Below are 142,830 nucleotides of genomic sequence, written 5' to 3'. Positions count from 1 at the left end.
CAAACCAGAAAAAAAAACAAAAAAATGTGGTGATGCTGCTGATGGTGGTGATGATGATGGTGATGATAGTGGTGGTGATGATGATGGTGGTGGGGTAATGGTAATAATTTTGTGGAGAAGTAATAAGGAAGACACCAGACATCAACCTCTAGCCCCCCCACACACACACCTCACTTATCAACCAAAGCGCAGTATTGACTATATTAATGCATGCTGACCATACAGAAGTCTATAGATGAGCTGCTTTTATTCAGGCAGGGGGAGGGGCACGTGTGGCAAAATCCTCATGGACACTGAAGCCACAGACACCACTCTGCCCTCTCGTCCGTTTTGCTGACCCCGCGCGGCACTAAGGGAGCAAACCCCAGAGGAGAATGATCTTAAGAACAGCCTGGGACTCCAGGAGTCGGTCTGTACCCAAGATGGTCCCTAAGTCACCCCTAGAACAGGACCACGGGCAATGTATGCAGTATGTTATGTAGGTATGTGTAGTACAGCAGGCCACCTGCTCATGAGGAGGAGCGGCCTCCTACGGAGATGGTGCTAGACAGATCCCAAACATCAGCATGCTATTTGACAATGGTGCTCGTTTTCAATCTTATTGTGAGCCAGGCTGTAGTAGCACCCACCTTCAATCCTAGCACTGGGGATGCAGAGAGAGGCCAGCCTGCTCTACAGAGCAAAGTCCAGGACAGCCAGGGCTATACAGAGAGACCCTGTCTGGAAAAACGGGGGAAAAAAAAACTTATAACTTGTGGCCTGATGTGGATTGCACCTGTCCTGGCACTCGGGAGGCAGAGGCGGGTGGGTCTCCGTAAGTCTGAGGTTAGCTGGGTCTATACAGTGAATTCCCAGCAAGGTAGGACGGTGTAGTTAGAGACTTGGTCACAAACTAAATTAAGCTCAAGAACTGTTTATTTCCGGGATTTTCCGTCTGATATCGTTGGATGACGGTTGGCTACTAGGAGCTGTGACTACAGAAAACAGACCAAGCTGAAGAGCCTGGGTTGTACTAGAAAATGAAGCAAGTCACTTTGCCCCTCCTAAGAATCACGTGTCGGATGGATGAATGAATTATGCTACACCTATAAATAGCTGTGAATGAATGATTAAGAGACTACGGGGCAGAGCGTTCAAGGTGACCCCACCTAGAAGGCCAATAACTTTCCCCGGAAACCAGGGCCACGCGCCAAGGTTTTAAATCTTCCCAGAACGGGTCCCTTATCTGATGCCTTTTCCTCCCCAGGGACCTTGGGGAATGACTCATGGGGCTTTTGCTGAACAGCAGGTCAGATATGACCAGAAGGTTCGCTCCTGCTACCAAAGTCGACGTGCTCTGGAGACGTTAGTAGACAGCGGCTGCCCACTGGTTCCTGCTGGCTGGTGGCCTGTGGTTGCCATGACCTAATGTATGATATCATTTCTTTTGCTAAATTTGTATGGAGTTAGCTGGTCTTCTAGTTCCTTCGGGTGCTAGGCGACTTTATATTTTAGACAGGGTCTTACTGTGTAGCTCTGGCTGACAGGAACTCGCTGTGTATTGCAGGCTGGCCTTGAACTTTCAGCCTTCTGAGTGCTAGCATTAAAGCATCTTCATTTTCTTCTCCCTCCTGCCTTCTTTCATCCCCCCCCCCACCCCCGCTAACATGGTCGTTTCCCCCTCCTGCCGTCTTTCATTCCCCGCCCCCCTTGCTAACATGATCGTTTCCATCTATAAACATCTTGGGGGAGATGACAGTGAGTTTAGGATGTTGGCTAGAACACAGAGGTCCACCGGCCTGTAGCTAGAGAAGAGGCTGTGCTGAGATGAAGAAGAGATAGCAGCTCTTGGTGGCTCTTGTCGTAGACTACGTACCCAGAATTCAACTTCCCTTCTGAGGTGAGGGCTAAGAGCCATCTGTTTTCTTCTGTCCCCGGGCCTGTCTCCCCTACTTGCTCATGAAGCTGTGGGTTTTTCAGTCTCTGAATTGGGGAGTGATTCTGCCTCACCTTTAGCTTCTTCTGTTGTTTTGGAAACTCCTAGCAGCCAGGAGAGGGAGGACGGTGTGAAGTGATCCCTAGACAGACACACGGCCTTCTACTTTCTCAGCTCCCGGGTCTTTGGGAAGAATGAGAAGTCCTCCTTCCCCAGGTTTGAGGAGAGGGAGGCTGTGCTCTGGAAGGAGAGAGCAGCCCTTTATTTTGCTCCCCCTCCCCTACTCTTAGGTAGAATTCACAGCCATCCTTGCTGCCACTTTAAACTTAAATGTTAATGGACAGGGGGTTGGAAGGGCATGCTTCAAAAGTTAGAGTCTCAGCACCAGCCTGATGGCTCACACAGCCATAAGCTTTGGGGACAGGACTTAGGCCTATCTATCTATCTATCTATCTATCTATCTATCTATCTATCTATCTTTGCTCCTGCGTGCATGTGGCATGTGCATGCATATGTGCACGTGGCGTGTGTGTACATCTGTGTGGGTGCATGCTTGTTTGTGTAAGTGCATCTGACCACTTCTGAGCACGGCCAGAGGAGGAAATGGGGTGTCCTGCACTGTCACTCTTTCGAAACAGTCTCTCACTGAACCTGGGCCTAGGCTGGCAGCCACTAAGTCCCCAGAATCCCCCTGTCTCTGCTCTGCCCAGAACTGAGGTCATGGCCATTGCCAGCTTTTGAATTGTGTGCTGGGAATTTGAACTCAGGTATACGCGCTTGCACAGCCAGGGTCTTCCCCACTGAGCTGGCTCCCTAGCTTCCACTCCCTCCCCTTCTCCCTTTCTGTCTCTTTTCTTTCCGTAGAGATAAGGTCTTGTTACGTAGCCCAGGCTAGCCTGAATGCTAGCTCTCCCTGTGCCTTCCTCCTAAGTGCCAGATGACAGGTATGCTTCACAACACAGGCTATGGGCATTTGTTTTATAAATCTGCTTCCCCAGAGTTGAAAACTCAGATAAAGTAGATGAGGTAGAAGCTATCTTTGGGCAACAGAGTGCAAATGCGCTACCCTGCCCAATTTAGGAGGTATTATTGTTTTTAAGGAAAAATAATGTCCCTTACATCTAAAACAAGACACATCTTTTACGGGGCCAGGTATGCACTGGCTTATACAAGGAAGTGTGGGTGCCTCTGGAAAGCCCGTGCATACATGGCATTTTAACCAGGGACTCAGATTAGCCAAGCCTTCTGTCCGTCAACACCAAGCTTCAGAACTAAGCAGCACGATGGAGGCCCCAGGTCAGCGTTCATGGTTGACAGAAGTTCCACATTTTCAAGTGGGAGGATACGGAAACATGTGACAGGACATTGGTGGCTCACTGCTGACGTCCATCTGTGTGTGTGGCAGCTCCCCAAGGGGTCCACTAGCCACCCTCTGAAAATCTTACTTCCAGTCTACCCTAAGTGGCATCAAAACTGACTTGGGGATGTGTGTTCGCACATGTGAGTGTGTGTGCACATGTGTGCATATGTGTGTGTCCCCATGTGTGCATGTGAGTCCATGGGCTGAGTGTGTGTGTGTGTATGTATGTATCTGCTCTCCATCAAAGTTGCTCTCACCCACATCCATCACATACATGTTGCTGCACTGGGATGTAAACCTTGACTTCTGACTTGTCCCTTTTTCTCATAGCTTGAGACAGGTTTATTGCAATCCCTCAAAAAAATTTTTTTTTCTATGTCCTCAGTGGTTGAGGCCTCCGTTTTGTTTTGTTTTGTTTTGTTTTGTTTTGAGACAGAGTTTCTCTGTGTGGCCCTGACTATCCTGGAACTCACTCTGCAAACCATGCTGGCCTCAAACACAGAGATCTGTCTGCCTCTGCCTCTCAACTGCTGGGATTAATGGCATGCGCCACCACCTCTCAACTGGGCATGTAGTGATGCTAACCCAAAGCACACTGGAAGTGTACCTACGGTGACCATGGTGGTGTGCCCAGAGAGCATGCTGGCTTTCCAGTGGGGCAGCCCTTCTAGCTGTGCTCTCTGAAGGCTGGGGAGAAGCTGTTGTCTGCGTTAAACATTAACAATTCATTGAGATTCTGCCACTGTGGGCTTTGTAAGTGACAGAGTATCTGTGGGGACATCCTGTTTCACCTTGGCAGGCACTTCTGGGAGGGAAGGACTGCAGGAGGGAAATTCAGGAGCATGCTACAATCATTTCTGCCCTTATAAAGGGTCATGGCCATTTTCTTCTTTGGCAGACTGTTCAACTTCCCACGGGAGAGAGTTTGTTCCCTCGCCTTACGCTCCAGTGAGCATGCCCCAGCTGCTGAAAGCTCAAGACTCCTGTCTTTCTGTTTCCTGTCTCCTCAAGCTACCTCAGAGATCTTACAGTAACTGTGGGAGCTGCTTGAAGCCTTACCTGATGCCAGCATTTTTGACTCATGGGTCACGGTGGGCTGGCCCATGTCCTCATACTGACCTGAGCTAAGAGAAACCAAAGGGCTGGGAGCTGGGCTGAGCTCAGTTACAGAGACCTTGCCCAGCAGGAGGGAAAGCCCTGGGCTCCACCTTAAGCACAAAGAAGAACAGAGCTGTTTTGATGCCTACTAAGGCACAATCCAGAGTAGAAGTGCTTGCCTGCCTGTAATCTCAGCTCTTAGGAGGTAGAGGCAGGAAGATCAAGTGTGTTAGAGGTCAGTCTAGTCTACAAAACACACTCCAGGACAGCCTGGGTTATAGAGAGAATCCATGTCCTAAACAAACAAACAAACAAACAAACAAGCCAGTCAGCAAGCAAACAGACAAAAGGTTCAAGGCTATCTTTGTCTATCTACAGAATTCCTAGCTAGCCTAGGCTATAGGGCACCTTGTATCAACAAACTGTTAGGCACATCGATGAATCCCTGTCATTCCAGCAGTGTCAAAGCCTGAGGTGGGAGGGTTGGAAATTCGAGGCTAGCCTGGGATACATCTTGAGAAGTTGTCAGATAATTAATTAATTAATCAATCAATCAAGCTTCAAATTTGCTTTGTGGCAGAGGATTTTTTTTTAAAGGTTTATTTATTATATGTAAGTATACTGTAACTGTTTTCAGACACACATATTTCATTACGGATGGTTGTGAGCCACCATGTGGTTGCTGGGATTTGAACTCAGGACCTTTGGAAAAGCAATCAGTGCTCTTAACCGCTGAGCCATCTCTCCAGCCTGCAGAGGATCATCTTGAACTCCTGATCCTCCTGCCTCTATATCCCCAGTGCTAAGATTACAGTCCTGCATGGTCTCTTAGGTGCTAGGACTCAAACCTAGGGCTATACTCGAGCGACTGGGCTGTACCGCCAGCCTTGCTAATTTTTGTTGTTGTTTTGCTTGTGTTTTCTCACAGGGCTCACCCAGTCTAAGAACCAAACCAAGGAAGCCCCTTGGGCAGAATGGCATGGGGGAGCAGAGGACCAGGGCAGGAGAGACTCTTGCTGAAAGAGTGTTGTATTGGGGATCCTTGGAAAATTTAAACCTTGGCATCAGTTAACTCTGTGTCAATGGGGGTGGGGTGGGGGGGGTGGGGGGGTGCGGGGGGGGGGCTTCCTCTCAAGAATCACAACCACCGGCTTTACATAACAAAGGACAAGACTATCTTTGGGGCCCTTCAGCTGCCAGCCACACAATTCTGTGATGGCCTTTGAAGAGGACAGAAGCAGAATCATTTGAACTTGACATTCAAAGGGACTTCAAGGAGGGACAGCTTGTGCTCGGTAAGCTGAGGAAACCTTTGAAATTCAGGACTGGGGAACTGAAGGACCGGAAGGATGCCCAAGGGTCACCTCTGACCCGTTAGCCATTAAAGTTAGCAGCTCTCTTTGCTTTCTGAGGGAGGGCTTCTTGGAGCCTCTCTCTGCAGTGGCCAGGCTTGCCCATGAAAAGGCTTATCTCACGAACTTCAAAGAAATGTAAAAGCTCAGTTGTGGGCTGGCTTTGAAGTTCTATTTACCTTGGTTTGGTGGACCTTGAAGACTGACCTCAAGTTAGCAAACCCCAAACACAGTAAAAATATCCAGGAATGGGGGTGGGGCTGGGAAACTACTTGCAACCCAGAGCTCAGGAGCCAGGTGAAAAGCTGTACATGTACACACCACACACACCACACACACACCGCTAGGGCCTGGGAGTGTGGCTCTGTCACTAGAGCACTTGCCTAGAATCCATGAAGGCCTGAGTCTGATCTATCTCATCACATACCTGGCCATGGTGGCGCACACCTGTAATCCTGACACTTGAGACCTGGAGCCAGTGGGGGAGGAGGTCAAGGTCATTTTCAGCTATGCTGGGAGTTTGAGGCAACCTGGGCTACACAGGACCCTGTGTAAAATAAGTGTGCTTGAGCAAAATAAAATCTGCTGCCGGACACAGCGGTGAGCTCCTTTTGTCCCAGCCCTTTGGAGGCAGGGGCAGGTGAAACCCTGGGGGTCCAAGACCATCCTGGGTTACATAGTTTGTTCGAGAACGGCGAAGATTATGTAGTGAAGCTCTGCTTCCAGAAGGACTGGGTGTGGCAGTGTGTGCATGTAATCTCAGCACTTGGAAGTCTGAGGCAGAAGGGTAGCTATGAGTTTGAAGTCAGCCCTGGGGTTACAAAGTGAAATCCTGTCTTTAACAACATCAACAAATGTGTGTGTGTATGTGTGTATGTGTGTATCTTTGTATATGTCTTTGTGTGTTTGTGTCTGTGTCCTTGTGTGTGTGTCTTTGTGTGGCTATTATGTCTGTACGTCCACAGCATAAGGAAATCCACTCCCCGGCCCCCTCTCGCCGGGTCCTCGGAAGCACCCAGCACTCTCCTTCCCTTTCCTTTTCGGTACAGACTTTTCTTGGATGATTTGGGCTCCTCCTGCCCTCAGGACTTGTCTGGATGTAGGTTCCCTTGGGAACACGAGAACGCCACAGCTCCTCCTCTTGTCATCCTTAGCGTGGGCTTTTTTGTTCTGGTTTAAGTCAGGGTCATGAGGATAGTCTCAAACATATCAAGGAGCCAAGAATGACCTCGAACTCCTGAACCTCGTCTCTTGTCTCTACCTCCCTAGTGCTTGGGTTGCAGATGTGTGAACCACCTGGCCACAGCTGGACCTGCAGACAGTACCCACAGAGGTGAAGAGTGACTGAAAGAAAAAAAGTGTCCAGATGGCTTGGATAGCTGGGGGCCCAGGGAAGGAGAAACGGGTTTGGGGCCGTGAGGAAGCAGCAGTTTGGTTCGGACTGTGTTAAATGTGAACTTCCTGTTACATGGGTGTAAGTGACACTTGGGCTTATAAGTCAGCTCATGTCTCCCCAGGCCCCTCCCTGCCCTTTAATTTGGGACAGAGGCTCCCTATATAGATCCAGCTGGATTGAAACTCTAAATAGACCAGGCTGGCCTTGAACTTTCATTTATACCTTGAACTCTCCTTCTCAATGGTTGACATGACAGCTTTTCTTTCCTTCTTCACACGTATTTATTTATATATTTGTGTGGGGGTTGGGAGGCAGCCTGCATGTCCTGTGTCTGGGTAGAGGTCAGAGGATAACTTGTAGGAGTTGTTATTCTCTTTCAACTACGTGGGTTTCACAGCAACCTCCTCTCCCTGACGAGCCCTCTCATATGGCCTCAGGAATTGCAGAATTTACATTTGTAGTTTTGTTGTTGTTGTTGTTTGCTTGTTTGTTTTTGTTTTTGAGGCAGGCTTTCTCTGCGTAACACTGACTGTCCTGAAACTTTTGTATAGACAAGCTGGCCTCAAATTCACAGAGATCTGCTCTGCCTCCGCCTCCAGAGTATAGGATCCAAGTCATGGGTCACCACCCCTGCTTTTGCTTTTGTATTTTTGAAGCAGTCTCAAGGAGAGCAGGCTGGCCTGGGACTCACTTTGTAGCTGAGGCTGGCCACAGGGATCCTCTGGTATCTGTCTTCTGAGTGCCAGGATGGCAGAGGTGGGGCCCTGCTTCCACATTCTTTCTCTTTGCCAAGTCAGGGTGTTTAGACTTTAAATCAGAACTAACTCTCTCTTTCTCTCTCTCTCCCTCTTTCCTTTTGTTTTTACATTTACTGCGTGTGTGTGTGTGTGTGTGTGTGTGTGTGTGTGTGTGTGTATGCTTATGTGTGGACACTGCTTGTGTCAGACCTCACATGTGGAGATCAGAGGACAAATTTCAGGAGTTGGTGAGCTCCTATCATGGGTCCCGGGGAATTGAACTTCGGTTGTCAGGCCGGGTAGCAAGCTCCTTTACTTTACCCACAGAGCCTTCTTGTTGGCCCTGGCCTTTCTCTTATTGTCTTCCTAGTTTTTGCATTAAGATCCATCAATATGTCAGCAGTCTTCTTCTTAATGCTTGATATTAAATATTTTTCCCATTTTAATTTTGTTAAGGAGGCAAAAACGCTTAAGTTATGTCTGTAATTATCCAGGCAGTGTAGAACGCGGTGACTTTATTCTCCTGTGCAGTGTAAGCAGAACTAGACCCTACAAGGAAAAGAGCAGTCTTTGCCTTTTCTTTTTTAAGATTTATTTTTATTTTATTTAAATTCTATGCACACAAGTACGCGTATGCATGTGAACAGGTGCCCTGGTGGCCAGAGGTATTTGTTGAATCCTCTTGTCCTGTCTCCAAGCTGGCCTGTCACAGTGATTGGGTCAGAGATGGACACGTGACCAAGTCCCCCCGCACTGCATTCTGGGATTTGTTGTTGAAACCAATGAGAAGCTAGAGGATCTTGGCCCTGTGGTTGCTGGGAGGCTGCTAGGGTGGTGCTAGGGAGGTGCTAGGGTGGGATTCACAGGCGGAGGACTAGAGGGCAGAGCTGGGAAGGAGGGACAGAAGGACTGTCCCTCGGGTGACATTTGGACACTTGGTATGCAGCTGGGTTGGGTCTAGTTCTATTTTTAAAGAGAGAGAGAGGGGGAAGAGAGCGAGTGAGCACGAGAGCGAGCGTCCCCACTGCCTACACATGGAGATGATTGTGAGTCAGGCTTCTTTCTCTATGTGGATTCTCAGGACCAAACCCAGGATTGCACTTCAAAGCCTTTACCTCCTGTGCCATCTTGCCAGTCCTTTTCCCCTGCTTTTTTGAAACAGGTACTCATGTAGCCCAGGCTGGCCTTGAACTCACTATGTAACTGAGGGTGACCTTGAACTTCTGATTGTCCTGCCGTCACCTCATGAGTGCTAGAAAAACAGATGTCCCCCACCGTGGTGGTTTTTACCTTTTTTTTTTTTTTTTTTTTTTTTTTTAAAGATGTCTGCATGTATGTGCGTGCACACACCACAGCTAGCCTGTGGAGTTCAGGAGACAACTTGTAGGAATTTGTTCCTTCTTCCATGTGGGTCTTGGGAAGTGAACTCAGGTATCAGGCCTGCTTGGCGACAAGCTCTCTTACCACTGAGCCATCTTGCCTCTCTCTCGCTCTTGCTCTTGCTCTATTTACTTTGTACTGGGGGTTGACCTCAAATCAGGGCGGTCCACTCGACCCATGCTCCAGGGTACTGAGATTACAGATTATAGGCCCTGTAATTATAGATGGTTATCACACCTGACTTTTGTTGCTTTGTGTGTGTGCACTTGAGTGCACGCACATGTCTCATGCTGGAACCCCAAGGTTCCAGAATGCCCAGCAAGCAATCTGCCACCGAGCCCTACGTCAGCCCAAGCCTGGTGATGTGAGGGAAGTGAGCCAGCAGAGTCCCTCCTGGCTGAGACGACCTTCAGCAAGTCCCCTTCTCGTCTTAGCTGCTCGAATCCTGAGCTGACACTTGGTGACCTCCCTCACTCCTTCCCAGGAGTCTTGTGGGTCTAGACTCGGGGCTTTATTTCCTTTTTCTTGCCCTTCTCTTTTGAAAAAGAGAAGTGGGAATTCCCCCTGATGCAAAAAGTGGTTACATCAGCCTCATCACCACTGCTGTCCTTTGCTCCTCCAGCAGTCACCTCGTGGTTCAAGTCCAACGGAGGAGCAGGTCTATGCTGACAGGCTTGGCAGGTGAGGAAACTGATTGGTGACGGAGCTAGAAGACCCCGAGTAGGATTTGAACCTGTAGACTTGGGAAGCCCAACCTTCATCCACCACCAGTCCCACTTAACATCCAGAGTATTCCCAGGCAGGCCCAGCCACTTGCTGACACAAGTCTGAGGTCCCCACCTGGTGCCCTTTGACCTCATTCCAGGAATAGGTGCTTATCTGAAGGAGCAATGGACAGAGGTCCCTGGTAATGTGAAAACCTGATAAGGCCAAGGTGTCCTGTCCCTGAATGATATCGCATCTAGTCTCTTGCCAGATGAATCTCAGAGAGGTGATGATTCTGGCCCAAATCAGTGTTATCTGCATTCCAATGCCGGCTCCACCCTCCCCTAGTTAGGAGGGCAAAGTAAGCCTTTTTGACCTACCTTTTAAAGTTAATTTTAATTAAAAAAATTATTTTAACTTCGTGTATCTCCTCTGACCTGCGCATGTATGCACAGGTGCATATGTATATGTGTGTGTGTGTGTGTGTGTGTGTGTGCACTTGTGTATGCATGCACGTGCGCATGCGTGTGACTGCTCATACCTTTGTAGGTCAGAAGAAGTCTTTGATTCTCTGGAGTTACTTGCAGCAGATGTGGGTGCTGGGAATCAAACAGGCTCCCTGCAGGAGCAGCAAGTGTTCCTAACTGTTAAGCTATATTTGGCTTCTTTAACTTTCCTTTCTTATTTTGTGACAAAGGAAGGTTCTTCCAGAGACTGTGTTAAAACAGAACCATCACATGACACCTGACCATGTGGTTCCATCTCATATTTTCAACCGCAGCAGGCGGGCGGGCGGGAGGCACGGGGAGGCCGTAGGCGGTTGGCCATTGAGTCTGGTGCCAGCTGGGCTGGAGTAGGACCATGCTCCCCCTAAAAGGACAAAAAACCAAAACCCTTCACAGCAAACTCTCCCTCACCCCAAAATCAAAATCTGCTCCTCCTCCCAAACAAAACAAAAAGGAAGAGAGGCAGGTAAGCTGACCAAGTTCAAGTTCATAGACCACTGGATGCCAAACTGAGGTGCAGGAGTCTCGGTTCCAAAAATCCAGAACAGAAAACAACTCACATGAGGGGGGACTCTTCTAGAGCACAACTCTCTCACCTGGCAGGCTGCCTGTGCTCTGGTGGAGGGTTCCACACCCCTGCACAGTCCTAACACAGTGCTCTCAGCCTTCCTCACACTGCAACCCTTTGACACAGTTCCTCACATTGTGGTGACCCCCAACCATACAATTACTTAGTTGCTACTTCATAACTGTAATTTTGCTACTGTCATGAATCATAATGTAAATATCTGATAAGTAGGATATCTGATATGTGACCCTCCAAAGGGGTTGAGATCCGTAAGTTGAAAAAGACTGCCCTAATTGGACTTTCTACAGAAAGAGTCATGAGTCTTCATGAGGTTGTCATGTCCACGGGCACACAGCAGGAAGATCTGGGAGTCCTGGCTTAGGAGTTCAGGCTAGAGCCCTCCTCCCTCCATCACTGTCTCTGTGACCCACCTATAGGAATGCCCCGAGTCTATGATCTGATGTGTTAGGTGGTGGCCTACATAGAGCCAGGGACTATACAGCATCTCCCCAGATGGCCTCAAAGGGCACCGTGCCAGGTCCTTTTTTTCCTTTGGAGCCTGGCTGGCTCACACAGGCTGCGCTGTAAGCTCGTGGGCAGGAGGCCTCTCTGACCAGCAGTGTTGGGTTACCCCAGTGACATTCAATTGTTCCTAAGCAAGGAGGCCCATTTCTTGGCAGCTTGGGACCCTGGATTCCAGGAAGCCCTGTGTGACTCCTGCTTGCTTCCAGTTAGCCATGTGGGTCTCACTTTTCACAGCTTATGTAAGGAAGCTTACGTGCTCTTCCCTTTATCTTGCTGGAGCTCCGGAGCACCCAGAGTACATCCCTGGCCAGGGCGGGATAGGGGATGGAGGAGAAGGGGTGTGGCCCAGGAGCATGGCCAAGTGGGACCTCATCATCCTGAGGAGCTTTGTAACGGTAGCTGGGGGACACATGGACCAATGCTTGTATGGCAGGAGCCCCTCTGCATGCAGGTGTGGTGGGAGCTAGGGGGTCAAGAAGCAGACATGACAGGCTCTGGAGGTTCTGGGTTCGAATGCCTCTCTTACTTAGAGGCTATGTGACATGGGGTGATTTTATGAAGCTGTACCCCGCTTTCTGCATCTGTACTATAGAGGAACAGCAGCAGCAGCAGCAGGCTCTCCCAGGAAGGTTCTCCCAGGTTTTCTTGTATTAAAATAGTAACTACTAGGAGTAGGCATGTAGTTCAGTTGGTAGGGTGCCTGCCTAGCACGCCAACCCAGCACTATCTAAACTGGAGTGATGGCACATGACTGTAATCCCAGCGTGCAAGAAGCAGGGGCAAGAGAATCAGGCTTTTCACGTCATCCTCGGCCACACATGGACTTGGAGGCCAGCCTGGGCTACATAACACCCCCCTAAAACCAAACCAAAACAAAGTTAACAGTGCCTTTGTACAATATGATGGCACAGAACTGTAATCCAAACATGTGAGAAGCTGAGGCAGGAGGATTGCCCAAGTGTGAGTTCGGTGTGTGAGCCTACTTCAGTCCTCCCTTCAGAAAAAAAAAAGTAGCACAGTTTGAGTCCCCCCCAACCCCAAAATATGAAGTCTGAAGTCTACGACATCCACACACATCCAGTCCTCTGAATGAGAAAGTGTTCAACTGGCTGGGTCTGTAAATATTCCAAAGTCCCCAAATCTAAAAGTAGAACTACCACATACCGGTCTCAAGCATTTTGCAGGAGGCATACTGAAACCTGTGCTCCTCGAGAGGAGGGACCAAACATGTGCCCGGGGGGCAGCCTTCCTTCTAGCTCTCTAGTAGTTATTTTGAGACAGTTTTGGGTAGCCCAGGCTGGCCCCAAACTTACTCCACAGTAAGAAGGATGACCCTGAACTTCTGGTCAAACGCCTTGCATTTGCAATGCTGAAGTGACAGACTATAGCCTTGGTTTTCTTTGAGACAGGTTCTTGCCACATAGCCCTAGCTAGCCTCCAACTAGCGGCAACCCCTCTGCCTCTACTCCTGGATCCTGGGATTGTTCCTGGATGTCGCTATAGTTCTGTGGGAGACAAACAGAAAGGCATCTATATATCTTTCAATAGGGGATGGCTGGACAAATTATGGCCCATCTATACTATTCTTTTAAAGATTTATTATTTATTTATTTATTCATTATATGAGAGTACTCTGTAGCTGTCTTCTGACACACCAGAAGAGGGTGTCAGATCTCATTACAGATGGTTGTGAGCCACCATGTGGTTGCTGGGATCTGAACTCAGGACCTTCGGAAGAGCAGTCAATGCTCCGCTGAGCCATTTCTCCAGCCCTCATCTGTACTATTGATTCTGAGCAGTGATGTAAGAGATTGGGGCATGAGCCAACAAGATCAAGATGACTCAGTTAGAGGCTCCTGTCACCAAGCCTAATGACTCCCCAGGGTAAACAGAGAGAGCACTGTGACATGTATGCATGCAAACACACACACAAATGTAATATAAATAATTTAAAAAAGAAGATTAAGATAGCACTCTATGGTTTGATCTGGAAAGACTCCCAAACTAAAATGTTCTGGGCCAGGGAGAGGGGATCAAGTATCAGAAAAATACCTGGGACATGGAAATGAAGGCAAAGTGGTAAAATGCAAAGCGGACACTGGTCATCCACACACCTGGAAATGGGTAAGCCAAGGACGGCTGGGTCCCATGCTGCCAGGAGCCAGACGGCACCATTTACATCTAAATGCAAATCAATGAAAGTTACATAATTCATAATGCATTGAGCTCCTCGATGGTGGCCAGGGCAGCCAAGCTTCAAGCCTGGCCAGTGGGAGGAGATGGTGATTATTGTAGAGAAGAGTTTCCAGAAAGAAAGTATGTCTTCTGCAAGGTGACCGCCACATTAGAACTTCAGGGCCCTGCCCCGCCCCGCCCTTCCCTTCCCTTCCCTTCCCCTCCCTTCTTCCCTTCCCTTCCCTTCCCTTCCCTTCCCTTCCCTTCCCTTCCCTTCCCTTCCCTTCCCTTCGACAGAGTCTCTCTGTGTTGTGTGCCCTTGGTTGTCCTGAAAAACTCTATGAAGATCAGGCTGGCCTTGAACTCAGAGAGCTGCTGCCTCTGCCTCCTGAGAGCTGGAATTTAAGGTGTGCTCCACTGTACTCCGCTATCTCGGGCTAGCTTTAGCCTCCTACCCCCTGTCCACTGCATCTGAGGCCCACAGCGCAGCTCCTCAGCCGTCTTTCGTCCTCCCACTTAACATTACCACCAACATACTTGAAAGGTGTCTTAGTTTCTGTTTCCTTTCCTTTCCTTTCCTTTCCTTTCCTTTCCTTTCCTTTCCTTTCCTTTCCTTTCCTTTCCTTTCCTTTCCTTTCCCCTCCCCTCCCCTCCCCTCCCCTCCCCTCCCCTCCCCTCCCCTCCCCTCCCCTCTCCTCTCCTCTTTTTTTCTTTTTTTTCCGAGACAGGGTTTCTTTGTATAGTCCTGGCTGTCCTGGAACTCACTTTGTAGACCAGGCTGGCCTTGAACTCAGAAATCTGCCTGCCTCTGCTTCCTAAGTGCTGGGATCAAAGGCGTGCGCCACCACGCCCGGCTGTGTTTGTGTTTCTTATTTCTCTGTTAGCTATAAAAAACTTTATCAAACTGTTACCATGAGATATGGAGCTTGGGGTGACCTAAGTCTGGGTTCTTGGGTCAGGCTGTACATATTTGTCTCCAGAATAAATTCCTCTCATCTTTGAGGTAAGGTGTGTGTGTGTGTGTGTGTGTGTGTGTGCATGTGTGCATTCTCGGGGGGTATCTCTCTAGTATGTATCCCTGGCTGTTCTGGAACTCTATGTAGACCAGGCTGGCCTGGAACTCAGAAATCTACCTCCCTCTGTCTTCCAAGAGCTGAGATTGATAGTGTGCCCATTATGCCCACTTTCTTTTTTGTTTGTTTGGTTTTGGTTTTTCAGGACAGAGTTTCTCTGTGTAGCCCTGGCTGTCCTGGAACTTGCTTTGTAGACCAGGCTAGCCTTGAACTCCCACAGAGATCCATCTGCGTCTGCCTTCCCAGTGCTGGGGTCAAAGATGTGTGCACCACGGCTGGCTCAGCGTTTCTTTCTTTTCTTTCTTTCTTTCTTTCTTTTTTTTTTTTTAATTATTTCATTTTTTCTCACACAATATATTTTTGATCGTTTCCCCTCTTCCAACTCCTACTAGCTTCTCCTTATCTTCTTACTCACCCAACTTGATGTTCTTTTTTTCTACACACACACACACACACACACACACACACACACACACACAAGCAATTGAAAATCAAAAGAAACAAAAATACAATATATATCAAAATTTTAAAAAATCCACACACATACACACACACTACAACCAACCACTCCTGGACATGGGAGCTGCCCCGAAGTGTACTTGGCAATACCCAGTGAGTCTCCATGGGACAGAACTGACTTTCCCTTTGCCAGTGGGCATCCATTGCAAACAGCCTCTCCGTAAGAGGTGGAAAAATTCTAAGAGCTGGAGGTGATGGACAGACACCTCCAAGGAACACAGTGAGACCAATGCACATGTGATTTCACGAGACTGAGGCAGCAGGCACAGGGCCTCCACGGACTCAAGTCATGTCCCCAAAGCACTGGGGACAGAGCAGGGTGGGTTTCACCTCCAACCAGAGCTTTGTTGTGCATTGACCCTGTTAGAGCAGAATGTACAATCAGGTGACATTGAGCTATCAGTAAGGTAAGAAAGCTAAAATGAAGGCTGGAGAGATGGCTCAGGGGTTAAGAGCACTGACTGCTTTTCCAGAGGTCCTGAGTTCAATTCCCAGCAACCACATGGTGGCCCACAACCATTTGTAAGATCTGATCTCTTCCAGTGTGTCTGAAGACAACTACAGTATACTTACATAAAACAATGAATAAATCTAAAAGAAAGAAAGAAAGAGAGAAGGAAAGAAAGAAAGAGAGGAAGAAAGGAAGAAAGAAAGAAAACTAAAGCGAGCTGGACATGCCCATAATCCTGGCTCACGGGAAGATTGCAGCAAGGGCTACACGGTACCAGGTCAGCCAGGACCCAGCCAGGACTAGAGAGCAAGGTTCCATCTCAAAAGTAAAAAGAACTGATCATCCTGCCTCTACCTCCCAAGTGACTCGGTTACAACCGTGGGCTGCCACACATGATCGAGCAAGCCAACTATATCTTGACCCTTAAACTTTATTTTATTTTTTTAATTTTCAGAAGCTAAGTTCTCCAGGTAGCCCTTGATTTATGATCCTCCTGCCTAACACTTCCTGGGTGCTGGGATCACAGACATGCACCACCAAGCGCATTATGGGGTGCTAGGACCAAGTCCGGAACTTTCTACAGGCTAGGCAAGCAAGCCGCTAATTTCTTGATAAAGGGAAGTCAAACACACACACACACACACACACACACACACACACACACACACACACACACACACACGCCGGCCAGAGAGAGGAAGTCCCAGTTCCTGCCCGCATCTCACGCTGACTTGCTGTGCCCAGGAGTAGCATCACCTTGGGGCCTCCCCACTTCTCTACCTCTCATTGGCTCAGAGACTCAACGGCCCTCCCCTCCCCGGGGCTTGAATGTTCCTGTGAATCTCTTCATGTGCCCCGGAAACCCACAGAGCTTCTTCCAATCTGTTAAAGGAAGGATTCTGCAAGGACTAGGATCGAGGCACTTCTATGACCAGCCAGCAGAGATTCCATGCTCAGTATGTGGCCTAGGCTAAAGCACACCAAGTTACACTCAGACATTTTGGGCTAACCTCTGGTGTTTAGTGAGCACTCACTATAGCCTGGAGCCCCTTTGCTCAGATGTCCGCTTTGTAGTCCTCATCAGAGGTCAGAACAGTTAGAACCTCTCCAGGTGAAATCTCGAAGTTGCCAACAGGGTCCAGGAAACCCTGGGTCTTAACTGCTGTGTCTGAGCATCTGCTGTAAAAGTAAAGATGGCGCGTGGAGCAGAAGAAATCAAGGCTCTGCCGATCGCGAGGGGGGTTGACAGAGGCTGTGTGGGCCTCTTCTGCCTCTACCGGCCTCCCAGGAAATGGGAGAGGATTTCAATCAGACAGCGGACGGGCTGGTCCACGTGCGTCCCCCACCCCACCCCCGCTACCCCCACCACGTGGAGAAGTTCAAGTGGTCGGACCTGGTTCTTCCCTCTGCCTTCACACTGCTGTCTTCTTTGGAGTCCTGTGTCGTCAGTCCACCATATCCCTCGGCCCCACCCCCTCTTGGAGAGAAACTTCTGCCAGGGCGCACCTGTAGGGTGAGTGCGTGGGTGTGAGAGGTGGACGAGGAAGGGAGGTTTCTAGAGGAAATATTTCACAGAGAGAGAGAGAGAGAGAGAGAGAGAGAGAGAGAGAGAGAGAGAGAGAGAGAGAGAGAGAGAATGTGCGTGTGTGTGTGTGTGTGTGTGTGTGTGTGTGTGTGTGTGTGTGTGTGTGTGTGTAAGCACTACTCCTTTAGTGACCTAAAGGAAACCAGCGTGTGGTTATGCTGATAATGCCCAGCAGCGAAACCTCAGAGGATTGAATGGCAAGCCCTGGTTGGTTCCTGCAGACCCAGGCAGGATGCCTGAGTTCTCTCTTGAGGGCAATGGGGCACTATGGGAGAGTTTGGAGGGAAACGTGCGAATGCAATTTCCTGACATCCGATTTTGCTGTAATAAACACCGGCTTGATTGCCATGGCCTGTCCAGCCTGCTTTCTTCTATTTGTCTTTCTCTCTCTCTTACTTTCTTTCAGTTTTATTTCTTTTCTTTTCTTTCTTTCTTTCTTTCTTTCTTTCTTTTTTTTTTTTTTTTTTTTTGAGCCAGGGACACACTAGGCAAGTACCCCACCAGCTGAGCCACACCCCCAAGCCCAGGATTTGGATTTTATTCTGAATAAAGCTGAAGAGGAGTCACGGGGGTGAGGGGGTGGGGATGGGGGTGGGAGTGGGGGGGGGGGCCAGCACACTGAAGTCTTAGCAATCAGGGTAGGAGGCTGAGGCCCAGGGACTGTCTTCCCAGACAAGCAACGGCCATCTTAGACATCTTAGACAGCCCAGCTGTGCCTGCTTGCAAAGGATGTCCCATCTGGGCTGGTTGGCAGTTTGTGTCCTCTCATGGAAGTTTAGGAAGGGTCATGACAGCCACACTTAAAGTTCCCAGCCACTCCCTGCTACCTGCTGACAGCTCTGGACTAATTGCACATGGCCTCTCTGAAGGGCTGGAGTATATAGCCACAGAAGATGAAAGCTTAGGCCCACTGGGTTTAGGTGTGGCCTATTGTGTTTTTTTTTTTTCTTTTAAGGATTTATTTATTTTACTTATATGAATACACTGTAGCTGTCTTCAGACACACCGGAAGAGGGCTTCAGATCCCATTACAGATGGTTATGAGCCACCATGTGATTGCTAGGAATTGAACTCAGGACCTCTGGAAGAGCAGTCAGTGCTCTCAACAACTGAGCCATCTCTCTAGCCCTCACTTAAGCTCTTTAAGGAACCCCAATAATCACATTGGTCCCAGGGTGAACTTGGTGGCATTGTGCCTCGCTTTGCTGCTAGGACCTTAGGAGAAGAAGCCAGTGTTGACTCTCCCCCCCTGGGAAGGGATTTAAACAAGCCTGACGGAACTAATTACACCCCCTGATTCTAGCGCTGCAGAGGCACAGAGAGGACGATCCTTGGGGCTCACCAGCCTAATCAGGGAGCCTCAAATCCCAGTGAGACCAGAGAGAGAGACCCTGCCTCAAAATCAATAAATTAATTAAAAAAGCACATCTGCATTAAACCCTCCTCACAGAAATGTGTTGTGCACATGACTGCAAGGGTCACTGAGTAGACTGAGGGAGTATGCATGGTGAGCTTGCTGCTGTGCCTGGCACGGTAAGTATTAGCCCAATCCGTAGTAGGTGTCGTTGTTGCTATTTTACTGTCCTTTTTATTTATTTATTTATTTTCATTTCCTGTCCATTGGTGCTTTGCCTGCATGCACGTTTCTGCGTCTATGCAAGAGTGTTGGATCACCTGGAACTGGAGTTGCAGACAGGTGTGAGCTGTCATGTCGGTGTGGGACTAGAACCCAGGACCTCTGGAAGAGCAGCCAATGCTGTAACCACTGGCCACCTCTCCAGCCCGTGTTGTGCAGTTTGTTTGCCTTTTTGTTTGTTTGTTTGTTGTTGTTGTTGTTGTTTGCCAGCTTCTTTCTTGCCTTCTGGTGCTGAGAAGGCCCTTAGCACATTAAACACCTGTTTGACCACAGCCGTTCTGACCATTGACCCTGTTGTTTCATAAATAAATGTAGGGCCGGATCTACACTGGGGAAGCAGAGCTGTGTTGTTAAAACACAGCTTTATGCTGTGTAGTGGTGTAATGGCTGAGGTAGAAATGTTATGGTGAATGCAAGGTCAGTCAGTCTGAGCTACATGGTGCATTTCAAGCCGGTCTTAATAAGAGAGTAAGGATCTGTCTGTCTCAAATCTAAACAAGAGAGTTGGAGAGATGCCTCAGCAGGTAAGAGTACTTGCCCTTCTTTTTTTTTTTTTTTTTAAGATTTATTTATTTATTATATGTAAGTACATTGTAGCTGTCTTCAGACACTCCAGAAGAGGGAGTCAGATCTCGTTATGGATGGTTGTGAGCCACCATGTGGTTGCTGGGATTTGAACTCTGGACCTTCGGAAGAGCAGTCGGGTGCTCTAACCCACTGAGCCATCTCACCAGCCCAGTACTTGCCCTTCTTACAGAGGACCTGGGCTCAGTTCCCAGGGCCTGCATGGTGGATCACAACCATCAGTAACTCTAGTGTCCATGGATCTGTCTCCCTCTTCTGGCCTCCACAGGAACTGCACACAGGTGGTGCACATACATACATGCAGGCCTTAGGTACTTACACACATATGAAATTCAGATATGAAATTCAGATCCAGTAACATGGTGTGGGGCTGTGATCCCAGCACATGGAAGGTAGAGGTTGGAAGGTCAGAAATTCAGGGTCAGGGCTGGTGAGATGGCTCAGTGGGTAAAGGAGCTTGCCACCAAGCCTGAGGACCCATGTTCAATCTCCTACATGCTGGAAGGAGAGAACCTGATCTCACAAGTTGTCCTCTGACTTCCACACACATGCCATGGCATGCACAAACCCTTCACCACACACAAATAAAATAAAAATAATAAAAGCCAGAACCAGTCTTAGCTATGTAGCAAATTTGTGGCCAGCCTGGGCTACATCAAAGCAACAACTAAAATAATATGAAATGAAACAGGGAAGCAACTTTGTAACAGGCCAGAGTGTAGGTTGCCAGAGTTCTGAGGCTCACACTGCAAGTCCACACAGCCACCTATAGTGGTTCTGGAGGACTCCAGAAATTATAGAGATGAGCTGTGGATAATGCTTATGTGCCCCCTGAGCTGCAGAGAACACTAGTGCCCCATCTTCCTAAAGATGGCTGTGTGGTGGGAGAACAGAATGAGCAGCTGTGCGAGGAGGGCTGGCCGCTGCACACATCACTGCAAACTGAAGAAGCCTTCCCCATCACTCAGGAGGTCTGAACTTGGTTGGAGTGTGTTGAGGTCAAAGCTCAGTTCCTGGTACAACTTGTGAATAATAAAATGGAATAGGTTCCTCATGCTGTTTCTCAGGGTGTTGTGGAAGGTGCAGCTTCCTGTCTCTTGAGTGTAGGTAGCAAAAGGTGGGGAGGGAGAACTGATTTGACCAGAGAGATGTGAGTCAGCGGGAAGCAGAATTCAGAAACATGGGGGATTCAGAATCTGTCTACGATGGGGGGGGTGGGGGTGGGGGATGAGAAAGCAGAGCCAGGTGTGGAGGCTCGAACCTGTAATCCTAGCACTTGAGAGGCTGAGGCAGGAGGAGCGCCATGAGCTTGCGGCCACTTTGAATTAGTGTAAATCCTGTCAGAGAGACAGACCAGGGAAGGAGGAAAAAAATAAGGAGGGGATGAAGGGAGGGAGGGAGGGAGGGAGGGAGGGAGGGAGGGAGGGAGGGAGGGAGAGAAGAGCCAGGCTTCTTTCAGAGAAGGACAAAGGGTAATGGAGTGGTCCTTGAATGAGGCAACCATACAAAACCCTCTTCTTCATGGAAGCCAGGCTCTGACTCCACTGTCCGAGAAGAGTGCAGTAGGAACAACCCAAAGGCATATGCACGTCCCCTCCCAGACCCAGAATGCCAGAAGGGCTGTGGCGCTTGGACTTCAGCTGGCAGTGCTGTGGCTCCCTAGGCTGCTCCCCAAAGCCATTCAGGGCGTGCCTCAGTGTGGCCCCTGCTGTGCTCAGAAAAACTCTTGAGGTATGGTGGCCTCTACCTAGAGTTTAAACAACACCCTGGGGCAGAACCTGCTGCGGAACCAAAGCCTTCATCTGAGAGGCTTGGCGTGGGCTCTCTGAGCCCACAGTTAGCCTGCAGTCACCAGCCACCATAGTGTTGTTCTAGCCTGGGGCTCACAGGCCCAGGACTGTGGCTCCTGAGAGCTGTGCACAAGCTGTGGTTAGCAAGGCCAGGGGTTGGGCTGCTAGGCTTCAGGTGTCAAACTGTTGCCCAGGACTACAGAGGCAGAACTAACCTTGTGGTCCAGACAGCAGAGGCCTGTGGCAGAACATTTTCCGGCCATAAGTTCTGAGGCTTGCTGGGGACTTTTCTCCCTTTCTGAATTTGAGGGGCTTGCCTATGCTCATCGCACCATGGCACATGTTTGACTTCCCAGGCTGCCACCTGGAGAACGCATTGGCTGATGAATCATACCTAGAGTCTCACCTATGCCCACTTGACATGGCATGACATTTTGATGAAAGATTTTTGGACTTAAGGTTCATGGTTAAGACTTTTGAGGTTACTCAGTTGGTATGAGTGGACAGATCTGGAGGAAATTCGTGTTTCCACAGTGGAGGTGGGGGGTGTTTCCCCACCATCTTATGAGGTTTCGCTGGAACCAACTGGCAAAAGGCATAGTTCTTATTTGAGCAGGACCAAACCTCCTTACATAGCTGGGCAGTGCGGGCTTTGATGGCTTCTGGAGTCACAGGGAAGGAAGACCAGTGTCTGGAACAGGCAGGCTGGGGTGGGAGGGAGATCCTGGGTGGCAGCAGTGCACTGCTGGAGTGGTGGGACAAAGCACAAGGTGACCCACATTGCTTGTATGGAGAATCTGTCCAGTGTCAGAAGAGCTAAAGCAGCAGCTGCCCCATGCGGGTGGGTTCTTCCCAGGAGCTCAGGAGGGAGATTAGTATCCTGTAAGAGGTTTCAGAGAGGAGCGTTGCCTTCTCCTACAGCAGGAGACACAGTCAGATGGCACCTATGCATCAGAAAACGGCCCTTGATAGACCCTGAATTCTACCAGCACCTTGAGCTAGGACTACCAGCCTTCAGAGCTGTGAAAAGCAAAGTCCACTATTTCCTGTTTATAACTCGTCTAGTCTGTGGCATTTTGTTATAGCCAAGTGAACTGGGGTGGCTGGGGCATGGATGGGGGGAGTAGAGAAGACATGGTTGGAGGGAGAGAGGGAGAGGGAATTTAAAGTGCAGAGCCAAGAAAGTGCCAGGAAAAAGGACAGAAGACACACTGCATGGCCAGTGAGAGCGCTCAGCCAGAAAGTGTGCTTGTCACACATGCCTGGTGACCTGAGGTCCATTCCCATGTAAAGCAGGAAGGAGACAAACAACTGACTACACAAAAGCTACTCTCTCTCTTATACACCCATCATTGTACACAGACATATCAGGAGCACGTGGGCATGGCCACACACACACACACACACACACACACACACACATACACACATACACACACACACACATCAGGAGCACTTCTGGTGATGTGTGTACTACAATTTATTGTAGATTCCAAGAACCCCAGATGATTAGATTCTGATTAGATACACGTGCTAAGACAGGACCCGTGCTGAGGCACACAAATACACAAACACATTCACACACGGGCATGGGTGTGTGCATGCATGCATGCCTGTGCACTCGCGCACGCGCACACACACACACTGTTATAATACATTTCTAAAAGTTTTTATTTTTTTCACATGGAAGAGGTTTTATTGGGAGGGAGAGATGAGGTGGCGGTAGAAAAAGAGGGGGAGAAAAGAGAGGAGCATTTCTAAAAGATTTAAAGCACACATATGCACACACACACACCAGGAATGTACCAATTTATATAAAAAGAACTCATAAAATGGAAAAAGTAATTTAAAGAACGAAAGAGGAAGCTGATGTTTCCTGGCAGACACACTATGACTTTCCAGAGATGGTGAAAAAAAAGTGAGTGTGAGTGCTTAGTGGGGAAATACTGAAGGAAATGTCCAGAAAGATACCTTCTGGAGCCAGAGATGCAGCTCAGTCAGTCCAGAGGCTGCCTCATATGTGTGAGGCCCTGAGTTTGATTGCCAGGGCCTGATAAACCCAACCATGGGGTGGTGGAACCTGCCTAAAATCCTGGTAAGATAGTAGCAGTCTTAGCACTGGTTGTGGGCTAGCCTAGGCTACACAAAACTATTTAAAAATAATAGGAATACAAAATAAAACAACAAAAATAATGCGGGGAGCTGGGCGTGGTGGCGCACGCTTTTAGTTCCAGCACTCGGGAGGCAGAGGCAGGCAGATTTCTGAGTTCCAGGACAGCCAGGGCTATACAGAGAAGCCCTGTCTCAAAAAAAAAAAAAAAAAAAAAAAAAAAAAGATGCAGAACAGTATTCTATATTAGTCTTGTGTGTCAGGCTGAGACAGAAAATTGGTCTATTTGCTTTTTTTTTATATGAATGAAAATGCTAGAAAAATACACAAGAAATTAACAATAGTGGGGGAAGCTTTGTGAGTGTGTGTGTGTGTGTGCATGTGAGTGTGTGTGTGTGTGTGTGTGTGTGTGTGTCTGTGTGTGTAGTGAGGGACACCTGGCCATGGGAACTGGCTCCACAGAGAATAAGCGTGGGCAGAACAGGTTGCGAGGATGGTTACAATAATCCCGGAATCTTACGGATCAGCAGGTGGAGGCAGGAGGATCAAGAGTTAAACGCTAGCCTGGGCTGTAGAAGACTTTGCTAACTAAAACAAAAACAAAAGCCAGGCCTGGTGATGCACACCTGTGATCCCAGCAGGGAAGAGGCAGGAGAATCTCTTGAATTCAAGGCTCAAATGTGCTACAGGGTGGTCTAGGAGAGCCAGAGCTACACAGAGAACACAGAGAAACCCTGTCAGAAGAAGGAGAAGGAGAAGGAGAAGGAGAAGGAGAAGGAGAAGGAGAAGGAGAAGGAGAAGGAGAAGGAGAAAAGGAGGAGGAGGAGGAGGAGGAGGAGAAGGAGAAGAGGAGGAGGAGGAGGAGGAGAAGGAGAAGAAGAGGAGGAGGAGGAGGAGGAGAGGAAGAAGAAGAAGAAGAAGAAGAAGAAGAAGAAGAAGAAGAAGAAGAAGAAGAAGAAGAAGGAAGGAAGGAAAAGAAGAAGAAGGAAGGAAGGAAAAAGAAAAAGAAAGAGGGGGGAGAAGGAGAGGGAGAGAGAGAAAGAAAAGAAAAAAGAAAAGATAAAAATCGAAATACAAGAGCCGGCGGTGGTGTCACAACACCTTTAATCCCAGCACTTGGAAGGCAGAGTCAGGTGGATTTCTGAATTCAGGCCAGCCTGGTCTACAGAGTGAGTTCCAGGGCAGCCAGGACTACACAGAGAAACCCTGTCTTGAAAAACAAAACAAAACAAAACAATAACAAATTGAAATACAAGGTTTTTAATGAATTTTTGGAGAATTTCATACATGTGCTCAATGTGTTATAACCATAGTCACTCCCCTAACCACTCCTCTTGCCTTTCATTCCCCACTTCCTGGTTTTTGTTCCTTTGACATAGCCCACTGCACAGCTTAAGAGGTTAGCTTGAGACACTATGCTGCCCAGGCTGGTCTGGAACCCCGACTCTCTTACCTCAAGCCTCCAGTGAAGTGGAAGCTTAAGGGTTCTCTAGAAAGTCGGTTAGATGGTGTTTTGCTGGCCCAAACACATAAAGGAACATTTCTTTGAAATAGACACAGATGTAAATGGCCAAGGCAGACTCAATAAAGAAACGCTTCACTAAAACAGACTCAAAAGAGAAGATGTTCTACTAAAACAAACATAAAAAGATACATGACGAAAAGATTCTCTACTAAAGACAGGTATATATTGGTCGGCCTTACATGACATAGTTAGATCTACATTTGCCAGGACACCATAGAAAAAAAAAACATACCCAAAACTTCTGGTGAGGTAACAAATTGTTGCTGCTTCCAAAGATTGATGATACTGATTAGATACTGATTAAATACACCGTGCTGAGACTAGGCACACAGAAGACACATGATGTTTAGAGAGTATAAATAGGACTCTACGGAGTGACAGAGACGGAGCTTGGCTTACTTGGACAATGAGCTGTGCAATGCCTATCAGTCCCACGTCTTCGCTGATGTACACTTCCCTGAGAGAGGCACAGCTGAGGACTTCTCCTGATGTCCCTGTTGGTCCCTCCTGCTGCTGAGGCCTGCCTGTCTCTGCTAGGTCGCATTACAGCTGTTACTAACCTGACTCTACGGAACTAGACTACTGGTATATCCATAAAATGTTTGCGAATGGATGGAGCTACAGCTGCCTGCTAACCTTTGAACTGAACTGCTGATTTCCAAACACAGACAGGAGTTGCTCCAAAGAACCTTTCTAAACAAGTCCACTTCCCCTGTATCCTTTCTTTTCCACTGCCTCTAGTAGATGGTAGGTTACAAAAAAGGTTAAAACGTTTAAAAACCATAATTAAAAATAAGATTAAAAAAAATTAAGCCGGGTGGTGGTGGCATACCTTTGATCCCAGCACTTGGGATGCAGAGGCAGGTGGATTTCTGAGTTCGAGGCCAGCCTGGTCTACAAAGTGAGTTCCAGGACAGTCAGGGCTACACAGAGAAACCCTGTCTCAAAAAAAAAAACAATAAAAAATAAATAGATAGATAGATAAAAATTAAAATTACACTTCAGTGCTGCGTCTCACACGGGAGTCAACACATCCATATGCCCTGGCTAGTTTTTCTTGGAAGTTTCCATCCATGCAGGAAATTGTTCACTCTGATAGCCAGACTTCTTCTGCGGCCCTCGCTCACCGTCCCTTGTCCGACCACTTGTAACTCCCACGAGTGTGCTGGATGCGGATGTCTGTGGTCAACTCTTTGCCTCTGATCTTTGCTTTTGACCAATCTAGTCTTTAGGGCCTCAGCCTGAGAACACAGGAGACATCCCCCCACCCCTCCCAGGCCTGAGTTAAGCAAGCAAGGCTGGGTTCTGGGACTCCTGAGTGAAGTTCCTCTAAAGGAAGCCAGGAAGCCAGCTGAAGATTTGTCAGCAGCTGGATTGGCTAATTAGAACTTGTTAGAATGAAAGAGTCACAGTGTTGCCAATTTGGCATCCAATTATCTTTAGCGGCTTCAATAAGCACTCACTGCCCACCCATGTCTGACCTAACATCCTTGTGACTATCATGTGAAACTTTTGGGAGTGTAATATCTTAACAGACCAATATCTGTACTGACTCAGAAGCTAAGAACGTCATGAGATAGTATCTGAGGCCCAAAGTAGAGATTTCTGCATACATCCTATAGCCTGTCTGCCTTGATTTAGGACTTTTTCCTCTAACTCAAAACTTGAAACTGTTTTTTTTTTTTTTTTTTTTTTTGAGACAGTCTCACTACGCAGCTCAAGATGCTGGCTTGAGACACTATACTGGCTGGATTGTGGCATTCAAAGAGACCCAATTTTCATGTTCCCTGGCCACGGTCACTCATCCCTATTTGATGTTAAGACCCTGGATTCTCAGAGTGTGGCAGTTTATGCTATTAATCCCATCCAGGCAGAGGCAGAGGCAGAGGCAGAGGCAGAGGCAGAGGCAGAGGCAGAGGCAGAGGCAGAGGCAGAGGCAGAGGCAGAGGCAGAGGCAGAGGCAGAGGCAGAGGCAGAGGCAGAGGCAGAGAGGCAGAGAGGCAGAGGCAGAGAGGCAGAGAGGCAGAGGCAGAGGCAGAGGCAGAGAGGCAGAGGCAGAGAGGCAGAGGGGCAGAGGCAGAGAGGCAGAGGCAGAGAGGCAGAGGCAGAGGCAGAGGCAGAGGCAGAGGCAGAGGCAGAGAGGCAGAGGCAGAGGCAGAGAGGCAGAGGCAGAGAGAGGGGCAGGGGCAGGGGCAGAGGCAGAGAGGCAGAGGCAGAGGCAGAGGCAGAGGCAGAGGCAGAGGCAGAGGCAGAGGCAGAGGCAGAGGCAGAGGCAGAGGCAGAGGCAGAGGCAGAGGCAGAGGCAGAGGCAGGGGGATGTCTGTGAGTTCAGGCCAGCCTCATCCACAGAGTGAGTTCTAGGCTAGGAAAGCATACATAGAGAAACCCTGTCTCAAACAAAACAAAAATATCTTGGACTAAGGACTGGAAAGGTAGCTCGGTGGGTCAAGACATTTGCTGCCGGGCTTGACAACTTGAGTTCAATCCTGGTTTAAAAACTGAAGCCCAGCCGGGCGTGGTGGCACATGCCTTTAATCCCAGCACTCGGGAGGCAGAGGCAGGTGGATTTCTGAGTTCGAGGCCAGCCTGGTCTACAAAGTGAGTTCCAAGACAGCCAGGGCTACACAGAAAAACCCTGTCTCGAAAAACCAAAAAACAAACAAACAAACAAAACAAAACAAAAACCAAAAAAACTGAAGCCCACATGGCAGCAAGAGAAAACATGCCCACAAATTGTCATCTGACCTCCATAAATATGATGATGCTTAGCATAGCTTTCTCCTGCCCACGAAATGAACAAATAAATGCAGAAAAGGAGAAAGGAAGACCCCAGGTTCTTCTTTTTGTTTTTCTCCCTGTCTTTACCCAGCATCCCTCCTCCTGCCTGGGACTTAGTGGTAACCATGGCTCCTTCTCTTGTCTTTTCAGTCTTGTAGTGTTACTGGCTATGAGCCCTCTCTGGGGACTCCTGGGTTGCCTGCAGTTGAGGAAGGAAGCTGACACAGCTGTTCCTCTGTCCTAAGCCTGTGACACTGACTCCATGACACCTGTCACAGCACAGTGTCTATGGCTTCTTCTTGGGGCCTTTCCTCAAACCAGGTGGTGACATTTGAGTTCTGTCCATCCCTTGGGAGTCAGGGTGGGCATAGCAGGACCCTGCTCAGGAGGGGGCTGGCACAGCAGCTGCAGCAGTCAGCTTGCACAGGAGTCTTCTCATAGGCGTTTCAGGAAGGTCTCCAACTTAGAGCCATTTCAGTAGCTTCCCAGGGTCCTTGCATGACTTTGAAGGCCCCTTCCATATGCAGTAAAGCGTAAGAATATCGCTTCCCTCTAATGACCCCCTAGATGGAACCGTCTGAGGTCAGAGGCAAGTGGCTCTTGGTCTACATTTTTTTTTCCCTAGACATTTTAAGTGGTCATTGGCTAACTTCAATTTTGGGTTCTTTCCTTTGGAATCAGTATTGTTGTTTGGATCTCAAGTCTCAGTGGTTTTGTTGTTGTTGTTGTTTGTTTGACACAGGGTTTCACTATATAGCTCTGGCTGGCTTAAAACTTGTTATGTAGGCCAGGCTGGCTTCAAACTCACAGAGATCCATCTGCTTCTGCCTTCCTACTTCCTGAGTGCTTGGGCTGAATGCACGTACCGCTATGGCTTACCTAAGCATCTGGCTTTAATTCTTTTTTTAATGGCACTGGATTAAGCTCAGGGCCTCCTGGAAGCTAAGCGAGGGCTCTGCCTCTTCAATACATTCCAATTGGATTTCCAGCACCATTTTTGTTTTTTGAAACAGGTCTCATGTATGTATCCTACAATGGCCTTGAACTTTGCCCTTTCAGAGGATGACCTTTGACTTCTGGTACTCCTGCCTCTGCCTACCAAGTGCTGGAATTACAGGTGTGTGAGCGCCTTTGCACCTATAATATAGTATTTACAAATTATGGTGGTTAAAAAAACGTGTGTGTGTGTATGTATATGTGTGTAGAGTATGCAGTTTAGAGTATGTCAGAGCATGTATGTAGAGATCAGAGGACAACCTTAAGAAGTTGTTTCTCTCTTTCCATCATGAGGGTCTTCCGAATCAGACTCATGTAGTGTGGCCTGCCAGCAAATACCATCTCCCTGAACCCTTCAAGCTACATTTTGCCTAGTGTATCTACTGGTGAAACTGTCTGGCCATTGGCTTTCATTTATTGGGCAAGATCTGCCAAGCTGGCCATAGCCCATTGTCTTAGGGTTTTACTGCTGTGAAGAGACACCATGACCCAGGCAAGTCTTCTAAAGTACATCATTTAGTTGGGGCTGGCTTCCAGGTTCAGAGGTTCAGTCCAGTATGTATCATTAAGGTAGGAACATAGCAGCATCCAGGAAGGCATGCTGCAGGAGGAGCTGAGAGTTTTACATCTTCATCTGAAGGCTGATAGTGGAAGACTGACTTCCAGGCAGTTAGGAGTAGGATCTTAAAGCCCACACTCACAGGGACCCACCTACTCCAACAGGGCCACAGCTAATCATGCCATTCCCTGGGCCGAGCATATGCAAACCATCATACCCATAAGAACCCTACCACTAGCCCAGCTCCATCCTGGGCAGCTGCAGGAGCTTTCAGAAGCTGTCTTGGGCAGCACTAATGAATATTTGCAGGGCTTCTTTCTCTGCTTGGTGGAATCAAGGCATGTTTGCTGGATCCTTTCATCTGTGTACAATGCTGAAATGTGAGCTCCTGCCTGCAGATCGAATAGTTGAAGTATCACAATCCCTGTTCTATTGCTGTGAAGAGACACCATGACCAAGGTATCTCATACCAAAGAAAGCATTTACATGGGGCTGGCTTACAGCTTCAGGGGTTTAGTCCATTGTCATCACGGTGGGGGAGCATGGCGGAATGAAGGAAGACACGGAGCCAAGACTTCTGCATGCAGACGTGCAGGCAGCAGGAAGAGAGAGACTTGGGGTTTTGATTTAACTAAGTGCAGTCGTGTAGAGTAAACAGCATTATGGAATAAGACTCATTGTAAGTGCGGGAACCACGCATTGTAAACAAAGTTGTATTGGTACCCACTCATGCATGTTTGTTACATATTCTCTGAGGCAGCTTAGCTGCGCTGAGTGCTTGTCACAGAGATTGTATGGCTTGTAAAACCAGATCGTTTACTCTCTACTCTACGAAGTTTGTGTCCCACAAGGGCTTGGGTGTGTGTGTGTGTGGAGCAGGGGAGGAAATCCCTGGAAAGTGTAGTTGAATGTTTGGCTTTTTTGTTTGTTGATGTTTTGTGTTCTCACAGAAGGCTCTGTTGAACTTATTTTCCAAGCACTAGGGTGTGCCGCGTGCTGATTTAGGCCCAAGGAAGTGAGGATGAAAGATACACAAGGAACAGGCGCCTCAGCTTCCTCTAGTTTGTGAGAAATGGGCTGTGTGAGCTTGGGCCCATTCCTTAACTCTTCTGGGCTCCAGCTCCTCCTCTGTAAATGGGGGTGATAAAAGTGCCCCCCCCCACCCAAGCCATTGTTGGGTAAGATCGTTTCTGTTTCTTTTCTTTTCCTTTTTTTTCCTTTGTTTTGTTTGTTTGTTTGTTTTGTTTTTTGTTTTTTCGAGACAGGGTTTCTCTGTGTAGCTCTGGCTGTCCTGGAACTCACTTTGTAGACCAGGCTGGCTTCGAACTCAGAAATCTGCCTGCTTCTGCCTCCCAAGTGCTGGGATTAAAGGTGTGCGCCATCACGCCCGGCTCTTCTTTTCCTTTTTTAATAATTAATTTTATGTGCACTGGCGTTTGAGGGTGTCCGATTCCTGGAACTGGATTTGCTGACAGTTGTGAGCTGCCGCGTGCTTGCTGGGAATTGAACTCTGGACCTCTGGAAGAGCAGCCAGTGTTCTTAACCACTGAGCCATTTCACCAACCTCCAGGGCACACACCCCACCCCACCCCTTTTAAATAAAGTTTCTCTGTGTAACCCTGGCTGTCTGGGAGCTTGCTTTCTTTGCTTTGCAGATCAGTCTGACCTGGAACTCACATAAATCTCCCTGCCTCTTCCTTCCAAGTGCTGGGATTAAATGTGTGTGCTTCCATACCTGGTTTCTTTTTATTTTCTTTGGCGATAGGGTTTCATGTAGTCTCTCCTGGTATTTAATTCAATATGTAGCTGAGGAAGGCCTTGAACTTCTGGTCCTTTTTCATCCATCTCCCCAATGCTGGGATTACAGTGTGTATCACTGCCACCTACTCTGAGTTCTTATTTATAGGCTTAGATTCTATGACATCAGAGAGTAAATCCTATTTGTATGGTTCTCTGAGGTGCCTGAAATTACCCTCCCTAGGAGTTTCTGTTAGCTTCTTAAGTGTTTGAAGTGTTCTGCCAGGCAAAGGCTCTACCAGTAGACTACATTTCAGTCCTATGCAGAAGAATTTGATCCGGGATTCATTCAGTTGGTGAAAGCCACTTCACTAACATTAGCCAAAAAGGGATTTAATAGTGGGACACAGAACCACCAGGACAATAGGCAGGGGGTCACAGCCAAATGACTATTGCCTCTGCCACCCCCACAGCTGAGGCCCTGTCACCCAACACCCTCCAAACTGGGGACAAGAGAGAAGACAGTCTGTCTGGTGCCTCTCCCATCTAACAGGACTGGCTAGTCAACTGATACACAGGAAGAGCGCTCTGAAGATTTCACTGGCAGGGCCTCGCTTGGATGCCAGTGTGTACTCAGATGCTGAGGCGGGACTGCTGATGAGTTCACGGCCAAAGGGAGCTACATAGTGAGTTCCAAGAAAGCAGGAGCTACAGCGTGAGCCCCTGTATCAGAGACCCGGAGTAACAAAAGACTTCATTCACATCCCAGTTGCAGGGGAGTCCGCATACCGTGGGAAGCTTTAGAGTCTCTTCTAGTGGAGAAGTGGGTGGTGCTCAGGAACACCATTCAGGAACTCCTGGGCCCAGGGGATAAAGGCACCTGCTGCCAAGCCTGACCACTTTGATGCCCAGGACCTAAACAGACACACACACACACACACACACACAGAGTAATAAAGTGCTACAAAATAAATAGAATCTAGCACCCTAATTCTGAGACACTGCCTGATGGAAAAAAATATTTGAAGTGGGTCTTAAGCAGATAAGGGGAAGGGGACTGTAGTGTCCCCATAGTGTTTCCACTACCATAAAAGGACTATTAAAGGGGTGAAGGCCTGGACCCCAGTGTCTGCTGTTACTCCCTGGTCCTTTCACCAGAGCAACTGTGTCTCTCTTTAGAGACACCCTTCCTAATTTTCAGCCATGTGCTTCCTGTGACATCGACAGGGCCCTCTGGCCTGGGCTTCTGGCAAGGTCTGGCCAGTCAGCAGGCTCTGCTCTGTTAGTCAGTGACAGCTCAGGAAAGGGTGTGTGACGCTTCCCAGAAACAGCCTTTGGGCCCGGGGAGACAGCTCAGCGGTTAAGAACTTCCCTTCCAGAGGACCCAGGCTCAGTTCCTGGCACCCACACAGTGGGTGGCTCAGAGTCACCTATAACTCCAGTTCTCAGGGATTCGACACCCTCTCTGGACCTCTATGGACACTGCACATGTGTGATGCGTAGACATACAAGCAGGCAAAATGAAAAGACTTGAAAAGTTACATTTGTTTTTATTGTGTGTGTGTGTGTGTGAGCACATGCCATGATCCAAAGACAACTTGCAGGAGTCAGTTCTCTCCGTCTACCTAGTAGGCCGTGAGTTTGGTGAGCAGAGACCTGACTAGCTGAGCACGTCTCTGGCCCAAGGATCCGAAGTTCAAGGTCACCCTCTAACAGAGTTTCAGTCTAGCCTGGTCTACATGAGACCATTTCAAAAGTGCTCCCCCTACACCCCAAACAAAAATAAGGTTTTTTTTTATTTGTATATGCACGCATGTGTGTGTTTATATGTGCATGTGTGTGCATGTATATGTGTGTGTGTGCTGAGCATACTAAACTAACTTGGCCTGTAAGCTTCTGGGACTCTTCTGTGTTTGCCTCTCGCCTTCCCACAGTAGCACCCACACTACAGACAGTAATGGGCAGTGCATCCAGTTTTTATGTGGATTCTTGGGGTTCGAACACAGATACTCAGGCTTGTACTGAAGCCCATGTGTTAACCTTTCTAAGCTTGTTGATATTTGAAACAGGGTCTTATAATATGTAGCTCTGGATGGTCTTGAACTTGTGGCAATCCCCTTCCTCTGGGCTGCCTGTCACTTCAGTTCCAGAAGAATCTGACTTCCTCTTCCGGCTTCAGCAGGTACCTGCACTCACGTGCTCATAGTCCCCAGCCCCTGCAGCATACACATTAAAATTAAGTGATTTTTTTTTTTTTTTAATGTAGACTGGCCTCAGTTTCTGAAGTGCTGGTATCACAGGCTGGCGTCACCCTGAGGATTTACCAGCTCTCAAAGCTGCAGCCTCAAGTGCTACCCCGCCTTTTCACTCTGAGTTTCATTTCTGTAGAAAGGGAGTTTATTGACCACAGGAACCACCCAGTCAACTACACTCAGTTTATGAGGGTTTCAGGCTGGAGAAACGTGCTCAGCCAGCGGCTCTTGGACCTGGGTGACCTTTACAAAGGCGTTGTTTTTTTTTCTGCCTCCGGGAGTTGGAATTGAGACAGTCCAGCCCAAAGATGCTATCTCACTCCTACACGTTCATGCATTGTGTAATGGCCCCCTCAGGGCAGGCTTGTGGAACCTTCAGGGCAGATTGAAGAAAGAGCAGGGCACCCTGTTACTTGTGATTTTTTTCTTTGAGACAGGGTCTCGCTTAGCCCAGGTTGACCGTGGAATCGGAATCGCTATGTTAAGTACAGGAATGATTCAAATTGCTTCAGCGCCTATTACAGAGTGGACGCTTTTCAGAGACTCTGTCCTCAGTCCTCACCGTGGAACCCCAGAGAGGAGGGACAGGGAGCCTCTACTTGACATTTCCTAAGTCTCGAGTTTACAAAGGTCTCTGCTTTACTGAGTCCTGGTCAGAGGGCAGGAGAAGGATGAGGCAAGAAGCAACTGGTCAGGATGAAAGAGGAAGAAAGAAAGAAGTGCCACTAAAAGTCTTTAGGGTCCTGCTGAGCCCCTGGCCATGTCCCTTTCCTTACCAGGATCAGATGTTTCATCCTGAAAAGACCCATCTCATCACCTTCTCAACCCACCTTTCTATGCTCTTTTTATTTTAACATTTTAAAAATAATATTTATTTTACTTATCTTGTATACGTTTGTGTGCAAGCGTGGAAGTCAGCCGAATGTGTCACCTGACTGGTTCCCTCTTGAATTCCGTTGGATGCCTTCCCTCTGAGGAATCCTGCCCCGAGCTGCTCACTTCCTTTCCTGTGGAGCCTGCTCTGGGACTTTAGGACTAGCCAGCCATCTCTGTTTCCTCTGGTGTTAGTGGGTGCTCTGCATCCCCTCTGTTGATCTTTTAGGTACTGGGCACTGAGCTCTGAGCACATACATAGCAAAACATGAAACAGAATCTCTGTCCTTGTAGAGCACTGGTTTGAGAAACCAAAAGGAACACATACCAAAACATGGCTTTGGAGGTGATGGGAAAGTCGAGGCTTGGAAGTGCACATGACAGTGCAGAATGAGAAATGGGGTTAGTGGTCAAGCCCCGGTGGCAGGCCACTTTTGATTTGAGCCCTTACTTCACAACTTAGACGACTTGCTTCTCTTTCCAGAAGCTTCAGTTTTCTCATCGGTGCAATGGGGCCAAAGTGGGGGTAGGGGAGCCACGATCTCAGGACTTAGAGAGAGGCTGTTACTGGCTAAGAAGCCCTGTTTCTCGGTGTCTTAACATTGACAGTTGTCACCACTGTTCTGTCCTGTAGGATGTGACCTTGTTTGGATCTCTTCTTCTTTCCTGGGATTTTATCCTTGGATTCATTGAAGGCGGATCAAGCCCCTTCTTCCTTCCTTCCGGCTTTTGCATTTGTAGTTCCCCTTAGTGGGACCACTCTTTCTCCACCTGGCACTTTCACATTCTTTTGTGTTCATGCCACCCAGGAAGGAGAGGCTTCCCCCTCAATCTCAGACTAGAGTAGAATGCATCCGAAACATCTTCATGTCTAATTGTTTTCATATCTCTTATCATCATCATCTGTTATATTGATTTTTTTCTTATTCGCATTAATACAGGTTCCCAGAGGAATCTTTGCTCCGTGGAGCATCCCCGGCCCCAGGACCCGTAACTGCCACTTTATCATAAATGGTGTCTGGAATGAATGGATGAGTGAGGGCGAACACGAATGCCCCGGCCTCTGCATCCTTGCTCTGCTGCAGCGGCGGGCTACCTGGCTATTCACACATTGTCCACCACCCCTCGATCCCCGCGTGGGGAGCTCGCACGGGAACCAAGTCGTACTAGCGAGCCGCTTCCTGCCAGCATGGGCGGCGGCCGCTCGAGGATCTTGCGGCTAGAGTGCTCGCGCGTGAACCCCGCCCCGCCCCGCCCCGCCCCCACATCCAGGCCCCGCCCCACAGATGCGCTCCCCGGACTGTAGGCCCTGCCCATTCCCGCCCCCTTGCCTCAGGCCACGCCCTTCTCTCCTCCCCGTCAGGCCTCAGGCTCAGGCTCCCGCAAAATGCTTGTTATGCTCCCGGCCCCGCCCTTATCCCCCTCCCCATCAGACTTCAAGCCCGGTCCCCGCCGGTGTTCTCAGGCTCGCGGAGGCACCCTTAACATCAGGCCCCGCCCTCGTCCGGCCCCCAGTTTAGGCCCCGCCCTTACTCGGTCCCCATCAGGCCTGCCTCAGGTCTGGTACCTCCATCTGCTCCTCAGACTGCGGCCCTTGCCCTCGCCCCGCCCTCAGCATCAGACCCCGCCCCTCACCCCGCCCTCCTAACAGGCCCCGCCCCGCCCGCCTCGCCCCCGCCGCTGAGCTCCTCTGGTCGTCGGCCCCCTCCCGCCTCATGTGGCCCGGCCCGCGGCGGCCGGCGGCTGAAAGCGGCGAGGCGGCGGCGCGCGAAGCCCGGAAGGCGGCGGCCGAGGCCCAGGCGGCGGACCGGAGCGGCGGGAGCGGGGCCCGGGTTGGCCCTCGAGCGGCCGCCGGCTCAGCATGCGCGCCCGCCGGGGGCTGCTGCGGCTGCCGCGCCGCTCGCTGCTCGCCGCGCTCTTCTTCTTCTCGCTGTCGTCCTCGCTGCTCTACTTCGTCTATGTGGCGCCCGGCATAGGTAGGAAGGCGACCCTGCGGCCACCCCACGCCTCTTCCCGCTGCGGCCCGCGCCGCCGCCCCGGCCGACCCCGCGCTCCGTGACTCGCCGTTTCCTGCCGCGCCACCCCGCAGCCCGCCCGCACACGCGGCCTCCTCCCTGACGCAGCCGCCCGCGCCCTCCGCGGCCGCGCGTTGGCTGCCCAGACCCGGCGGGGCTGCGGGCTGCGCGCCCCTTTCCCCTCCCCCCCCTCCTCCCTGGAGCCCGCCGCTCGCCCGCCGCTCATAGCGGACCCGACCTGCTCTGGGGACCGATGGGAAGTTTGAATTGGCCATGGAGGAGGTGCTGTGACAGGGGCCTTGAAGAAGCGGTGCCAGGTGGAAGGGAGGGGGGGGTCGCCCAGAGAAGAAACGGAATGGGTAGCAGTTCTCCAAGGTCCGCCCTTTAGAGGGGGAGACCGCCTGGAGAGAAAACGAGCCCTTCCCGGAACAGACTGGACGCTGATGAGAAGGCAAAGGCAGCGAGAGGGTTAAAGGCAGAGGACACTGAGGTCAGATGTCCTGTATGACCTTGGGCCCTCAGCTTCTCTTCTCTGTAAAATGGGGACACGAATCCCAGCCTTTAAAGGACAGAGGGCCATAAATGCCCTTTAAGCTTTTCTCCCTATAGCGGACGCCCAACGTCTTCGAAATAAATACATACATAATAAATAAATATTCGCTGTTACAGGTAGTTTGGGGGACAGAAGGAAAGAGTTTTAAGGAATGCGACTTGCCTCCCTTAGTGTGGTCTTGGAGTGCTAGTGAAAACTTCAGCCCTTGGTGAAAAATGAGAAGATGCTGTTGGGGGTGGGGCCGAGGGCGAGAATTCTGGATGGTTGGGATGGGTGCCGCTTAGGGGAAGTGCCTTTGAGATCGGAGTAGTAAATGCTGGTGTTCCCTGTTGACCTGGCAACTCTGAACTGGCAGAGAAATTTCCAGAGAAAGAGGGAGAGAGGGAGAGAGTCTCTCCCCTGATTATTTTTTTTTTTAAAGCTTGTTTCACTTGATGTTTAAAGTTGGTGTTTCATGCTGTCAGCCTGACCTGGGAAGATGGAAAAGCTAACTTGAGACTGTCCTCACTGATTTGGTGAGTGGCATTCCACCAGGGATGTATAATTATTGTGGCTTGTTAGGCTTGCTAAGTAGAAGGGCAGGAATTCTGGCTGAACAAGAATAGATAACTAATTAGTGAAATTAATTGAGAAGAGAGCTCATTAGCGAATAGGATATTAGATTCTCACAAAATGAGAGTGAAGTGATAGGTTTAAACCTGCAGGCATCTTCCAGCCAGACCCTCTATTTTTCTTCCTTTTGTGAAAGTGACAGGTGTTTCTGGTCTGGGTCTGTGTATCTCCTGTATCTCCATGGTGATCAGCCTTTTTCGATGAGAAAGAATAGAAGCCAGACTCTTCAACAGAAATGAAACTTACTTCAGATTTCTCTGTGGTAGGTCAGTGAAGCTCCTGTGTACGCCACCACCGCCACCACCAAGCTTAGAATCCCAAACCCTGTGTCACTGCAAGACTCAACTCTCTTGAGATTTCATTAGTGACTTTAGAAGTGTTTGAGAGAACAGATCCATTGCTATTCAAAGTCTGTTGGCAAAGAATAGGACCAGCAGTGCTGGGATGTGGCTGGGTGGTAGAGTGGTACCTAGCATTGTGCAAGGTTCTGGGTTTGATTCCTGACACAAACCAGAAAAGGGGGTGGAGGGGAGTGGTAAAGAGGAGACATCTTATAGTTCACATCCCTTCACTTACAGTTAACTATTTGACTGTTTCATTTATCCTGCCTTTAAAAAAGACATGTATTTTATGTGTGTGTCTGTTGTGTATGCATGTGTATCTGTGTGCCACATGCATTCAATGCAGAGGACATTGGAGCCTCTGGAACTGGAGTTACACATAGTTAGGAGCCACCCTGTTGGTGATAGGACCCGAACCTGGTTCTTCCGCAAGAACAGCAAGTGTTTTTCTTTGCTGAGCCATCTTGCCAGCCTCTTCCATGCCTTTCTTGTTAACAAACTTAATTTCTCAAATGTCTAGCTTCCTATTGTGCTGTGGTAAATCTTTCCCAAAGGTTAAAGAAGTTTAGAGAATGTAAGGGTTTATGTTCCTTAGGACATAAAAACCTTATTTGAGATTGTTATAAAAATGAGTTTAAACTGTGTATCATGATCATGGTACACACCTCTAATCCTAGCATTTGGGAGTCAGAAACAAGAGGATCTCAATGAGTTTGAGGCCAGCCTGGTCTACACAGTGAGTTCCAGGACAGCTAAGGCTACATAGACCCTGTTTCAAAAAGTTAAAAAAAAGCCGGGCAGTGGTGGCGCACATAGACCCTGTTTCAAAAAGTTAAAAAAAGCCGGGCAGTGGTGGCGCACGCCTTTAATCCCAGCACTTGGGAGGCAGAGGCAGGTGGATTTCTGAGTTCGAGGGCAGCCTGGTCTACAGAGTGAGTTCCAGGACAGCCAGGGCTACACAGAGAAACCCTGTCTCGGGAAAAAAAAAATACTAGAGGGTTGGAGAGATGGCTTATCAGTTAAGAACACTGGTTGTTTCAGAGGACCTGACTTCAATTCCCAGCAGATACATGGCAGCTTACAACCACCTGTAACTTTGATTCCAGGAGACCCATTGCCCTCCTCTGGCCTCTGCACTAGGTATGCACTTGCATGGTGCACAGACAAGCATGCATGCAAAACACCCATACACATTAAATTTTTAATTAAATTTTTTTTTTGAGACAGGTTCTCTATGTAGGACAGGCTAGTCCCAGAACTAGTAGCAACAAAAAATAATTTCATGGTTGGGGTCACCACAGCATGAAGAACTGTATTAAAAGGTCGCAGCATTGGGAAGATTGAGAACCACTGTGCTAGAGGAATGCAAGCCCTCTTCTGGTAGTGTCAGGTACCTCCACATGTGTGGCACACGCATACACCCAGACAGACATCTGCTCACAAATTTCAGCATTAAGTTATCATCTAGCATGAGTGAGGTCCTGGCTGCAATTCCTGTTGGGGGCGGAGGTGAGGGTTGAAAAAGAAGGGGAAGGGGAGAAGTCTTGCTGAGCTACCTTTCCTTGAAGTCCTTCCTTCTCCACAGCCTGAGGAATGTTTGTTTCTTATCACTGACCTGCCGGCATTGGCATGCCCTCTTCCTTTCTAGAGAAAACTTTGATCTTATTTATGACCCTCTGACTAGAGGAATTTCAGACCTCAGAGCGCTTCCAGCCTGACCAGGTCTCTTAAAGGAGAATAGACCAATAGTAGACGCAGGTGCTGGTGGGAAAACATCCTAATAATTTTATGGCCCTTCATTTGACAAGCTATGTAGAGAGCGGCTGCAGACCTCTGCTGATCTTACAACAGGATCTCTGAGAGTGGTGCTGCCTGTGGTTAAGGCTAACAGTGAGCTCTCTACTGAAAGTTTACTATTTGGAGTTCTGCTGTTGCCCTTTCGGCCGGGTTTTTTTCTCTGCTTCTTTCACTGCTGAAGAAAGGAAGTGGGGATGGTTTTCCCGGTTTGGTGCACTTAGTCCCAAGGAAGGGCTGATTTGTGGCGAGTGAAAGACAAGAAAGAGCCTGTTGTTCAGATCCCTCCTGATTTGACCAGATAACTTTGAGGAAGTCATTTGGTTTCCCTTATTTGTGTGTGTGTGTGTGTGTGTGTGTGTGTGTGTGTGTGTATGGAAATGTAATTTGAAAGGGGGTGGGGAGGAAAGGTGTCAAGGGCTGGAGAGATGGTTCAGTGGTTAAGAGCCCTGGCTTCTCTTCCAGAGGTCCTGAGTTCAATTCCCAACAACCACATGGTGGCTCACAGCCATCTGTAATGGGATCCTATGCCCCCTTCTGGCATGCAAGTGTACATGCAGACAGAGCACTCATACATAGAATCAACAAATCTTTAAAAACAACTGTGAAATCAAGGCAGGATTTCACTCACTCTGTAGCCTAAACAGGCTTTGAACTTTGAATTGTTCTGCCAGTGCCCTTTGAGTCTATGGGCGAGTCCTGTGTGTTAAAAGACAATTATATCTCAATCAAGATAATGAATGATTTAGTATATGGAGTGCTAGTAGTTTGTTAATATTCTAAAGAAGTACTGGACTGAAGATTATAGAGAAAGTACACTTGCTACATAACCAAATAGATGTTTTTCTGATAAATACTGGACTGTTCAGATTCCCTTACATACGTCACGGCAGGAAAACCCTTTGTTGTTTCTGCCTTAAAAATGCCTTCTGAATGTCTCCATGTCCTTACTATATGAATTTTCTGGAGGAAATACAGATTGGGGAATCTGATTGCTTTGGGAAATGAAAAACCTCCTGCTAAGACACTTTCTTTCCCCTTCAGTGTTCTTTTCTGTCTCAGGTTCACAAATGTTGTTCTGTTGAGACATGGTCTCATGTAGCCCAGGCTAGCCTCAAACTCTCCGTGTGGTCAAGCATGAACTGAACAGAATTCTGGTCTTTCTTCCTTCACCTCTCAAGTTCTAGACATGTCTTTGAATAGTGCCCTCCCTCCCTTCCTCTGAGGAACGTGTATAGAGGGCAGGCTGACTTGCAGAAAGAAAAGTACCGCTGCTGTCAGGGCTCCGACTAGGTTTTCTGTCCTCTGGAGAGTTCTTGCTGTCAAGGAGAGGCCTGAGGTTTGGGGTTGAGCTGGTCTTTGGCCGTGAGAACAGGTGCTCCTCCTCCCAGACTTTAAGGTCCATAGAGCTGAGATCATGACAGCCAGGAAGGAGAGCCCCTTTGCCATGTCTTCTAGAGTTCTTTGAGAGAGTGACAACCCAAAGCCACAATCGCCAAGACACTATGGACTCACCAAGACACCACCAACTCACTAGGACACTGCTGACTCGCCTGGTCCCTTTGCTTGGGTTTTTGTGACCGTAACGGGAGGGCTGCTGTGGTCTGTCGGGGAAAATCAGGAGTTCCCTGAAGCTGGGTAGATAAGGGCTAATCAGAAGCCAGCAGGGTGGGTGTGAGCAGAGAGGAGGCCTCCAGTCATCCCATCCAGAGCTACCCGGGAAGTCAGAGTCATTGTCCAGGTCCCAGGACCCACCTCTGACTTTACTTAGTATTTTGTAGACCACCGAGACAAAGGGAATTAAAAAAGTGGTTCAGCAAGTTGGCATTTGCTTGTCTTGTCTGGTTCCCAGATGCTGTCAGTTCTGACTACAGCTTTCACTTCAAAGGGGGCGTATCAGCCAGACTGAGCCATTCACTTGCCCAGAGTTAAGAATTGTGATGGCTCAAGGGCACATGCGGCAGACGAATGGCACGATTAGTTGGAAGAAACACATAGAAAGGGAAGACAGTGTGTCCTGGAGGGCTAAGTCAGCGTCACCAGCAGACCCAGCATAGGGAGGTGGAGAGGCCTCACTCATTTAGTCAGCAGGTTGTCTGGTGGCATCCTTCTTGTGTACTGTCAGCTGGGGGATAGCCTGGAAGTGAGGGCAGAGCATTTCTACCCCTGTGGTCCCTCCTAGGGGAAGGTTTTGTGCTTCTATTCTGATAGGGGATGAGGGTCACCCTTCACATTTTACTATGCAGAGGAGTCTTGCTTTTTCCAGCCCCTCATCTAAGGTCTCAGCCGCAAACAGGGCCCTCTAGCCTGGGCTTCCAGTCTGCAGAGTGGCAGTGAAGAGCATGCCTTTTGACTCTGGGACTTTTTATACAGTGCTTTTGTTCGAGGAGCGTTCATGTGGGATCCTCCCATGAATTCAATTTCCCCAAGCATGAGCAGCACCTTAAATTATTCAGAGAGCTGTCCCTTCTCGAATTCCCCTCTTTCCCCCTTTCCCTTTGTTACCTTGAGTGAGCAGTTGGTTGCCCTGGGGGGTATTGTTCCTCCTCTGGTGACACAGACACTGCCTGTGGAAGGAGCCTGGACATTGTTCCCAGGTGCCTTAGTTACCTGCATCAATTAAGAATAGCTCTTTGAGGTAGGGAGCGACCTCATTATGGAGATGAGCTGTACAGGTGGCGTTGGAGTAGCCGAGGTTGTGAGTGTGGAGTGGTGAACAAGCAAGCAGAGAACTGGGCTGTAAATTAATCTCTGTATGTTACTGGACACAATTCTTTGTTACTTTAATAAAAGTCAAACACATTCTAATAAATAGCAGTATGGAGGACTATTCTTTTTCACCCTCCAGGTGTTCCAAACACTATAATTTATAGGCTTTTAAACATATTACTTAATTCTGTGTCTAGTAAGTGGAAACTTTGAAAGATGAGAAAAGAGAAAATGTATTTTCACCTCATAAAACTGCTGATTGTGAGGGCTCTTCCATTTGTTTGTTTGTTTTTTCCCTGAAACAAATATGTAGATCAGGCTGCCCTTGAACTCAAAGATTCTCTTGCTTCTCCCATGTGCTTAAGCTAAAGGTGTTTGCCACCGTGCTGGACCTAGAATCTATGTTTTAAAAAATGACTTTGGAGGCGGTTTAGTGTAGCTCAAGCTGGCCTCAGGTTTGTTGTGTGGGAGAGTTTGAGCAAGAGCTCCCAGTCCTCGTGCCCGTGTCTTAGTGGTTGTGTGCCGCCATGTCTGGCCCAGGGGGTTTGCATGCTAGACAAGCGCAGTCCCAATGAACTGCATCCCTTTTAAATGTGCTCTTGTGATGATCAGGCTGGCCTTGAACTCCAGATCCTCCTGTCTCTGCCAGGATTATAGGTGTGGACCACTGTATTCAGCTTTATACAGGAACTAGCTACTCTTAGGCAGTAAGGACAGGGTTAGGATAATGAACTAATCATTCATGGAACACAGGTGGCCTCTGGAACTGTGGACTCTTTACTGTTTGGGTACCGGACATGCAGATGACCTGACTCCTAGTAATTCCCACCCTAAAACCTATGAAAGCCCACTGGGCAGGGCACTGGACAGTCCGCCCTTGGTGCCCTTCCCACTCTTGGGAATTTTCTCTCACATTTCCTTAATAAAACTGCCATTCATTCTGCTCACTTGTTGTTCCTGTTTTCTTACTCTCGGATGTGAAACAACAAACCCGAAAGCTGTACCCTAGCTTCCTGAGGTAAGCCCACCAAGAGACAGACTTCATTTCAGGAAAAGAGCCACGTCAAGCCGAGGAATTTTGCTTTTGTGTTTCTTAAACACAAATCCTAAAGTATTCTTGCTCAGTTTAGCTTTTAGATCAGTGGACCATTTGTGATTGTCAGAAAATAGTGTCTTCTTACATACCGCACTGTTATCATAACTGTGTTAGCTAAACCTTTATTATCATTCAGGAAAATGACAGAATTGTTGGTTTAAGGAAATCTAGGCCGGGTGGTGGTGGGCACGCCTTTAATCTCAGCACTCAGGAGGCAGAGGCAGGTGGATCTCTTGAGTTTGAGGCCAGCCTGGTCTATAGAGTCAGTTCCAGAACAGCCAGGGCTACACAGAAACTGTCTCTAAAATAAAATAAGATTTAAAAAGCCTAACTTGTCTTATACTGAAAGTATCTGATTTTGCACATTGGTGTTCCACTATCCTATTATATCCACAGCCCTTGGAAAGTTCTGAAATAAAGGAAGCTTTTTAGAGATTTACTTATATGAATGTATGTTGTGTGTGAAACTCCAGGGAGGTCAGATCCTTTGGAGATGGAGTTATAGGCATTTGTGAGTCATGTGATGTGTTGCTAGGAGCCTGGCTTCAGTTCTCTCATAGAAAGGAAGTGCTCTTAGCCACTGAAGCATCCCACTCCAGCCCATCCACCCCAGCCCAGCCCACCCCAGCCCATCCAACCCTCACTCCATCTCTTCAGTTCCTCCATCAGGATTCTGTTTTGTATTTTTCCTTAGAGGAGTCCTACACCTTTTCCTACTTGATTCACTAAAAGTTTCTGGCTGAGGAAGTCAAACCAGGCAGACTAGAAATGACAGGCTCCCCCCACCCCACCCCATCAAATCCAGGGCCCCAGTGGGTAGCCAGTGCTTTACTCCTGAGCCACGAGACACAGCCACAGGATACTACACAATTCACAGTGCATTGCTTAGGCCTGTTTCTTTTTGACCCCAAGGCTGGCCTCTAAGTTTGGGAAGTGGAGGCTGGTATTGAACTCCTGATCCTCCTGCCTATACCTCCTGGGTGCAGGCAGGAGCCACCACATCTGCCCTCTAGGAATCGTATGTAAAAGCATTTAATTTTACAAATAAACCCGTGGTTTACTCCATATCCTCAGAGTAATGATAGGGACATTTTCTGGTTTGTAATTTCCCTGAGTCTAGACTGGTAGCAAACACCGGGTCTGCCTCCCTGGTTAGTGAGGGAAGAAACACACTGTTAAGTACCCAAGTGGTGTGCACAACTGTGATTCAAGGGCTCCCTAAGCAAGAAGCAGGCTGAGCTCTGAGTGTGAAGCAGTCTGGTCTGAGATAGTGGTTTTAGGTCAGCCAGGGATGTCATAAGGGACTTAATGGTGTGCTTTTTCTCCTGTTCTTCCTCCCAAGTGCTGAATAGTAGGCTTGAGTTACCATGCCTGTTTTTATGTGGGGCTGGGGATTGAACCCACAACCTTATGCATGGTGGACAAGCACTTTACCAGTTGACTACAAACCCATCCTTTGTTGAGGCTTGGTCTGTCTGACCTGGAACTCCCACTCCATACTAGGTTGACGTGGAGCTCACAAAGATCTGCCTGCTTCTGCCTGTTTCGAGTTAGGATTAAAACTGCCACCAAGCCCAGCTTTTTTTTCTTTTTCTTTTTTTAAGAGAAGAAGTGCTAGGTGTGGTGGGATATTAGAGAGGCAAGAGCATCGGAAGTTCAAGGTCACGGGCACATAGTGGGTTTAGAGCCAGCCCGGGGCTACAAGAAACCTATCTCCAAAAGAAGAGGCGTGTGGTGGGAGTAAGGTGGCATCTCGCTCTGGTTTCGGCTTACATTTTCTGGCTAGCACTGAGTATCTTCTGTGCTGCTCGGCCACTGTAGCACTGAGTACTATTAAACCCTTATGAGACATAGACTTTTATATATTTTCTGTTACTCGGTGGCTTGTCATTGCTGTTTTCCTAATAAAGTGTTTGGAGACACAAAAGAGAATTTTAGTTTTATTTTCAATGTTAGGACTTAGAATTAGACCCTACTACCTGTGTATGGTGGCTTATACCTACTGATTCAAAATTCAAGGCTGTGGCAGAATTGCTTCCATTTCAAGGTCAGAGTAAGAAAACTGGGCTACAGAGTAAGACCCTGTTTCAAAAAAGCAACTAAGCAAGTGGCCCCCCAAAAACAGGTGTCCCCCGTCTGCTCTCATGACTGTCAGTGCAGGGACAGTCATTCTGGGCACTTTTGCTTTTTGCCCAGAGGCTGAGATTGCTGATGGGTAGGTTGGTTGGTTTGGGTTTTTTGTTTTTTGAGACAGGGTTTCTCTGTATAGCTCTGGCTGTCCTCAAACTCACAGAGACCCGCCTGCCTCTGTCTCTCGAGTGCTGGGATTAAAGCCAAGTGTTACCTGCCTGGCCTTCATTTACTGTTTTTTTTTTTTTTTTTAAGTGTTCTACCCAGTGTTTTAAATGTTGGAAACGTCCTGTGGCCACTTATGATGAACAGGCCAAGCCATACTGTCCAGGTCTCCTGCCCGCTGCTTCTTTCAGTAGGACTGAAGTGTAACTCAACATTTTAACATTTCCTACTACATTTTTATGTGAGAGACAGTACAGTTTCTGGGTGAGATCTGGAAAATACAGGTTCACCTGTTTTCCAAACAGTAAATCCTTTAGCCCTGAGTCACCTCTCTAGCACCAAGATTTATTTATTTATATTTATTTGTATATTTATGTATGTCTGATTATGTATGTAGAGGAAATCAGATCCCCAGGAGGGGAACTGAACTCAGGCCCTCTGGAGCAAGCAACAGTGCACATTTGTATCCACTGAGCCACCTCCAGCTCCTGAAGTGTGTAAATACAGAGGTTACAGCCGCGCATCTCTGCAGAGACAGGGACTGAGAGTTCAAGGCCTGTCTGGAGCTCCGTAGTGAGACCACATCAATCAGTGTGACACTTAGTAGGTGCTCAGAAAGCATTTGTCAAGCATTTGTCTCGCATCATGAACCTGTTTCCTGTCCCTCCAGCGTGTTTCCAGCACAGGCCACTCAGGATGGGTTTCTCTGTACCAGCTTTGCGCTGGCCCCAGGCCTCTCACTCAGTTCATGGACTTTGGTGCTGGTGGTCACTGTTGTAGCCCTGGCTCCAGTGCCACCCGATGCTCTAGAAGGACTTGGTGGCAAGTGAAAGGGAGTCAGGGCGAGTCTGTGAGAGCCTGAGTGCTCCCTCTTGCTAGAGTATGCTGATGCCTTCTCACTAGTGACCTTCAAGGTAAGGAAGGGACCGAAGATTCAAACAGGAACATTATGGATCTGTTAAAATGCTGATTATGATCAAAAGTATGAATTGTAGCACAGTTTCAGAGTCATCATGCCCACTGAAGTCAGACGCGTGCTGCCTCTATGGGGGGACAGGTCTGTGGGCTGTTGACAAGTGGGAGGTTTCCCTCCTCCCAATTTAGGATTCAAGATGGATTTTAACTTTCAAACTCAGTAGAGCACAGCGTATGTTCAGTGTATGAAACCTGTGATCCTGCGTGTCTCAAGTGAATGCAATAGTGCCTTGTTTGATCCTTAAGCTCCAGTCGTGAAGGTAAAATAATGGATAAACATAAGGAAGACTACAAGCAGCTGTGGACATCATTTCTAGTTCAGCTGATGTCCCATGTTTCAGTGTTTTCAGGCTTGTCTTTGGGACTCAGACATGCTGCCTATCTTCCCTGAGTTTGTTTTTAGTTAAGGTTAAAGCTTGCCTGGAACTCATGGCAATCCTCCTGCCTCAGAATCTAGAGTGATGTACCTTACCATGCCTAGCCCAAAGTTTGCCTCACAAGACAATATTTGCTTAGGATCTGGAGTTCCCTGTTGTGCTTCTTGGAAGGAGAATGAAGAACCAAGCCTGTTATGAGGTTGCATGCCCGTGTGGGAAGCTAATCCTTTATTGAATCTAGTGCCCCATGCCCTATATTAATATGAGCACAAGGTAGGAAGAGTTCCATTTCACTGCAGCAAGGCCAGGGCCCATCATGGTTTTATCTGCAGGGCCTGCTGGATCCCCTCACTGCAAGGTTCTGTCCTGGGCTACCAGTGTGAGCCTGTGATAAGTGGGAGGGAGTCAAATGTTGCCTCGGTGTTTGTTTGCCTTTGTTTTGCTGTTGAGCTGTTGAGCCTGGCTTCTTTTCACTCTGGTTTAAAGCATTAGGAATCTTAAGATTTGTAGGAATTAGAATATTTGGATTTGTTTGAATTTCACTTGACACTGGGAAGATTAACTCGAGGTTAAGAGCTACTTTGGGGTCAAACTAATTTGTTTCCTTAGTAATTACTTTATTATAGAAAACTTCAAAGCTTCAATAAAGTCAGTAGCATAGTCCAGCATGTGACTAGGGACCTTATCATGAAATAAAGTAGAGGGGTCAGAAGAGCCCCCCCTCTGCCCCAGCAGAAAACAGAACACCAGTCTGGGGCCTGCGCATCTGTAATCTGGACTTTGGAAGCTTTGAGTGGTTGACTTCATATGGCCTGCCCACTCAGGTACTTATCTGTGAAAAAGGATGACAGACAGTGAGATATCTATTGTGTGTGGACGCTTGAAGTCCGGCACCAGTTCAGACAAATGTCCCCTTCCTGTCCCTATGCCCCAGCTACCGTACACAAAGGGACGAGGGATGGATGGGTGAGTGGGAGGGAGCTTCCTGCCTATGGATTAGAATCTACAGTGGGTGGTACATGCAAGGCCTGGAGCTCCTGATGTCAGTAAAATTCCCCCACCCCAGTCCTTGCAGTGTAGAGCTTCAGCAGGGGCCATGTCTCCCAGGCTGTGGCAGACCTGAAGGGAGGCGCTGCTCTAAGTACACACAGCACCTGGGTGCTGGCAAGCCCTTGGCCTTTTTTCTGAGAAGCTGTTGCTAATTTCTGCGGTGCTTAATTTACAGTAGCCTAGGGTAGGGCCAAGTCTGTGCTTGTATAGGAAAAGCCTGCCAAAGCACCTGCTACCCTGGCTCCCGCCCTTGGGGTTTATGTTCAAGATCCTTGCCCCGTGGCTACCAGTTAAACACAGATCTAATTTTAGTGTTCTTAGCTCTGTTAACCTATTAGTGTTAATTAAGACAGTAAAGCAGGTGGCATGGTCAGAGCTGATGGGTCAGGTTTGAATTGAAAGTTGGAAAACGGACTTTTCATTGGATTGTGACGCTTGCCAGAAGATTGTTGATGTAAGCTGTTATCAGTCATGGAACATTCTGGAGTGAATCATGTTTGATTAGGTTTTAACACGTTGCCATTCTTGTTCTGTTGCAACAATATTTTTTAAACCATTAAGTCAACTTTTAAGAGTGGTAAAGGAAAATGACACTAATTTATTCATAATCATCTCTGTTGCCCTGTTAATTTCTGTTTTCTATGAACACAGGTACTTCAGAAGGCTTGTGAGGCAAAGAAGGGGAGCAAGCGCGGCAGGGCTCGGTTTCTATAGAATACTACAGTCGGTCTGTCTGTCTGTCCGCCTGCCTCTCCCTCTCCCCTAAAGCTCTCCCCTTAGCTCCAGATCCTTTAGCCTCTGCCTCCAAAACAGCTTCTGCTGTAGTCTTTCTCTTCTGGCATAGCTGTTTCTCTTTTGTAATTATAAACATGGCATCTGCATAGAAGCTGGCTCCTGGTAAGGACTTGGAAACCATAAAGAAAGCACTGTCTTTACTTTATGTAAAATGTGTGATCCTTTGATGTCAGATCTACTTAATTTCATTCCTACTATTGAGAAAGTTGAGAATAAATGGTGTGGCATTCTGGGGTTAGTTTAATGTGGAAGTATAACAGTTTCTCTGCCTCCAACTCCCTGCAGCTGGGCGGACAGGGTGGGTGCGCCATCATAACTAGCCTTGCAGGAAGTGGGCATTCTGTGTTGGTCACCCGGCCTTTAATTCCCCAGAACATCTCCAGTTCACATGCTCCTTCTGCCTCCATCTCCTGTCTGTGTTAAGGCATGAGCCACTGTGACCGAACATGCTTGAGACTGTCGTAGTCTTCCCTGTGTCTCTCAGTGACCTGGATGTTTTGATTGCTTTCTGTGGACTGTTCACTTTTAGTCACCTTGAAGTAACAAAGAAACCACTTAGCCCACGCCTTTTCAAAGAGTCTTACATGGTGCGAGAACCTGCCTTGTTTATCCCTAGGTTGCCTTGTGGCCTCTCTGTTCCTTGTCATTCTACCTTCCTGATGCCTGCTTGCTATGAGACCTGCCATGAGTGTTTGCATCTGTCACCCAGGGGATTGCAGGTGCCTTAAACCTGGCAGCCCAGCAGCCAAGAAGTTACAGAGAATTTCCCACCAGGATTTCCTCCTCTGACTTGCATGGGGTAGAGCGGCCACAGAATCTCATAGGTCTCCGTTCAATCCCCTACTCTTGTGTCTCCGTCGATGAGACTGAGCCAGATGTTAAGGCAGTGCAATGCTCTAGTCGCTGGATTTGAGCCTTTTCACTAGAAAGAAGTCTAAACTAGGAAAAGCAGAAGCAGATGTGATGCAACAGCATGTAGAAGTGCTGGTGCTGGCTTGCTGTGACGTCTACTAAGCCCTGACTTCGTGAGGCAGAGCCCACACAGCCCTGTGCTGTCCATCCAACCCCATTTCCTGTGCAGATAAAGGGGCTTTGAAGTGAGAGGAGCAGAACTGCCTAACTTGTCTGGAAATGAGTGAAATGAGTCTTCCAACACACTTCCTGGCTAGCTCTTTAAGAGTCCTGATGGCAGCCAGGCGTGGTGGCGCACGCCTTTAATCCCAGCACTCGGGAGGCAGAGACAGGCGGATTTCTGAGTTCGAGGCCAGCCTGGTCTACAAAGTGAGCTCCAGGACAGCCAGGGCTATACAGAGAAACCCTGTCTCAAAAACCCAAAAAAAAAAAAAAAAAGAAAAAAAAAAGAAAAAAGAAAAAAGAGTCTGATGGCTGGAGGGCCACATAGTGTCTTCAGCTCCACTCTGTCACTGCCTTGTGTCCAGATACTTGGGAGGTATTTTCCAGGGCAAGGACTGATTGCTTTTGTGTCTTTGTCCCCCTTCAGGAACTTGGCAGTCCATCATCAGTGACAGTGGGGTGATGGTGGTGATATCAGATGGTTGTGGGTAAGGCAGAGGGCTTTGGTATGAACAGAAACAGCACACTGGACATACCTGTTTCTAGAATTCAGTCTTCAGTGAACAAGTAGAAGAAAAGCTTGGCAGGTGAGAACACACTGAAGACGGAAAGTGAACCCGTAGGACACAGCGTTAAACAGGCTAGCCACTGTCCAGCTCTTGGGGCAGCTGCAGTGCCTGGGCATTGGTTGCTGGGAGAGCCTGGTTATACAGAGAGAGGTAAATTGGGTAGGAAGGACATCCGGGTGCCTGAAGAGGAGGGTGCTAAAATCATTCACATAGGGGTTATTTCAGGTCAACTCCTGACTGCAGCTTCCCCTCCCCCTCAGTAGCCATTAGTTACTTTTGGAATAAAAAACAATATTTTCAGAGCTAGCATAATGGCTCAAAGGTGCTTGCCTTCCATATGTATAACAATGTAACCAAAGATAATTTTTTTAAAAAGGCCAATAATCTGCTGTGAAATTTGGGGAACAAAACAAAGCATGAACTCTTAGATAACACACATTGATATTTTTATGCTTTTTGGCTTTTTATTTTGGTATGCAAATTTAAGAATTTTTTCTCTTAAAATTTTGTGTATGCAACATGTGGATGGCATATAATTGGCCCATCTGTCGCCTCCATCATATATTAATTTGTGGTGGAAACAGTAAAAACCATCTATGTTTGAGATAGTCCATTAACTGTCATCTGCCATCATTACACACGTAGTTATCACACAATGTATGTGTGTAATTTTCCAGAACTGTAGTTGTAGTTAAGCTTTTGTCTCATGTATGATTGTGCTCCTCAAAGTATCAAAGGCTATTTTCCTCTCTTGGTTTATCAGCCGCCCTGTCCAGCTTTCCATTCCCTCTGAGGAGTCCAGGATCCCATCTCTACAGAACCTTAGAGGTCAACTTTGAGCTTCTCTGTGTGCGGGATAGCGTGGTAGTATCTCCTCTTTGTGAGATTGTTTACATGGGAATGACCGCGTCTCCCATCTATAGGTTGTCCCAAGAGTGAACAGCATAATACATTACCCACGTCAAGGAACTCCTGCTGGGACAGCATGTCATTTGGATCCTTTCCAACCCTCCTGCTATTACATAAGAGTCCACAGGCCCATTCTGCTGATTTATGTTAAATAATGTCACAGCAGAGACAGTGTGTGCCATGGGCTCCGCCCAAAGATTCCATTCAGCCATTTAGAGAAAACTAAAGATTCTTTCAGCCTTGCTGAGTATTGGTTTCAATGTTAGCAGTTTGTTCCTAAGGCTATAAGTAGTCTTGCAGGTGAAGGGGAAGGTGTGTAAACCTTGTCAAACCCACCATTAGGTTAGCTTTGGGGGCTTTGAGGGCACAGAGAGGGAGCTCACAGACCAAGTCACAGGGTTATTTATCTGATAGACTGTACTGAGGGCCTAAGGAGCAGGCTCATCTCTGTGTGTATCAGGGGGGACAGCAGGTGCCACGATCAGTTTTCTGTTTTTTTCCAAATTCAGTCTGTATATTTTCGGTGGATTTTTTTCTTCTATTTTTTTCTTCTACTTTGATAAATCATCCTCCCCCCCCCCAGTCCACTATTAAAGTAAATCTACTTCTAATTTGAGTTTGAATTCTAGACTGTATGCATATATGCATGTATGCATGTATGTATGTGTGTATTTTTGTGACATGATCTCATATATCTCAGACTGGCCTTAATCTCATTGTGTAGCCAAGGATAGCCATGTACTTTATTATATGTGTGTGTATCCAAGTCAATGTCATGCTTGCATGGGTATCCACAGAGGCCAGAAGAGGGTGTTAGATCCCTTGGAGCTGAGCCTTCTGATGTAGGTGATGGGAACTGAATGTGGGTCCTCTATAAGAGCAGCGATTGCTCCAGAGTACTGAGCCGTTCCTCCAGCTGGGAGGATGACCTTTAATCCTGGCCCTCTTGCCTCACCTCCCCTATGCTGCCACCAAGCCCAGTTTACATCCTGTGGATGGAACTCAGGGCCTCATAAAAATGCTACCAATTAACTTATTTAAGTCTACCAATTAACTTATGTTCCTGGTATCAACTCCCTTCTAGGGGGCGTGGGGCAAGGTGAGACAGGGTTTCTCTGTGTAGCTCTGATTGTCCTGAAACACTGTCTGTAGACCAGACTGCCCTCGAATTGACAGAGATCGCCTGCTTCTGTCTCCTGAATGCTGGGACTAAAGTCCTGCACTACCACCCCTGGCTTGTGTCACTGTCTTTTAACATTAATTTTTAATCAGCTTGTGTATACAAACACAGATGTACCATGCCACAGGCGCAGAGGTCAGAAGACAATTGTTCCTTTATTGTACGGATTCCAGGGATTGGACTCAGGTCATTAGCCTGGGCAGTGAGTTCATCTCACTGGCTTGGTTTGTTTGCTACAAAGCCCAGGCTGGTCTAGAACATTCTACTCTCCTGCCTTTACTTCTTTTACCAGTGAACTATTTTTCTTTTTCATCAACAAATTGTCTAAAGAATTTTGTTATAAGAATGGAAAGCTGGAGCTGGGCATGGTGGCACACGCCTTTAATCCCAGCACTTGGGAGGCAGAGGCAGGCCCATTTCTGAGTTCGAGGCCAGCCTGGTCTACAGAGTGAGTTCCAGGACAGCCAGGGCTATACAGAGAAACCTTGTCTCGAAAAACAAACAAAAACAAAAACAAGCAAAAAGAATAGAAAGCTGACTGACAAGCTAAGCTGACCCCAGGGTGAGGTTTTGTCAGGTTCCTTCTGTTCTGGTTTGTTGGCACCCTTCTGGTGGCCCTGCAACTGCCAGCAGAAGACCTAAGTGCTCTCTTGGCCAGTCCCCTGGCACTCAGATCATCCCTGAAGCACTTGTATGGAACCTCCTGTCCCTTTTGTCTCTGTTTCTTCAGATGTGAGATGCTATCACAGGTCTGCAAGGCTCGCTGTCATTAATGGTTTTGGTCCTGTGCCAAGTATGTAGCACTTTTTTAGCCGCCTTCCTGGTACCTGGAATTGGCCGAAGCCCGGAGGGGCAGAGCAGCTGCAGCCTGATGTCTCACCCCTGGGATTCTCCTTCATAATTCCATCTCTCTGCCGTGTGTTAGCCTTGGCAGCTCTCCAAACTCTGTAGGGTTTTTTCCTGGCTGTTCTTGCTCTCTGAGGAGTCTCTGGTCTGTCACAGGCCCTCAGTCATCACTGAAGCAGAAGCTGCTTTCTGCCAGTCTTTACCCAGTGAGAGGACCTGCAGAGAGCCTCCCACAGTTCAGACAGCTCATAGCTCTGTAGAGCTGCTTCAGAGTCCTCATGCAGGTCGTCAGCATGGTCCCTGTCCTGTAGAGCAGAAGCTGCTGGGTAGCCACTCACAAACAAACAAACAAACAAACAAACAAAAAACAAGCAACCTTTCTTTGAAGAGGAGAGGAGAGGACCACTGTCCATCCGTGAGGAGGAGAGGACCGCTGTCCAGAGCTTGTTCTCCCCTCAGCCTTGGGCAGGGAGGTGGAACTTGGCTGCACAGGTTTGTAAGACAAGCCCCCTTTTTGAGACAGGGTCTCACTCTGCAGCTCTGGCCTGGCCTAATTTAAAAGGTTAACAGAGAGAGGCTTCATCCACACCAGGGCCCCTGGGTCTCAGCTGAGAGTCCAGCAGGACGCTGTCTGTCTTGGGAAGTCGCAGGGCATTTGGTAGCCTCCCTGGGGACCAGTAGTAATCTTTCCTATGGCTGTGAAAGCCCCATTTACTGCCCCCTGAGAAGCAAAGTCACCCCCATTTAAGACTTGCTGGTAACATTTGAGAAGTTACCAGTCCTAACTAACTTCCTATTTCTACCAGAAAGGTAGACCTGAGTTCTGAGTTGTTGACTGGCTGGCTCTCTGTGGGTAGTGCACCTGCTACCCTCAATCGGGCCTGACAGCTGAGAGGAGATCCCTGGACTCTGCAGACTGGAGCAGTCACACACTGTGTGTCTGGGATCTGAGAACCTACCAGTCTCAAGGTGCTGTGTGCATGCTCCGGGCAGGGACTGGCACTGATCTGCCATCTGTCTCCACCTCAGTCTCATGCATGAACCGATACCTGACGCTGGCCCAGCGAATCAGTGCACAGAATGTAAATAAATAGCATTGGAATTCAAGAGGGATGACAAAAAGAAGTCAGAACTAGGGCTAAAATTAAGAACTGGAAGACAAAGGATTTGGACAGGTCTGTGCAATGTAGAGAGAGGTACAGGAAGGGAGGGGAGAAAGTAGAACAAACAGTGGACCTTCCCACACGCTGTGATGCTACCAGTGTGGGTTCAGGCAGATGCTGCTTTCTCTTATTCCATAGGCATTTTCCGGGTTTCCAAATTCTGCTTTGATGGCAAAGGTGTTATTAGTAACTCATGGCTCTTTTGGTGGTCCTGGCCCCATGGAGCCTTGTGGGTGCCGAGTCAGAGAGCTGGGATGAAAACTGTCAGCGCTGTATAGATTGATCACTTTTCATTTCTGTTTTGACTTGAAGCATGCAGGGTTTTCTTGTATTTCCAACCACTAAGGCTTTCCAAGCTAAGCCTGGTGGCACACACCTGCAATGCCAGCTCTCAGGTCACAGACACAGACTGATCAGTTCTCTCAAGTCTGCAGTATTATGAGCCAGAGCCCAAGGTTTGGTTTGGTTTGGTTTTGTTGGCTACATTGGAAGTTCAAGGTCAGGCTGGGTTATGAAACTGTCTTAAAAAGCTTTTAAAAATGATGTGCAGCTTCTGATAGATCTGAGAACTGCGTCTAGACGGTGACCTGCATTTGATTTCTGAGTTGGCTGCGGTTGTTGTGTGATTTTTTTTTTTTAGTTTGGTGTGAACATGACTTTCCTGAGTTTTCAGTTTGTTCTATAAAATTACAAATCCTTTCACACTGTCCTTATGAGAGACAAACAGATGTCTGCCTCCCTCCCCATTGCTGGGATGCTAGGTATATATTCCCAGGAGGGCATTGGGTTTAGATCTTCATGCTTATGCAGTAAGAATCAGAGGACAGCTTTCAGGAGTCCATTCTCTTTCAGCCAGGGATTGCGCTCAGCTTCCCATGCTATGAGTCAGACTTTCTACCCAGCTCTAGCTGGCCTGGCCTCATGTAAAACCTGGGGCTAACATAGGAAGTTAACTGCTTCATCCATAACAGGGTCCTGGGTCTCAGCACTGTTGGTATTCCGGGCAGGAGGGTGTCTGTAGCCCAGGTTGGCTTTGCGCTCGCGGTAGTCCTCCTGCGGTAGCCACTAGAATGCTGAGATTACAGGTGTGGGACATCATGTCAGTGTCTGGCTTTTGTTGTGATTTTTGTTGTTTTGTTTTGAGACAGTTGTCCTCCGCAGCCCTGGCTGTCCTGGAGCTCTCTCTGTAGACTGTGTGAGTACTGCTCATGTCCGCTGATATCCCTTACTGACCCAAGGGGCTATTGCTTTTTTCACTGTGTAGCTGGGGAGATCATCAGTGAGCTTAAATGACTTGCCAGATTGCCCCATTAGCTTGACGCAAAGCCAGTGTTTAGGTCCGGGTGTCCTTGTGGAGGCCAGACTCACTGTATGCCCATATTAATGCCTTTGGAGTACTGTTGCTTACCACAGTGGACACTCAAATGTTGATGAGTAAAAGCTGCTAAGAAATCAGAATAGCAGCTGCTGATGTACCCAGTTGAACATGCATGGCTTAGATCCTTGGCACTGCATAGACTTGGTCCTTGGTACTACACAGAGTTGGTATGGTGGTAATGCTTGTAATCCCAACAAAAGGGAGGAAGAGACGGAAACAGAAATTCATCCTCACCTATATGTCAAGTTTAAGGCCAGTCTAGCCTGGGCTACATGACATCCTACCTAATAAATTATAACAGTAATAATAAGAACAATAACAACAGTAATAGTAATAATAATAGGATACAAAAAGCAATTTCTCAGAGGCTAGATCCAGGTCCTTTGAAGAGCAGTTAACGGCTTCTAACCTCTGAGCCTTTTAGCCCCAAAGTTTGCTTAGTCCAAACGTTTTGTTTGTTTGTTTGTTTGTTTGTTTGGGTTTAGTGATAGTGCTTGGGTTTGAACCCAGGGCCTCCTAGGTGCTGGGTAAGCACTCTTCTGTGCTGCCTCACATCCTGACTGACTGCTCTGTCACTTTTTCTCCTGTTTGCCTGCCTGCTGGCAGTGGCATTGCGACCGTGTGCCATGGAAAACCTGGCTCGGGCTCAGGACTCCAGTCCCATCCACCACAGAAAGCTCAAACAGGAACAGGACACTTGTTTGTGTAGGCAGCATTTAGCTTGTCTTAAGACCTGGCAGTGTTGGAGTAACGGGGCAGATGAAGATTAACGTTCAGTTTCCTATCAGGACTAGCAGTTTACAAAGTTCTGGTAAGTGTTTTAAAGGGTGGAAAAGAAAGCTAGAGGCAAGAGGTCATTTTAAAAATGAAACTGGTTCAAGCCACACACCTTTAATTCCAGCACTGGGAAGGCAGAAGCAGGCAGATCTCTGGAGTTCGAGGTTAGCCTGGTCTACATAGTTCAAGACAGCTTAGACTGCAACTATGCAGTGTAAATGGAGCTGGGCCTAGACTACTGTCTAAGAGACCAGTCTGGTCTATTCCCATAATCCATTTAGCCATCCCAGCATTTCTGAGGTAGCTGTGAGGTGGGAGGGGCAAGAAAGATGAGGTGTCCTTTGTTGTTGTCTCTGCCTCTAGCATTGCTGTTTGCATACATAGTAAGCATGGAGTCAGGTTAGTCTGTCCAGGAGATTGGAAGGGCTCTGTTTGGGCTTCCAGAGTTCTTTTCTACCATTGTCACAGCATCAACGGTGCTCACAGTGAGGTAGACAGACAGGTAGTGGTCAAGGCTCTCTGAGCCTTAGCAGCCCCTAGAATAATTGCTCTTGTCCTGTTTACATAAAATAGGGATTATCATAAAGCCTCTTTTATCAAAGTTAGACAAGACTGAAGTCTTTTTTTTATTAGATATTTTCTTTATTTACATTTCAAATGTTATCCCCTTTCCTAGTTTCCTCTCCGAAAATCCCCTATCCCCTCCCCCACTGCTCCCCAACTCACCCACGCCTGCTTCCTGGCCCTGGCATTCCCCTATACTGGGGCATAGAACCTTCACAAGACCAAGGGCCTCTCCTTCCATTGATGACCGACTAGGCCATCCTCTGCTACATATGCAGCTAGAGACTCGAGTCCCACCATGTGTTTTAAGACTGAAGTCTTAATTAACTTTCTTCTTTACTAAGATGTGTGCAGGAGGGAAGTCTGGGAAGCCCTGCCACAACCCTAGCCCGCTCCTGGGCTCAGTGATGCTGATGTCGCTATGCATGGGCTGATTGTCTTCTTAAAGCTAGCTCTTGGTTGGTTACCAGGCTTGTCCTTTAGAGAGCTCCCACAGCAGAGGGCATACCTCTGAAGCCACGGCTAGTGCCTGTCTAATGGCCACCGCGAGACTGCTCCCATGCTCTTGGGACAGTGGAGGAACAAAGGGAAGGGCCTCAGCTCTTTCTGTCCATCTGTGACGTTCTAGCTCTGCTTTGATCCTCAGCTCTTCTTGTTTGCTTCCTTGCTTGCCCTGTGTCAGCCCTGGGGCAAGCATCACTAAGCTGGCCTCTGTCTCTTCTTTTTCATAATGCTGGAATTGAACCCAGGGCTTCATACACAAGAAACAGGCACCGAGCTCCGCCCCCAGCTCTGACTTTCATCTTGGTTAGTTTATGTCCCTTGTCTGTAACTCATGGGTGTGCTTGGATGGCTGGAATGGGCTGACAAGACTGTCTAGAGCTGGACATTCGTCCTGTCTTGGAGCGGAGTTAGCACAGCCTCAGCTAATAGCCTAACTTCATCTCTGCGTGTGTTGCCGCTCCCAGCGTCAGGCTCCCAGCGTCAGTAAAATGCAGATACATTCTAATCCCCACAGGGAGCTTTGGTGTCTTGCTGGGAACATCATTGTCTTGAGTGTGTTTGTTCTAACTGCAAATTAGCAAGATGCTTCTAGAAAGCTTGTTTAGAGGGGTGTCTGGGGTAGGATGTTGTAGTTGGAACACACACCATTCTGTTGTTTTTGTTGAAATAGGCTTCTGCTGTGTAGTCCAGGCTGGTCTTTAGCGTGTCAGCGCCTGCGTCAGCCCTTGAGTATTAGGATTGCAGGTGTGAAAACACCGGCACATGTTTGTGTTATAATCCCTAAAGGGCTTGGCATTTGCCCTTCAGTAGACGACCATTCTGTGGGAGGGCTCCAGAGGTATGCAGTGTATGTATGGGACTGGGTTTGAGTTAGAGCATAGTAGTACTATAGTAGTTTGAGTTAGAGCATAGTAGACTAAGGCTCTGGATGGGCCTGTGGGTGTTTGAATTCAGGAATGACTTGGGATAGCCTCGAGACAGCCTAAAACATGAGGGGTTACCTAACCTTCAGTGATCTTCCAGGCTACAGAATGGAGCCCACAGCTGCCAACTCCTGACATTGAGCTAAGAGGCTCAGCTGACCTGCCTGCCTGCCTCCATTTATTCTGTATAGGTGTTTTGTGTGCATGTATGTCTGTGTACCATGTGAGCCTCTGGTACCCAAAGACCAGCAGAGGGTGTTGGATCCTCTGGAACTGAAGTTATAGATGGTTAAGAACCTTGTGGGTGCTGGCAACCAAACCTCAGACCTTTGGAAGAGCAGCCAGTGCTCTTAACTTCTGCATCATCTCTCCAGATCTAGCTTTTAAAGATGAGTCAGGAGGGAAAGACAAGGCAAGAAGAGAAACTAAACATCAAGTAACCATGTGTTATACGTGTTTGCATGTGCTCGGATATGTATGGAGGTCAGCTTCAGGTTCCTTAGTTGCCACCCACCTTATGTTTTGAGACAGGGTTTCTCACCAGCCTGGCCTGGAGTTTCCCAGGTAGGCTAAGTTGGCTGTTGAAGGAACTGTTGTCTCTGCTTCCCTGGCTCTAGGTTGAGGTGCACACCAGTACCCAGCTTTTTAATGTGAGTACTGGATACTGAAGTCAGGAGTTTCATGTTTTCCTAGCCCTTTAGCCCCATTTCTATTATTTTAATTTCTGGGGAGCTTTTTTTTTACATTAATTTATTTATTGTGCATGAGGCTCGACTTTTGGCTACTTTGTGGGTACCCTTTTCTACCACCCTTCTCCACCCTATTCCAACCCCCAGCACTAAGTAGGAGAGAAAGAAGGGTAGAGGGAAAAGGGGGTGTGGAGACCTTTAGACTTCTTCCTGCTGATTAGGGGCGGCAAGTTCCTTGGGGCAAGCTTGATCTTTGCCAGTAGGATACCCATTTCTTCTCATTTCTTTGTGCATAACAACTTGATCTATGGCAGCCAGAAGCAGGAGGAGCAGCTGCAGCCCTCTCTGGGCTCTACATGCGTTTATATAACCTTTCAAGAGTCTTCAAAATTCCAGATGTTTCACTTGCAGAAACTATCTGCAGCTGGCAAAATCATGCCCCTGTGAGAGCATGAGGCACATCACAGTCAGCTGCTGTGGACAACCTGAAGCCCCACATCCCACATCTGGGGTTAGAACAAAAACATTCCTCGAACCGTGCACATGCCATGGTATGCTTATGGAAGTGAGAGGACAACTTGTAGGAATTGGTTCCCTCCTGCTGTATGGGTTCTGGGGATCAAACACTGTTTACCAGGCTTGATGACATGTTCCTTTACCTGCGGAGTTATCTTGCCAGCCTCGATGGTGTTTTGATACAGGGTTTCATGTAGCCCAGGCTGGCCTTGATGCTAACCTTGAACTCTTAAACTTCCTGCCGCTGCCTGCCATGGATGGGATCGCCAGCAAGTACCCCTAGACTCAGTTCAGCATGTAGAGTTTTAATCTTCAGACAGGAAAAGAAACTAAACAAAGCAAGACAGGTTTCCGGCATGCCCAGGCCCTGGTGCTCTGATCTTTTGGCACAGCACAGGTCAGAAATGCAAATCCAGAATCCTAAGAGGCTTTGAGCACCCAGAGATGCTGTTGTCAGGCAAGATGGGAAATGCTAATTGGCCTCTGAGTGAGCAGGGCTGCTGCTGAGCTCCATCCCTTGATAAATACACTCCCCCTGGCAGTCTTGTTAATATTTAAAAATAAAGTGCCAAATCTATTACAGCCACTGTAATTTAATTTTTGCTGCATTTCTGAGCGATACGGTTGCCAGCATGTCCGTGTGGGCGAGGCTTCAACTGTCACCCTATTCGTTTATCCGTTCAGTTACTTGTTTGTTTGTTCCCTTCCTTATTTGCAATTGCTGTGCGAGAATGACCTTGAGAGTAACTGGAATATTAACTGGGAATGAGTAATTTGTGTTTGGGTATGCCTACAAAGGTGACTTTGGCTGTCCCTCCTCCCCATCCTAGTCTGCTTCCAGAACCTTCTGAAAGACCAGGGTACAGCAGGGCATTGAGGTCATGACCCTTACAGAGCTGCTTACAGAGTGTTGTGACAGGCCTTGGAGTGGCAAGAACTGAAATGGTCAAGGCTCTCCCTTTCCACTCGGGTGTGTGGTGTGTGTGGTGTGTGTGGTGTGTGTGGTGTGTGTGGTGTGTGTGGTGTGTGGTGTGTGTGTACAGGATCCCATGGGCTGGCCTTGAAGGTCTTGCTCCAGAGCCAGCGATGGATGATCTCGAGCTCTCAGTCTTCCTGCCTCCACTTGTGAACTCGGAACTCGCAGGCATGCACCACAGTGCCTAAAGGCTTCATGGACTCTCTTCTAAGTCGTGGACCTAAGATTGATGTTACCTTTAGTCATGCATCTATGTTTGTGTGTGTCATGTGTGTGAGTGTACCCCTGGAGGCCAGAGGTGTTAGAATCTCTGGAGCTGGAGTTACAGGTGTTTGAGAGCCCTCTGAAATGAGTGCAGGGGATTGAACTTGGGTCCTTCTGTAAGAGTAATACATGCTCTGAATCCCTAAGCCATCCCTCCAGCCCAAGAAATGGCATGGCAGATTCTATAAACCAAATAATAGCTTGGGGGACATGACATAGTCACTGGATGCCTTAACCTCTTACATAGCCAACTGGGGCCTATATATACCCCTGAATCATGATCCTTAATTCCTTTACAGGATCCTTAGTTTAAGTATATTTTGACTTAGGTTTATTTGGCAATTTAGATATATCTAAAATCAAACTTCTCCTGCAACTGTGTTTTGAGACAGGGTCTCACTATGTGGACCTGGATGTCCTGGAACTCACAGCGATCCTCTTGGCTCTGCCTCCCAAGTACTAGGATTAAAAGCAAGCACCAACTACATCTGTCACCTCTCAGCTCTGTCAGGCGGGCATTCTTCTGTCAGATCCCAGGAGAGGCGTGCCATCCATCTTGGGCAGTCTGTCTTCTGTACGCTCTGCATTGCTGTCTGGGACTACAGGCAAACATTAGCTGCAGCCTCTTGTCTAGATTGGAGGGAAGCCATCACCTTCAGACTGCTCTGGAAAGCCTTGTGTGTATGCCTCAGGCTGGGCAGTTTCTGGTGTGTTCTCTGGACCTTTGGCTATTCTGATGAAAACTTGCCTCTGATCTCAAATGTTTGGCAAGTTGGGTGTTAGTATAAACTGGGATGATGCCATCTTAGAAACTGAAATTCTCAAAGAACAGATAACCCCATTAATCTGTTAGGATCCTCCAGGCTAACAGTAATACGATTATAGAATCATCCTCACTAGACACAGATAGGGACGGGTGGCCTTCTGAAAGAGGTCAGTGCAGAAGCTGAGTGAAGAGGATGCTTGGAACCTTAATGGGAAGCTGATGCAGGAAGAGACAAGTTTAAGGCCAGCCTGGGTTGCAGGGGGATGTATCACCTAAGAGAAATAATAAATTTATTTGACTTGGTCTGTAGGCCAGAGGACAGAAAAATTGGTGAAAGTTGGCACAGAAGCCTTTATTATACAGCAGCTTTCCATAGGGTTGGGAAAATGTTTTATTGTAACAGAGAGAGAAAGAAAATAAATTACAAACAAAAAACAACTCTCTTAGTAGCCTGGTGAGGTGGCACATTCCTTTAATCCCCACAGTGAAGACAAAGGCAGGGAGAGCTCTGTGAGTCTGAGGCTAGCCAGGTCTAAATAGAGAGTTCCAGGCAATCCAAATCTCCATAGTGAGACCCTGCCTAAGAAAGGAAAGGAAAGGAAAGGAAAGGAAAGGAAAGGAAAGGAAAGGAAAGGAAAGGAAAGGAAAGGAAAGATGGATGGATAGATTTCCTTATCTTTCCTCTATAAAGGTGCAGTGACCTGTGCAGCAGAGACCAGCATGCTGCAGAGCATCTTTGACTCCGAACTCCCTCTACCAGTCTCGTTTGTATAGAAGTTGCATTTTAATTTTAAATTACATTTGTCATTTTGTTTGTGTGTTCTTGTATCTGAGGATGTGTGGCTACCATGGCACATACATGAAGGTCATGTGGGTCCCAGAGACACAGCTCGGTGGCAGGCTGGCAGCAAACAGCCTCACACACTGAGCCATCTCACCGGCCCCGCGCCGGTGTTTAAGCTGTCCAGGATGAATGTGCTGGGCTGCCGAGTCACCTCAGCCTAGACTTCTCTGTGCCTGCACCAGTTCCCTTAGGAAGTTTTGTTTTGTTTTGTTTTGTTTTGTTTTGTTTTGTTTTGTTTTGTTTTGAGACAGGGTCCCACACAGTAGCCTTAACTTTCTGGTACATCCCAAGTGCCAAGACTACTCTCGTCTGCTATTTATGTGGTGAAATTGCGGCTCTCCAGACAGGGATGCTAGAACCTTTGTCATTACTGAGTTACGGTTTTTTGGTTTTGTTTTTTGGTTTTTCGAGACAGGGTCTCTCTGTACAGCCCTGGCTGTCCTGAAACTCACTTTGTAGACCAGGCTGGCCTCAAACTCAGAAATCCGCTTGCCTCTGCCTCCCGAGTGCTGGGATTAAAGGCGTGCGCCACCTCCGACCGGCGAGTTACAATTTTTATAGATGGTTCTGGTTCTGGGAAGCTCTTCTGGGCTTCAGGACAAGGAGGATGACTTGAAGGGGTCACTTGAGAATGTGGCATCCCTTGTTGGCTTTTGTAAAGCTGAGGTCATTCAGGTCTGGCAGTGGCAGTGCCCATCGCAGCACACGTGCAATGTGGCAGGCTGCAACTTACTCACGGGCAAGCAAGATGCCTCTGCGCGAAGCAGGCAGGGTCAGGGTCGGTCTGTCAGCTGGGAAGGTCAGAGACAGGAGTGAGCAGATCCAGCCATGGGATGGAAGGGCATCCGGAAAGGTAAGGACATTTGAACAGGCAGCAGCAGGAGCCCGATACCACAGGACAGACCAAGGCTGTGGGAGAGAGAGAGAGAGAGTGGACAAGAAACCAGACACACAGAGCCTTGCAGGTGACTGCACCTCCCACAGTATCTTTTCCTATTTATTTCCAGGGCACCATGGGTGCTGACCAACACACGTGTGGTGCTAACAGTATCTGAGGGCTGTGTGCAGTTTCTTCTGGCCCAGGGTTCCAGGGCGTGTGGTGTGAGGCTTGAGCATCTCTGCTGAACTGTCTGTGGGGATGTTCCTGGTATGGAGACTTGTGAGGCTTGGTCAGTGTCATGCTGTTCCGAATTAAACATTCTTAGTTGCAGTTAGAATTTATATTCCTACCTATATAGATGTGCAGAGAACTTGTTCTCATAAACAGCGTGGGCAAGCATGGGAGCTGTGGCTTACCTGCCTGTCCTGCGCTGCCCATGAGCTGGGTTCAGATATGCTCACATCTAATCAGGTGCCATTTAATAAAAGATTGGCAGCTGGGCAGTGGTGGCGCACACCTATAATCCCAGCACTTGGGAGGCAGAGGCAGGTGGATTTCTGAGTTCGAGGCCAGCCTGGTCTACAAAGTGAGTTCCAGGACAGCCAGGGCTACACAGAGAAACCCTGTCTTGAAAAACATAAATAAATAAATAAATAAATAAATAAATAAATGAATGATTGGCAAGTTTGTAGGATTGTTTGCAAGACACTGCATAGCTGTTAATTATTTTATTTTCTAATATTTGGAAATAAGTTGACTGGAAACAACCTGCGATAAACTAAGTGGCTTTTGTGTCTGGGATCAGAAGGCCTTGGGGAGCAACAGGCAGTTTCTCCCCAGTTAGCTTGAAATGAAAGCCTGTGTTCGCCCTTTGGCCTGTGTGATTCCACTTCCAGTTTCCTTAAACACTTTCTGTTGCTCCAAAGCATTTAAAGGATGTGATAATGTGTGCGTGCAAATTCTGCAGCCAAAAGTCTCCTTGCATTTTAGAGGAAAGAGATGTAGCTTTTTATTTTTGCTTTCTAGAAATCAATCTTTTTCTTGGTTTGTTTACCTGTTTTTGATATGGGGTCTCACTATGTAACCTTAGGTGGCCTTCCTCTGCCTCCCGAGAGCTGGGATTAAAGGTATGGATTACCAGGAATGGCTTTAAAACAAACAAAAACAAAACAAACCAGGGTCCCATGTAGCCCAGGCTAGCCTCAAACACTTATAAAGATGATGACACCCTTGAATTCCCAATCCTCTTGACTCAGGTCTCTGCTGAGATTACAGCCCTGAACCACCACACTTGCTTTTTATAACTTTTTTTTTTTTTAAAGATTTATTTGTTGGGGCTGGAGGGATGGCTCAGCAGTTAAAAGCACTGACTCCTTTTTCGGAGGATCTGAGTTCAATTCCCAGCAACCACATAGTCGCTCACAACCATCTGTAATGGGATCCGATGCCCTCTTTTGGTGTGTCTGAAGACAGCTACAGTGTACTCATATACTAAAATAAGTGTCTGTGTTTGAGTGCAGGTGTGCCTGTGTGTGCTCCCCTGTGCCCGTGTGTGCCCGTGTGTGCTCCCCTGTGCCCGTGTGTGCCCGTGTGTGCCCGTGTGTGCTCCCCTGTGCCCGTGTGTGCCCGTGTGTGCTCCCCTGTGCCCATGTGTGCCCGTGTGTGCTCCCCTGTGCCTCTGAAGCAGATTCTTCTCCAGGGACCTAGAGTTTGAGTTTCCTCAGCTAGACTCAAAGCCAGCAAGCCCCAGGGATCCCCTGTCTATGCACACCTTGGAGCTGGAGTGCCAGGTTCATTGCGTGGATGCTGGGATCTGAATTCTGGTTCTTATGATTGTTCAGTGAATGCTAACTCCTGAGCCATCTTTCTCTAGCTTTATAGCTTCTGTTTAAAAAGAAACTCATGTTTGTCATAACCTGTCGCTATGCTGTCTCAGTGTGTGCAGTGAGGAAATTTGAAATGTTTAAGTCGATGACTCTCATTTGAGCATCAAGTTTTTAAAACTGTAAATCTCTGAAGGTGCTCGGAATGGCTCCTGGCATATTGTGTTGGTGCCTGGCACTGAAGAATACTGGGAATCAGTTGAGCATGTGACCCTGACAGTAAAAAGATCATATCAGAGAATAACACGAGGATGGTTTGGGGCACTTGGGAAACTGGACTGCAGAGACAGCCCAGCTGTGAAACCTGGCTTTGCCAGGTCAGATGACCTAGGCAGACCTCTGTTCCTGCTTCTGTGACTCAAAGGCAACAAATAGCCTGCAAGTCAGTGACCTCAGAGGTCTCACACACAGGCGTTAGGAAACTCAGCAGTGCGGCAGGAAGCAGGAAGTACACTGACCCCATAGGAAGCCAGGAGAAGCAGAATCAGTGAGTTCGTCTTCCCTGACAGCCGAGGGAGAGCTGGGACTCTGTAACCTCTGGTGCTTAGGGTGGGATTCAGTTATTCAGAAACACAGCTGATGTTAGTCATAGATGTCAGAGCACTTTGAAAGTATTCCACACACTGGTGACACATTACTGTCTTTCGACATGTGAGCCTTGGTCCTCTGTGATACCCATGTGACAGAGACATCACCCCGGGTGCCTTCCAGAGTGTAGGTCTTGAAGATCAAACAGGTTACAGATTTTTAACCCATTTACCCATCACACAGACCAAGACTGAGCCTTATTGCTGCGAGGACCAGGTTGAACTGCAGAACATTGTCTTGCTTCTGCAGGAATGGTCAGAACTCACTGTGCAGTACAGGCTCTTCCTGTCGCAGCTTTGCAGGAAGGAGCAGGTCCCAGGGTTGGCTTTGGATGGAACCTTGGTGTTTTGCAGGGTGGGGATTTATTTGTTCTGAGTATTGATTAGTTGGCCCGCTGAGGTCTAGTCCTGGACACTTCCTTCAAGGCCATGGCTTTCAGCATGGTGCTCACACCCGAGACAGCTCCCACTGTGCTGTGCCTTGCTCCCTAGGCACACTAACCAGTGCACAGGTCTACAGTAAAGACTCCTGCCTGGGTTTGCTCTTGATCTCTCTTTGCCTCTTGGCTTCATTATGTCCCGTTATTTTCTTCCCAATCTGGTAGTTTTGTTAGGGATTTTTTTTTCTGTGTGTGCAAGAGACAACTGCAGGTGGATTAGAACTCAGGAGGAAAGAGGAGACGCCAGCTCTGTGCCTGGAAATGCTCCGAGTAAGCCACAGCTTCGAGGAAGAGTTTATTTTTCTTATCTGTGTCATGGTTATAAGAGATTCCTCAGTGTAGGCATGGGGCCGGGTAATAATTAGTGTCATCCATCAGCAAGACTGATCTGTGCAAAGTGTCACTTTAGCATCCCACACTGGACAGCCTTCCTTAACTGATGCCTGCTCTGTGCTGTCTCAGCCTCCCCCAACCCCATGCTTTCTCCCGCTTCTACAAGAGAAGGCTAAAGTCTGTGGGAGGCATTTGCTGACTGGGCTGGGCACCTCACAGTTGGCTTTCAAGCTAAAATTGGCTTTTAACTGCAGTTCAACCAGCGTTGATCAGAACCACGGTGGTGGGAAGTACTGCTTGTCAGTGTAAAGTCACTCTATGTCCTGGAGCACTGGGCTTTGTAGTTCCGAGATTCTGACTTCACTAACCACATGGCTAACACTCTAAAAGTCATTTGAAACAAAACGTGTTCACTGGTATGGAAAGAGGGTTAAGACAATATCTTCTCATAAAGTCGGTGGGCGACGTAGGGGTTCAGACTGGAGGTCCGTGTGTCTGCTTGGACATTGGCTTGTTTGTTTGTTTGTTTGTTTGTTTGTTTGTTTTTCGAGACAGGGTTTCTCTGTATAGCCCTTGCTGTCCTGGAACTCACTCTGTAGACCAGGCTGGCCTCGAACTCAGAAATCCGCTTGCCTCTGCCTCCCAAGTGCTGGGACTAAAGGTGTGCGCCCCACATCTGGCTGGACATTGGCTTGCATGACTAAGTTTAGTCATGACTTAAAAGTTTCTGTATGCAGTTCATCTTGGTGACTTGTGCATATAACAGAAGGGTGCGATACTTATAGGGTCCTGTACAATCTGTCACTGCCAGTCACTTGGTGTTTGACAGGAGGGCACTTAGCAGCTTCTCTAATAATATTAAGGGGATTTTGCCTCCAGCAAGCTTAGTATGAATTAGTAATACACTATGTATGGCTGCTCTCTACCCATAGTTAGCAGGTCTCTAGTGACTCTAGCCAAGGACTGGTGGGTTTATTACCAGAAATACCCTAAACAGATTTTCTGCCAGCTGATTCTGTAGAGAGTCTGTTGATGTTTCTGGTGACATGGCAGGGCCAGGTGCTGGTTTGGGGAGTAGCAGGAGCCTTGAGCTGTCTGCTGTGGAGCCTTCTGATGGGGGGCGGGGCTGCAGTTGGCAGTTTTTGGGTAGCAGATGAACAGCTTGCTCTTTGCACCTGGACTGTCAGCATGGGCATCAGTGTTGTCATTGTGGACAGCTGAGGCTGTCCTTAGCACAGCCGAGTTGGAGGTTAAGACAATGTAGGAGGGACACACATGGAAGTGGGGTTGTCTGGAGGGGCTGGGAAAGTTGAGTAAAAAATTTTGTCGAACATCACTGGGGAACATTTTGGACCCAGTCCAAAGTGGAATTTTCTTTGCAGATGGCAGTGTACTGCAGATTGCCTGAGTTCTTGGAAATCATTCTTTCTGCATGGTGTTTGTTAGATGGTGCTGGTCCTAGGCAGGCTGAGTCTGGATCTGTGACTGTTTCTCTTTGTTTGGCAATATTTGCCTTCTTGTTCTTTTATTTTTTTCAGGGTTAGGCATATTCCTGTGGTTAAACAGAAGAGCTTTAGTGAGTGTGTGTATACATGAACTTCTTAGTCAAATGATAGGACTCATTCAGGAGACAGTATTCACAAACTATTAGTATAACACGTTGCAAGACAATTGAAATTTTTAGTGAAATGTATTACTTATGAGGGATGGAAGTTCTCAAGAGTCAGGTCGCCTACAACCTGAATCCAGGCGTCAGACGCAGGTGGTCAAGATTCACCAAAGCACCTTTATCCAGAGAGTCAGCTTGACCCCAAAGCCAGGCCTAAAAGGGGACCCTGAACTGCAGAGGAGTCCAAGGTCAGCGGGGCACCAGCTAACAAGCACACACACAGCTAACAAGCACACACACATCCACTTCTTGCTCTCCTAGCTGTCTCACACTCTGACCTCCTTACAGCGATGGACTGTAATGTAAGCAGGCAGGGCTTGTACGCAAAGCGAAGCCTTTCTACCCTAGCTGTTTTTTTTGTCAGGGTGGTTTCTATCACAACGACAGAATAGGGAGGCTGGCATTGGTTTCCTCGAGAACTCTGTGCTGACTGCATTTGAAGGTTTCTTGAGATTTATATGTCAGAGAGGAGACCACCATGGATCACTTGTAGCAGTAGTGAATCAGCTAAGTCTAGAAAGCTCCATCTAGTTTTGTGTAGGACGGGAACACTGTCTGGCTCGTCCTGATAACTGTTTCATGGAAGCCACAGGGTTCCCTTGTGACAGCACAACAGCAGGGCTTTCATGTAAGAGAAAAATAAAAAACAAAAAGGAAAAGGAAAAACAAAACAACTGTAGTTGGGGAGGGTGGCACACACCTAAAATCTCAGTGTTAGGGCTGGGGCTGGAGGGTTGTGAGTTTAAGGCCAGCCTGAACTACACAGCCAGTTTAAGGTCAGCCTGAGTTTTTAGGGAGACCCTGTCTCAAAAGAACCAAAAAGCAGGGCTGTCTGGGGAGATGCTCCCTGGATAAAGCACCTTGTTGCAAGAGTGAGGACCTTAATTCAGCACCCGCATAAAGGCTGGGTGTGGTTGGTGTGGCCCTGAAATCCCAGCACTCAGCTGGCAGAGACCGGAATTGATCTCCCAGAGCTCACTGGCTGGCCAGCCGACACAACTGCTGAGCACCGGGTTCAGTTAGAGTCCTTGTCCTTAAAAATAAGGTGGCGAGAGATGGGAGGTGAAGACATGACGCTTCCTCCACAGACGCACTACTTATCCCTTACAAATCCAAACCAAACAGAGAGCTCTGAGTGGTAGAGCCAGTAGGAGCCGCGGTTTATCCTACCTCTCCCAGTTGCTGCTGAGGGTGCTCGGAAGTCACTGCAGTGTGGATGAAGGTCTCCTTAGAAAGATCAAGAGAGACAACAAAGGCACAATAACTGTGCACCTTGTAGCACTGTGTCTCCCTCCAGGTGTGCCCTTGGGCTAGCCACCTTAGTGTTATCAGTGAGCTTGATACAGGTTCTAGGTCCAACCCTGACTGCTCCAGTTCATGTCCCTGGGGGGCAGATGCATGATCCTGGCTTTCTGAGCCCTCCTTGAGGAAGGCTACACCAGGGGAGCACCTCTGTTGGAAGAACCTTTGCAGCTCACGGGTGGGGAGGATTGTCTGCAGTGCCTAGGTACTCTGCTTCTTCCCTAACCATGTGACTAGGGCCAGAGAGAGACCTAGTTGGTAAAGTGCTTCCAAAGAGCCTGAGTTCCGTTCATGGCGCCCATGTGAAAGAGCCAAGTGTGTGAAGCCATCCATGTGCTTGTAACCCCAGCCCCGGGCAGGGGAGACCTGAGCGTCTTTAGTACTCACGAGTCAGCCAGTCTTGCTTAATTGGTGAGTTGCAGGCCAAAGAGAAGCCCTGTTTGAAAGGAGGAAGATGCCGTTCCGAGGATAACACTCAAGGCCCGTCCTCTTGTAGCCTTCATAGCAGACCTGCACATACACGCACCCCACCCTCATCCATTGAAGGAACAGCTTGTTTCTAAGATGATTTCCAACAGCTGGTGTAACAGTCTGTTGAAAATGAGAGGAGACTGGGTTATCCTCAGAAAAACGCCCCAGAAGCAAGTGAGAGATCTCCTAGGAAGTTTAAGTCTTGTGTTTGATGGATGAACGGTGGCATCCATCCTCCTGCCCTGCCCCTGCCCTGCCCTACAAGGTCATAGAAAAGGAGATGCTAGTCTTGTGCACAGGCTTCTCAGAGCCACATCTTAGAGATTCTGACGCTCTCCAGCCACTGGAGAACAAGCCCTGGATTTGTTCTGGTTTTGCAGAGTGCGGATGAGTGTGTGTGTCTTCCTGCAGAGCCCTCTTGCACACTGTGGCCTCAGTGCTGAAGCTGTTCTCAGTGTGGACCAGGCTCGGGCTGAGTGCCTGGGGTCTCCACACTGCGATGCTTTGTCCTGAGCCATTCCACTGCCAGTGTAGCATCAGACTCACTTAGGCTGAGTGGAGTGACCTGGTGTCCCTTCAGTCCTTACCGCCTGTTCTGTGTGAGGTATGGTGATAATAACAATGCCTGTCAATTGGATACAGCTTGTTAAGCCGGAATTGGCAGCCCAAGGCCATGTGTGCTGAGCACAGAGGAGTGCCAAGACAGTAAACCCTGTACAACAGCCAGAGGCCGCGTTGGAAGCCAGCCAAGTGTTAAAGATTCCACCTCAGACACTTGCAGGGAAGACTTGTAAGCCACTCCTGTCCTTGTGACAGAGACTGAGTCACGTGGAGCAGCTGCCCAGGAAAGAGGATATTACTTCTGGGGTGTGGCTGCCTCCTGTAAGCCTAAGTGAGGATGTTACTTCTGGGGTGTGGCTGCCTCCTGTAAGCCTAAGTGAGGATGTTACTTCTGGGGTGTGGCTGCCTCCTGTAAGTCTAAGTGAGCAGCCACGCTATTTACCATAGTAACCACATTTACCACATTTACCATTTACCACAGTACGTCTTAGCTTACTTCAGTTACCTGAAGAGCACTCAGCCTGTGCGTGCCTCACTGCCGTGGTGTCGGCGGATGGGCAGGACATCTTACTCCACCATTCTCCACAGACTTCAGTGCTGGGGTGGGGAGGGGTGGGCAAGAGTGGCCTGTAGCTTCATTCTGAGGGATGAGCAGGGTTAAAGTGGATGTGTGCTGAGAGCAAGCAGAGCCCTTTGAAAGGGTTTCCATTGGTCTATAGAGGTTGTTCTGATTGTCACTGTGCTTGAAGGCACTGTGAATGTCTGCAGATCAGGTGGGACGTAACTGCACTTAATGCTTTCCTACACCAGCGTGGGGTTGACTGAGATCCCCCTGAGCCCTACCCAAGAACTGTGAGTGTCCTGAATCCTGTGTGGGAAACAGGCATGAGACTGGGAAGGTGTTAGAGCTGAGAGACGCTTGAAAGGTTCAAAAGGAGAGAAAGCCCCAGCGTTGTGTGGTAGTCACCTCTCTTCCACCCGCTTTTCCACAGTGAACACCTACCTCTTCATGGTGCAGGCTCAGGGCATCCTACTGCGGGACAATGTGAGGACCATCGGTGCCCAGGTGTACGAGCAGGTGGTCCGCAGCGCCTATGCCAAGAGGAACAGCAGCCTGAATGACTCAGGTAAGCCAGACAAGAGGGCCCTGAGGAGTGTGCAACCAAGACAGGCAGGGAGGACTCAGTCAGGAGTTATCACCACAAGAAAAGACAGGCTAGTCCAGAGGTCACCCCAGCTCTGTTCAGGATGTGTGAGGTGATTAGAAGGCTGTATTTGCTCACTTGCTTTCTTCCTTCCTTCCTTCCTTCCTTCCTTCCTTCCTTCCTTCCTTCCTTCCTTCCTTTCTTTCTTTCTTGTGTTTCAGTTATTTTTCAAGATAGGATTTCTCTGTGTGATACTGGGTTTCCTGGAACTTGCTCTGTAGACCAGGGTGGCCTCTGCCTCTGAGTGCTGGGATTTTTATTTTGAACTCAATGTTATCTTTTAAAATATGGCTTTTTGTTTGTTTTATTTTTGAGACAACATCCCTCTATGTAGACCAGACTATCTTCGAATTCACAGAAATCCACCTGCCTCTGCTTCTCAAGTGCTGGGGGATTAAAGGTGTTCACCATTACACCCTGCTATTGTGGGGGCGTTTGGGGGACCTGCTCCTAACAAAAGGTTTAATAATAAAGATGCAGAGACGTCTGTACAGTATAAGGCTCCCAGCCTTTTGCTGGGCAGACTCAGCTATAGTCCACCTTCGCCCGACTGCCCCGCTGCTGCTGTGGCACTGCCCTCTTGCTCTGTCACTCCACCTTCCTCCTCCTTTCCTGTCCCTGAGCCTGTGCCCTCTGGCCTGCTCAATCCATCTCCCCCAGCCTTCCTCCCTGCCTCTGTCCCAGCCCAGCCACCAGCTCTTTATTCTCCAGAAAGCCGTGTTCTAGTCTAGCCCAGTCAGCAGGACAATGCTTCCGACTCTTTAGATTGCCCTTTGGCCTTGAGGGCTATGACCTTCAGCAGCTGGCTTTTTTTTTTTTTAAGAATTATTTATTTATTTTATATGAGTACACTATAGCTGTCTTCAGGCACATCAGAGGAGGGCATCGGATCCCATTACAGATGGTTGTGAGCCACCATGTGGTTGCTGGGACTTGAACTCAGGACCTCTGGAAGAGCAGTTGGTGCTCTTAACCGCTGAGCCATCTCTCCAGCCCACAGCAGCTTGCTTTTTAACATGATAATCTCAGAGAATCATCTTTGGGCTGGTGAGGAAGGACAGGCCTTTACACAGAGAGCTGGTGGTGGACCACAGAGGCAAGACCAAGCAGTCGACCAGCACTTAGCTCTGCCAGGACTTAGCCCAGTACTTAACACCGTCATGCAGCATGGGAGGAGTTCGTCCTAGTACTCAGCCTCAATTTTGTGGGGCTGGGGCAGGGTATGCGAATGCCATGGAGGGAGCATGGACATTGACTCGACTCTCTCCTCCCACTAAGATGCAAAATCTTAAGAAGAAGAAGATCACAGAGGGAAATTAGGTTGGGAAGTACGGATGAAGGGCTGAGAATGCTACAACAGGGGAGCCTTGCTGTCCAGTGTCCCCAGAGTCCCTCAGAGCTCAAGAATGGCCAATGTCCCAAACTTTTAGCTAGGTATCAGGAGTTCACATAATGACTTTGAGGACCAACCTGGAATACAAGATCTGGGAAAGCCAAAACTGTCAAAGCAGCCTGGTACCCAGAGCCTTGTCCCCAGCCTTGACGAGGACCTGGAGCCCTGAGAACCTCCCACATGTGAAGCTGTCCCCTCGATGAGGGCGTGTGCTCTCTTATGCTCTGTGCCTGGGTGCTTCATTCAGGACTGTGGTTATGGCCGAGGGCTAGAACAGATTTCTCTGGGGAATCTTATCTTACAAGATCCAGTGGAACACCTGAAGAGGACAGTAGGGACGAACACTGAGCCACAGTACCCTGCCAGGACACACTGCCATGCGATCTCGTGTCTACACCTGACAGCCATTCTAACAAGGAGAAACAGACCAGTGAGCATTCCAGAAACAGAGAACATTGAGTTTCCAGGCTTGAAAGATCCACTGAATGGATGGGTTCCATAGGAAGTAGATTCCCAGGGAGGCTGAATGTTCCTGAACAGGGAGCAAGCTCTCTGCTTTCAGAGAGAAGCGACTGTTTGAATGGCGCCACTGTTTTGAGGGTCTCTGGCAGCTGTAGAGAAGTCACCTGCAGTGTATCGCTCAAGCACCATGAACCACGTGAGAACAGACGCTCTCACATACACTAGGTTTCAAAATCACATATTTCTCCCCCTCCACTTTTTTCCATACAGGGTTTCTCTATGTTGTCCTGGCTGTCCTGGAACTTGCATTGTAGACCAGGCTGGCCTTGGACTCAGAGATCCTCCTGTCTCCCAAGTGCTAAGATTAAAGGCATGTGCCTCCACTATCAGGTTCCTCCACCTCTTTTTTTTTTTTGCTTGTTTTGTTGTTTTTTACTTTTCTTAATGTTTATTTTGTGTATTTGAGTGTTTTTGCTTGCATGTGTGTCTTTGCGCCATGTTCCTGCTGGCATCTGAATGAACAAAAGAAATAAAAAGGAAAGGAAAGGACATAACTGCTCCTACGTATGGTGGAGGAGAAAGTTTATTATAGATAGGCAAGCATAGCCAGAGGCAGACACATCTGGGAGAATCCAGAGTGGCTCTGACCCTGAGCCATGTGGGGGGAAGGGGAGAGGAAGAGGGGAGCCAAGTACAGCAGCCAAGAGGCCAAAGGAGAGTCACACTGTGTCTGGGCTATATGGGGAAGAGTAGCTCAGGCTCTGGGCTGCAGAGTTCAGGGAAGAGGGCGGGGTGTGCCAGCCTTACCCTGTATCAGGTAGGGACTGAGGGATGCTGGGAGAACCTGGAGGCCAGGTCCTCTTTAGTATGTTTAATAGGCACATCAGCTTCTTGTACAAGGTTTGAAACTTAATGGCATCCATAGAGAGAGGCAAGAAGGGGACATTGGATCCCTGAGACTGGAGTTACAGATGGTGTGAGCTGTGGGTGCTGGGAACTGAATTTGAGTCTTCTGTAGGAGCAGCCAGTGCTCTAACCATTGGGCTGTCTCTCTATTCCCCCTCCCCCTTGGGAAGCCGTTGGAGCACCGGCTTCATAGCGAGTGAGAAGAAGCTATAACTTTCAAAAATGAGGTTGAGTCTTGCATATGGGGTGAAGGCTGTCCTGAGGCACTGGTGAGGGGCCTGGGGGGTGCTGTCTCAGCAGGAAGTACTCACTCTTCTTTGGGAGGCAGTGCAGAGGGCGGGAACAACGTTGAACCAGGAGCAATTCCGTGTAAAACCAAAGTAGCAGAAGATGAGAATGGTTCCAAAAAGAAACACCCCAGTACCACCTTCCACACAGCTCAGCAAGCCATGCTCAGGGCATCTTCAGATCCATACCGAACACTAACTAATGTCCAGTTACAGCAAATAACTGGGAGACTGCAGGACACGAAGGTGCAAGGCATGGAGGCTGGGGAAAGGAGCCACGGTGTGGCTCTCGATGAGCCAGAGAGCGAGCATCCTTCCAGGAGGTGGCCAGAAGCAGGCTGTTGAGCTTCCCTGTGAATGAGTGCAGGCGCCAAGGCTGCTGCTCCGGGGTTGGCAGTGCTGAGTCCCACCAGCTGTAAACTGAGTACCAGAAGCCCGGGGTGCCAATTTAAGCGGGAAGGAAGCCATTGCAGCCGTCTCCTCTGCTTCCTTCTTGTGGATGGCTTCGTAGTTTTAGCTCCAGTGCTGAACCACCTGCTCCCACCAGTTACAGAGCGCTTCTGAGGGGCTGGAGGAACCAGCACACCAGTGCCCATCTGCGCTACCTTTCTCTTCCCTCCCTAGATTATCCTCTGGACTTGAACCACAGTGAAGCCTTTCCCCCAACCACGACCTTTCTTCCTGAAGATTTCACCTACTTTGCCAACCACCCTTGCCCAGAGAGGCTCCCTTCCATGAGTAAGTAGCTCCAACTTGCCTCCTCAGCTCCCAGCAGGTTTCTGTTACCCTGGGAGGGAGAGAGTGACCTGCCTCTTTGGATAATGAAATGGCTCCCTGTTCTGGGAGTCAGAGCTGTAAGAATTCCTTATGACTCAGCCCCTCTTTGCTAAGCCCGTTGCTGCTGCCCCATATGCTTGGTGGTGCTGTGTTCTGTCCCGTGTAATGACCCTTATAACATGTCCTAAGGAAAGATCTGGGCATTGACTGTGTCACTGCAGCACCACTGGTACTAAGAGTAAGAGGTTTGATGCAGGAGCCCTCTGTCCCCACCTCCCTCCTGTCACTCTTGTTTTCACTTGTTCTGGCCCACCAGGCTCACCCCTCACTTCCCTCCCACCATGCTTACGACTGATAGTTGCTACAAGTTCTTTTCTCTTTCTTAGTATTTTACTTAGATTTCCATTCTCTGTGTACACGTGTTCTGCCTTCATGTGTGTCTGTGCACCGCCCGTGATGGAGCTTGAGGTGATAAGCCTCCATATGGGTGCTGGGAACTGAACTTGGGTCCTTTGCAACAAGCGCTTTTAGCCACTGAGCCAGCCATCCAGCCCTAGAAGCTATTTTCTAAAAAAAATACTGGTTTTTTAAAAAAAATTAGGGCTGGGGGCTGGTGAGATGGCTCAGTGGGTAAGAGTACCCGACTGCTCTTCCAAAGGTCCGGAGTTCAAATCCCAGCAACTACATGGTGGCTCACAACAATCCGTAACGAGATCTGATGCCCTCTTCTGGTGTGTCTGAAGACAGCTAAATAAATAAATAAGGGCTGGAGAGATGGCTCAGTGGTCAGGAGCACTGACTACTCTTCCAGGAGTCCTGGGTTCAATTCCCAGCAACCACATGGTGGCTCACAACCATCTGTAATGGGATCCAATGCCCTCTTCTAGTGTCTGAAGACAGCAATAGTGTACTTACATTAAAAAAATAATAATAATAAATCTTTTTTAAAAAAGATTAAAGCCATGCCTTTAATCTCAGTGATAGTATTCCTAGCTATCTTGGAATTCACCGTGTAGAGCAGGCTGGCCTGGAACTCACAAAGATCCTCCTGCCTCTACTTCCCAAGTGCTGGGATTAAAGCCCCCGCACCTGGCGTCCCTAGCACTGATTGTCATAGTGTCGTGGTTTTGGGGCTTTGAGTGTGGCCACCTTAAGTCAGAATCCCCACTCATGGTGGAGGAGGAGAGGCCGGCAGCCGACTGTGCTGCCGATGGAGCTGACGAGCCAAATGTGCTGCCTCGCTTCCTCTGATGAATTCAGCTGCCACTTAGGAGGCTTTCCAGAGGGCCAGCAGTTTATTGAGAAGTGAAATAGGAGCTCCCAGCAGCAGGGAGGGGTCTTGAGAAAGAGCTGCCTCTTTCAGTTTCAAAGTCTTCGTTTCTTTCTCCACCTCGGCAGAAGCAGGTCTCCAAGGTGTTGTCCCTTCGGTATGCTTCCTTGCCAGATGGTAGTGACACACTAAAGAGCGATGAGCTGGCTGTTGGGAAACGCTAATTGTTTCTCCTCCCGCTGCAGAGGGCCCGATAGATATAAACATGAGTGAGATCGCAATGGACGATATTCATGAGCTGTTCTCCAGAGACCCGGCCATTAAGCTCGGAGGGCACTGGAAGCCTGCAGACTGTGTGCCTCGGTGGAAGGTGGGTATGAGTCAGACCCGGGTGCTGGGAACCCATCTGGGATTGCCGGGGTGCGAGAACTATGACGTCAGGGAGCTTGCACCCTACCTCTCATTCTTGAGAAATGGTTTCCCCCCAGGACTGCTGTAGCCATAGACATTGGCAACACCCTGATGCTGTCTAGGGGCACTGAACACCTTTGTTCCCAGGCAGGCTTATTTGCAGGAGGGAGGGCCAGTAGGTCAGCTGACACAATTGTGGACTGTGCATCTGCAGAGCAGGGCTTCCTGCCTGGCCTCCCAGCTTCCTGCCTGGCCTCCCAGCTTCCTAGAGGATACGTGGACTGCAATGCAGGTCTCTAGCTAGACGCTTAGGCCTCTGCAGGATGGCTGTATCGGGAAAGAGACAGCAGCTTATGGCTGTTTTATGAGCAAGTGTTTAATAAAGCGCTTGTGCATTGCTGGCCCTGTGAAGGGAGGGAAGTGTCTTGACACGAGCCAGGGATAAGCTTAGTGCAGTGGCAGCAGTGTCCCCAGATGCAGTGTGGAGTGAGCTGTGTGCAGCTTTGGAGAGCTTTGAGCCTTGATGTTTGCACACCTCTGGAGGGACTTTGGTGCTGGGTCACCATGGATCTGTGGAACTCCTAGAGCTGCATTCTGGACAGGATCCAGGTATCTCCAGGGTGGCCTTGCCTGCACAGGTCAGCGTTAAAGGATGCCTGGGGCAAGAAGAGGAGCCTCGTAGCATTCCCCAAGGGTTGCACATCCAGGAGTACACAACTTTGTAGTGATGCAGAGAACTTGCTGGTAAGCTGGAGCCAGCAGCCAGCTGATGGCTCCCTTCCCTGTGATCTGCAGGTGGCTATCCTCATCCCCTTCCGGAACCGCCATGAGCACCTCCCGGTCCTCCTGAGACACCTGCTCCCCATGCTTCAGCGCCAGCGCCTGCAGTTCGCCTTCTATGTGATCGAGCAAGTGAGTGCTCCGTGGTTCCTTTCTCTTTCTTCTGAGCCTGAAATCTGAAAAGGTGCATGTGACACTGTCTTCAGGTGAGCTGAGTCCTCCCACATCAATCGTTAATCAAGAAAGCACTCCTCAGAGCCACCCCAGGCCAGTCTCAAGGAGCTGTTTTCTCAGCTGAGAGCCCCTCGTCCAGCCTTCCTCTCAGCTGTGTCAGGTTGACAATCAGCACATTCCTGTGCCTCTCCTGAGTATGTGTTCTGGTACTGGCCGGGGTAAGTGAAGGTTAATGTGCAGCCCACCTAGGCCATAACTAGTGTAAACTAGCCTCCCCTGCCACAGAATCCATAATCCTCAGACATTTGTCCTTGGAGGGCTCAGTGGCTGTTGTGGAGGGAGCTTTAGAACAGACATGCTGAGATGACCAGAAGGGCCCGCCCTCTTTGATGTTCATGAAGTAGGTGGCCCCGTGGAGGGCACAGTGAAGACAGTGTGGGCATGTAGGCTGGAGACTTGAGTGCCTGGCCTGCCCCTGTATAACCTGTGGCTGTGTGTTCAGCTGCAGTGCATGCTGCTGCAGTGCTCTCTGAAGGAACAAGGCACAACCACAACCCAGCAGGCTCCCTGATGACCGTGGGCTGAGCAGCTCTGCCCAGACTCTGTGGGCCCTCAGGTCTTTCTGTGCGGCTTCTAGGAGCCCTTTTGGTGTGCAGAGAAGGCAGTCAGGTCTTCACTTAAGGAACACATTGTTCTTTCAGGTTGGCACCCAGCCCTTTAACCGAGCCATGCTTTTCAATGTTGGTTTTCAAGAAGCCATGAAGGACTTGGATTGGGATTGTCTGATCTTCCATGACGTCGATCACATACCTGAGAGTGACCGAAACTACTATGGCTGCGGGCAGATGCCCAGGCACTTTGCAACCAAGCTGGACAAGTACATGTACCTGTGCGTGCTCCTCCTCCTCTTCCTCCTCCTCCTCCTCCTCCTCCTCCTCCTCCTCCTCCTTCTCCTAAGCCCGGGCTAAGCTGATGAGTGGCTTGCAGTGTGGTCCTGCGTGCAGACCTCAGCAGGGAGCAGGCGTGGGACCAGGTGTCACCATTTTGCTCACTGTGGAAAGTGGGTCATTGTGACTGTGGGGGTGTGAAGTGGAAAGTGGATTGTATTTTGACTGTGGGGTATGAAGTGCTGTGAAGTGGGTTATATTGTGACTGTGGGGTGTGAAGTGGGTTATATTGTGACTGGGGTGTGAAATGGTCAGGTAGTAACAGCCCGAGGTGGCAGTGGAGTAACTGAACTCTGATTGTGACCTTGGTTGGACATTGAGTGAGTTCTGTGCTGTCATTCATTGTGCAATGAGCTTGGTGCTCAGTCCTCTTGCCTGACTGGGTGAACCGCTAAGTCCCATCCCCAGCCTTGCAGGAAAACAAAGCCAAGCTCCTGAGGAGCTCAGCCCCAGCTCTCTAACCCAGGCGGCTCTCCTTTCCAGGCTGCCCTACACTGAGTTTTTTGGTGGCGTGAGCGGCCTGACTGTAGAACAGTTTCGGAAAATCAATGGCTTTCCTAATGCCTTCTGGGGCTGGGGCGGAGAAGATGACGACTTGTGGAACAGGTATACACCCGTCCCACCCCCTGAGCCACTGTCACCCCCTGCACTACCCCACCCTCACCCCCTGAAGCATCCCCACACAGCACCACCCAGTCTCACAGACCAGGAGCCACACGGTCACTTTGCACCCTTGCAGCCATGTTGGAAAAAGCTCCCAGGATAACGTCTCCGCATGCAGTCGGTGTCAGGCTGAGGGTATGTCCTGCCCTGCACCTTTGCGTGCTCCTGCCCAGCTTTTCCCTGTGAGCAGCCAGCGCCCGCACAGCCTTCCTGGACTGAGTTCTAGGGCTGCCTGCCTTATTTTCTTTCATGATGGAGATGAGTATTGAGAGTCAGATGAGTATTTGTAGTTTGTTTTAAAAAATATACAGCTAGAACTGTATAGACAACAGAAAACCCTTCTAACGCAAACTAAAAGTATATTTTCTATGTCCCATTAAGGCAACTACACATTTTCCCCTTTGACATGAAAAAATAAACTTAAAATAACAGCTTAACACCTTTTGTATACTAATGAACATGGGGCCTGGAAAAGTGACTCAGCAGTTAAGAACACATACGGCTTCCCCAGAACACCTAAGTTTGCTTCCCAGCCAAGTGTAACTAACTCTAGCTTGGAGGATTCAGTGTCCCCTGTAGGCACCAGCACTCACATGCGTGTGCTACACACATACACACTCACACAGACAGAATTAAAATGTTAAACATTAATTCGAGGCCAGAGAATTGGCTTAGAGAGCTTGCTACTCTTGCCCAGAACTTGGGTTCAATTCCCAGCACTCACATGGCGGCTCACAACAGTCCATTATAACTTCAGTTCCAAGGGATCCTTTGCCTACTTCTGACCTCCAAGGGCACCAGGCTTGCATAGGGTGCGTGTACACGTATGCAGACAAAACACTCATATACATAAAGTTTTCTTAGACTATAATTTCAGCTCCTAGGAGGCTGTGGAGGAGAGTTCTGCGAGGTCAAAGCCAGCCCAGGCTGCCTAGTCAGACTCTTGCACCATAGAGCAGGGAAGAGAAGTCTGCTTACTGGAAAATTCATAAGAATAGAAATCAGTTTCCCCAGTCTGCACACCCCAAAACAGCATCATTACCATTTCAGTGTGTCTTTAAAACATGGCGAATGAGTCACGCCAGATGTGTTTGTCAGTTTCTCAGACCTGTAGTGGCGGCATATCAGTCCCAGGGTGAGTATCCCTGCTGGGGTCCTGTGTGGAATACCATCTGTCATTTACATGCCTTCTTACTGGCATGGTCAGTGTTCTCATGTGTGCGGGCTGTGACTAAGCAGGCTGTTTCACTTGCACTGGGCCTTGGGAAAGATCCTAGAGGTGAAGTTGGTCAGAATGCAGTGTGTTAAGGCTCTTGGGCTTCGTTGACAACTTTTCCCCATGTTCCCTGTGGCTCTCTGTGCTACGTGGCCACATTGGTGGGACCTCCCTCCCCAAGCTGAGGGTGGACTGCTTGGTGACCTGCTCAGGTGTGGCCCTGCTGTGTTGGGGATCTTTCAGTGAACCTGGAATTCAGTGATTCAGCCAGCCTGGCTAGCACTGAACTCCAGGCAGAGAGCTGCCCTCGACTCTCCTCCGCCCAGTGCTGGGGTTATAGACACAGCGGGGCCAGCTTTTACATGGCTTCTTGGAGATCCAAACCCAAGGCCCCGTCCTGCAAGCTTGGCACTTACCGCCTGAGCCACCTTCCCAGCCCCTCAGACAGAAAGGAGTGCTAGTTAATCCTCTGCGGAGAGTCCCATGCCGGGGGTGCCATCCTCTGTTCACATGGGCAGCATTTCTCCAGATTAAATGTTTACTGTGATATACAGTCAAAAGCACATTATGACAGGTGTGGCTCAGGAATGGAACATTTTCCTAGCATGCACTAGCCCTGACTGCTCTCTCTCTCTCCCTCCCTCCCTCTCCCTCTTAAAAACTGAGAGAAAACCTGGAGCTGGCTCAGTTGTTAAAAGTGCTGGCTTTGATCTCTGAAACCATGTTTCTTGTTTGTTTAAAGGCACTGAGAGTGGTGGCTCTATCTATCAGTTACTTTTCTGTTGCTGTGATAAAACACCAAGGCCAAGGTGACTTCTAGAGGGGTGAACGTATCTGGGCCTAGGGCTGCAGAGGATTAGAGTCATCATGGCCAGGAGGCAGCAGGCATGTAGCTGGAGCAGGCTGCTAAGAGCACACATCTGCCACCTCAAACATGAAGTGGAGAGAGCCACCTGGAAATGGCTGTAAATTCTCAAAGCCCACTTCCAGTGACTGGCTTCTTCCAGCAAGGCCACATCTTTTAAGCCTCCCCAAACAGCACTGCCAGCTGGGGATCAAGTGTTCAAATATTAAAGGCTGTAGGTACATTTGTCACAATACCACCACAGTACCACATGACTATAATCCCAGCCCTTGGGAGGCAGGCAGGAGGATGTCTGTGAGTTCCAGGTCAGGCAGATCTATTCTATATAGGGAGTCAGAGCTACACAGACAGTGAGACCCTGTCTCAAAAAAGTTGTTGGTCTCAGTAGCACACACCTGTAATCCCAGCAATGGAAGTGGAGACCTCAAACCCCCCCCCCCCCCCCCGGCTGTCCACCTATGTGATGAGCTCTGGGCCAGTGAGGGACCTTGTCTCCAAAAAGAAAAGTCACATGGTGCCTGAAGAGTGACATGCGAGGTTGTCTCCTGACCTTCACAAGCACATCCAAGTGCATGCGTGCACACGCACGCGCACCCACCCATGAAATGTTAAGTAACCATCAACTAGCTCAGTGAGCTGCAACAGAAGGCGCTTGGACATTGTTGCTGGAGAGGTCGAGAGGTGTCTTAAAGCTTACTAGTCTCTGGGTCTCCGCGGCTCACTGTTGTTCCTTTGGTTTTGGACAGGGTACAAAATGCAGGCTATTCTGTGAGCCGGCCAGAAGGGGACACAGGAAAATACAAGTCCATTCCTCACCACCATCGAGGAGAGGTCCAGTTTCTTGGCAGGTTGGTGCTGTTTATTGGTCCTCAGGGTGGCTGGTAGCTGATTTCTCCCCTCAGCTTTCTCAGCCAGCCCATTCTGTTGCTTTTGTCATTTGCGGCCGTGTCTATGCTTGGCTTGGCCTCCAGCTCTCCATCCTCCTGCCGTTGACCCCTCACTGCTGAAATTGCTGCGTGCACCAGCTCTGCCACAGTGTGTGGCGGGCACCATGGGTGTGCATCTGTCCTGATGAGCCAGGGTAGACATTTTAGGTGACCATTGGTGAGATAGAGTTGAGGTCACCTTCTGCTAACCCCTGTGCTGTAAAGGTATCTACAAGGGAGTGGTAGGGCTCTAAGCCTGACTTCTTTCTGCCCCTCCTCTGTAATCTCCGGAGCTCCCCAGTTCTGACCTGGGATTCGTCTCTGGAGCCTCCGTTTCCTTGGGCCTCAGAGGCATTAGATGAGATGCTGGAAGACGGGTCCAGGCATCTGCCCTGGACTTGTAAAGCTGGGCGTCAGCTCTCCTCCCTCTCTGTCCTCGGCTCCCCAGGTACGCTCTGCTGAGGAAGTCAAAGGAGCGGCAAGGACTGGATGGCCTCAACAACCTGAACTACTCTGCGAATGTCACGTACGACGCCTTGTATAAAAACATAACTGTCAACTTGACACCCGAGCTGGCTCAGGTGACTGAGTACTGAGATGCGAAGAGAAGCCGCACTCACCTACCCACCGCTCCCTTGGACGGGCTGCGACCCGCCATCCTGGGGGTCAACACAGGAGGACAGAAGAGAGTGGAGCACAGGACCATAGGGGTTCCAGAAAACTGTCACAGAGCACACGCACAAAGGCCTTCGCTGTAGGGCCCAACAGGGACAGGAGACTTGAGGACACCTGTCATCAGCACTGGTGTCTATTCCACAAGACAGATGTCTGCCCTGCCACTCCCTTCCGTCCGTCCCTGTCCGTCCCCCCCCCCCCACCGCCCCCAGGTCCTGTCTCAGCTGCAACCCATAGAACTGCAGGGCCAGGCTAGGTGCCCCTTGGATAGATGGGTGGCCAAGCCCCCTGGCCTGAAGGCCCGTCTCTGCATCTCTACAGTTCTCTTTGGTTTTCATTTTTCATTTGGCTTAGTTTAGGGGTTTTTGTTTGTTTGGGTTTTTTTGTTTTGTTTTGTTTTGTTTTGTTTTGGTTTTGGTTTGTTTGTGGGGTTTTGGGGTTGTTTTTTTTTTTGGTGGTTTTTTTTTTTTTTTTTTTTAAAGAAAAATTTTCTGCTTTGGGTGGGGACTGAGGACAGAGGGGAGGGACTTGGTGTGATAGACATATAACAGTCACTTCTTGAAGAAGTGCAGTTGTAAATAAGCCATGTAAAATGCCTTTTTAAAGTTTAATTTTATAGCTGGCTCCACATCAAAGTGAGGGCCTCATATGTTAGATCACCTTGGGTGGCAAACACCCCAGTTCCCACGCAGTTGAGTGTCATCACCCAAGTCCCTGTCATCTAGGAAGGAAGTGGATGCAGGGTGGAACAAAGAACCTCCGGTCACTGTAGCCCCTCTTCTCTGCTCTGCCCCTCCTTTCCTGTCCCCTCCTTTAGCCCCTTCCCCCAAGGACTTCCTCCTGGAGACTCAGCCCCTAAGCTGGAACTGCTGTTAGGGGCACAGTGCTCTCCCCTCTTACAGACCCAGCGGAGCCAGCTGGGATGTGCAGGGGAGGGGAGGCAAAGGCCCAGGGCACAGGCTTATCACTCCAGTATGGATGGCGGGAGCTAGAGACCAGGAGATATGAGGCCAGTGTGAGCTGTGTCACAAGTTCCAGGTCAGCCTGTGCTGTGTAGCACAGTCCAGCTCCCTACACCTCCTCACACACACAGTGGCTGCTGGGTGACCGTTCCCTTTTTTCTTTGGAACTTGGCCACAGTTTCTCTGGGCTGTGCCTGCATGACCAGCTGGCTTCAGTGATTTCTCCGTTTCCCTCTTTAGTTTCTAGGAAGCCACTGTGCTGTGCTAAGAAGCAGTTGGTCAGGAGGGCTCAGCCCAGGAGCAGGTGGCCCTGGGGTGCATGTCAGCCAGGGGCCAGTCAGCCCAGCAGTCTCCCCTGCTCCCTGACATGAGTTCCTAAAGGGCACTGAAAAGGGCACCTCCTTCCTGTGTCTGCCTCCACTGCACCCCCAGTCCCTAAAGCAGGGATCGTGTGTGGTGAGGAACGCTCTCTTCTGGCCTCAAGCTCTTTGCCTCTTTGCCTTCAGCACCCTTGATGTTCATGGTTTACATGGGTGGGGGTGGGATGTAGATATGTGGGGGTGGGGTTTTGCATCACACAGTTGGTTCTGAGGACAGATGATCCCCACAGACTGTGGGAGTGATTGGCCAGGCCTTGTTTTTTCTTGTGTTTTGTTCTTTTTGTAGACTAGTGTGGTAACTAGGGAACAGATGGCACTGCAGAGTGCTTCCCGCTCATATGAGAGAGCAGGTGTCTGCCCTTGAGAGCTGGTGAGCCGCGTCATCTGTTTGCGCTGGGCAAGGAGCTGCACCGCTGCGTTGACCTGCCTTGTCTTACGGTACACACAGCAATAAAGCCTGGGTTCCGCCCGGTCTCCACCCTCCCTCCGCCTCCCTTGGTTAGTTTCACAGTGCTGGCAATGAAGCCCGTGGCCCACCACGCTAGGCGAGTGCTCTGCCACTGAGTCACGGCCCAGCCCTCTCTCCCTCATTCTTCTGTTTCCATACCAAAGGCCAGGAGTGCTTCACTGTGCTGGAGCCATGGTGTCCTTTGGAGGGACAACGGTGCACGCGGCATGTATCCTGGCTGAAGCGCTGCAATCTTACACTAGCCACAGGGTACTGTTTTGAGCCAAAGGCTGATACTTAATTGAAGAGGGAAAATGCAGATTTGGGGACAAAGGTCTTTTTACTGCTCAAGTAGGGTCGCTTCTGTCCTGTTGCAATCATGTCCAAGTTTGTTTTTAGTGTGGACTTTTGTGGGCACTGTCTGTCATTGGCCACCCAGTCACGTACCGAGTGGGCAGTGTCACAGCCAAAGCTACCACTGAGCCACAGCGTAGGTCATTGCTTGAAAAAAATGACAGTGACAATGGAGTGTGACCTTGGTGTACTGTGGCAGCCCAGATGACTGAGTGCTACAGACGAGTGACCCTTAGATGACCTCCTCAACTGCCTGCCTTGTGTGTGCGCGCAAGGCCCCTCTCTGCACAGGGGTTCTTCGGGGGAGGGGGTATTTGCAAAACCTTAATTTTGTTAAAATGGGGGACTCTGTCAGGGGACTCTGTCATCGCTTCCCTTCCTCAGAGGACAGCACAGAGCCGCGGCGTACACACTGACGTACCCACCACCAACAGATTGAGGCACTGACGCAGCCAGCTTAGCCCAGCATTACTGTCTCTGTTGTGAGCTTGCTCTTTGTTTTAAAAGGTGCCAGGGGTACATTTTTGCACTGAAACCTAAAGATGTTTTAAAAACACTTTTCACAGAAATAGTCCTTGTCATTACATTGTTCACTCATGTGTTTGTACATTTTTGTATGTTAATTTATGAATGATTTTTTCAGTAAAAAATACATATTCAATAACCAAACCTTGGTAGTCGTCTCTCTGTCTAGCTGCCTCTCAGGGTGGTTTCCCTTCCTCTGTAGAACACCACACACTGGCGACACCAGGGAATGAAGATCTGGCTCCAGAACATTCTCGGTGGGCAGTCCTGGGTTCTTTCTGCCAGAACATTCTCGGTGGGCAGTCCTGGGTTCTTTCTGCCAGATCCTGCTCGTGTTGTAATCACAAACTGTTAGGAATTGAAGGCTTGTCATTCCCGGTGTGTGTGCATTTTGACTTATTTTCCCATCTCGTAGCCCAGGCTGGCCCTAACTTGTTCTGTGTGTGTACTTGAGGATGGTCGTGAACTTCTGGTAGCTATGTACCACCAAGCTCAGTTTGTGTGGTGCTGGGATTAGCGTCCAGGCCTCCGTGCTTGTTCGCCAGCTCTCATCAACAGAGCCCCAGCTCTGCTGTCTTGTCTGTCTGTCCGTCATCCTTCCCTCCCTCCCTTCCATGGTTGAGGCCCACAAAGGCCAGAAGAGAGCTCTTGCTCACCTGGACCTAGAGTTAACGAGCCACCATGGTGGTGGTGGGAATTGAATTCAGATTCTCCTTCGCTAGAGTAGTCCGTGCTCATAACCACCGAGCTCTCTCCACCCATCCCACCTCCTCATCCCCCAGTATTCTCTTTACCTGCATCTAGTCACTGCCGACAAGAGAAGGGACCACTCTCAGTCCATAGAATGTTCTGGGAAAGAAGGCTGCTGGCTGGTCCTTACTTGGTCAAAGTGGAGGCCATGTGGGGTAGAGCTGGAGACCCGGGAAAGGGAAGATGTGTGCTCACAGCACCAAAGTGCAGGCAAAACTCAGCAGGACCCGTGGGACCGGGAAGGAGGCTGGGCACATACTAAGAAAGATGGAGTTGGGGCTGTATATGGTGGGATTTCACAGTTTCTAGGGACGTCGCCCACTGGGGGGCAAGAGTGAAGAGCAAAGATGTCAGGGTGGTAAGGAGTGATGGAAGAAGAGGCCAGGGTGGGACCCCAGGCCTGGGGGGTGGGGAAGTCCTTGGGAGCTGCCATCTTCCCCGCTTTGTGTGGTACCATCTTCTGTATTGTGTTTAAGGGGCTGAAGACCACCAAGCAAAAATAGCAGGTGGGAAGTTGTAATCTGGCGAGGGCATCAGGGAAAGAGCCATTTTGGCCTGGAGGATCAGTTCCTGGAGGAGGGGGGAGGAGGTGCTGAGAACAGGACTCAGAGGGTTAGGGGTTACAGAAGACAAGATGCTTGGGTCTGGGTGGGGTCTGTGGGACGGACAGCAGGAAGCATGGAGCTGTGCTGCATCCCGGAAGAAGTGCGGCTGCAGGGGACACAGGGAAAGTTGGGCATTCTCAAGAATCATTGAGGGGCTGGTGAGATGGCTCAGTGGGTAAGAGCACCCGACTGCTCTTCCAAAGGTCAGGAGTTCAAATCCCAGCAACCACATGGTGGCTCACAACCATCCGTAACAAGATCTGACTCCCTCTTCTGGAGTGTCTGAAGACAGCTACAGTGTACTTACATATAATAAATAAATAAATCTTTAAAAAAAAAAAAAAAAAAGAATCATTGAATACAGTTCAAAAGTGACACCGGATGAAGGATGGAAAATGGAGATGGGCAGTGGGTATCACAGGTACTGCGATCCAGGGAAGGTGGCAGGAAGACCCAGGGGTGCTGGCCCTGGGGAGATAGCTGAGCACAGCAGAGGGGGTCTCAACGCCAGTGGGAGGGGAGTCACCCTCCTGATAGATGTGACAGTCTGTAGAGCATGCTGTGAAGATGTCTCCATCCCTGGAGTCACCTTCTCCGGAGAACTGTATCTCATCTCAATGGTTCACTCAACCTTCACCTGAGTCTCCTGTGGGACCCAGGGTGGGGCCTTGTTATGGGTGTTTGACAGCCTTTGCCACTAAGTGCCAACCTGAGAAGTCACTACACTTGAGTGACTCAGATGGGACCTAAGGAGGCTGCTTTGAGGTCAGAAAGTGAGCTGTGAAGTATTGCCCGGAGCTGAAACCCTATCAGGGGCTACCCGGCTGCTCTTCATTGTGTGCACTTAAAAGCTTTGCCAGGCATAGTCTAAAAGTAATTTGTTCTAAAAGCAATAAGTGAGTTTTTGTTTGCTTGGGGGTGGGGGGGGTGGATCCCCCCAATAGTTTGCCTACATATTTGCATGTGGTGGAATAAATTTAGGATGTGTAAAATGCCCTGTGACTGGTCCATTGTCTTAGCATTCTACAGCTGCTTTCTGTAGGGCCAAGTGTCACCTTCCCTGAGAGTCCTGTGTGACCAGCAGGCTAGGGCACCACTCTGCCCCTCTCTGCTCCATTTTGCTTCTCACACAGGAACAAACCGCTGCGAGGCCTCCTAACACACCAAAGCATAGTCTGGCCACCAGGTTCTCCCAGCATCCTCCACCCCCTACTCGATAGTGGGTCCTCCTGGCCAGCATACCCTAAACTTCTCCAGCTAGGGGCTGGGCTTCTCTTCCTTCAGCATCCCTGATTCCTACATTACCTACACGTTTTGGTTACTTGATCCTTTTTGCCCTTTGGGATTAAAGCCTTGCGCCACCACTGCCCGACACAAATCCTTCTTTAAGCTCTTTGTCCAAGCAATGAGGCAAGTGATGTTCTTTTTTGTTTGCTTGGTTTTTGAGACAGGGTTTCTCTTTTCTCTGTATAGGCCTGGCTGTCCTGGAACTCACTTTGTAGACCAGGCTGACCTCAAACTCAGAAATCTGCTGGGATTAAGGGCGTGCTCCACCACGCCCAGCGCAAGTGATGTTCTTAAAAATGCTTATTTAAAAGCATTTAGGCTGGGGCAGTGGTGGCACCTTTAATTGCAGCAATCAGGAGGCAGAGGCAGGTGGATCTCTGAGTTCCAGACCAGCCTGGTCTACAGAGTGAGTTCCAGGACAGAGAGGGCTACACAGGAAATCCTGGCTCTGTCTCCAAAACCAAACCAAACCAAACTAACACAAAAATAAGAGAGAAGGGAGGGAGGGAGGGAAGGGAGGGAGGGAGAGAGAGAGAGAGTGAGTTAGTTCAGACCATCCTCAGCTACATACATAGCAAATTCAAGGTCAGCCCAAATTCTTTGGGTCACAGAGATCCTGTCTCAAAAATTAAAATGAACAAGGAGGCATGGAATAAGGGGGGAGGGGTGAAACCCCACGTTTGAGCCTTTGCTGCGCATGCGTGAGGCTCCATCCGCAGCACGGAAGAAAGGAAGGAGAGGGAAAGGAAAAGAAGCGAATTCTCAGCAAACCTGGTCAAGACAGAACACAGGAAGAGCTGGACTGGGGAAAGACAGGAGTCATAATCGCAAGCCCTTCTCGGAATTCGTGAAACACGCATCACGAGTGTGTAAGAGCTGCAGGGAGCAGAGACTGCTGGGAAGCCCGCCCCCTGGGGCACATTCTATGGGGAGCAGACAGACTGCTCAGGGCCTCGGAGCCACAGGGGAGGTTTGAAGCGGGCAGAGGCAGCGAAGTTCCCAGTGTGCTCAGACCCACATCCCAGGCACTTGGGAGATTGAGCTGGAAGGCTGGTGGTTCAAGGCTTGACTGTGTCACTGAATGAATGAGTTCAAAAGACCGTCGGGGGTTGGGGGGGGGGCGGGGGTAGCTCAGTGTGAGACACTAGGTTCAAGCCGTATACTGTAAATAAAATTAACCGAGGTCTAGAAGAAATAGTAAGGACAACAGGTGTGTGAAGGGACAGACGTGGACCAGAGAGAGTGGCAGAGGAGGGAAGGCAGGAGAGGGAGGCAAACAGCACTGAGGGGTGGTAGGGGCTCTTGCAGGGCCACATGGGCCATGGCTAGAGGCTGGAGCCCACTGCAGGTCTTGCCTGGGGAGACTGTGAGCCTTGGAGAGGAACAAATGACAGCTCATGCCTTAGAGCAGCCCAGAGCAGCCAGTGGGGCAGTGGGAAAGGCACCAGCATGGAACTGCACCCTGGGAAGCCTGTAGCCCCGCCCAGCCGGGAGATGATGGGTGATAGAGACCTCTGGGAGTGAAGGGGAGCCACAGAGTTGACTCCCCGGTGACGGGGAACCCCTGGAGCTGTCAGCATGGGAAGCAGCTCTCAGCCCGAGAGCATGGCCCTGTCTGAGACTGGGTCTCTCCACAAGGACAGTCCTGTCTTGTCATGAGATCTTTTCTGCATGGGACAGCTCAAAAAGGCCACTCAGTGCCCTTGGCCAGTGCGCTCGCCATGTTTTGGTCTTCTGCTCTTTGTATTTGCCAAGGGGTGCTGCATGTCTGCCCTGCTGTGTCTCCTGGTATACCCATGGGCTGATGGGTATTAGAGCACGTGATGACCCCACGCTTTGGTTACTCAGTTTCCCTAACACAGCTCACCCCTCACAAAAATCTCCAACTGCAGCAGGACTAGGGATGTGGCGATCAGAAAGACCGCATGGCAGGATGATGGGACAAAGGCCTGAGCCTCCCACAGACTGATGCCTGGCGTATCCCTGGGGTTCATCAGAGCACCCTTCTGCAGCCACGCCCCACTGGTCACAGGGGGCTTCAGACTTCCCTGTCACCTCAGCACCCTCACTTGAGCAATGACAAAGGTGATTCAGTGGACATTTTGTCACTCAGTGACGGCGTTCAGTGGCCAGCGGGTCCCTGACCTGCACTCCTGCTCCTCATACCTAGGTTCAGTCATGAGTTTCTCACACACTCACCCATACACACTCAGTGTTCCCTCTCTGCACACACACATACACACACACACATACACACACACACATACACACACACACACACACACACACACACACACACACACACATACACACACACACACACACACACACACACACACCAGTCAGTCATCACTGACGTAGCTGAGCAGGGGTCAAAGCTGAGTCAGAGGAAGATAACGTGAGTTGCCGCTCTGCCATGCTGGGAGGCAGGACCTGACCCCTGGCCTTCCGTGAGTTGGCGCTCTCCTTCCTTCCTGTGATCTCAGACACTGTTCATCTGGCTTGGAGTCTGCACCCACTACTTACATTGGTTAATTTTTATGTCAGCTTGACACAAGCTAGAGCCACTTGCGAGGGGGAAACATAATTGAGACAATGCCTCCATCACATGGGCCTACTGGCCTTCTCTTGTCTTCCTTTCTTTGTTTCCTTGTTTCTGTTTTTTTTTTTTTCCTTTCTTTTTTTTCTTTTTCTTTTTCTTTTTTTTTTTTTTTTTTTTTCTGGCTGTCCTGGAACTCACTCTATAGACCAGGCTGGCCTCAACCTCACAGAGATCCACCTGCCTCTACCTCCTGCATCACCACACCTGCCCACATTTTCTTAATGACTGATTGGTGTGGGAGGGGCCAGCCGTCTGTGGGCAGCTGGCCCTGGATTGTATCAATCAGCCGACTGTCCCGTGAGGAACAAGCCTGCGTGCTCCACAGCCTCTGCTTCAGTTTCTGTCTCCAGCTTCCCGACTGAGCTCCTGCCCTGCCCTCCTGAGGACGGACAGACTGCTGAGATAGGACAGACTGCTGAGATAGGGAAATGAGCCCCTCCCTGCTAGCTGCTTATGGTCACACTGTTTGAGAAACAGTAACAAAGCTGAGACCCGCAGTGGCCCCTTTCCTAATACTTCTGTATGAATTACTTGCTTATCTTCTGGGGGTAGAGGGAGCCCCCAACTTGGGAACAGTTCAGAAAGGGTTTCTTTTAAAAAGATTTATTTATCTATTTGTTTTATTTATATGAGTACACTGTAGCTGTGGCTCTCTTCTTGCCTCTGAAGACCCTTGGATGACATGGTACGAACACGGGCTCCTCACCGAGTAGCGCTGCCACCAGAAAGGGGGTGGGGGGCGCTTGCTGTTCCATTAGAAACTTTCCTGCAAGGTCGGATCTCTGTCACCAGATGACTTCTCCCAACACCTGACGGCTTTCATAGCATGACTCACCTGGGTGGCAGTTCTTATGACCATTCTGCCTATGGCAGCTCCCCTGGTGAGTTAACTGTTCAAGGTTCTGAGGATAAGTTTTTCCTGGTAAATGAAAGGGCAAGAGTCAAGGCCCCACCTAGTTGGCCTGCTCTGGGGAGATTAGCTCACACGCTACACACAGCTGTTGGCCAAAAAGCCTTGAGCAGTCAGTCAGCAAGCAGAGCAGTTTGAAGACAGAAGCCCATGACAAGCAGCTGGAAGAGTTGGGGGTGAGGGGGCGGTGACACATGACAGTGGGACACAACACAGCACCAGCTGGAAGCAGCTCCCAGAGGCAGGGTGGTTGCTGGGAAAGAGAAAAGATGAAAAATCTCAGAGCATCATGTTTCCCCAGAGTTGGGGGGAGGGCTGCGGGGGGAGGGGACAGGCAGGGACCCGGCCACCTGGATACCAAACGCCTCTGGGCAGCTGTGAGGGCCACATCACACTGGCTGAACGGCTTGAGCCATGCCACGTGTCTCTTGAGCTCAGTGGTCTCCCCTAACGTGGTTTGAGAATAAAGGGTGTCTGGTCTGGGAGTGGTCACCTGCAAAGTCAGGTGTGGTGTTTGCTGTGATGGTCAGCTCCGAGGACCTGCTGTCGTGGCCCTAATCAGCTGAGGCAGTCACTATTGTGATCGGTGGTAACAGCGACAGCAGTCACCATGAAGGTCAGATGTCAGGGTCACTGTGATGGTCAGTCATCGGTCCTCAGTGTAATATGGTCACTCGTCATGGTCAGTGGTGGGCAGGTATGATGTTATTGTTTAGGAGTCAGCTCTGGTGGTCACGGTTATGGTCAACCACAGTATTCGATGTGGTCAGCTGTCTCAGCCACTCTGGTGGGTGGTTATAGTGTTTATTGGAATGGTCATCTGTAGTGGTCACTATTACAGCCAGCTCTAACAGTCACTTAGATTTCCATCATGGTGGTCCGCTGTAGTTGCTAAGCACTGTAGTCAGCTGTAGCAGCCGCTTTGGATGTCAGTTGTCGGGGCCGCTGTGGTGATCAGCCATAGTGGACTGTGGTGGTGATGTAATAGCTGTAGCCATCCATCGACTCAAGCTGTCACTATGGTGATCAGTTGTAGTGGCCACTGTAATGGTCAGTCACAGTGGTCACTGTGTTGGTGAGCTATAGTGTTTACTGCTGTTACCTGTAGTAAACACTGCAACTAGTCACATCAGTGACCACCAGTGACTGTTATAAGTGACCACTACACTGACCACGATGGCTGACCATCACAGTGAACACTACAATTGACCACTTCAAAAAAAAAAAGAAAGAAAGAATCTTCTTCAGTGTCACTGTCTATAGAATAACACTGTCTATAGAATAACACTGTCTATAGAATAACACTGTCTATAGAATAACACTGTCTATAGAATAACACTGTCTATAGAATAACACTGTCTATAGAATAACACTGTCTATAGAATAAACAGCTGTCTACAGAATAACACTGTCTATAGAATAACACTGTCTATAGAATAAACAGCTGTCTATAGAATAACACTGTCTATAGAATAACACTGTCTATAGAATAACACTGTCTATAGAATAACACTGTCTATAGAATAACACTGTCTATAGAATAACACTGTCTATAGAATAAACAGCTGTCTATAGAATAACACTGTCTATAGAATAACACTGTCTATAGAATAACACTGTCTATAGAATAACACTGTCTATAGAATAAACAGCTGTCTATAGAATAACACTGTCTATAGAATAACACTGTCTATAGAATAAACAGCTGTCTACAGAATAACACTGTCTATAGAATAACACTGTCTATAGAATAAACAGCTGTCTACAGAATAACACTGTCTATAGAATAACACTGTCTATAGAATAAACAGCTGTCTACAGAATAACACTGTCTATAGAATAACACTGTCTATAGAATAAACAGCTGTCTACAGAATAACACTGTCTATAGAATAAACAGCTGTCTACAGAATAACACTGTCTATAGAATAACACTGTCTATAGAATAAACAGCTGTCTACAGAATAACACTGTCTATAGAATAAACAGCTGTCTACAGAATAACACTGTCTATAGAATAACACTGTCTATAGAATAACACTGTCTATAGAATAACACTGTCTATAGAATAACACTGTCTATAGAATAAACAGCTGTCTATAGAATAAACAGCTGTCTATAGAATAACACTGTCTATAGAATAAACAGCTGTCTACAGAATAACACTGTCTATAGAATAAACAGCTGTCTACAGAATAACACTGTCTATAGAATAACACTGTCTATAGAATAAACAGCTATCTATAGAATAACACTGTCTATAGAATAAACAGCTGTCTATAGAATAACACTGTCTATAGAATAAACAGCTGTCTACAGAATAACACTGTCTATAGAATAACACTGTCTATAGAATAACACTGTCTATAGAATAACACTGTCTATAGAATAAACAGCTGTCTATAGAATAAACAGCTGTCTATAGAATAACACTGTCTATAGAATAAACAGCTGTCTACAGAATAACACTGTCTATAGAATAAACAGCTGTCTACAGAATAACACTGTCTATAGAATAACACTGTCTATAGAATAAACAGCTGTCTATAGAATAACACTGTCTATAGAATAACACTGTCTATAGAATAAACAGCTGTCTATAGAATAACACTGTCTGTTATTAACGCGTTCTCACGCCCGGCCAGGAAGAACACAGCAAACCAGAATCTTCTGCGGCAAAACTTTATTGCTTACATCTTCAGGAGCAAGAGTGTAAGAAGCAAGAGAGAGAGAAAACGAAACCCCGTCCCTATTAAGGAGAATTATCCTTTGCCTAGGACGTGTCACTCCCTGATTGGCTGTAGCCCATCGGCCGAGTTGACGTCACGGGGAAGGCAGAGCACATGGAGTGGAGAACCACCCTCGGCACATGCGCAGATTATTTGTTTACCACTTAGAACACAGCTGTCAGCGCCATCTTGTAACGGCGAATGTGGGCGCGGCTCCCAACATCTCCCCCTTTCCTTTTAATAAGAGCAAATAGGCCACCCATATTAATGAGAGTGGAGATAGAGGTCAAATCCCCAGTGTGTAGGTAAAGGAGCCATGTACAGGATTAGCTCTTAGGCTCACAGGCTTTTACCCAGAGCAACCCTGACCTGCTCCCGTGTCGTTTTGCCTGGAGAGAAGGACACTTGGACACTCAACCTTTTTGAAAGATGACATGTCTCCCTAGAATAGGCTCATATATGCCGCAGAGCCTTTCTACTGCAGTGCTTAGCCGTGCAACTCTCTCGGGCTGCTGAAGCACACTCACTCTATCCCGTGCAATGAGACTAGCCTCATGGGATATAAGAGCTGAGTGGCCAGCGACCTATTGCCTAAGCATAGATAACCATATATCAGGGGGAGCACCATGTTCTAGAGCTGCAAGCGCCTGAGCAATAACCACCTTGTCTCTCCTAGTTTAGGCCTTAAGCTTACAGACCAATCAAAGAAGCAACACTAATCCACAGCAAAGTGTATCTCCAAATAATATCAATCCCACCCATACTTTAAAGAAGGAAAATGCTGAGGAGATCCAATTGGGTAATCCTTTGGTCAGGGACAGGTCCAAGCGTGTGGAGTTGACCTGAAGTCTCAATTCCCGAAGGATCTGTTCAAATTTAGCCGTCCAATTCTGTAACATATACTGAAAAAGACTTTTTGACAAATTAGCTGCCCTAGTAAATTTCTCATACTGAATGGAAGTAACACACAATCCCGGAAACTTTTGTTCACATCCCTGCTGAGTTATTTGTCATAATACATCTAGTTGTTTCTGGACAAGATCTATGAGTTGATTAACCAGCATGAGACCTCTCTGTATCTAGACATTAGTTGAGGCCTGTTTATCTATGACTGTAGTCACCGAGGCTGACAAAGTGTTAATGGTGTCAGTCGTCTGGACCTGTCCAGACAGAGCCAAGGCTGTCTGAATCAAGGCTAAACCCAGTTCCTAGTTAGTGGTAAAAAAGCAGGGGAATACTTGAGCATTATACATCACCGTCATTGGGAGTGGAAATGTCGACATTATCCCCCAACGCTGCTCTCTCTTTATTATTGATGCCCTGGACATCACCAAGACGAGGGACATCAGTATTTCCTTGGTCAGTCTGGATTTTTTGGGTGAGTCTTTCTGGTATCCAAAATGGGTTGTCTTCATTCTGTGGGAAAACACAGATAGCTCCCCTGGATCTTATCAAAATAGGATCCGGGCCATACCATTTATTATTAAGGACATTTTTCCATTTAACCATCTCATTGGGCCTATCTGGCTCTGTACAATGACGTTCAGCCGCAGTATGGCCATGAGCATCAATATTTAAAAAATTGAGTGTAAAGAGTGCCAAAGACACAGACACTCTTGGTGCTCGGGGTAAAATCTCTTCAATTCCCCTCTTCTGTTTTATAAGATAGGTTTTGAGGGTGCGATGCGCACGCTCAACAATACCCTGTCCTTGAGGGTTGTATGGAAGTCCAGTCAGGTGGGTCACGTCCATCTGACGGCAGAACTGTTGGAATTTTTGAGACGTATAAGCTGGTCCATTATCAGTCTTAAGGAGTCTGGGTTTCCCCCAAGCACTCCATGTCTCAAGGCAATGTTGAATCACATGTGAGGCTTTTTCTCCGGTTAACGGAGAAGCAAACATGATGCCAGAACATGTGTCAATGGACACATGGAGATATTGAAGTTTTCTAAAGGAAGAAACATGTGTAACATCCATTTGCCAGACCTGTAGAGGTCGAATACCGCGTGGGTTAATTCTCACATGAGGAACTGGCAAGAACTCACAGCAGCTTTGACATTGAGTAACAATGTCACGAGCTTCTTTTCTTGTCAGGGAGAAACGACTGCGTAATGTTTCAGCCGTCACATGAAAATTGTTATGAAAATTTTTTGTAGCCTCTACCGGGGATGATAGGGCAGCAGCCACCACTTTAGTGGCCTTATCTGCCAAATCGTTTCTCAGAGCCATGGGGCCAGGTAGGCCTGAATGGGCTCTAACATGAGTAATATAAACAGGAGATCTTTTAGATAACAAAACTAATTGTATCTGCTGAAAAATATTGGCAACTCTACTGGAAGGCTTAATCACTCCAGCCACTTCTAAAAGATTTACTGCATTAACCACATAACAGGAATCTGACACAATATTAAGGGGTTCTAAAAAGGTTTTTAAAACTTCTAAAACCACTAAACATTCTACCACTTGAGATGAATTTTCATTATATTGTTTGGATACCACTTTATTATTAGCCACATAGGCACCTATGTCAGTTTTTGATCTATCAGTATATACCACAATCCCATTTTTAAGTGGGTTTCTTACTGTTATTTGTGGAAACATAACAGATTGATTTTGGGCAAACTGTAAGATTGGATGCTTTGGATAATGGTTATCTATTTTTCCTGAAAAGGAGGTAACTAAAACTGCCCAATCATTAGATGTGGCTGCCAAGGTTTGAACCTGTGCAGCGGTATAAGGTACAATTAAAAGATATGGACTTCGCCCAAAGTGGGTGATTGCTGCTTTTAGACCTTTAAGGGCAAGCTGTGCAATTGTATCAGGATACCAATCTATTATTTTAGCTGGGGATACGTTTGGATGGATCCATAACAATGGCCCATTTTGTCACAAAACTGCAGTTGGCAATTGTGCTGTCTTAAAGACACACAAACTGAAAGGCTGCGAATCCTCAATACGTTGTAATTGTGCATTTTGTAAGGCATTTTCCACTTTTTGTAAGGCCTGGTTAGCAGCTAGAGTAAGAGTCCTAGGGGAGGAGATATGAGGATCTCCTTCTAAAATACCAAACAAAGGCCTTAACTCAGCGGAAGGAATCTTTAAAAAAGGTCTGAGCCAATTAATATCTCCCAACAGCTTTTGAAAATCATTTAAGGTATGGAGGTGATCTCTTCTTATCTCTACCTTTTGGGGCACAATCTTATCTGGGGACACCACAGAGCCCAAGAATTGTCCTGTATCAGAAATTTGGACCTTTTCTGTGGCTATCTGTAAACCCCACTGACTTAAAGTTTTAAGTAGAAAAGGATATGCCTTTTGTAGTATGGTAAGGTCTTTATGGCACAGGAGGATGTCATCCATGTAAAGGAGCAAAATTAAAGAGGGGAATTGTTCCCTCACTGGCAAAAGAGCTTCTTGCACATAAAGTTGGCACATTGTAGGACTATTGGACATTTCCTGTGGTAAGACCTTTCATTGATACCTCTTATCAGGTTCCATGTGATTAATAGAGGGGATGGTAAAGGCAAATCTGGGCCTATCCCTTGGACACAAAGGTATAGAAAAGAAACAATCTTTAATATCTATAATAATTAAATTCCAGCCACGTGGTAAGGCGGAAAGTACAGGGAGACCCCTCTGTACTGGGCCAAATAAGTTCATTTGCTCATTAATGGCTCTGAGGTCATGGAGCAGTCTCCACTTTTCTGACTTTTTCTTAATTACAAAAATTGGAGTATTCCAAGGTGAGGTAGATGGCTCAATATGGCCTAGTTTTAATTGTTTCTCTACCAGTTGAATCACAGCTTCTAGTTTTTCAGAGGATAGGTGCCATTGAGGAACCCACACTGGGTCCCCTGTTTTTTATGGTATGGGTCGTGTTGCCCCAATGGCCACTAAGGAAAAACCCAGACCTTGTCTGTCTTGGTTTTTATTAGGTGAGATGGGCTCTATCCTTCCCTGTTCTTGATGTCTTAACCCTTTTCCTTCTTTATAACCCATTTTTGCCATGATATTTTTTGCTTTAGTTGAATACCCTCCCGATGGGGCGTTTTCATTGGACAAAATAAGGCCCAAATGTTGCATAATATCCCTTTTCCAGAGGTTAACCGGGAGTGGGAGCACATAAGGTATGAATTTCCCTTGCTGTCCTTCAGAGGATTCCCACGTCAAGGCAACGGAGCTTATAGTGGGACATGATTGATATCCTAGGCCCTGTAATGAATGAGATGACTCTGTGGTGGGCCATGCTTTGGGCCACCAATGTGTAGAGATTATACTTTTATCCGCTCCGGTATCAAGGATGCCTTTAAACTCCTTTTCATTAATCTTAAGGCGGAGCTTAGGTCTATCATTTAAAGATACAACCAAATAGGCAGAATCATTTCCTGAGGAGCCCATCTTCTTTATCTCAGGTTCTGTAGATTTCTCCCTGGTATTATCAGGGAGGAGCAGCAGCTGAGCTATCCTATCTCCTTTACTAATAGAAAAAACGCCCTTAGGGCTTGAGCACAGGACCTGTATTTCAGGGGAATGTTGACAATCCATAACTCCAGGGTGGACTACTAAGCCCTGCAAGGTGAGTGAACCCCGGCCGAGAATAAGGCCCATGGTTCTCGGGGGCAAGGATGGTATAGGCTCCACTGGCACCGGCTGAATACTCATTTGAGGCATTAATAGGAAGTCGGAGGCGGCACGCAGGTCCACCCTTGTGGGTCTTCCTGGGTCGCCTCTCTGACTGCTTCCTGGGTCCTGACAAACCGGTTCTCATATCTTTGAGGGCCCTGGGACCGAGGGCCCGATGACCCGTTTTTTGGCACATCAGTTGATTGACTATCAGGTGGGGGAAGGATTTTGCCCTTTATATCCCTCACAGAGCGACACTGGTCAGCTCTATGATAACCCTTGCCACACTTAGAGCAAAGAGTGAGAGTCCCCCCCTGTTTATCTGGAGCTCTGTAATCTTTCTTAAAATGCCCAGGCTTTTTGCAATTAAAACATGTCCTCTGATCATTTCTGCTCATGGAGCGGTTCTGAGATTGGAGGATGGCGGCCGCTAAGCCTGCATTGGTGAGAGGTCCCCCAAGCTCTCGACAGACCCTGAGCCAGTCTTGTAAGCCTTTGTTCTTTCTTGGGGCTATGGCCGCTCGGCACTCCTTTGTGGCTTGCTCATAGATTAGCTGTTCTACCAGAGGCGCGGCTTGCTCTGAATCTCCAAAAATACGCTCTGCTGCCTCTGTCATTTTGGCCACAAAATCTGAGAAGGACTCCTGAGGTCCCTGGACAACTTTTGTTAATTGACCAGTGGTTTCACCTGCTCGGGAGAGCGCCTTCCAGGCCCTAATAGCCGTGGAGGAAACTTGGGCATAAGCTCCCCAATGGTAGTTTGTTTGATCAGCAGAATAAGCTTCCTGACCCGTTAACAAGTCAAAAGTCCAATCTCTCTGCTCTGGAGTCAAAGCAGCTGCGTTTGTTCGGGCCTGCGCTTGTGCAGTTTCATGTCAAAGAGCTCTCCATTTCATATATTTGCCCATACTAGGGAGAGCGGCTTTTACAACCGTTTGCCAGTCGGCAGGAGTTAGTGCCATGTCGGCAAGCCTGTCTAACTGCACCAAGGTAAAATTAGCATTGGTTCCATATTTACGGACCGACTCGGCAAGCTCTTTAATCTGTAAGTATTCTACCGGAGCGTGGACACGCCCACCCTCGGCTCCTTTAAAGACTGGAAATGCCTGTTGTATTTTCCTTTGTTCCTCTCTGGGAATGAATGAGTCTGCGCACTGCCTCTCTGTGCATTGTCTCTCTGCGCAGGGCTGACGCACTACGCAGGGCGGGGGCTCCGCATAGGGCGGACCTTGAAGCCGACTGCCCTGAGGCCAATCAGCAAACTGGCCTTCGCCAGCCGCTTTTGTCCTTAACTGATTAGCTAGTACTTTACCTGGCTGGTACCCTTTTTTCTCATAATGAGCTGCTTTTTCCTCCCAGTCTGTTTCTTCAGAGGAGAATTCATCATCTGATTCAGAGCTACCAAGAGCTGGCTCCCCGAGCCCATCCAGCGATGAGCACAGGCTCCTTTTCCTAGAGACCTCCGCTAATTGATCTTTCTTCTTTTCCCTTTTTCCTCTTTTTTTTTTAATCTCTCTCCAGGTATTCCTACCTAACCTTAACTTTTCCTCGGGTTCAAGACCCTTGGAAAGGCCTGTATACTTATTTTGTGTACCATATTTTCTCTTTGTTCTTACTCTCTCTCCCCACTTTACTTCTGATAGCTTGTCCTGAATTTTCTCTAGAATTTTTAGCCCTATCTTAATCACTTGATAACATGTGAAAAGGAACAAAAGGGCTCCTAACACCAGAAAAAATTCAAGGCCAAACATATTCCACTTTACTTTTGATAGACTGTCTTGAATTTCCTTAGAAAGTTTAAGACCAGACTTACCTCGTAAAGCTGTACTCACTGGTACTCTCGTTCCCCAGCTGAAAAGTTCTGAATTCATACAGTTGAATCCTTCTTAACAGTCTGCTTTACGGGAACCTTTATTACCGCGACCCGCAGTTCTGGTTCTGGAATGAGGGATCTTTCTTGCACCGGTGATGGTAAACTCTCGTCCCGGGTTTCGGCACCAATTGTTATTAACGCGTTCTCACGCCCGGCCAGGAAGAACACAGCAAACCAGAATCTTCTGCGGCAAAACTTTATTGCTTACATCTTCAGGAGCAAGAGTGTAAGAAGCAAGAGAGAGAGAAAACGAAACCCCGTCCCTATTAAGGAGAATTATCCTTTGCCTAGGACGTGTCACTCCCTGATTGGCTGTAGCCCATCGGCCGAGTTGACGTCACGGGGAAGGCAGAGCACATGGAGTGGAGAACCACCCTCGGCACATGCGCAGATTATTTGTTTACCACTTAGAACACAGCTGTCAGCGCCATCTTGTAACGGCGAATGTGGGCGCGGCTCCCAACAACTGTCTATAGAATAAACTGCTGTCTACAGAATAACACTGTCTATAGAATAAACAGCTGTCTACAGAATAACACTGTCTATAGAATAAACAGCTGTCTACAGAATAACACTGTCTATAGAATAACACTGTCTATAGAATAACACTGTCTATAGAATAACACTGTCTATAGAATAACACTGTCTATAGAATAAACAGCTGTCTATAGAATAAACAGCTGTCTATAGAATAACACTGTCTATAGAATAAACAGCTGTCTACAGAATAACACTGTCTATAGAATAACACTGTCTATAGAATAAACAGCTGTCTATAGAATAAACAGCTCTTTATAGAATAACACTGTCTATAGAATAAACACTGTCTATAGAATAACACTGTCTATAGAATAACACTGTCTATAGAATAAACAGCTGTCTATAGAATAACACTGTCTATAGAATAACACTGTCTATAGAATAACACTGTCTATAGAATAACACTCTCTATAGAATAAACAGCTGTCTATAGAATAAACAGCTGTCTATAGAATAACACTGTCTATAGAATAAACTCCTTTGGAGGACATTCAAAACTTTCCAAACTAGGGCTGGAGAGATGACTCAGGAGGTAAGAGCACTGACTGCTCTTCTAGAGGTCCTGAGTTCAATTCCCAGCAACCACATGGTGGCTCACAACCATCTGTAATGGGAGCCAATACCCTTTACTGGTGTGTGTCTGAAGACAGCTACAGTGTACTCATATAAATAAAACAAATAGATAAATAAATCTTTTTAAAAGAAACCCTTTCTGAACTGTTCCCAAGTTGGGGGCTCGCTGTTCCCCCAGAAGATAAGCAAGTAATTCATACAGAAGTAGGAAAGGGGCCACTGCGGGTCTCAGCTTTGTTACTGTTTCTCAAACAGTGTGACCATAAGCAGCTGGCAGGGAGGGGCTCATTTCCCTATCTCAGCATTAGCTGTATATCCTGCAAACGAGGACTTGTGCTCATCAAGGTGAATGGACGTCCCCTGGAGATGATGGAGCCGCGCACGCTGTGGTACAAGTTACTGGAGCCTGTCTTGCTTCTGGGCAAGGAGCGATTTGCTGGCGTCAATATCCGGGTCCATGTGAAGGGTGGTGGTCGTGTGGCCCAAATTTATGCTAGCCGACAGTCCATCTCAAAAGCCCTGATGGCTTATTACCAAAAATATGTGGATGAAGCCTCTAAGAAGGAGATCAAAGATATCCTCATCCAATACGATCCGACCCTGCTTGTAGCTGACCCGAATCCAAAAAGTGTGGAGGTCCTGGTGCCTGTGCCTGATACCAGAAATCCTACCAATAAGCCCACCTCAAGGATCAGAGTTTACCTTTGTAATAAACATCCTAGGATTTAAAAAGGGGAGAGAGAGAGAGAGAGAGAGAGAGAGAGAGAGAGAGAGAGAGAGAAGAGAGAGGGCAAAGGTCTTGAGGCAGATCCTGCACCAGCACATATGAGGGGCAGGCACAAGGGGGCCAGAGCATCTGCCTCAGAGCTAAGGAAGGGTGATGGGCTAAGGAAATGGGAAAAACCTCCTATAGGCCGTGCAGCGATCCCAAAGTGTGCCCAGTGTAGGGTAGGACATGGGCAAAATGGAAGCTGGCACAGCTTTGACTCTCAGTGCCACGCCTTGCCGGCAAGGTGGTTGCTGCAGGCTTGCTTTGTCTGGCTGAGACTCCTGCTGTTGGTGGATCCTCTCTGCCTGTGATCTCTCAACAATATTAGGATATGGTTATGATGGGCTCTGTGTGAGAAAAGAGACATGCCACAGGCCTGAATTAGCAGACCATGGTTGCTCTAACATCCTGCCACGAATGGTGGAGCCTCCCAAGACCCTCAAACACCGACAGTTGCTCAGGGCTGAGGCCGGTCTTGCATTTGGGGCTGGCGCCACCTGGCGGCCGCAGAAGACATTGCTGCAATCTGGAGGGCACCGAAGCGCGATTGATTCGTGGTGATGTTAGAGCAGGTTTGGCCGTTTTCACATGGGTTCTGGGGTTACGCTCAATTTGTCAGGCTAGCATGGCGAGTCCCCTATCTGCTAAGCCATTTCACCAACCCAATCTTGCCCTTGATGCAAAGCCTCTCACCTGGCCCCGAAACTCAGGCGAGGTGAGCCTGGATGGCCAGCATGGGATTACTGGTGCACACCACCAAGGGTGGCTTTTCTCACGTGTGCCAGGAACTGAACTCAGGGCCCTGTGCTTCTGTGCTGAGTGAGCCGTCTCTCCAGCTCCCTCTCTTCTGAGATTGGTGCGCATGTCACAGATGTCACTTTAGCACCCTCGGGTGCCTCTGATTCCCTATGTCAGCTGACTGGGGCATCACAGGTGTGGTCTCTGCCGTGCTGTGCCGCAGGATCACCAAGTGCACACGGTTCCTAGCTTCTGCCCTCACCCATCTCCTCTTGGTGAACAGCTCCCTGAGGACACTGCTGTTCCTGATGTCACCACTGTCCCCTCAGGCAGCACACAGAACAGTGACTGCCGAACAGTAGGAGCCCTGCAAAAGTTTGTTCTGTACTTGGGTAAATGAATGTGCAGCTCAGTGCAGTGGCGTGAAGAGACCGATTCCTCTCTTACACCATGGACCCTATTCCACTCCTAATAAACAGGCGATCTCTTTGAGCCTTACTGTAATAGGCGCTGTTCCCACCTGGCATGGTAGCGCACACCTTTAATCCCAGCACTTGGGAGGCAGAGGCAGGCGGATTTCTGAATTCAAGGCCAGCCTGGTCTACAGAGTAAGACACAGAGTACACAGAGAAACCCTGTCTTGAAAAAACGAAAACAACAACAACAAAAAAAAATAAATAAAAAGCATTGCTCCCATTGTGGCTGGGAAGGTGACTCAGTGGTTAAAAGAACTTCTTGTTCTTCCAGAGGATCTGAATTTGATTCATTGAGCTCAGGAGACCAGGGGGTCCACTACCTTCTTGCTTTCAAGGGCATCTTCACACATGTGGCACAAGTGCGCGCACACACACACACACACACACACACACACACAGATATTAAAAATTTCCCTCTCATGTTCTGAGAATTGAAATATATAGTAGCCTATGTGTACTCCCAGGAAAGCCCAGGCTCAGCACATAGTGGGTTCTCAACAAATGTGTATGGTTGACCAGGCTCTAGGACAATGGTTCTGACTACTGTCAGGACAAACAGTAGGTGCTTAACAAAGGCAGTTTCTTACCTTAGTCATCATGCCCCACCCCCCTTCTTCTCTAGTTCTAATCCCTGCAGGGGAGAGCTGTGTTCAGCCTGGTTGCTCCTCCCATAAACACAGTAGGTGCTCATTAAATACTGGTGTTGAGGGTGTTCTGCCAAGCACTCAGAGAGGCTCAGATCCAGACTGTCGTTCTGCATGGTGGCCAGCAGGGGGAGCCTGGAGCCTGGGGTTCCGCGTTGGCTGCAGGGACCCACAACCCAGAGTGAGCTTCTGCCTACCTCTGGTACCCAGGTACTCTCCTTATGCTCTCCTCGGATCACCTGACCTGGGTGAGTGGGCTCTATTGGACCCTTTTCCTGCACAGAACACTCACTCCTCCCCACAAATATTGCTCCCTGAAGTCTTCACCGTGCTAAGGCGACCCATGGCCATCCGTGCTAGTCAAAGGTGGTGGGCACGGCTGGACAAGGCTGTTCACTAGCCAGAGGTAACACTTTCCCACCATTGCATGGCAGGGATGTGGAGGCGGGTCCCATGCCTCGGGACAAGAGTGACTGTCTTGAACATCTGTGCCTGCCCCACAAAGGAAAAGAGGTGCCATCTGTGACTAAAAGAGGGCGCTGTAGGGCTTAACCGTGGGCTGAAATGGCCATCTTCGTGGCACCGTTATGGAAATGGCCGCTCTGAGGAACATCCCTGCAGGCTCCAGCTGCTGGCCTGTCCTCTGCCAGAGCCCTGCCCGAGGCTGGTCCAGAGGGAGCCCAGAATGCCACCAAGCGATAAACTGTGCCCTATACAGATTCTGAGCTGCTGCAAGAAACTCCTCTGGCCTCAAGTGGCTACAGGTTAAATCCTTGGCTTATCTGAGGCCTCCAAACCCTGTACGTCCACCAGAACCTTGTGCAGGCTCAGGGTAGGGTGGGGTGGGGAATCCTGGGATAGAGCTGTCCTGGAACTCACTCTGTAGACCAGGCTGGCCTCCAACTCAGAAATCTGCCTACCTCTGCTTCCCAAGTACTGGGATTAAAAGGTCCGCCCAGGCCCAGATGGAGACCCCTTGAGGCAGGATATACAGCTGGTGCTCAGGCAGGCTCCGGAGCCTTCATGTCTGTTGGAGGCTCCATTTCTTTACTTTATTTGTGTCTCTTTTGTACAGCAAAGCATTCTCTGCACCGCCAACTCTTTCCTGGGCAGGGCTTGGAAACCCATTTCACATGGGCAATAATTTTAGGGACAAGGAAGGGCTGAAATTACAGGCCATTCTGCCACCCACTCCCGCTGGGACAACGCACAGGGCCAGCTCAGAATTTCCTGAAGCTGGGATGTTTCCTGTGCCAGGAGGATGAAGCGTCCTGCGCTGAGTGTACTCAGGACAAGGACATACGGGTCCTAAACGGTGTCTGTGGCCTCAAAGGGTGATGACCAACAAATCAACTCCCTGCCACCTGGACTCAGAATCACCCAGAGTTATCCCAGGTCAGCTGTTCCAGAGAGAGCACCCCAAAATTGTGGCTTGGCCCCAGTGCAACAATGGATATATATGGTTTTGTTTGTTTGCTTTGTTTTGTTTTCTGGGGTTAAAGAAGGATTTTTTTTTTTAAAGCATTCCTCGGGCTGGAGAGATGGCTCAGCAGTTTAGAGCACTGACTGCTCTTCCAGAGGTCCTGAGTTCAATTCCCAGCAACCACATGGTGGCTCACAACCATCTGTAATGGGGTCCAATACACTCTTCTGGTGTGTGTCTGAAGACAGCTACGGTATACTCATATAAATAAAAATAAATAAGTCTTTTTAAAAAAAAAAGCATTCCTCGGGGCTGGAGATATGGCTCAGCGGTTAAGAGCACTGACTGTTCTTCCAGAGGTCCTGAGTTCAAATCCCAGCAACCACATGGTGACTCACAACCATCCGTAATGAGATCTGATGCCCTCTTCTGGAGTGTCTGTAGACAGCTACTTACATATGATAAATAAATTAAAAAAAAAAAAAAGCATTCCTCACACGAGGGGTCGCGGAGACATGGGGAGTAGGGGGGTCATCACTCCCAGGGCAAGCAAGCCACCGCTACAGCCTATCTCACCCTGCACCCACCTGATGAAGTTTTGTGGGTGGTGTACAGCAAGGCGATGAAGACCCGGTCCTTGTGCCAGAGTTGAGCGGATAGCCGGAATGCACATAAGAACACTTGCTAGGACACTCTCTGCCTGGATGCCCTGGGGCTCTGGGACATGGCCCAAGGTTCTGTGTGAATGGATGGAAGGGAAGTTTCTGGGAGCTGGTCCACCACTGTCTGTTTGATCGTCAGGCAGCGTGTTCTGAGGTTCTGGGGTTGGAGTTCACTCAAGCTTGTGCCTGTCCGTCCGCATTACTGTGAGCGACATGCTCAGCCCCTCAGAAGACTCTTAATTAGAAACAAATCAATGTTGCGAGAGGGCTGGCCAGATGGCTCGGCTGGTAAAGGCGTTGTCACAGGCTGAGGGCTTGATCCTATCTCCAGCATCCCACGTGGTGGAGAGTGAGAATCGAGTCTTTGATGGTTCATTTTGATCTCCACAAGTGTGCTGTGGTCTTCAGAAGTGCATGTTTATACACACACCATATAAATAAATAATACATAAGATTTTTTTAAAATGGCACCACACATGTTGGTAGATCAAGAAGTATAAAAAAAAAGTTGGCTTTTTTTTTTTTTTTTTGTCTTTTAAGTTTAAGAAAAGCCCAGCTGAATGTGATGGCATATCTCTTCAATTTCAATAATCCCAGTACTCGAGAGGCAGAGAGGAAAGTGGATCTCTGTGAGTTTGAGGCCAGCTTCATCTACATAGTCAATATACCAGGGCAGCTAGAGCTGTGTACTGACACCCTGTCTAAAAATAAAAAAAAAAAAAGAAGAAGAAGAAGAGAAAGGAAGAGAAAGGAAAAGAAAAGAAGAGAAAGGAAAAGAAAAGAAAAGAAAGAAAGAGAGAGAGAGAGAGAGAGGAAGGAAGGAAGGAAGGAAGAAAGATGTAATCCTGTAAAGAAGGCTCAGCTGTTAAGAGCATCAACCACTCTTTCAGAGGGCCTGGGTTCAATTCCAAGCACCCACATGGTGGCTCACAGTTGTCCTTGACACCAGTTCCAGAGGCTCTAAAGTCCTCTTCTGGTCTCCCTGGACACCAGGCACACACATGGTGCAGCGGGGATATGTGCTGGCCAAACACTTATTCACATAAAATGAAGATTTTAAATCTTGAAACAGGAAAGTCTAAAGGTTCCACAGCTCCTGTCCCCTACATTTGAGTACATTTCTCTCACGTTCGACTCTTCTGGGCTTTGCCTCCGAGCTCTCAGGATGCCCATCAGACCCGAGCTTTTCTCTTTGTGCCTTCAGCCCTTGCCACATGCACATATTCTGTCCCCGTGCCTTTTCTGTCCCAGGGGCTCCCAGATTCCACCTGTATTAAGAATTTAAAGGAGGAAGGGTCTGTTTGGACGGGAGCCACAGCCCGTTACGTAAGGGCAGGGCAGCTGGGTCTGTGTGGGTGATACCTGTGGTAGGGGCATTCACCTGATGGTGGATCAGGACCGGAAGCAGGGTGGGGATCTACCACAGCATGTGCCAGCCGGGCTACAGCTTTCCAAAGTTCCATATTGTACCCACTGATTAATGCTCCAAACTAGAGTCATCAGAGAGGAAGAAGCCTCAGTTGAGCGAATGCCTCCATGAGATCCAGCTCTAAGGCATTTTCTCAATTAGTGATCAAGGGGGGAAGGGCTCAGCCCCTTGTGGGTGCTGCCATCCTGGGCTGGTGGTCCTGGGTTCTATAAGAAAGCAGGCTGAGCAAGCCATGAGGAGGAAGCCAGTAAGCAGCACCCCTCCATGGCCTCTGCATCAGCTCCTGCCTCCAGGTTCCTGCCCTGTTTGAGTTCCTGCCCTGACTTCCTTCCATAATTAAGTATAAGCTGAATAAACCCCTTCTTTCCCAGCTTGCTCTTTAGTCATGGTGTTTTGTCTCAACAGTAACCCTAAGACATATACAGTCCCAGGACTATGACACCAGCCAGGGACCAAGTGTTCCAACACGTGGGTACAGGGTGGGCATTATTCTGTCAAATCACAGCACCACCGTCATCTGGTGACAGAAACCATCTGTCTTGAGTGGTCTCTCCTGCTTGGAGAGGGCGGGAGTCCCTGTAGGGAACATGGGCCTGTTCTAAGCCCATTGAGCTCACAGAGAGGCAGGCAGAGAGGCTGTGGCCCAAGTGGGCTGCATGCTGGGGACTGGTCCCAAGTGACATACAGGCTCTGGGCCTCGAGGCAGCCAGGAACTGTGGGGGTGCTGCAAGGGGAGGCTGACTCCAGCTGTGCGAATGCTCGGCAGCCACACAGGAGCTGTGTGGAGGTGTGGGCTGGTGGGACCAGGCTAGGTGTCCAGGCTAGGTGACACTGTACTTGGCAGATGGAGTTGAGGTTTGCATAGAGTTGGGGTCCCAAGGCCTCCTTCAGACTCTGGACATTTCTGTAAGGCCAAGGTGACCATGGAAAGAACAGAACCCCAGGCCCTAGACCAGAGAGAGGCACCAAGGATACAAGGTGGGAAGGTCTCACTGAGCGGGTGGAGAGAGCCAACCCCAGTGCTCTAGGCGCCCCTCCCCTCCATCCCGGCTTGCCTCAGAGCAGGCTAAGGGCGGACCTGATTGGACCTTCAGTCCCATCTCTGTGGCTTGGAGAGGATGAGGGCAGAGATACGGAGGCTGGGAACTGGGACATGCCACAGGACCAGGAGAAGTGGGAGGAGCAGGAAGGCTCAGTGATGGAGCACTTGATGCCCCCACTGCAACAAGAAAATTCCAAATGACAGTTTTCAGCTAAGAGGGAAGCAGAGCCTTATGTGTGAGCATCTCCCTTGTCAGGGAGCTGTGTGTGTGTGTGTCTGTGTGTCTGTGTGAGCATCTCCCTTGTCATGGAGTTGTGTCTGTGTGTGTGTGTGTAAGCATCTCCCTTGTCAGGGAGCTGTGTGTGTGTGTCCGCGCACACTCACACACATGTGTGTATGAATGTGTGGTGTGTGTATTTATGTGTGTACTGTCTGTTCTTCATGTGACTGTGTGCATGTGTATTTATGGTATGTGTGTATACTGTGTGTATCTGTTTTGCTTGTGTCTGTGTGCATGTGTGTATGTGTGGTTTTTGTAGGTGTACTGTGTGTATCTGTGTTCTGTGTGTGTCTTTGTGTGTGTATGTGTAGTGTATATGTGGTGGTGTGTGCTGTATCTGTGTTGTGTGTGTATCTGTGCTCTGAATGTATGTGTATGTAAAGGTGGGTGCTGTATCTGTGTTACATGTGTATGTGTGTATGTACATGTATGTATATATGTGCATGTATGTGTTCTGTGTGTGCATGTATGTGTGTGTACATGTATGTGTATATGTGTACTGTGTGTATTTGTATATATGTGTGGTGTGTGCTGTATCTGTAGTGTGTGCATGTGTATGCATGTATATATGTATGCGTTTCTGCATGTGCAGAGGTTAGAGGGCAGCTCACAGGAATTGGGTTTTTTTCTTCTACACTGTGAGTGCCAGGAGTTGAACTCAAGTCATCAGGCTTGGCCACAAGCCCCTTTGCTGCTGTGCCATCTAGCTGGCCCTGTTTCCTCATACATTACTTTGTTTTCTCCTTCATCCTTGGTACCCAGTCCCAGGCTCTCTCTGTGAGCTACAGTGGTATCAAGTGTCTGGAGCGCTCGCTGACCTCGATAGGCCAGCGCCTGGCCCGAGGCTCGAGAACCCTTTCTCTCTGTTTCCTTTCCTGCTCATTTCCTTTGAGCCAGAACATTTTTCAGCTGTGAGGAAGCCTGGGCTGGAGCCTGTCGTCCGATGCCAGGGCTGGGAAGACACGCAGAGCAGGCGGGAACAGCCTCATGCTGGCTGCCCATCATACTAACCATGTGCTGCTTGAGGCCGGGCTGAGAGCTACCCACCGCCCTGCTTGGCCTGCTCAAAGCCCCCCCATCCATCCAAGGCCGCCCATCCTCCTGACTCACTCACTGAGGCTCCCAGGCCTCCAAGGTGTGTCCTGAGTGAAGGAGAGGGAAGCTGTCAACGCTGATGCTTGCTGCTGTTTCTTCACTGTCTGATAAGAAGATGCCTGGTCGGTCTGAGTCATTTTCCTGTCTCTCCCTCCAACAGCCACCCCATGAGCTCAGCCACAAAGCCACCCACTGTGCCAGGCACCAAGCAGAGCCTTGCATGAAGATGGCATGTGCACACATGTTCCCACGTGTGTGGTTACAGAATGACCCTGCACTCCCAGGGTGTCTCGGTGGGCCCATGACCGCGGCTGGTTATGGGAGAGGACAGAGGTACAGGTAGAATGAAAAAAAAATATATATATATGGCTCAGTCATTAAGAGCACTGACTGTGGACCAAAGGATCCTGGTTCAAACCTCTAGAAGTACTTGGAGAGAGCTCCAGGTGGGGCTCTGCCCATCCCTTACTCTGGTTTTTACTCTGGAGACCCAAATTGCTCTTCTGACCTCCAGAGTTGTAAGAAAATAACTCCATGTTACTTTCTGTGATGACTGGTTAGTGCAAGCAATGACTGAATGGTGGTTTGAATAAAAATGGCCTCCCCAGGGCCATAGGGATTGGCACTATTAGCGGGTGTGGTCTTGGAGTGGGTGTGGCCTTGTTAGAGTGGGTGTGGCCTTGTAGAAAGTTTGTCATTTCAGGCAGGCTTTGAGGTATCAGATACTCAAGCCAGGCCAGTGTCTCACTGTCTCTTCCTATTGCCTACTGATCCAGATGTAGAACTCTCAGCTACTTCTCCAGGACACACATGCTACGTGTGCGTGTGTGTGTGTGTGTGTGTGTGTGTGTGTGTGTGTGTGTGTAAGCCAGGAGTTGGTGCCAGATAATCTCTTCATTTGCCCTCCATTTTACTTTTTGAGATGGAATCTTATTACTGAGCCCAGAGCTTGCTGTTTTGATTAGAATGACCGGCCAGGAAGCCCCAGTGACACCTCCCCCCTCCCCCACTCTCACTGCCTTTAAGTTCTGAGATTATAGCACATGCCACCACACCTGGCTTTTATACGGTGCTGGGATTTGAACTCAGGTCCTCATGCTTGGATGGCACATGCTTACCAACTGTACCATTTCCCTGAGCCCAGGGTTCAGGACTTCTATTGCTCAGCCCCCACCTCCCCCCAGCTCTGCTCAAGCCTGCCAAGTGCTTCCAGGTCACCATGGCATGGAAGGAGTGAGCCCTTCCTTATCACAACTTCTTGCCCACTAGGGTGGTTCCTCCTCGGAGACATTCTCTTGATCTCAGCGCAACAGGGTCCCAGACCTTAGTAGGCCCTGAAACCTTAGCACAACCGACTCCATGATGAAAATGCCATTCAGGCTGCAAAACTCAGCACACAGACAAAACTAGAGCAAAGGCCTAATTTATCGAGGTCCATAGTTATGGGGAAGCTTTTATATGTACTAACCTTGCTTTCTGGCATCTGTAGCTCTGCTTCCAGTTAACTGTTCTTGTTCATCAGAGTCTGTCAACCCAGGACTTGGATTTTGTGCTGAAAAGCTCACCCTGAGAAAGGCTCAGGGCTACACTGGGATCCCAAACACTGGCCTGCTAGTAAAAACTTTCTATTTGCTCCAACCCATTTGAAGCAGTCTTCTCTGGGGACTACCCCACAACACTCAGTATCTGGTAAGGCTGGGTAGGCCAGAGAGAGGTGGCAGCGCCCTCGTCAGGACAGCATGGCCCTTAGCACCAGCTGCCAGGCCTGGAGGGTAAAGCTGAGGGTCAGAGGATGGTTAAGTCTGGGCCACTTTCTGTGGTCCAAGAAGAAAAGGTCACTGTGTTTCCTGCCTTCCTGTGTTTCATGGCCTGAGGCTGGTGGCTCACCATCTCTGGGCCTGAGTGACTAGGTTAATGGAAGGGCCTCAATCAAACAGCTGGTGGACACATCCCACTCACAGATGCGTCTACGTGTTTTAAATCAGTTGTCAACACTTAACACTTGAGAAAACTCCTGAAAATTCAAGATTTCCAGCCCCTCCCTATCCCCCCAAGCAATTGGAAGATGTGGCCTTTCGGGTAATCAGGCTGAGGGAGTGAGCCACTGCCAAATCCCCAGCCAGCGTCTGCGGTCATTGCTGGCTCTCGCCTGGGCCCTCAGAGGCTGAGTGTTCAGCTCTGGGCTCTGAGGTTCCTGTCATTCTTCCTCTTTATTTCCTGGAACTGCAAGCCACGTGCATGGACTCGCACAACCGTGGCGAGCACGTGGCTGCCACTCAGAGGATGACACCAAGAACTAGTTTTCTCTCCACTATATGGGCCCTGGGGATTGAACCCAGGTCACCAGGCCCCACCCACCAAGCCACCACATTTGGGTCTTGTTTCTTTTTTCTTCCTTCCTTTCTCTGTCTCTTTCATCTTATTACTAATACTTTGTTTTTGTTTTTGAGAGAGTCTCACATAGCCCTGGCTGTCCTGGAACTTGCCATGTAGACCATGCTGGCCTCAAACTTACAGAGATCTGCTTGCCTCTGCTGAGGCCACACTTGGCACATCCCCCCCCCCTTTTTTTTTTTTTTTTTGAGCTAGATTTTGCTATGTTCTCCAGGCTGGCTTTGACATCAAAATAATCCTCCTGTCTCAGCTTTCCAAATACTCGATTACAGGTATATACTACCATGCCCTATTCCCTTGAATGTTAAGTACACTGGGACCAGGTGACAAGCCTGAATGGTCACTTCACACATGACAAACAGCTGCTCAGAGAGGTTGTGTGGTGGTCAGGGCCACTCCGTTGGGGCCACTTAGCCAGGGTTAGGGTCTGCATCTGAACCAAGCTGCCCTGGCTCTTTGGCACTGACCTCTTAAGTATTGGCTCTGGCCAGTCCACAGCCACTAAACAGATAGACAAGGCTATCTTGGTGGCTCCTGGAGCTGTGACCCTTAGGGAGTATGTGTGAATCCAGGCTGGCTGAAGATGGGCAGACAGGACGAAGTGAGAGGGGGCTAGAGCCAGGAAGCCACCAGGTCATGGCTAGAGCTAATGTGGCCCTCCACTTTGGTGGTTGTGACTATTTTCCATGGCAGCAGAAGGTTCTGTCTGAGCCCAGGGCCAGCAAGAGGCCCTTTGTCATGTGGTAAGCTCGGATACCTTGGTAGCGTGGGAGGAGGAGTGGAGGCAACCATGCTGGAGCCCAGCCCTGGGGAGCCATGGGCTTTAGGCCTGGGCCCAGCAGACAGAACTGCACTGGCTGGAGTCTCCCAGAGGAAAGTTGTATCCACAGCCACTTCCAAACAACCCAGACCAGCTTGGCCTCAGCTCTGCCTCATCTCAGGCCCAGCCTCAAACTCACCTCAGCTCCACCCAAGCCCCAGCCCTATCCAAGCCCAACTTCACCCCAACTTTTAATTGGGGCTTTCTTACAGTTTCAGAGGTTTAGTTCATCATGGTGGGAAGCATGGCAGCATGCAGGCACACATAGTGCTAGAGGAGCTGAGAGTTCGACATCTTGGTCCACAGGCAGCAGCAGGAGACTGTGTGCCACACTGGGCATAGCCCTGAGCATATAAGAGATCTCTAAGTCTGCCCCCACAGTGCCACACTTCCTCCAACAAGGCCACACTTCCTGATAGTGTCACTTCCTGTGGGCCAAGCATTCACAGACATGAGTCTATCTAAACCACTACAATAGGCGAGTGGATAGATTATAGATAGATGGATGGGAAATTAATGGATGGATGGATGGATGGATGGATGGATGGTTGGATAGATGGATGGATGGATGGATGGATGGATGGATGGATGGTTGGTTGGATGGTTGGATGGATGGATGGTTGGATGAATGGATGGATGGTTAGATGGTTGGATGGTTGGATGGATGGATGGTTGGATGGATGGATGGTTGGATGGACGGATGGATGGATGGATGGATGGATGATGGATGAATGGATGGATGGATGGATGGATGGGTGGATGGATGGTTGGATAGATGGATGGATGGATGGATGGTTGGTTGGATGGTTGGATGGATGGATGGTTGGATGAATGGATGGATGGTTGGATGGTTGGATGGTTGGATGGATGGATGGTTGGATGGATGGATGGTTGGATGGACGGATGGATGGATGATGGATGGTTGGATGGATGGATGGATGGATGGTTGGATGGATGAGTGGGTGGATGGATGACTGGGTGGATGATGGTGGTTTGAATAGGTATGGCCCCATAGACACATGTATGTGAATGCTTGTCCCCATAGGCAGTGACACTATTAGGAGGTGTGCCTTGTTAGAGGAATCTTGTCACTGTGGATGGGGACTTTGAGGTCTCATATACTCAAGCTAGTGTCATATTCATTTCTGCAGTATGTGATCTAGATGAAGAACTCTCAGCTCCTTCTCCAGCACCATGTCTGCCTGTATACTGCCATGTTTCCCACCATGACAATAATGGACTAAACCTCTGAAACTGAAAGCCAGCTCCAATCAAATGCTTGCTTTCGTAAGAGTTGCCAAGATCATGGTGACTCTTCACAGTACTAAAAACCCTGACTAAGAGAGAATAGAGAGATGGGTGGATGGGGGAATGAGAGGATGGGGGATGGGTGGATGGAGGATGAGTCAGTTGCTGGATGGGTGGGTGGTAGAGGAGAATTGGCTGGGCACATGGCCAGGGCCTAATTCTGAGAAACTGACCTGGAGAAAATGACTAAGTTGCCACCCCAATCTCAGAGTTATCCATGTCAACCTTACTTTCCCTCCCTCTTGGACTCCCCAGGCTCAAGGGTCCCAAGGAAGGAAGTCTCCTCAGAGCAAAGGGCTGGTGCTCAGGGAGAGGGCGAGAGGCTAGTCTGCTTGGAACACGGTGACCTGTGGACAAACTGCAATGGTGCTTCAGTTCCTCACAGCCCAGGTGGCCTGGTCGGATCTGCCTCCACTGTCTCCTTGCTGTGGCCTAGATGGGGCTTTACCACGTGGCCCCTCTGTCTCCTTATTTGCCAAAGGGTGAAGGGCATCTATCGCACAGAAGGTGTGGATGATGCGATGAACACAGACGCATCCCCGGGGCCTTGGAGGCATTGGTGTCAGTAAGCGCTGATCACTCCTGGTGTGGTCTCTTCCTATCAATGAGCTCACTGGATTCTCATCTCAGGGACTCGTACTTTTCTGGGTGGCTCATTGCTGGCAGGTCACTCACAGGCTCTGTTGCACTTGGGTCTCAAGGGAGGCCATGGAAGGCCTGTGCCTTCACGTTGCAGAAGGTTTGGGGTAGGAGAAGTTAGAGTGACAGGTGGGGGAGCTTCAGCCTGCCCGAGCCTCTCCAACATCTGCCAAGTGCTTTGTAAGAAAGGGAGAGGCAGCCATGGGATGTACACCTGTCACCCCAGCTGTTGGGAGGCTCATGCAGGCGACTGTGGATTCTAAGCCAGCCTGGGGCACACAGTGAGGCCTTGAGTCATCCTACGGTTTAAGTCTCCATCAGTAGCAGTGTTTGCTGGATAACGTCACCGTGCTGCGGATTTATTTATACAGTTTTCCCCGCTATTTATAGGGTGAGGGTGCTGGGTTTCTGTTTTTAGTGACTTGACTGACATTCCTCTGTGTGTGTGTGTGTGTGTGTGTGTGTGTGTGTGTGTGTGTGTGTGTGTGTGTAGGGGTGTGTGCTTTTTAGTGACTCCACTGACATTCCTGTGTGTTTGTGTGGGTGGGTTGTGTGTGTAAGTGCACTCGTGTGTACTTGTGTAGAGGCTGGACGGCTGATGTCTAATGCTTTTCTCAATCACTGCCTGCTTTATCGTTATGAGATGGGGCGGTCACTGAGTCAGGGGCTTGCAGTTTTAGCTAGCCCACCTCCCCTACTGTGCCTCAAAGCCCACCTCCCACAGTGACACCAACGTCTTCCAACAAGATTACATCTTCTCCAAGAAGCATATATGCCACTTATATATGCCACTTCCTATACCCAAGCATTCATGCACTTGTGTCTATGGGAGCCATGCCTGTTCAAACCACCACACAGGGTTTCTCCGTGTAGCCCTGGCCATCTTGGAACTCACTCTGTTATTGTGGGAAATATTTTTTTTTAAGATTTATTTATTGATTATATGAAAGTACACTGTAGCTGTCTTCAGATACTCCAGAAGAGGGAGCCAGATCTCATTACGGATGGTTGTGAGCCACCATGTGGTTGCTGGGATTTGAACTCTGGACCTTCGGAAGAGCAGTCGGATGCTCTTACCCACTGAGCCATCTCACCAGCCCTGTGGGAAATATTTTAAAAATCCAACTGACACGGTCGGGAGCTTGTGCCGGTAACTCTCTGCCCTGGCGGCCTGGTTGGCTATGCACTGGCGGCAAAGGCCGACCTGTTTTTATTTTGTGGAGACTCTGACTCAGAACTCCGAAATCTCTTCACCCAGCTCACTAGGTTCCCACTGGTGGATTACTGCCACGCCAACCCTGTGCTTCAAATCCCCCACAGCCTTTGTGGTGCATCTCAGGCAAACCCTCGCTTTGCTACTTTCTCTCTTAAACCCAGATGAGCCACTGTGTGAAGGAAAACACAACACAAACTTAGTTCAGAAACAACGGTAAATTAATCGCTGGGTGCAACAACTAAAATCCTAATCTTGTAAGCCTTATTAAATCTAAATCCTCGGGCTCGCATGATGGCTCAGTGGGTAAGAGCACTGACTGCTCTTCCAAAGGTACTGAGTTCAAATCCCAGCAACCACATGGAGGCTCACAACCATCTGTAATGAGATCTGGCGCCCTCTTCTGGTGTGTCTAAAAGACAGCTACAGTGTACTTATGTATAATAATAAATAAATCTTTAAAAAAAAAAATCTAAATCCTCCAGTGGTGAATCCTGACAGATCTGCCATTGAAACTGGGAGACACTTGTAACTACATCTTGTCCTCTTGTCCTCACGCTATCCCTGTCCAAAAAGATCTAACTCTCTCCTGCTTCCTCCGTCCAACCTGGAAGTCCCTCTTACTCACCCAGTGAATGGCTCTGTATTCATTAGGGAGTTGGTTCACAAGAAATCACTTGAGTGACTCACTCCTTGTCTGTAGTACCTCCCAGGAGAACAAACTTAACATCAAAATACAAACAACAACAGGCCCACCCACAACACTCTGTAGAGGAGGCTAGCCTCTAACTTAGAGGTCTGCCTGCCTCTCCCTCCCAAGTGCGTGGTTAAAAGTGTGCTGCCGAGCCGGGCGTGGTGGCGCACGCCTTTAGTCCCAGCACTTGGGAGGCAGAGGCAGGCGGATTTCTGAATTCGAGGCCAGCCTGGTCTACAAAGTGAGTTCCAGGACAGCCAGGGCTATACAGAGAAACCCTGTCTCGAAAAACCAAAAAAAAAAAAAAAAAAAAAAAGTGCCACAACTGTCTGGCCCTTCTTTGTTCTTGATAGACTCTATTTCCTAAAGGAAGCATGCATTGCCTTCCTGTGGCCGCCCACTGAGATCTGTAGGGGTCACCAGAGGTCAGAGGAGGCAGGAAATGGCAGCTGGAGGGTACTTTCTCTGCGTCCACCACTCAGGGCAGTGCTCCTCAGAGCAGCTGTCACTCTGTCACTCGGAGCTTGATGACTCTGCTGTCACACCCACTTCCTTCAAGCCTCAGGTAGGCCCTTATACCAACTACCTGTATCATCTGTATAAATGAAATATTTTGGGTCTAGGACAACAGTCTCCCGGCAGGTTTTTTGAATCAACTGTGTGTTTTCTCCACCACCACCACCCCCTCTTAAAAAAAAAAAAAAAAAAAAAAGAAAATCAAAACAGAGAGACAGAAACGTATCATTTTGTTCCCAAATACCTTTAAGGAAACCAAAACATATTTTAGATTCCACTCCTCCCCCAGGACCTGACCGCACTGGCAGTGGGGTGGCTCTGGGTGGCATGAACACCAAGGGAGGAGACACACTGTTTTTGCGAGTTGGGGACATTTTCTACTGACCTCTGACCTTTGGCCTTTCCCCCTCCCCCTGGATTGTGGGTTCTGTCTCTCTGTCTCTAAGCCTCTCGCTGCCCACACAGGCAGGAAGGAGAGTCCCCCGTAAGTATTTAGCTTCTCCAGAAGACGCCATCTTAGTCCTGCCTGCTTCCCTCTGCATCCCATTCTCTAGGCAGCACCAGTGGAGTAATTGGTGAAGGTCTGATGGTGTTGTGCTGAGTTTGGCCCCTCCTGTAATCTGTCACTCAAAGCCACCCTCAGTGGGTCTCTGTCTGCCCTCACCAGCACACCTGTATATGCATTGACAGCTGCCTCTTATGACCAGACACTGTGCCACACCCTGATCCCCAGCCCTCCCACACATACAAGAGGTCTGCCACCGAAGAGACTTCGTCATAGCTGAGGTTAACATCCATTGCTGAGTGGACAGGAGCTCTGTGTGTGTGTGTGTGTGTGTGTGTGTGTGTCTAGGCTCCCAGCTGCTCCCCTGTATGAGGTAATGATGTATGTGTCTTCACAGCAGTAAAACCCTAAGACACCCTGAGGAGGAGGGGTCAGTGGGTGAATGCGCTCACCATGTGAACGTGGGGACCTAAGTTCAGATCCCAGAACCTTCGAAAAAGCTGGGTGTGGCAGCACACATCTATAACCTCAGTGGGGGTGGGTAGGCCTAACTAAAACAGCCAGCCCTGAGCAATGGCTGCCTTCACCTGCACCTGTGTGGGGATATTGTCAGATGTCTCCACTGAGGGAAGACCCTGAGCAATATCCGAGAGAGAGAGAGAGAGAGAGAGAGAGAGAGAGAGAGAGAGAGAGAGAGCGCCATGCTGGAAAGCAGCAGAACTGAGACTTGAAGCCAGGCTTGTCTGAGACCAAGTTGTTCTTAACTGGGATATCAGCAGCGACTCAGCTGACAGAAATGTTGAGTGCTTCAGAATTCCTTGGGAATCCCTTGGGCGAAGCGGTGCAAATGGCAGGTCCCAGACACATGTGCCAATCAGCTCTGACAATCCTGCTGCATTGCCTGATGCTGCTGGTGTGTGGATCATACTTGGAAACAGGCTCTGGGGCCTCCATTGCTCTCTCTAAAGCCCCTCTTCCCACAAATGAGCCAGACCCTGGGTATGAAGCACCTCTCTCTAGTATGGAGAGTGCCTGGTTTCTGTTGACCGTGGGCATTTGCACTTGCTATGCTCCCTGTATGTAAGACCCTTGGGTCTCCTCTATTTTGCTGGAGGTTCCTGCAGACACCAGGCTGGGAGCTAGCATCCCCAATACAGTGTCAAATGGCAGGCTCATGGTACAAGCATGTTTGGCCGTCTCTGGGCCTCTGTTTCTCTTCCTTTTCTGAGGTCTGGCAGGGCTGGAGCTCACTATGCAGGCCAGGCTGACTCGGACTCACAGTGATCTTCCTGGCGCTGCCTCCCAGGAGCTGGGATTGAAGGCGTGAGCCTCCGCCGTGCCTGGCTTTCTCATTCCGCTTTTAAACCAGGAATTTAATCTTTTTATTTATTTATTTATTTTGCATCTTACTTATTTCCGTTTGTGTGCCTGTGCGCCTGTGTGTAGAGTTCAGAGGTGCACGTTCTCGTTGGAGGACACTGTGAGGAAATCAGCTCTCTCCCTCCATCATGTGGGTCCCAGCATGGAACGCAGACCATCCTGTTGGCCCCACACACATAGCTCGGCCTTCATGTATGTGGGCTCTTCAATATGCCACGGTAGCATGTGTCACCACGACTGGACATTTCTCCTGCAGGTTCCTAAGGATTTGACTAGACACAGGCTCCAGAAGCAGGGCGGGCCACTGTAGCCAGTCTGTGTCAGTCTGAGTCAGGTGCCTGGGGCATCCCCCTTGAAAGCTGGTCAGCACTTTGGCTTTAGGTCAGCCTTGGCTTAGGTCCCCGGCTGCATCCCTGGCAGGCACTGAGGTCTAATCATGCTGCTGAGAAGTTCCAGCCCAGTAAGCGCCTTAGCCACGCAGGCTTCACCAATCCTCCTCACATACCTTATCTCTACCCAGCCTCCAGCTGGGAAGTGTTATGATTCACTTCTGTAGTGATGCTCTGAGCACTGACCGGCACCACACCCTCACCAGGCCCTCCCCCTTCCAGAAAGAGGAGGGAAGGTCCCCATCAGCATCTCTTCCTGGAGGAGACAGAAACAGGCCCAAACAGGAATAGAACTTACTCTAGAGGCTCTGAGTTCCTACTGTGTGCAGGTCCCACAGCAGTAAGTTCCCCAGTGTGTGCAGGTCCCACAGCAGGAAGTTCCCAGTGTGTGCAGGTCCCACAGCAGGAAGTTCCCACTGTGTACAGGTCCCACAGCAGGAAGTTCCCACTGTATACAGGTCCCACAGCAGGAAGTTCCCAGTGTGTGCAGGTCCCACAACAGGAAGTTCCTACTGTGCGCAGGTCCCACAGCCGTGGGCAGGAGAACAGACAGGACCCAAGAAAGATTTATCCCCAAGAGGTTTCAGTCCTCTGGACTCACATCTTGTCAAAGGCAGAGGAGATGACTCTGAGTGAAACGCCTACAGGAGCTGGGCAGTGGTGGCACATGTCTTTAATCCCAGCACTTGGGAGGCAAAGACAGGCAGATTTCTGAGTTTGAGGCCAGCCTGGTCTACAGAGTGAGTTCCGGGACAGCCAGGACTACATTAAAAAAAAAAAAAAAAAAAGACCCTGTCTCAAAAAAAACAAAAACAAAAACAAAAAACAAAAACAAAACACCTACAGGAAAAGCATGAAGACTGAAGTCCAACTCCAAGCCAAGCGTGATGGTTTTAAGGGTGCCTGAGGCTTGCCAGCCAGCCTTGCCCATTGGCTGAGCTCCAGGCTGAGGCGACACCCTCTTTAAAAATAAGCAAGTAAGTATTTAAATAAATCACAGGTGGGCCGCACCCGAGGACCAGTGCCAGAGGTTGCCCTCTGCCCTCTGCCCTCCACACGCATGTGCACATCTGTGCATGTACACTCTCGTATGCACCCCAATAGGTGGCCACTGACAGTGTTGTCACCGATGCTGTCCCCATTCCAAGGCCCTTACGTGATTCTTCATTTGACAGTCACTGTAGCTCTCCAGTGGACAAAGACAAGGCATTTCATGGAGGCCCAGGTCAGGAGCGATAACAAGCGCTCACCTCCATTCCATCCACTAAAGCCATTTTATGGCCTACCTCAGTGGCAGCACACGTGGAAATAAACTGAGAATGACGTCACAGACTCAGGGAAACTCTCAGCAAACTCCATCTCAGGGCGAGTCAGTCTGCAGGGAGCAACAGAGGTGAAAGTAGACAATGTCTTTGGAGCCTTGGCGTTCAGTGTTCCTGAAACCAAGATTCGGCCCACAAGCTCTCTGGCATGAGCTGACAACGAGCTGCCATTTTGTTGGCCAATGAGGTCCTTTCCGAGTGACATGTGTCAGGGGAGAGGAGTGTAGACACCTCTGTGTCTTGTGTCATCACCAGCAACGGAAGCACAGGGAAAGATAGCTTTGTAGTCAGTCCCCTGAGCTAAGGCTGCCTTGGGCATGGCTGTGAGCTTCCGGGGCTCCCTGAGGCTGGCTCAGTGGCCCCTCCTCACCTTCATCTTCCTCCAGAGGGCTCCATTTATTTCCCTGTCACTAAGGTGGCGCCAGGCAGACACCATCTGGGAGTCTGGGAGTCTGGGAGAGGAAGGAGACCCACCAACAGTGGCTTGACTCCCCAGCACCCCAGGAAGCTGATCCTGTCTGAGTAAGCACAGCTAGTCTCTGATTCCTTGCAGCTGAGGGTCATGGCCATGGGTCAGCTAGATAGAGATCCAACAATGCCTTTTGAGAAATTTCCTCTGGACTAAGCTGCTGTCTGACTATCTGTACCCCACTACCTCCGGGCCCAGAGAGGTTAGGTCACTGACCCGGGACCTCACAGTTAGTGTCAGAGCTGAGATTTGAATTCAGATCCTTGGGCTCCAACCAATTCCTGTGTTAGTTTCTGCAGGGGATCTTTGGGGGCAGAACTGAATTTGGGGACTCTGCTACCCAAGTCCCCCCTCAGCAAAACTGTGTAAATAGGGCCTTCATTTCTGTGCTCAGAAGGGAACATTCCAGGGCTTATGAAGCTTGGGAAGTCTCCAGCTCCAGGCATATTTAGTTTGGTTAGCACTGTGTGTACGTGTTGGAAAAAATGCAATTTGGAAAACAGGCATCGCCCCTGGCCACAGTTTCTTTTTAAAACTACAGGGCTGGGCTGAGGGTTTGAAGGGAGCCAGTTCACCGCTGGTCATGGTAACAGGAGAGGCCCCAGCCTGGGTGAGGCCAGTCTGAGGCAGTTTCCTGTGCCCTGTCCTGAGGCCTCTTCTGGGCAGACCCAGACACTGGATCCTACAGGGAGGATGAGGTGTTCCGCCAGCCATTGTCTAAGAAGGGAAGGGTGACCAGGCTCCTGCTAACACCACAGACCCCATATGGCAGCTCTGTAGCCACCTCACCTGGGCCTCCCTGGGCTCCACTTTCCTCATCTATGAAATGGGCAAGCACTCTCCAGACCCTCTTCCTTGTTTGCTGTCCATTCAAGTTAATGGGCAGGGTGTGTGTGTGTGTGTGTGTGTGTGTGTGTGTGTGTGTGTGTGTGTGTGTGTGTGAGAGAGAGAGAGAGAGAGAGAGAGACAGAGACAGAGACAGAGACAGAGACAGAGACAGAGAGAGACAGAGAGAGGATCGATCAGCCAACCAAACTCTCTCTTGGAGGACTAAGCCCTCCAGATGAGCCTATGACAAGTGTTTGTGGGGGCAGGAGTGGTAGTTGGGGGTTGTCTTGCTCTGTTCCTCCCTGGGCTGGAGTGGCTGGTCCTGTCTCTTCTAAGTGCTCTGTCAGCTTTTCCTTCCAAGGAGACAATGCTGGTTTTTGCCCGTGTTTTCCCGCCACCAGGGTGACCTCCACTTTAAAGCTGCTGTCAGTCCGATGGCCTGGGTGGTGTAGACCTTGCTGAGGTCAGGGTCACCCAGCACTGGGCTGAGATGGCAAAACTTAGACCAGAAGCAGAACTGCCTCACCGTGAGAACTTGATTCCTGTTTCTGGGCCTCAGCTCACCCCAGCTAGAAGGTGGGGTGACTACCGGGATCAGGACTAGTAAGGAGGGTGTGGGGCTCTTTCCAAGATTATGAAGAAGTCCCACCCCATCCCCCACTCCCCCAGCCCACCCCTTCCCAGCCCACCACCCTTCTGTCAGGGTGGCAGCTGTTGTGTTATTGTTTTGGTTTTTGTGAAACATGGTCTGGCATTGTCCTGCCTGGCCTCAAACTTGCTATTTGGCTGAAGCTGACCTTGAACTCCAGAGCCTCCTGCCTCTGCCTCCTGAGTCTGGGGTAACAGGGGTAACTACACATGTGTTGCGGTAACTCTCCAACCCAAATAAGCCCAGGCAAAGAAAACACAACTCAGTTAATATGAATCCATGCTGTGCACCTAGATTGGGCGGTCTACCACTACACTGCCATCTTCCCCATATAAGAGACCCCTTAAAACTTGCGGTTTCTCTGTCACCCCCTCTCTTTCTCTCCTAAAACCTTCAGCTCCACCTTCCCCTCCTTCTCTGCCCAATCACCAGCTCGAGCCTTTATTTATAAATGAAGGTGGGAAGCAGGTTTACAGGACTCAGTCCTGTTGGCAACCCCTCCCAGGAGACCAGAATTAACATCAAATATAATTAGCCCCAGGGCTATCTACAACATTTTCCCCTTTCTGTTCAATTAAAAGACTACTTTATTTCAGATATAATCGAACACAACTATTACTATTTTGTAATTTATAAAGTACAAGAGACCTAATACCTAATCTATCATCTTTGTTAATTAAATAGAACCTCTGTCTCATCTAGCCTATCTTGTTTTGTTTTGTTGGTTTTTTCGAGACAGGGTTTCTCTGTGTAGCCCTGGCTGTCCTGGAACTCACTTTGTAGACCAGGCTGGCCTCAAACTCAGAAATCTGCCTGCCTCTGCCTCCCGAATGCTGGGATTAAAGGCGTGCGCCACCACACCCGGCTAAAAATTTATTTATTTATTATATGTAAGTACACTGTAGCTGTCTTCAGACACACCAGAAGAGGGCGTCAGATCTCACTATAGATGGGTGTGAGCCACCATGTGGTTGCTGGGATTTGAACTCAGGACCTTCAGAAGAACAATCAGTGCTCTTAACCTCTGAGCCAGCTCTCCAGCCCATCTATCCTATCTTAAAAGATTTATAATTATATACCTTACTCACATCCTGACTTTAGATTATAAATCATCTGAAAACCATCCTTTCAGATCTTTATTTTCTTTCTCAATGCTAAACAGCTTGGTTAGCTATGAGACTACCAGTCTTCAACCCCATCAGAAATCCAAAAATGAGTAATATTATCTAAAAATATGAAAAGCACAAAATTTAGCTTCTAAAACTTAGCCAATTTATAGAGACTACTGACCTGGACAGTCTCTTATACTTAAAAAGGTTGGAGCATCAGTCTTCAGCCTTCTGGTCCAGGATCATCTGGCAGACCTTTGTAATGCAGAATTTTGAAGGGCTGAAAACCTTGTCTTGGCAGAGATTATCAGCCAACTATTTTGCACATATGGCTACAGGAAGGATCTTATTATTATTATTATTATTATTATTATTATTATTATTATTAGTTGTTGTTGTTTATTGTTTTGTTTCTTTGAGACAGATTCTCACTGTGTAGCCCTGGCTGTCCTAGAACTCTATGTAGACCACGCTGGCCTCCAACTCAAAGATCCATCCACCTAACTCTACCTCTTGATTGCTGGGATTAAAGGTGGGTCCACCATGTCCAATTCTTTTCTTTTTATCCTGGCATTAATCTGTTCTAATATAATTGTCTTGGGGTTTCTGTTGCTGCGATGAAACACCATGACAAGCTGGGGAGGAAAGGGTTTATTCTGCTTACACCTCCACAGCACTGTCCCTCCGTAATGGAAGACAGGACAGGAACTCAAAACAGGGCAGGAACCTGGAGGGCACAGGAGCTGATGCAGAGGCCATGGAGGGGTGCTGCTTACTGGCTTGCTTCCCATGGCTTGCTCAACCTGCTTCTTTATAGAACCCAGGACCACCAGCCCAGTGATGGCCCCACCCACAGTGGGCTGGACCCTCTCCTATCAATTATTAGCTGAGAAAAGCCCTTATAGCTGGCTCTCATGGAGGTATTCCCTCAACTGAGGCTCCCTCCTCTCTGATTACTCTAGCTTTGTCAAATTGACATGTAAAACCAGCCAGCACAATAATCTAATTTAATCCAATTTAATTTATTTATTGAGATAAGGTCTTGCTATATAGCCCACTATGGCCTAAAGTAAGCAGCAACCTACCTGCTTCAGCCTCGTAAATGCTGTGATCGCAGGCGTGGCTGCCAGCCCTGGCTGCTCTATTTTCCATCCAGCTAGTCCCCCACACCAAGGGTCAATTCTAGCTAAGTCTCCCGACCTTGTAAAAAGTTTGCTTACATAGAGGCCCTGCTGTGTTCTCAGATCAGCCAACATCCCTTTGCCGCTTTTTCCTTTGTTTAGATTATATTATACCAACTTTAAAGGAATGTGAGGTCCAACCCCAGCCAACAGGAAAAGGCACAGTTGCCACCCACCCATGTTAAAATAAAAACCAAGTGAATGTCCTGCCCAAGCCTGCCTGCTAGCCTGGTTTGGCTCATGGAACAGTATCCTTTCTGAAAACAAAACAAAACAAAACAAAACAAAAAAACCAAACCAAACCAAAACTAACAAACAAACAAACAAAACAAAACAAAAAAAAAAAAAAAAAAGAAAGAAAGAAAAAGAAATTGCCTTGCCAGGTGTCTAAGTTAGGATTTTATTGCTGTGAAGAGATGCCGTGACCACAACTCTTATGGAGAAGAACATTTAAGTGGCACTGGCTTACGCTTTAAAGGTTTAGTACATTATCTTCATGGCAGGAAGCATGGCAGCAGGCAGGCAGATTTGGTGCTGAAGAAGCTGAGAGTTCTACATCTGGATGGGCAGGCAGCAAGAAGACAGGGGCAGCCAGCAGGCGGTGGTGGCCCATGCCTTTAATCCCAGCACTTGGGAGGCAGAGGCAGGTGGATTTCTGAGTTCGAGGCCAGCCTGGTCTACAAAAGTGAGTTCCAGGACAGCCAGTGACACACTTCCTTCAACAAGGCCACACCCACTCCAAGGCCACAGCTCCTCATAGTGCCACTTCCCGTGAGCCTAGGGGTGCTATATCGATTCAAATGACTGACTACTCAGTTTTGGTCCTGCATATCTTTGTGGATCCCAGAGACAGTGTTTCTAACAGAAGTGTGAAGCATGCATCTTGAATTAATTACTTTAGACAATTTCTCAGCTTGCCCCAGTACCACTCACAGAGTAACACATCTTCTCACCAGTGGTTTTCGGTGTTAACTCTTCCAACTGTGCTCACCTGCACCTACCTGCCCCACCCTCCACATGCATGTAATTAAAAATAAAATAAACTTTTAATAAGAGCAAGTACAATCGGCCACACTTTTACTGTATATTAATTTCTGAGTGGATTTGGGTTTATTCACAGGTTATTTTCCTCCATTAATCTATTGATACATCAGTGCAAAAAAAAAAAAAAGCTTAAATAATCAACAGTAATACCTGAGGGAGCCCTAACATCCTAGAGAATTTTTTGGGTGTTTTTGCTCATGTAGTTTTTCATTATTACTTTTAAAATGAGAGTTAAAGGCTGTTGGTACTTCTCTTTGTGAGCATTGACCTTCCCAGTCATTCTGGGGGTGGGAGGTGGGAGGGAATGGGGGTGGGACAGACATTTTGTACCCATAAGCCTTCCTGTCCTTGAAGCTCAAACAGCTCCACAGAGAGACTTTCCTCCAGGGCTTGGGCCTCAGCTTGGGGGCGGGGCTGAGAGAATCAGGTAAGTCTCAGAGGCAGCAAGCTCTAAGGAGCCTCCCTCCATGACAGAAAATTTCAGTTCATCTCAGCTACACACCTCCCTGCCTCGTGGAGAGTTGATGTCCACGTCAGACGCCTTTCCATTTATTCTTTCTTTCCTTCCTTTCTCTCTCCCTTCCTCCCTGTCTCTCTCTCCTTCCCTTCCTCTCTCTCTCTATCCCTCCTTCCCTCTCTTCCTCCCACCTCTTTCTTTTTAAGACAGGGTCTCACTTGTAGCCCAGCTGGCCTCGAATTCACAGAGATCCTCCTGCCCCTGCCTCCTGAGTGCTGGGATTAAAGGCGTGTGCCACCACACCTGCCTAGGTGCCTTCTTAATTTCCCTCCATTTATATATAGAAACTGAATCTCTCACCGAGTTAGGCTGCTCACTGAGCCCCTGGGATCCATCTGTTTCTGCCTCCGGTGGGGAAGTTACTGGGATATACCACCTGCCACAGCTGGCTTTTTTCAGGGGAGCCAGGAATTGAACTCAGATCCTCCTGTTTTCACAGCACACCCTTTATGCATTAGTTCAATATGCTGCAGCTGGACACATTCGTTCCTTGTATCTTCTCCTGTTTATTTAAATATACAAGGCTAAGCACATTAGCTTTCTACCAGGCCACTTCCCTCAGCTGTGCAGAGCATCTATGTGCACCGTTATGTGCACCTTGCTGCTCAGACTACCTTCTCCTGCTCAGCTTTTATGCCGCTATTTAAAAAAAAAAAAATGTTTCATTTACGTTCACGTGTGTGTGTGTGTGCATATGTGCTTGCAGGTGCACTTACAATGTACATTCATGGTATGCATGTGTGTGTATGTGCGCTTGAATATGTGGTGTATGTGCACATGTGTGTATAGTATGCGTATCTGTGTGGGTGTAGTGTGTGCTTGCATGTGTGTTTGTGGTGTGTGTGTGTGTGTGTGTGTGTGTGTGTATGAATCTGTGTGCGTACATGCCTGTGTGGTGTGCATGTGTATATGGTGTGTGTGTGAGCGTATGGAGGCCTGGAGTTTGTTTTATCAAGCTTTCTACCTATTCTCACTGAGGCAGGGTCTCTCAATCAAACCCAGAGCTGAGGTGCTGATCCTGCTGGCGTAGGATAACTGCCCACCAGCACTCCCTTTAGCTCTAATTACTTCACGAAGGCCTTGTAGCCAAATTCAGTCCCACTGGAATTTACAGTTCCACTGTGACTCTGGACCCAGAGAAGTCCATAATAATAGTATGGTTTTGTTTTCTGGTTTCTTTTTTTTTATTATTATTATTATTTTTAATGTATTTAAGTACACTGTAGCTGTCTTCAGACACACTAGAAGAAGACATCAGATCCCTTTACAGATGGTTGTGAGCCACCATGTGGTTGCTGGGAATTGAACTTGGGAACTGAGCCTGGGTCCTCTGCAAATGCTCTTAGCCACCGAATAATCTCTCCAGCCCAGAGGCATCTTTGTGCATTTATTTATTTAGAGCGTGGCAGGTGCTGATGTCCCTGTGTCAGCCCTGTTTGTCTCCCGGAGCCCAAGCTGGCCTCCACCTCCCACGTGCTATGACATGGGGTTTTTCTCCATGCCTGATTCTCTTTTCATTTGCTTTTTTTAGAGACTGAGTCTCACTGTGTAGCTTAGGCTAGCCTTTGGGGCGCAGCCCCCTGAGTGCTGGGTCTGCAGCTGTGCTCACTGTATGTCTCTGCATATTCACTCTTTTCCGTTGTTCCGTGGTGTCTTTGAGGACTCCAGCTAAGCCTCATCACCTCATCTCCCAGGCTCTTACTTATCAGGTTTTTTTTTCCAGGCTTGCTCTCTCACTTCTCAGTTCTTCTCCCCCGCCCTCCCCCCCTCCACCAACCCCCTGCTCCTGGGACTATTTCCATCACTGCATTTTCTGCAAGGCCAGTTTACTCTTCTTCCAAGTATGCTTTTTTGTTTGTTTGTCTGAGCCAAGGTCTCGCTCTGTAGCCCAGGCTACCCTAGAACTCACTATGCATCTCAGGCTATCCTTGAACTCACAGCAATCCTCCTGCATCAACCTCCTGAGCTCTGGCTTTGGAGCATGAGCCACCACACAGGGCTCCAGTCTGCTGCTTTCACTCCTCTCCTGTCCTCCCGCCCTGCTCTTTCCTGTGTGTGATTGTAACCAGGGCCCTCACTGTGTATCACTGCAGTGGCCGAGGAGCAAGGCAGGAACTGAGTCCTTGAGCTGGGCTTTATCCAAAGAGCCTGAAGTCTGAGAAGGCAGCAGGTTACCGCCCTAAAGGCCGCCTGTCTCATCTCCAGCCAGCTGGCTTTATGAGGGAAGGAAGGAAGGACAGAGGCGGTCAGTCATTCTGGCGCTCAGGCTTGCTTCTCTGCTCATGTGGCCAGCCACGTGGATGAGACTTGTGATGTCTGTGCCCCTCTCCTGATCATCCCTTGCATTCTGCCCCCCTTTTTTTCTTTTAAAATTAATTAATTAATTAATGTGTGTGTGTGTGTGTGCACAATATGTGTTCAGGTGCAGTCAGAAGTCAGAAAATGGCATCAGATGGACCTAGAGTTACAGGCAGTAGTGAGCCACCCTACGTGGATGCTGGGAAGGGAACCCGGGTCTTCTGCAGGAGTAGCAAGGGCTCTTAACCTCTGAGCCATCTCCCCAGCTAGTCAGGCACTTTGTTGTTGGTTTTTTGAGACAGGGTTTCTCCGTGTAGCCCTGGCTGTCCTAGAATTCACTCTGTAGACCAGGCTGGCCTCAAACTCACAGAGATCTGCCTGCTTCTGCCTCCCAAGTGCTGGGATTAAAGGCATGCGCCATTACTGCCTGGCTCCCTAGGCACTTCCTAAACCCTGAGTCTAGTCATTTCCTGCCACATCAGCCCCTCCAGGGCAATCAGGACACTGAGCACATGCTGAGCATCTGATGGCGCACATGCTCTGCCTCCTTTTCTCAGTATCTCTAAGAAGCAGAATACACACGCACCCTACCTACCCCTCCTGACCCGACAGCCTCCTGCTCATTTGACCTTTCAGTTATCAAGTTCCTCCTGCATTCCTAAACTTCTGCTTTGTTGAGTTCCTTCAAGGACACGATTGTCATTTGTTTTTAAAGGTTTACAGCTGGGCATGATGGTCCCAGCACTGGGGAGGCTGAGGCAGGAGGATTCTCCCCACTTCTCTAAGTTTGAGGCCAACTTAGAATATATATCCTGTCTCAAAACAAGAACAACAACAAGAACACACCACATTTCACCCCAATGTCATTTGGAAACTGATCTGTTTTGTTTGTTTGAGACAGGGTCTTGCTGTGTAACACAGGCTGGCCTTAAACTCACAGTCCTCCTGCCTCAGCCTCTCCAGGTCTGGGACGATAGGCACCTACCACCATTCCCACCCCCACCCCCACTATAACCCCCCCTCCCTTTGAAGTAGTGGGAAATGCAACTTCCTGGCAAGTGTTTTGTTTTGAGGCAGGTCTTACTATATATATATATAGACCAGGCTGGCCTCAGATTCACAGAGGATCAAGCTGCTTTTGCCTCCCAAGCGCTGGGATTTAAGGTGTGTTGTCTGCCCCTCCCCCCTCTTCCCCCCCCCCCAAAGGTTTTGCTGAAGCTTCCCTGGATATCACCGTTGATGCTTCCCCACCCCTCACTCCCCACCCCCGACATCCCGCCCCCAACCCCATGTGACTTCCCCTGTCTCATTCAGCTGCTTTGGGGGACCATCACCCACACTCTAAAGTCCATGAAGTCCCCTCTGCCTGCTTTGCTCATATCCCCAATCTTTGTGCTGCTTTGGTAAAAAGGAAGGGAGAGGGTTGCTAGGCAACCCTAGTCCTATCCACCCCCCACCCCCCACCCCCAACCATCTTATTGGGTCCCTCCAGCAACACTGGACACAGGCAGAACGCCATGATGGTACTCATTCCCACAGAGGAAGGCAGGTTCCCAGGCTGGGGAGCGGGAGGCTTGCACAGAAGCAGGAGAACAAGCCAGGCCTGGGATGTGTGGGACAAAGTGATGGGGTTGTGGGGCCTCTTTTCTCTGTCCACCCAGCCAGGCTCGCTCTTGGGCAGGAACACAGGACTTAAGGAGGTTGAGGGCTACATCAATTTTTCCACTGTGGACTGCCAAAGTGACTGCCCAGGAGCCATGTGGCTGCCCGTGTCCCAGTCCAGTCCTGGGGCACTCAGAGGTGGAAGAGAGAGAGAGAGAGAGAGAGAGGGAGAGAGAGAGAGAGAGAGAGAGAGATTGGTGAATGCTGTCTCCCAGTCTCAGCTGAGGCCAAGGTGGACTTAGACTAGCAGGCTGTGTTTGTCTGGACTGCCCTCCCCCTTTGCCCCCTCCACCCCGAAATCTGTTCTGAGTACATTCTTTACCTAATCCTGGCTCTCTCTTGGGAGACTGCAGCAGCTGAGAACTTTCAGACCTAGGTTTGGGGGGAAAAGTCATTTCTTGCTTCCTTTGGCTTTTAGACCTAGACCCACTTCATCTGCTGCACAAACTTAAGGGGAGGAGGCACTTTCTTCCTCCTCTGAAATTCCCAACAGAGAGGCTGGAGGGTGCTGGAGACTAAGTCCCTGGTCCCAACAGAGAGGCTGGAGGGTGCTGGAGACTAAGTCCCTGGTCCCAACAGAGAGGCTGGCAGGTGCTGGAGACTAAGTCCCTGGTGAGGATATTTATGATTATATTTTGCTCTTTCTATTTTAGTTGTTGTTGTTGTGCACGCACGCACGTGCGTGTGTGTGTGTGTGTGTGTGCGTGCGTGCGTGCGTGCGTGCGTGCGTGCGTGTGTGTGTGTGTGTGTGTGTGTGTTGTGCGAGTGCCCCACATGACCATATAGAGGACAGAAGACAAAGTTGTCAGGTGTGTGCAACACCTGCTTTGACCCACGGAGCCAGCTCCCAGGCAAACACCAGCTTGACTAAATCGTGGTGTCAATGTCACCCGAGTCCTGACCTCTGTGCCTGACCTGGATGCTTCTTACAGTTGTAAGGAAAAGAGGTTGGGGGAGCTCACATTGCATGAGACCAGGACTACACCCCACCACCATCTCAGTGTCAGACAAACCAGCACTGTGCAGCAAGGATGGAGTCATCTTTGTCCCCACCGTTTCTGTGCAAGCCACTTGGTCTTGCTGTCACTAAGTGTCCATAACTGAGGTCCTGTGGGTCACACTCGGCCACTGTGGGTCTATCTACCACTCTCTTTGGTCTCACAGTACCTTGAGGTCGGTTCTTTTACCGACAACTACAGATTGTTCCAGAACACAAGCCCTTACTTGGCACAGCAAGACTCCGGGGATCAAACGAAGAGACAGATATATGTTGTTGGCTGTCCTGTGTTTTGAAATAATTTGAGCCGCTATTTCTGGCTTCTCTGAAGTCAGGAGACCTGGGCGTAAGGGCCTGTCTCTCTACTCAGCTGTAGGCTAGAACTGAGGGCCTGGGTTATTTGGGATGGGACACCACCATCCAGTTTTCCCTGGTCCCCACCCTGCCCACTACCTCCCCTGGCATGCAGACTTTCACCAGGCATTAGCAGAGACTCTGCAGCGGATGGGGGGTGGGGCACGCCCCTATTGTCACCTCATTCTTTAGCACCTGAGAAGGCTGTCTCCTTTACACTGAGGAGATGAGAGGGACATCTGTGCAGCTCTCAAGGGCTTCTTGGGGCTTCCTCGTTGGGGCCTAAAGTGCAGAGACCATGGCTCCCCTATGCACTAGGCGTTAGTCCTGCTGTCCTGGTGCTCTGTGGGGGAGGCAGAGTCCTCTGGCTTCTTAGAACTCCTTGCAGCTGGCCCCGTTCCTCCTTCTCCCTTTCTGCCTCCCCCTCCCCCACAGCTTCCCTCCCTCCCTCCCTCTCTCCACTTTCCCTTTCTCCCAGCCTCCTTTGGCTTCCTCTCAAGTGCATTCCTTTCTAGTTTGGAGGTGAAATGTACCCTGGCTTTATGCATTGAAGGTGTGGTCCCCATGTGGTATTCAGAGGTGGGCTTTGGGAAGATGGCTGAATCAAAGCGGGGGGGGGGGGCGCGGGGGGGGGGCGGTTGTCTGATCTCCGCAATAGATTCATCACCCTTGGGTAAGTAAGTCAGTGGATGGACCTCTCAGAAGTGATGGGAACTAGAAGGTGGGGGTGACCCCTAGCCTCCCACCCCTCTGCTTCTTGGGTGCTATGAGCAGACCCCCCTTCAGTCACCAGCTCCCACCACATCACAGACCCATTGTTACCAGAGCTGACGCCTCTGCAGCCATGAGGCCGCAAGGATCCTCCGTCTCTGGGTTAGCATCTCAGGAGTTTCCGCTGCAGCAACAGAAAACTACAAGTCTTAGTGCATGGCACACCTCTTCCCGTTCTGACTGATGGGGGAGCTGACCAAACACCTGTTCCCATAGCTGATGTTTTTACCCACAGAGAGTGGAAGAGGAGGCATCCAGGCTGCAGACAGCACAAGCCAAGGACGGAGCCCCAAGGCCTGTGTTCAAAGCAGAGCCAAGTGAGCAAGGACAGGGAGGACATCACAATCCCATCTGCCAGCCTCCAGGACAGGCTGTGTGGCCTTGGGCAAGTTACTGACCTTCTCTGAGTTTTGAGTTCACCATAGGAAAACTGGGGATAATAACAGCACCCACTCTCCAGGGTTAAAGGTGAAAGGTTAAATGGGCTATGAGAAAGGTCCAGATGTCCGAAGCTACCAGTTGAAGCCAGGGCTTTGAAGAGAGCAATGTGTGCTGTGTTCCCTTCTGGACAGTCTTTAGGCCACAGACATGAAGCAGACAGAATCCTGGGAGGAGAAAGCAAGATATAATAGGGAGCAAGGAGCTGTGTGTTCCCAGGCAGAGCCCCATTGGTTGAGGGGTTGTGACCTGATACTTCCTTGTGACCAAGCAGCCCCAGGAAGAAGAGACTCACCCAGCTGTTGGCCTGCTGTGGACAGGGAACATCTGGACGCACAGACTTTTCCAGGGAAGTGCTGGGGTTTGTTACCAACTGAGAGCCTGCAGGACACAGGGCTTCAGACCCCACAAGGAGGCTTCCACGCTGGGGTTGGCAGGTTTATTTGTGAAATTATTATATTTTAATTATTTATCGTGTGCATGTATTTTTGTGTGTGCGCGCATGCCGTGGTACAAGGTGGAGTCCCACCGGGGAACATGGCATCTGGTTCTCTCCTTCCACGAGTTCTGTCCACTGAACTTGAGGCTTCAGACTTGGTAGCAAGTGTCTCTTACCACTGAGAAGCCCTACCTGCCCTGCCCCATGCCAAGGTTAGAACTTCACTGGCATCTCCCTCTGCCCCGAGTCCTAGCTATTCACTGTTAGGCATTTGAGGGAGGCTCAGGGAAGGTGAGGGACTAGCCTGGGGTCATTGATCTCCACCCTGGCCACTTTGACCAACCTGGTCACCCTGGACACCCTGGTCACCCTGGCCACCCTGGTAACCCTGGACACCCCGGTCACCCTGACCACCCTAGATGCCCTGACCACCCCACCCTGGTCACCCTGGTCACCCTTGTCACCCTGGTCATCCTGGCACCATAGGCCTGAGGTCATCTTCTGAAGAGGCCTCACCTTCCTTTTTGAAGCAACAGCAGCTGTCACCCCCTCAGCAGATTCCTTAAAACCCTGGGGGGGGGGTAAGAGGTGTGGAGGGTGGAGAGGAAGCAGGAGGGGTGGGGATTTTGAGAGGCAGAGAGAGTTTGTTTGTTTTTTTGAGTTTTGTTTTTTGATTTTTTTTTTCCTAGACAGGGTTTCTCTGTATAGCCCTGGCTGTCCTGGAACTCACTCTGTAGACCAGGCAGGCCTCGAACTCAGAAATCTGCCTGCCTCTGCCTCCCGAGTGCTGGGACTAAAGGCGTGCGCCACCACACCCAGCCACAACAAAGGCTTTTAATTAGTCATGTCTCAGCTCTGAAACAAAATCTTAAGTAGTCCAGGCTAGCCTCAAACCCACCATGTAGCTGAGGATGACCCCAGAATCCTGTCCTCTGAAGTGCTGGCCTTACAGGCATGTCCCACCATGTAAGCTCTTCCAAGCTCCCTCAACTGGAGCCTGGTATCCCTTAGCCTGTGATGGACCACTGTCCTGCTGTGGCTAAATAATAATAGTAATAGTAATAATAATAATAGTAATAATAAAAATAATAAAAACCGAGGCAACTGGCAGCCAGTCTGTGACCCTGAGCTTTCGGGAGTGAGCGTTCTGGGAGGAGCACCCCAAAGCTCATTCATAGCCTCGTGGGGATTGTTGGCTTCAGCAGCCAACAGACAGCATGCATAAACAGGGGCATCTGGAAATAGTCTTTGTCTCCAGTCTTTTGCGTTCACTCGAGATCCATGTAGCTGTCTTGAAGGCCAATGTGAGGTAGGCAAGCAGGCAAGCGAGTCCCTCAAGTTTAAGTGACAGCAGGGTTTGGGAAACGGAGACATGGGGGGAAGGGGAGGTATAGGGGAGAGAGGGCCCCAAAGAAGCAGCCACAGGGAAAGGTACAAGGAAGTATTCAGTGACTGTCAGACTGACATCAGGCTGATGGTGGCTTTCATATGTTAATTAGATGCAATCTAGAATCATCCGGAAAGAGTCTCAATGAGAGGAAGTCTAGACCAGATTAGCCTGTGGGCACACCTTGGGCACTTACCTTGATGGCCTTTACTGATGGGACAAGAGCCACCTTGAAAGCAGGAGGAGCCATTGCCTAGAAGTGGGGTGGGGCTTGCACTATAAGAGTAGCGGCTGAAAGGTGAGCATGCCTGTGTTCATCTCCCTCTGCTCTTTTCTGTGTGGGTCTAGTGTGAAGAGCAGCTTCTAGCTCCTGCCTTGGCTCCCCTGCTGTGAAGGAGCCGAGAGCTGGCAGAGACCACCCCACACCCACCCATCTACTGACTTGGTCAGGGTGATTTTTTTTCCTTTTGTTTTGTTTTGAGACAGGGTCTCCCTGTGTAGACCAGCTGTCCTGGAACTTACTATAGATACCAGGCTAGACTCAAACTCACAGAGATCTGTGTGAGCCACCACTCCTGGCTTCCCATGTTGTTTGTCTCTTTTTTGATCACAGCAACAGGAATAAGCTAGGACAGTCAGGTGCTTCTCTGAGGAGGGAACAGCCGTGCAGAGACTTGGAGATACAGCATAGGAGTAAGCTGTGCAAAGCTCTCAAGGGAGAAGGTTCTGAAGCCAGGGAGTGGCAAGCAAAGGCCCTGGGGTCAGTGTGAGATTACCACAGTGCAACTTGCCTCCATGACAAGACACAGCAGGTCCTCCATGCTGCCATTGGACTCAACGCAGAAAAGCCAGCTGAAGTCCCACACACACCAAGGACCAACCTGAGAGTCTCACGGCTAAATCTACCCATCTTCTGGCTCTTGTCTTGTGGGTTTCTTTAGATAATAAGGTTGCCATGGTAGATGGATAGGAATTGAGTTCTTCTTAAATCTTTCATGGTTCCTGATTTCTTCAGAAACACAGAGAAACAGAGGCAGCAGGTTGTGGACCCCAGTGTCTGGTGACGTTTAGCTTCATTTTCACTGGAGGGAAGTGGCTGAGTGCTCGAGTCTAGCTGTAAGGGGCTAAGATGTTAGCTGACATTTGAGGGTGTCTCTCTGGAGGCCATGGGTGCTGCACAGATGGGTGCTGCATGGGTGACGAGACCTTAGACTCCACCCGGTCTTATTTTGGGAATGTGCTAGTCTGTGTTATGGTCTGGAATGTCCCTGGTGAATGCCGGGGTCAGGACCTGGTTTTGTTTTGTCTTGGCATGGGTTTGTAAAGATGTTTTGAAAGAAGTCAGGGGCCTTGGAGACGCCTGTCACTGAGGCCTGAGCTGAGGCGTTGCTTGGCTATATGACAAGGATGCTCAGGACAGGTTTTGTTTGCAAGAGGTCTCGCTTGGCCTGCGGGAACATCTTTGGGCTGGTCTGGCACCACTGAGCCTGCCCTGGGCCTTGTTTAGCTGGGCCCTGGGTCCATCTGAGTTTGTTCTTCCACACCGCCCTATGTGGCATCTATCCAGATTGTGAGTTATTTAGTTAGTTTAATTTTTGTTTGTTTGTTTGTTTGTTTTTCGAGACAGGGTTTCTCTGTGTAGCCCTGGCTGTCCTAGAACTCACTCTGTAAACCAGGCTGGCCTCGAACTCAGGAATCCACCTGCCTCTGCCTCCAAGTGCTGGAATTAAAGGCGAGCGCCACCACTGCCTGGCTAGTTAGTTTAATTTTAATTTTTGTTTTGCTTCATTTGTTTTTTCAAGACAGAATTTCTGTTTGTTTGTTTGCTTTGTTTTTTATTTTTGTTGTTGTTGTTTTTTTCTTGGCAGGGGGAGACAGAGTCTCACTATGTAATCTTGGCTGTCCTAGAGTTCTCTATGTGGACCAGGCTGGCCTGAAACTCAGAGATTTCCCTGCCTTTTTCTCTAGAGCGGTGGGATTAAAGGTGTGCACTGTCACACCCGTTGGATTCTGTCTGAATCTTTATTTCCACATTTGAGGAGAAGAAATGGTTTAGACGTTTAGACCCTTACCACCTTAACTACATCAGATGTCTGAGGCATGGGTGGTGGTGATATTGCTTAGATCTGGAGTACCGCTGTTGTTGGGTAAAGATCCAGAAAGCCAAAATTCCCAGCAAAGCTATCTATCTATTTGCATTTAAATTTGAACACCATTTTAAAACCATTTACTTGTATGGGGGGGGGGGGCACTCACATGCCACTGTGCACATGAAAAGATCAGGGAACAACCTGTGGGAGTCAGTTCTCTGCTCCCACCATGTGGGTTCCAGGGATTGAACCATGGACGTTAGACTTGGCAGCAAGCACCTTTACCAACTGAGCCATGCCACCACACCACAGGAGAAAAGTTTTAAGAATGTTTGTATTAGTATAAGGATATTGATAACAAAATTTTTCTAAACTAGATTCTAAAAAAGAAATTAAATTTACATTTATTTTCTTACTGAGTAGACAAAGGACACACACAAAAGAGTCTATAAAAGTATTTTATGCTAATTAAAATACATTATTTGAAATACACAAGGGGGATCCGAATGTAACTAACTGCCTTATGACATGTTCTTGATATATGGAGGCTGCTACACATGAGCTTCCTCGGATGTATAAATAGCTTGATGCATAATTGTGGAGCTGAGATCAAATCCATCTAAATGATGTTCATCAACATTGTTATTACTGCAGGCTTATTTTTCAGGCTTGTAATTGTTAAATAGATTTTAGGAAGGGAGGACAACATATAAGTTCACTGATGCTCAGGCTGGCAAATGGCTCAAAAGATTAAGGCACTGGTCCTCAAACATGAGGACCTGCGTTCAATTTCAGGGACCCACATGGTTGAATGAGAGAACCAACTTCTACAAGTCGTCCTCTGAGCTCCAGATGCATGCTGTAATTTAAAATAAAAGAAGGCTGGGCAGAAGATATAGTTGCTTTTGCAGATGGCCCAAGTAGGGCTCCTAGTACCCACATGGGACCCCTCACAAATGCCCTATAACTCTAGCTGTAGAGTATCTAGCGCCCTCTTCTGGCCTCTGTGGGCACTGCACTCACATGCACAGACACAAATTCATGAATTAAATGTCGATGCTTGTTAAAGATTCTTTTTATTAAATATTTTCAGTGTGTATGTGTATATACACTTGTGTGTAAGTGTAAGCCAAGAGAGAGCTTAGTGTTTGAGAGTGTGTGCTACTTTTGCCGAGAGGTTGGGTTCTAGAACCTACCTCAGGTGGCTCACATCTCCCCCCAGGAGATCTAGCACTCTCTTCTGGACATCTTGGGTACTGCACTTGGGAAAATCCACACACTTTCTCACACATGTATACTCATATGACATGTGGAGGCCAGCTTCAACTTTAGCCTCTAAGTGTATCTAAACACATACACAGACATACAGAAATACACATACATACAGACACACACATGCACACATACTCACACAAGAAAGATTCAGAGACAAAATAGAAAACCAAAACCAAATAAGCCCTTAGACTTTTCCTGAGTCAGATTGCCTGGAGTAAGACATGATTTCACACACGTGTTAATTAGACAAGTAACATCTTTGAAGCTGCCAAGAGCCACTTACAAGTTTAGCTATGAAGTGAAATTCAAAAGAGTTTTGTAATTGTTGTTGATACATAACACTAGAAGTCACTTGGTTTTTTTTGTTTTTTTGTTTTTAAAGTATTTTATTGCTTGTCAGCGTATGTGGGAGGTGTGCCTGCTGTTGCCCATGATCCACAGCTGTCATGTGGAGCTCAGAGATCAACTGCAGCTGTTGCTTCTGTCCTTCACCAAGTAGGTTCTGGGGATTGAATTCTAGTCATCAGACTCAGCCACAAGTGCCTTTGACAGCTGAGCCAACTTAACCGCTCCAAATAACAGAAAAGCCCTAATTCTGCTGGGCGTGGTGGCACATGCTTTTAATCCCAGCACTCAGGAGGCAGAGGCTGGTGAATCACTGAGTTCCAAGCCAGTCTGGTCTACAGAGTGAGTTCCAGGACAGCCAGGGCTACACAGAGAAACCTTGTCTCCAAACAATAAGTTTTCTTATTCCAGCCAAATTTTTGAAAGAGAGGAAAAAAAAGTGGTTTAAAGAGAAATATTTCACAAATATGGTGAAATGGTTAAGGCTGACTGCCAACCAGAGTGTAGAATCACCTGGGAGATCAGTCTAAGGCAGTTGTCTTAATAGCATTAGCTGAGAAGACACGTCCACTGTGGGTGGCACCATTCCCTAGGTGGGATCCTGACTCTATGTGGATATGAATGGTGAGGAGAGCTGAGTGGCTCATGTGCTCATCACTTTTAATCTCTGGATTGAAGATGAGACATGGTGAGCTTCAAGCTCTGTCTTAATCACCATGATAGGCTGCACTCTTGATCTATAAGTCACCCTCCCACCCTCAACCTGCCTTTGTTGGGACATTTTCATCACAGCAACAGAAAAAGAAACTACAACATCCAGGCCTTCAGATTTTCAGGATAACATCCTCTTCTAGCAATGTAAAGATTATGTTGGCCAGCTTTCAGAGACGTTTTGTTTTGTTTTGTTTTGTTTTGTTTTGAGACAGGGTTTCTCTGTGTAGCCCTGGCTGTCCTGGAACTCACTTTGTAGACCAGGCTAGCCTCAAATTCAGAAATTCACCTGTCTCTGCCTCCCAAGTGCTGGGATTAAAGGCATGTGCCACCACTGCCCGGCTTTCAGAGACTTTTTAAAGGTTTATATCAGTGGTCCTCAACCTTCCTAACACTGAAGCCCTTTAGTGCAGCTCCTCATTTGTGGTGATCCCCCTCCCACCCACACAAACACATAGAATTATTTTCATTGCTACTACATAATTGTAATTTTGCTACTGTTATACATCGTAATGTTAGTATCTGATCTGCAAGATATCTGATGTACACTCTGTGAAAGGGTCATTTGACCCCCAAAGGAGTCTCAACCCCCAAGTTGAGAACCACTGGTTTATATGGCTGCAAAAAATTTAAATGTGTGATGGTACACATGTGCCATGCTCTCCCCTCCCCTCCCCTCCCCTCCCCTCCCCTCCCCTCCCCTCCCCTCCCCTCCCCTCCTCCCCCTCCCTCTCTCATGTGAAAGTCAGAGAACAACTTGCTGGGTGGCCTCTATACACCCTTGGGTGGCCTGGAACTTGCTCTGTAGAGGAGGCTGGCTTCCAGCTCGCTCGGAGGGATCCACTTGCTTCTGCCTCTCTACTGCTGAGATTAGGGTGTGCATCACCATGCGCAGTCATCATCATTTTTGAGCACTGATAAATTAGATGTGCCTAAGCCCTTGTGTTACAAGCACATTCTAATAGTTTAGAGGATTAAACACTGGTTCCCCAAAGGACTGCAGATGCAGCTCTAAACTCTTCAGCCTTCTTTGGTTGTCTTGGAACGTGTTTTTGAAACTTTGTATCTGCTGATACTTTGGTTACAACCCTAAAACACTAATCTCGGTGGACTATTGTGTGTGATGGTTATTGTGACAACTTGATACAACCTGGGAAGAAAGTATGAGGGGGCTTTTATATTGGTATAATCTGTGGCTGTGTCCATGAGAAACTGCCTAAATTACCTGATATGGGAAGACTCAGGCAACATTCCCCAGGCAGGGAAATTCTGAGCTTGGATCCTGGTTTGGATGAAAACGGCCCCCATAGGCTTCATTTTGGTCAAGAAAGTAGGCGTCAGGCACTGCTCTGTGCCTGCTGCTCTCTCCTCGTATTATCAGATCAGACCAAGTGAAGAGGCCCTGTAACGAGGGGCCACTAAGCAGCAATGAGCTCTAAGTAGAAAAGGCACTGAGACACGGGAAGAAAATAAAAATCAAAAGATGCAGGGCAGCTGGGCATGGTAGCACATGCCTTTGATCCCTGAGCTTGGGAGGCAGAGAC

At 48.8% G+C, this 142,830-nt stretch overlaps 2 protein-coding genes across 2 annotated transcripts in view; both read left to right on the top strand.

Annotated features, from left to right (window-relative positions):
* The first annotated feature begins 35,901 nt into the window (after positions 1-35,901).
* Positions 35,902-86,636, top strand: B4galt5 (UDP-Gal:betaGlcNAc beta 1,4-galactosyltransferase, polypeptide 5). Its single transcript, NM_019835.2, has 9 exons — positions 35,902-36,162; positions 71,859-71,993; positions 75,744-75,857; positions 77,412-77,536; positions 78,373-78,489; positions 79,233-79,420; positions 79,962-80,084; positions 82,969-83,070; positions 83,597-86,636. The coding sequence occupies exons 1-9, from the start codon at positions 36,048-36,050 to the stop codon at positions 83,742-83,744; spliced, it is 1,167 nt and encodes a 388-aa protein (NP_062809.2). The 5' UTR covers positions 35,902-36,047; the 3' UTR covers positions 83,745-86,636.
* Positions 86,637-132,929: 46,293 nt separating this feature from the next.
* Ptgis (prostaglandin I2 (prostacyclin) synthase) overlaps positions 132,930-142,830 on the top strand; it is a 48,957-nt gene continuing 39,056 nt past the window's right edge. The window contains exon 1 of the mRNA XM_030248627.1: positions 132,930-133,091. The gene's annotated coding sequence lies outside the window, so the exon portion shown is untranslated. The remainder of the gene's footprint in view (positions 133,092-142,830) is intronic.

This window comes from Mus musculus, chromosome 2, assembly GCF_000001635.26.
Source record: "Mus musculus strain C57BL/6J chromosome 2, GRCm38.p6 C57BL/6J".
Lineage (NCBI taxonomy): Eukaryota > Metazoa > Chordata > Mammalia > Rodentia > Muridae > Mus > Mus musculus.
Note: the sequence above shows the minus strand (reverse complement) of the source record. Positions and strands in the feature narration are given on the sequence as shown.

Excerpts from the sequence above, each read along its gene's own strand:
- B4galt5 (NM_019835.2), top strand. The coding sequence starts at position 36,048 with ATGCGCGCCCGCCGGGGGCTGCTGCGGCTGCCGCGCCGCTCGCTGCTC. Across the intron at positions 75,858-77,411 it reads AGAGAGGCTCCCTTCCATGA|AGGGCCCGATAGATATAAAC; the intron begins GTAAGTAGCTCC and ends CTCCCGCTGCAG. Across the intron at positions 83,071-83,596 it reads GAGGTCCAGTTTCTTGGCAG|GTACGCTCTGCTGAGGAAGT; the intron begins GTTGGTGCTGTT and ends TCGGCTCCCCAG.